General features: G+C 39.5%; 1 protein-coding gene, 1 long non-coding RNA gene and 1 pseudogene across 2 annotated transcripts; 2 read left to right on the forward strand and 1 right to left on the reverse strand.

The window, feature by feature from the left end:
* Positions 1-19,216: 19,216 nt before the first annotated feature.
* On the forward strand, positions 19,217-40,707 carry SMIM3 (small integral membrane protein 3). Its single transcript, XM_007188630.2, has 2 exons — positions 19,217-19,540; positions 39,395-40,707. Exon 2 carries the CDS (start codon positions 39,406-39,408, stop codon positions 39,586-39,588), a length of 183 nt encoding a protein of 60 aa, XP_007188692.2. The 5' UTR covers positions 19,217-19,540; positions 39,395-39,405; the 3' UTR covers positions 39,589-40,707.
* Positions 40,708-50,401: 9,694 nt separating this feature from the next.
* LOC103013762 (uncharacterized) lies at positions 50,402-112,334 on the reverse strand. The gene is made up of 6 exons (XR_451577.3): positions 112,014-112,334; positions 108,470-108,624; positions 81,461-81,737; positions 79,791-79,892; positions 69,114-69,378; positions 50,402-51,245 (listed from the first exon to the last, which is right to left on the reverse strand). It is a non-coding gene; the product is annotated as an uncharacterized LOC103013762 (long non-coding RNA).
* LOC103013491 (52 kDa repressor of the inhibitor of the protein kinase-like) lies at positions 112,315-114,820 on the forward strand (annotated as a pseudogene).
* Positions 114,821-132,779: the final 17,959 nt, after the last annotated feature.

Here is a 132,779-nt window from a genome sequence, read left to right on the forward strand (position 1 = left end):
TGAAAAGGTTATGTTGGGGGAATTCCCTGGTGGTCCAGTGGTTAGGACTCCACACTCTCACTGCTGAGGGCCCGGGTTCAATTGCTGGTAGGGGAACTAAAATCCCACAAGCTGCACAGCGTGGCCAAATAAATAAATAAATAAATAAGGTTAGGCTGGGACCTAATCAAACTTAAAAGCTTTTGCACAGCAAAGGAAACCATTAACAAAACAAAAAGACCAGCTACAGAATGGGAGAAAATATTTGCAAATGATATGACCAACAAGGGCTTAATTTCCAAAATATACAAATAATTCATAGAAGTCGATATCAAAAAAACAAACAACTCAATCAAAAATTGAGCAGAAGACCTAAACAGACATTTCTCCAAAGAAGACATATAGATGGCCAATAGGCACATGAAAAGATGCTCAACATTGCTAATTATTAGAGAAATGCAAATCAGAACCACAATGAGGTATCACCTCATACTGGTCAGAATGGCCATCATCAAAAGGTCTACAAATAATAAATGTTGGAGAGGGTGTGGAGAAAAGGGAACACACCTACATTGTTGGTGGGAATGTAAATTGGTGCAGCCATTATGGAGGTTCCTTCAAAAACTAAAAATAGAGCGACCATATGATCCAGCAATCCCACTCCTAGGCATATATCTGGAAAAGAGGAAAACTCTAGTTTGAAAAGATACATGTATCCCAATGTTCATTGCAGAACTATTTACAGTAGACAAGATGTGGAAACAACACAAATGTCCATCAACAGATGATTGGTTTAAGATGATGTGGTATGTATACATATTTTATAAAATATACAATAGAATGTTAGCCATAAAAAATGAAATATTGCCATTTGCAGCGACATGGATGGACCTAGAGGATATCATACTAAGTGAAGTAAGTCAGACAGAGAAGGACAAATATCAGCTGATATCACTTACATGTGGAATCTAAAAAAATACAAATGAATCTATATACAAAACAGACATAGAAAACACACTTATGATTAGAAATGAAAAAGAAGTAACAACTGACACTGCAGAAATAAAAAGGATCATGCGAGATTACTACAAGCAACTATATGCCAATAAAATGGACAACCTGAAGAAATGGACAAATTCTTAGAAATGCACAACCTTCCGAGACTGAACCAGGAAGAAATAGAAAATATGAACAGACCAATCACAAGCACTGAAATTGAAACTGTGATTAAAAATCTTCCAACAAACAAAAGCCCAGGACAAGATGGCTTCACAGGCGAATTCTATCAAACATTTAGAGAAGAGCTAATACCTATCCTTCTCAAACTCTTCCAAAATATAGCAGAGGGAGAAACACTCCCAAACTCATTCTACGAGGCTACCATCACCCTGATACCAAAGCCAGACAAAGATGTCACAAAGAAAGAAAACTACAGGCCAATATCACTGATGAACATAGATGCAAAAATCCTCAACAAAATACTAGCAAACAGAATCCAACAGCACATTAAAAGGATCATACACCATGATCAAGTGGGGTTTATCCCAGGAATGCAAGGATTCTTCTATATATGCAAATCAATCAATGTGATACACCATATTAACAAACTGAAGGAGAAAAACCATATGATCATCTCAATAGATGCAGAGAAAGTTTTTGACAAAATTCAACACCCATTTATGATAAAAACCCTGCAGAAAGTAGGCAGAGAGGGAACTTTCCTCAACATAATAAAGGCCATATATGACAAACCCACAGCCAACATCGTCCTCAATGGTGAAAAACTGAAACGATTTCCACTAAGATCAGGAACAAGACAAGGTTGCCCACTCTCACCACTATTATTCAACATAGTTTTGGAAGTTTTAGCCACAGCAATCAGAGAAGAAAAAGAAATAAAAGGAATCCAAATCAGAAAAGAAGAAGTAAATCTGTCACTGTTTGCAGATGACATGATACTATACATAGAGAATCCTAAAGAAGCTACCAGAAAACTACTAGAGCTAATCAATGAATTTGGTAAAGTAGCAGGATACAAAATTAATGCACAGAAATCTCTTGCATTCCTATACACTAATGATGAAAAATCTGAAAGTGAAATTAAGAAAAAACTCCCATTTACCACTGCAACCAAAAGAATAAAATACCTAGGAATAAACCTACCTATGGAGACAAAAGACCTGTATGCAGAAAATTATAAGACACTGATGAAAGAAATTAAAGATGATACAAATAGATGGAGAGATATACCATGTTCTTGGATTGGAAGATTCAACATTGTGAAAATGACTCTACTACCCAAAGCAATCTACAGATTCAATGAAATCCCTATCAAACTACCACTGGCATTTTTCACAGAACTAGAACAAATAATTTCACAATTTGTATAGAAACACAAAAGACCCCGAACAGCCAAAGCAATCTTGAGAAAGAAAAACGGAGCTGGAGGAATCAGGCTCCCTGACTTCAGACTATACTACAAACCTACAGTAATCAAGACAGTATGGTACTGGCACAAAAATAGAAATATAGATCAATGGAACAGGATAGAAAGCCCAGAGACAAACCCACGTACATATGGTCACCTTATCTTTGATAAAGGAGGCAAGAATATACAGTGGAGAAAAGACAGCCTCTTCAATAAGTGGTGCTGGGAAAACTGGACAGTTACCTGTAAAAGAATGAAATTAGAACACTCCCTGACACCATACACAAAAATAAACTCAAAATGGATTAAAGACCTAAATGTAAGGCCAGACACCATCAAACTCTTAGAGGAAAACACAGGCAGAACACTCTATGACATAAATCACAGCAAGATCCTTTTTGACCCACCTCCTAGAGAAATGGAAATAAAAACAAAAATAAACAAATGGGACCTAATGAAACTTAAAAGCTTGTGCACAGCAAAGGAAGCCATAAGCAAGACGAAAAGACAACCCTCAGAATGGGAGAAAATATTTGCAAATGAAGCAACTGACAAAGGATTAATCTCCAAAACATACAAGCAACTCACACAGCTCAATATCAAAAAAACAAACAACCCAATCCAAAAATGGGCAGAAGACCTAATTAGACATTTCTCCATAGAAGATATACAGATTGCCAACAAACACATGAAAGAGTGTTCAACATCATTAATCATTAGAGAAATGCAAATCAAAACTACAATGAGATATCATCTCACACCGGTCGGAGTGGCCATCATCAAAAAATCTACAAACAATACATGCTGGAGTGGGTGTGGAGAAAAGGGAACCCTCTTGCACTGTTGGTGGGAATGTAAATTGATATAGCCACTATGGAGAACAGTGTGGAGGTTCCTTAAAAAACTAAAAATAGAACTACCATACGACCCAGCAATCCCACTACTGGGCATATACCCTGAGAAAACCATAATTCAAAAAGAGTCATGTACCAACATATTCATTGCAGCTCTAATTACAATAGCCAGGACATGGAGCAACCTAAGTGTCCATCAACAGATGAATGGATAAAGAAAATGTGGCACATATATACAATGGAATATTACTCAGTCATAAAAAGGAACGAAACTGAGTTATTTATAGTGAGGTGGATGGACCTAGAGTCTGTCATACAGGGTGAAGTAAGTCAGAAAGAGAAAAGCAAATACCGTATGCTAACACATATATATGGAATCTAAAAAAGAAAGAAAAAAAAATGATCAGAAGAACCTAGGGGCAAGACAGGAATAAAGATGCAGACCTACTAGAGAATGGACTTGAGGATATGGGGAGCGGGAAGGGTAAGCTGGGACAAAGTAAGACAGTGGCATGGACATATATACACTACCAAACGTAAAATAGATAGCTAGTGGGAAGCAGCTGCATAGCACAGGGAGATCAGCTCAGTGCTTTGTGACCACCTAGAGGGGTGGGATAGGGAGGGTGGGAGGGAGGGAGATGCAAGAGGGAAGAGATATGGGGACATATGTATATGTATAACTGATTCACTTTGTTATAAAGCAGAAACTAACACACCATTGTAAAGCAATTATACTGCAATAAAGATGTTAAAAAAAAAGAAAAGAAAAGAAAACACTTATGATTACCAAAGGGGAAAGGGAGGGAGGGAGGGATAAATAAGGAGTATGGTATTAGCAGGTACAAACTACTATATATAAAATAGATAAGCAACAAGGATTAACTGTATAATATAGGGAACAATATTCAATATCTTGTAATAACCTATAATGGAAAATAATCTGAAAAATATAACTGAATCACTTTGCTATAAACCTGAAACTAACACAATATTATAAATAAACTATACTTCAGTTTTTAAAAAAATGTTATATAACTTGGCCAAGATTACATGAAATCCATTCTATATATTATATATATATACACACACACACACACACACACACACACACACACACACACATACATATCTTTCACATTTTCTTCATCCATTCACCCATGGAAACAACTTTTTCCATGTCTTGGCTATTGTAAGTAATGTTTCAATGAACACAGAGGTGCAGATATCTTTTCAAGTTAGTGTTTTCTTTTTCTTCTGATAAGCTGCTAAATTTTGAGATACTCTGTTACACAGCAATAAGATAACTAATATAACCAGCTTCCCTTCCCACCACAACAGTTAAACTTTGTTGCACTGTACACTTGTCCTTTCATCTCTGCCCCCTCTACCATCCTTGCATCACCTTGTGTACTTCACATCACCTAACTATCTGTAGCCAAACCCAGAAGTCATCAAACCTGCTGAACCGCTTGTGGTACAAACAGGAACAGATCATGGACTAAACTTGGAATTTGAGGAACATTTAATGAAGGGACTATTTGCAAAAAGTGTGAGTGGGGTGGAGGGTAATCACAAGGAATACTGCCATACCCCAGGGCTAGTGGAGGTGGGCTTCTGTTTGTAGCCTGAGGCCTGACAGGGTAAGGGGAGGGAGCACCTGCTGGGATCTGGAGACAGAGAGAACTGTGTGAAGAAGGCCCCTGACAGGAGTTGGACCTTTGGGTACAGGACAGAGCCAGGCATTGACATCCCGGGGGTAGAGCATAGAATGCAAAACGCCTCAGTTCCTGCTGGTGCTTCCCTCTTAGCTAAACCCAGCAGAAAGTCAGACATCAAGGAAACCTATGTTAGTTTGGGTTCCCTTAGAAGCAGACTATGCAATAAGGGTTTAAGTAAAAGTCACTTATTTGAGAGGTTCAGGGTAAACTATTAGAGGAGTGAGGAAGTGACACAGGGAAGAGAAGGTAGCCAATAAGATTGTGTTATTAAACCAGTTATCAGAGTGGGTGACTGGAGCTGAGACCCATAGAGAAACTCAGGAAAACAATGTAAACACATGCCTCAAAATGGTTCCAACAATTTTGCTGTTAAAAAAATAATTCCATCAAAGGGTGAGGGAGTTGGGGTATTTATACCTCTACAGTCTTTGGCCGAGAGCTGCTCCTGGAGATGGGTGTCAATTCCTGGGTATGTATGGAATGCCAGGCTGGCAGACTGGCCTTGTGTGGTTCTGGGAAAAGCCCTCAGACACAAAGGTGCAGATAGTAGCAGTTGGAAGTCTGTGGAGAACAGAAGTGGGTGAGGTCCAAAGGATTTGAGTAAGGTATTGACAGTGTCTCCTACAGGGCCTATTGATGTGGGATAGATGTGGTACAGATGCACCTCCCCGTGTACAATGCAGAATGGAGAAGTATGTGGAGGGTGAATCTGGAGGGACAAGTAAAACTTACATGCATATCTAAAGTAGCTAAGTAATATTTACCAATACTCTGTAAAATTTAGAAGCACCATTTGGATTTCAAAACAATTTTTCATTTTGATTCTCACAATTACTGTCCTCTACCCTCTATCACTGTCATGCCTCTAATGGTCTGACTGTGCACTAACTACAACAGGAATTACTCGAGTTCATGGATTAGAAAACAGAGGCATAGAGAGGACTTAACTCAGTAAGAGTCAGTTAGGTGCAGGACATTTAGTCAGTTCTGCCACTTAATGGCTGGGTTATCTTAGACAAGTTAACTTATCCTCTTTGGGAGGTTAAGTTAATAACATTTTCACCATAGAATTGTTACAAGGAATAAGTGGTATGATGCATGTAAAATCCTAGCTACACGGTACGTGCTCTTAAAGCAATGTCTTTTAAGTAAGTAATCTTTTTTGGGAAAAAAAAAGGCAAAGGCTTTTATTACATATATTTTTCTTGAGCTCACAGTTTACATCAAAAATTAGTCCAACTGGACTGAGATATCTTCCAGTAATAGGCATTCTCTTTTCTCTCAGCTACATGACTGTGTGATAATTGAACACTTTTGAATTAAGCCATGAGAATTGATTCAAATAATTATAGCCACATTAACGAGACCATGTGACCATCACTCTGCTTGAAAGCTATAAAACAGAAACTTTCATTTCCTTTTCTTTCTTCCTGTCTGCTCAGAAACTTGTTTAATCTCAAATTCCACGTGTTTGGAGAGTTCCATCATTTTACCTTCTTGCCTAATCATTAGTTCAATTAGTTCTTTCAGCTACAGTAAAAAAAAAAAAAAAAAAAAAAGTTGTAATTTAAAAAATTCCTGCATCTAGTTTTCAGGCTAAAAGCATATTTCTTTAGAGAATTAGCAAGCAAGTGGGGCTTCCCCAAAAAGTAAGAAGGCATTTTGCCCAAGGATGTGTAGAGCAAAAAGACCTTGGGAATTTTTTCAGGGGAGAAGGGGAAGGGAGGGAGCACAGTGATCTCAGGAGTCCTGGTGCCCAGTTCCGGACTTCCTGGAAAGAACTGAGCTGTTCAGGGGCCTGTGAAGAGGGAGCTTATGTCTGAGCCAGGACATAACCATATGTGGAACAAGATGGATCACCTCACATTCACATGCTTTTAACTCAAAATGGTAGTCATTTTATGATCTGTGAGTCTTAGCTTTAAAGGGATTTTGGAAGTGTAAGTGACTTCAAAGAATATCTAATTTAACTCCTTTTTTTTCACTTTTGGGATCAAAAGACCTAGAGAGGGGTAGGGACTCATTGAAGATCACATAGCAAACTAGTGATAGAGCCAGCAGAAGAAGCCATGATGTAGTATGATTTAGTGCCAGTTTCGTGCCCATTACCTTGTGCCCATGCTGCACTCACTTCCCTCTGTCTCCCCGGCCCTCCACCATTCCAGTGGAATCCTCTGCTTGTGTGCCTCCAGTGTAGGGAGCTCATGAACACCCCAAGAAAGTTATTCTGTTCCATTTTCAGACAGCTCTAAAAAAATTGTTTCTTAGAGTGAACTCAGAGTTGCCTCTCCTTGGCTGACACTCTTTGGTTCTAGGTTGGCCCTCAAGATGGCTTGCTCTGTCCCAGTGTATCGTGGAGCTTTGCTCAGAGTCCGCATGGCCTCCATGAACCCCCCATCTCTAGATCCTGGTTTCTTGCAATTCTGTATTTTTCTGGTCTGCTTTAGAAGCTGAGAGGAATCTTATATTCTACACACACGCGATTACCTGGTTAAGGTTTCCTTCGGACTGTGGGAACACATATGTGATGACTAATTTTATGCATCAGCCTAACTGGGAAATGGTACCTTCATACTTGGTCAAACACTTCTTGGTATTGCTATGAAGGTTTTTTTTTTTTTCATCTCAAGCCAGCAAACATTTATTAAGCATCTACTTTGTGGCAAGAACCATGCCAGGCACAGGAGAGGCAGAGACAAATGAAATCAGGTTCTCAAGGTACTTACAGCCTCCAGGGAGGAAGCTTTATTTATTTATTTAGGCTGCGCTGGATCTTAGTTGCGGCACGTGAGATCTTCGTTGCGGCATGTGGGATCTTTTAGTTGTGGCATGCATGCAGGGTCTAGTTCCCCAACCAGGGATCGAACCCGGGCCCCCTGCATTGGGAGTGCAGAGTCTTACCCACTGGACCACCAGGCATGTCCTGCTATGAAGGTATCTTTTTAGATGAGATTGACATTTTAATAAGTAGACTTTGAGTAAAGCAGATTACTCTCCATAATGTGGGTGGGCCCCATCCAATCAGTTGAAGGCCTTAAGAAAAAGACTGTCCACCTCTGAGGAAGAGGGAATTCTGCCAGCAGATGGCCTTTGGACTTGAGCTGAAGCATCAACACTTTCCTGGGCCTCCAGCCTGCTGTCCTACCCTACAGATTTTGAAGTTGTCAGCCTTCACATTCATGTGAGCCAATTCCTTAAAATAAATCAATCTCTTTCCCCCCATATCTCTTTACAATACACACACGCACACACAATTGGTTCTGTTTCTTTGGAGAATCCTGACTAATACAATGTTTTCAAGCATTGAACTTTGCCTTTAGGCAGAACATCACACCTGGAAAGAGAAGCCTTGGTTGATCTCTCAGCATCCATCATTCATTCATTCAACAGAGGGAACATTATTCTGTACCAAGTGCTGGTGATAGAAAAGAAAATATTACAATAAGAGTTATGAACTTAGGGCCTTGATAAAATCAGACCCTGGCCAAAATCATAGCACAGAGTGACAGAGAATTTAGGCTCTGTAGTCAGACAGTCCTGGGTTCATGTTTGGCTTTGACAATTGCCAGTGACCTTGGGAAGTCACTCACCCTCCCTGAGCCTCAGTTTATTCTCCCCATCTATATGAGGGGATTAGATTAGACGATCTTTAGTTTTCCCTTTAATTTTGTACAAGCAGTGTCCTAATTTATCAAAAATTCAGGAATTGAAGAACTGTAAATAGTATCAGTCAACCAATAGGATGACAAAGGATGCTGAAATAAGATTGATAAATTAGATGCAAAATGGGTTGATGCTCTATAAGGCAAGAAAAACATCTACTTTAGGGCCCAGGAGAAAAACCTATAGATGAATATAAAATTCATATTTACTATGTATACAAATAAGCAGTGTTATCAGTCATAAGCTCTTTCACGTTCATGAGTTGATCCTATTTCATGTTCACTAAAACCCCTGGAGGTAGGCACTGCATTCACAGTTTGTAGAAGAGAAAACTGAGACTCATAGACATTAAATACTTTGCCCAAGTCACACAGTTGGTAAGTGCCAGAACCAGGATCTGTTTCTAATGCTGTGTTCTCTCCAAATAGTTTGTCCAAGTATAATTTTGAAAATGTTAAAAATATTCATACATATAGTGAGTGTGTATCAAAGTTTTATTTAGATGTTTAACAGAGGAAATTGTAGGATGACAAAGAATGCTGACAAAATATTGATGTTAGGTACAAAATTGGTTAATACCATATAGGGCAATAAAAACACAACTTTTGGGGTTATCTTTTCTATCAGATAGAAATAATTTGCATCTCTACTAGACAAACCAACCAACCAAACGACCAAACAACCAATCAACCAAACAAACGAACTGTACCTTATCAAATTTTCTACAAGTTAGCATCTAACTTTACAGAGCTGTAAAATGTCTGGACCCTAATTAACAGTAAGGGACCAGTGGGGACTCTGGGGGTCCAGTGTTTAAGACCTCGCCTTCCAATGCAGGGGGTACGGTTTCGATCCCTGGTGAGGGAGCTAAGATCCCACATGCCTTGCGACCAAAAAACCCAAAACATAAAACAGAAGCAATACTGTAACAAATTCAATAAAGACTTTAAAAATGGTCCACATTGGGCTTCCCTGGTGGCGCAGTGGTTGAGAATCTGCCTGCTAATGCAGGGGACACGGGTTCGAGCCCTGGTCTGGGAAGATCCCACATGCCACGGAGCAGCTGGGCCCGTGAGCCACAATTGCTGAGCCTGCGCGTCTGGAGCCTGTGCCCCGCGACGGGAGGGGCCGCGATAGAGAAAGGCCCGCGCACCGCGATGAAGAGCGGTCCCCGCACCGCGATGAAGAGTGGCCCCCGCTTGCCGCAACTGGAGAAAGCCCTCGCACGAACCGAAGACCCAACACAGCCAAAAATAAATAAATAAATAAATAAATAAATAAGAAAATCCTTTAAAAAAAAAAAAAAAAATGGTCCACATCAAAAACATCTTCAAAAAAACAAACAAAAAAAGCCCACAAAGAACAGTAAATAGTAAATCAAACAAACGTACATATTTCTAGAGAGTCAGATGATCTTTAAGCAGGCTTGTTAGGCCATGCTCTTGTATGATGTTGACAAGACATCTGGTTATCCTTTTGGTTTATATCTGAGTTCTGGATAAGTTTTCTTATCAGTCCACCTCTATGACTACAAACTTCAAAAATTATTTATGATCACAAAAATGGCTGATTTCATTATATGTTGGGGATATTTGACCTGACTCATTTGCATAGACGCCTCATTGTTGTATGGTCAGCAAATCTAGAGCATGGGTACTGAACAACTACTACAGCCAGAGGATTGACTTCTGTTTGGAGATTTCGTAAAGAACTAGGATTGAATGTTCATTACCCACTATCATTCCACACATATTTTTAACTTGATTGAGATATAATTCACATATCATACAATTCATTCATTTAAAGTATACAATCCATCAGCTTTTAGTATGTTCACAGAGCTGTGCAATTATCATAACAATCAATTCAGAAGATTTTCATTATCCCAGAAAGAAATCCCACATTCTTTATATGCTGCTCCCCACCCCCTCACTACCCCCAGCCCTAGGAAACCATTAATCTTTCCATCTCTATTGACTTACCTGTTTTTGGTATTTTATGTAAATAGAATCATATAATATGTGGTCCTTGTGGCTGGCATCTTCCATTTAGCATAACATTTTCAAGGTTCATGTTGAAGTCTGCACCAGTACTTCTTTTTTTTTATTGCTGAGTAATATTCCATTGTATCGTCATGAAGATTTATTCTATGTTTTCTTCTTAGAGTTTTACAGTTTTAACTCTTTCATTTATGCCTTTGATCCGTAGGAATCCAATTTTATTCTTTGGCACTTGGATATCCAGTTGTCCCAGCACTTTTGTTGAAGAGACTCTTCTTTTCCCACTTAATTGTTTTGGCACCCTTGTAATCAATTGACTGTAAATGTGAGGGTTTATTTCTGGACTCTCACTTTTATTCCATGGATCTATATGCTTATCATTATTCCAGTACTACACTGTTTTAATTACTGTAGCCTTGTAAGTTTTGAAACTGGAAAGTGGGAATCCTCCAACTTTATTCTTTTTTTAACACTGTTTTGGCTACTTGGAGTCCCTTGCATTTTCATATGAATTTAATTTATAAGCTTGTCCATTTCTACAAAAAATACAGTTGGGGTTTTCATAAAATTGCATCAGATCTGTGTCTATTGAGATGATCATGTTATTTTTGTCCTTTAGTCTCTTGATGTGGCATATTACATTGATATTTGGATGTTAAACAACCTTGCATTCCTGGAATAAGTCCCGCTTGGTCATGGTGTTTTTGTGTGTGTGTGGCCTTGTTGCTAGGCGCATATATGTTTAAAATTTCCTGACGGATTGACCCATTATAAAATGTGGCTCTTTTAATATAATTGGATTTACAACTACCATTTCATTTTTTAAATATCTCATATGTATTTTTGTTCTTTTATTCCTCCTTTACTGTTTTCTTTTGTATGAAGTAATATTTTCTAGTGTTAATATTTCAATCATTTAATGATTGATGTTTAAAAATTGCTCTTCTTTGCTCATCTATTCCAGTATGAGAAAACCAAAGCTAAGAAATTAACCTCTATCAGGCTTTACTTGAAGTCCCTAAAAATAAGTGAATTCATCTTTTCTCGAGGTCCTCAACATTTGCTAAAGTTCCTGACCTGCCACCAAGTGAAATTCTTACTATCTCACTAGCATAATGCTGGGCTCTGTAAGCCATAAAATAGGTTTATCAGACCAGTCTCCTGGGAGGACTTCATAGTCTTGCTTCCACAAGGAGGTACAACTCTTGTTCCTTAATGGTTACACAATCATATTTTCTCAAATATAAAACTCTTTGGATGGCTTTGTTTTTATAATAAATTTGTCCAATTGCAGCCTGATAAAGATTAAGGGCAGCTTCTTTGAATCTTGGTGGTTATCCTTTGCAAATCATTACATTACTAGGGGCTCAGAGAAAGTATTCTCTTTTGAACTCTGAGGGATCAGTGGGAACAAAATGTCATTTAAAAATATTTCCTTTTAGTTTGTATAAGCCTACCTTGCTAAACTGAGGGTTAGAGATAGATCAGGAAGAAAGCAAAGAAGCAACAGAGAAAAAAAGGACATCCTCATAGGCATATCAAATACAAAACATTAAAAATAGTCCAGCAACAATATTCTACAATGCATAACCACAATCTACAATTATGTTCCCCTCATCAACTTATTAGGCTTATGTGATTTATTCTTGATTCACAAATCTTGGACCAGAAGTGTACTTCCATGAAGTTTTCACTTCTGGACTAACAAGAGTCCTAGAAATCCTGATATAGATATAGATATCTACTTGTGGTTGCAATGTCAGCTTATGTGGAGAAGCCTAGCCCTATAAGTCTATTCCAGTTAAGAGTACCTGGTGCAAACTTTCCCACCAAGTCATTTGGACTGTCCTATGTTGAAGACTTTAGCATGCAGCAGAAGACTTGAGGTAAGCATGCAAGGAAAGCAAAAGTCACTTGATCTTGATTAGACTGAAGGCTTTGTTAATTTATGAGAGAAAACAACTATATCAGAATAGAGGAGAGTAAAATCCTATTAGGTTGTGGACTTTGTCAGTGTTTCCTCAAAGGTAAGAATATACTGTGGACATGGGGATACTGACAAATCTACTTTAAAAGATGAACATAGGGAAGATAGAAATTATTTTTTTGATGGGACAGCTTGTCCCAGTTTGTGGGCTAAATATTTAATGCATATCCTACAACAGGATTATGCCAATTAAGAAATATGGAGCATACCGAGACTTCCCTGGTGGTCCAGTTGTTAAGACTACACGTTCCCAATGCAGGGGGCCTGGGTTTGATCCCTGGCCAAGGGACTAGATCCTATGTACTGCAACAAAGATCCCACGTGCTGCAACTAAGACCTGGTGCAGCCAAATAAATAAATATTAAAAAAAAGAGAAATATAGAGCATATTAAACACAGCTAATTAACTTTACTATCCCTCCTGATTGTGAATGACACATCATGGGTTATATGGTAAGAGGCCAAGCCTTTGGTATTTTAGTCATCTAGGAAGCAACAAATATGGTTTGACATATAAAAACACATTAATAATTACATTTTTATAAACTACAGAACAGATCTTGGGAAGGTAATATTGAAAAGAGTTTTCAAAAAGCCATCAACAGCTTAAGATGGAAGCCTAGATGCCTAGGAACAATGAATGGTTGTAGCTTGGCTACCTATTAACCAGTGTGACAATACACTGGTGCTAAATAAACATAACTGTAGGTATAATTACAAGGAACTTCAACTATCTAAGAAATGAGGAATTTCTGCTACTGTTTTTTTTTGTTTTGAAATAATCAAGGCCATGACAAAGTCAGCAGAAAATACAGACAGTTCTTCTGGTCAGATATATAATATCTGATATTTGGGCAGATTACACAGAAGTTAAAAATAACTTTTACTATCTCTTGTTGATAACAAACTGAATAGTCCAAGACTAGTTTGTCATTTTAACATAAAGGAAAAAAATCAAGTTCTACTCTTGTATTAATATAACAATTTGCAGCAAAGAAAGACCTTTTTAACAAGTCCTATGAGTAAACGCATTAAAGCTGAGCCAATTTTGTCAAAAGTTTTAACATATTTCATTCTTTCTTTTGAGACTTACAATTTGTAGGTATTATAAACCATAGAAAACAAGGTTTTCTTTCCCTCAAACTTCTACAACTTACCCATTCAAATTTTGTCTCTTACTAATCTTCACATTCTGGCACAGTCAGCCATTTATTTTACTTCAAGACAAAATTGCTTTTTTTACGTTGATAAACACAATCACACTCATAATCTTACACACACATTCATATTTCTTTGCTACTTCAATTCTTAATATAGTCTCAATGGCCCATATAAATTAAAACTTAAAAAAAATAAATTTATTTTATTTTTGGCTGCATTGGGTCTTTGCTGCTGCACGCGGGCTTTCTCTAGTTGTGGCAAGCGGGAGCTACTCTTTGTTGCAGTGCTCAGGCTTCTCATTGCGGTGGCTTCTCTTGTTGAGGAGCACGTGCTCTAGGCATGCAGGATTCAGTAGTTGTGGCTCGCGGGCTCAGTAGTTGTGGCTCATGGGCTTAGTTGCTCCACAGCATATGGGATCTTCCTGGACCAGGGCTTGAACCCGTGTCCTCTGCGTTGACAGACGGATTCTTAACCACTGTGCCACCAGGGAAGCCCAAAGCTTTTTAAGCTTATACATTTATTTGAAGAGAATTGACATTGTCACAACTAGATTTTTCTTCTAGAAAAGTGATAGGTTCATACATTTGTTCGTATCTTATTTTGTGTATCTCAAAAAGATTTTTCTAGTTCCCATCATATTGAATAAAATGGGATCCTAACATAATAGAGAGCCCAGAAATAAACCCACACACCTACAGGCAATTAATCTTCAACAAAGGAGGCATTAATATACAATGGAGAAAAGATAGTCTCTTCAGCAAGTGGTCTTGGGAAAGCTGGACAGCTGCATGTAAAGCAATGAAGTTAGAGCACACCCTCACACCATACACAAAAATAAACTCAAAATGGTTTAAAGGTTTAAATATAAGACATCATACCATAAAACTCCTACAAGGAAACATAGGCAAAACATTCTCTGACATAAATCGTACCAATGTTTTCTTAGGTCATCCTCTCAAGGCAAAAGAAATAAAAGCAAAAATAAACAAATAGGACCTAATCCAACTTATAAGCTTTTGCACAGCAAAGAAAACCATAAACAAAATGAAAAGACAACCTACAGAATGGGAGAAAATATTTGCAAATGATGTGACTGACAAGGGCTTAATTTCTAAAATATACAAACAGCTCACAGAACTCAATAACAAAAAAAACAAGCAACCCAATCAAACAATTGTCAGAAGAACTAAATAGACATTTCTCCAAAAAAGACATGGAGACGGTCAAAAGGCACATGAGAAGATGCTCAAAATCGCTAATTATTAGAGAAATACAAATCAAAACTACAACGAGCTATCACCTCACACTGGTCAGAATGGCCATCAACAAAAAGTCTACAAATAATAAATGCTGGAGAAGGCATGGAGAAAAGGGAACACTCCTACACTGTTGGTGGGAATGTAAATTGGTGCAGCCGCTATGGAGGTTCCTTTAAAAACTAAAAATAGAGCTACCATATGATCCAGCAACCCCACTCCTGGGTATATATCTGGAAAAGATGAAAACTCTAATTTGAAAAGATACATGCACCCCAATGTTCATAGCCACACTATTTACAATAGCCAAGACACAGAAGCAGCCTAAATGTCCATTGACAGATGAATGGATATATATATATATATATATATATATATATATATATATATATATATATATATATATATATAATGGAATATTACTCAGCCATAAAAAAGAACTAAATAATGCCATTTGCAGCAACATGGATGGACCACCTAGAGATTATGATACTAAGTGAAATAAATCAGACAGAGAAAGACAAATATCATCTGATATCTCTTATATGTGGAATCTAAAAATAATGATACAATTGAACTTATTTACAAAACAGAAATAGACTCACAGACACAGAAAACAAACTCACAGTTACCTAAGGGGAAAGCAGGGAAGGGGTAAATAGGAGTTTGGGATTAACAGATACAAGCTGCTATATACAAAATAGATAACCAACAAGGTCCTGCTGTATAGCACAGGGAACTATATTCAATATCTTGTAATAACCTATAATGGAAAAGAATCTGAAAAAGATATATATATATATATATATATATATATATATATATATATATATCACTTTGCTGTACACCTGAAATTAACACAGCATTGTAAATCAACCAAACTTCAATTTAAAAAATGGGATCCTATCCATTTCTCTTTTTTTCCAGCTTTACTAAGATATAATTGGCACTTAACATTGTATAAGTTTAAGATGTATAAAATGTTGATTTGATACATTTACAAACTGTAAAATTATTACCACCACAGTATTAGCTACCATCTCCATCCCATCATATAGCTACCATTCCTTTTTTTTGGGCTGAGAACATTAAGTTCTACTCTCTTAGCATATAAATTACAACTTTTAACCAATGTAACTACCTTCTATTTCCTCATGGAGGTAACTGTAGGCAAGTAACTGAGTATGGTTTGTAATACACAAACATTTAGGTACGAGCAAAGCAAACATAAAACTTCCTATGGCCACACACATCCCTTTTAAATTTCTTAAAGGGGCAAAACTGAACATATACATTAATATACCCCAAAGGCTTATCTACTCTCAAACATAAAAATAAGAGGCATGTGTGGTGTGTATGTGTGTGTGTACATACCATGCTTGGTGACCAATGTTTTTGTATTCTATCTTCCTTAAAAATTATTCAGCCATCTAAAGATTATTCACCAACTTACTTGATTTAATATCAGTCAAAATTCTTAAAGACCTTAGAAATTATGTTTCAGCTGATATATTACAGAGTAACATAATCACAAATGACATAAACAATTTAGGAAATTCAGGTTAACTACAATCTCCATGATAAAACACTCTCCATCACGGTATCACAATATCTTGTTGTGTAGTCTTCATGGTTTCACAAATTGATATCATCTCGCTTATTTATTTGTTTACTTACTTATTGTGAACATTTTACCACTAGATGTAAACACAATAAAGAAAGAGAATTTGGGGCTTCCCTGGTGGCGCAGTGGTTAAGAATCCGCCTGCCAATGCAGGGGACATGGGTTCGAGCCCTGATCCACGAAGATCCCACATGCCGCGGAGCAACTAAGCCCGGGCGCCACAACTACTGAGCCTGCGCTCTAGAGCCTGCGAGCCACAACTACTAAAGCCCCAGCGCCTAGAGCCCGTGCTCCGCAACAGGAGAAGCCACCGCAGTGAGAAGCCCGCGCACTGCAACGAGGAGTACCGCCGCTCGCCGCAACTAAAGAAAGCCCGCGCGCAGCAACAAGGACCCAACACAGCCAAAAATAGATAAATAAATAAATAAATTTAAGGAAGAAAAAAAAAAAAGAGAGAGAATTCACCTTCCTTGGTGACCAGAACATGTAGAAGACTTTCAATGAATAGTTTTGAATAAAGAAATATATGAATACTCAATAATTGTATCAGACAGGAGGAACAGGTCTCATTTTACTACTTTACAAGTGAGGCAACTGAGGCATTAATGATCATTTAGCTACTGAGTGACAGACTCAGAATTTTGGTTTCCTGATTTCTAACGCAACATACCACATTATTTCTCACAACTAAATAAATGCTCATGTGCAAGTGAAAAATATACAAAAGAAAATACACTGAAGAAGAATATTCTTGCACAGATGTGATTCACAGAGAGGGTATCAGAAATGGATTGCATCTTAGTGGGGGGACCTTTAGGCAGTGTTTTGATAGAAGCCAATGTCATTAGACTACAGCTTCTTTTATTCAAATTCCTCCCACTATGGGGGGGGGGGGTGGGGAGGAGGGTGGAATCTCCCAGTAAGTATTACTTATTTCTTTGAGCTCCTGTTGTTTTTCCCTTTGGTGTACTTGTAATGGAGGATTAAGAAAGAGAAATGTCAGTTGTTCCCTGATATTTGTTGTAACAAAAGCTTGTTGCTGAAATTAGCTATTCTCCCCCTCCTACTACCCCAACACAGCATCCATTATTCTTCCCTTCCAAAGCTGTCTTGGTAAAATCAGCCCAGCTGAGACACCAGACCTAATATGGGATATCTCCCATAGGATATTCAAATTTCTTCTTTTGGCTTGCCTTTTGGGTGCCAGGGCAAATTATTACTAAAGAGAGACTGAGACACTGCCAAATGGGAAAGGCAGACCAAGCCTGGCTGCAACTGGCTCTGTCCGGGGCCTCTTCATTCTCTAAGAAGGAAGCCAGTGTTCATACAGGGCACATGGAGTTACCAGCTGTCCACGCAAAGGAACCCCTGTCCCCTGCCACTAACCAGGGAATATTTTGTATTAAGTTGAGATTATCCTCCTTTAACTTTTTATTTTTCCCTGTCAATAGTTTTGTATTAAACTATTCAGAATAGTGTGGTACTTGTTTTTAGGATCCCATACTTCTCTTTTCATTAAAATATGCTGTTGAGTGACAATTCCTAGAATTTTCGTCAAATAACTTCTCATGTCAGTCCCCTTCATCCGCATTGCTTTCCCTCTAAAAAACTGGCATCTGGTAGTGATGATTTAGAAGTCATTTCTGCTCACCTCATCCCTGATTCAGAGAAAAGAGTAGGGGTTACGTCCGGCGCTTACGCCATATGAAATTTAGTCCTGAGCAAGTATGGTTCCTACTGTACAGATCTACTGGGCAAAGGAAGAAACTGAAACACAGCTGGGCTCCAAGACTCCTCAAGTTTGCACTGATGGTCAAGGCCTGAGCTCCTGTTTTTTAGAACAGTAAGACTGAAGAACGCTGGGCTACTGAATTAAATATTGTAGGTGCCAAGATGGGACTGTGAGTCCCCCTCACTGGGTAGATCACAGAGGTGTGTAGGAGATTGCAGAGTTGGCACTGTCCTTGTGGAAGCTGTGTGGGGAACGAGTAGGGCCTGGGAGGCCTCTCAGACACTGAGCTCTAATGGGCCTTAGATTGGGCCATTTCACTGTTATCACAAAATAAACAGGACGTGCAGAGGCACGTTATAGCGGGCAACCAACCAGCTTCATTCATGCTGGCCCTCCAACCCTGTCCTTACAACACGACTGGGAGACAGGTGTTCCTGTCCTCATTTTACAGAGAATGCAACAGTCAGCGAGGTGAAGCCTCTTGTTAAGGATCCTACGCTCAGTACATTGCAAAAGAGGAGCTTTGAGTTGTGCTCCTCCATTCAAACCTCCTTCCAAACCAAACTCCAACCAAACTAAAGGGCTAGACTTTCCCATGTGTAAGACTACAGCTGGAAAGGATCACGGAGGACACATTTTAGGTCAAGTCTCTCTGTTTACAATACAAGAGAGTGGAGACCCTCGACAGGAGAAGTGATTGCTAAGGTCACACGGCGAGTGCGTGACAAGTGGCACTCTCGGAACCCCGAGACTCGGTTTCTTCTTTCCTGTGCAGCCCGCTGGGGAGGCAGGGGGAGGAGCTGAGCCGGGCTGCAGCTGCCGAGGCCCCCGCGTTCCGGGGGCGGTCTCTGGCGGCCGCGCATTCCAGAGCCACCCGAGCAGAGCGTGCCCCGTGCCCAGCCGCGAGTCCCGGCCACTGCTGCGCGCTTCCGCCTGCCCGCGGCTTGGAGCTACGGGGCGCATTCGGGGCCGAGATCCCAGGGCTAGGGGTCGCATCCCGCTGCTGGGGCCCGTACCGTCCGAGGAGACCTGGAGAAGCGTTCCAGCTGCCTCTACCCCAGGAACTTTTCGCAGACCTGGCACGATCCAGCAGCGGCGGGAGCCGTGGGTTTTCAAAGGAGCTGTGCGGATCCAGGGTGAGTGGGGTTATTAAGTGTCGTGCCTGGGACTCTGGCTCTCGTGCTGCCTCTACCCCAATGCTCTCCCAACTGCCCTCTTTTTATCTCCTTTTCTTCCACATTTCTCCCCCTTCATCACTTTTGCTTTTCTCTTTTCTCCTTCTGTCAGCCCCTAAGTTCCAAAGACCTTCGGTGCTCGATCTTGGGCCTCCCCGGAGGCCGGAGCTTGGATGGGTGGGCTCCCAGCCCCACCGGAAACGGGCCTCTCTCGCGTTTCCCTGCTCCTGCCCGGGGTTGGGGAGCGCGCCCCCTCCTCGAGCAGGCTCTGCTGCCTCTTTGCTCTGCAGGCGCGGCGTCAGGGCTCAGCTCCCCAGCCTGAGCACCGCTGTGGGCGCTGCGCCGGCAGTTTGGGTCTTTGCACCACCCAGAGCAGCAGGCTATCTGTCTTACTTTTCTCAAAGTCCCACGTGGAGGGCGCCAGGGGTTTGGAGTCAGGGGTGGTGGGTTCCAGCCCTGGTCTGTCACGAGCAGTTTCTCTATCTGTGAAATGGAGAAAATACCCTTTGCATACAGATCAAATGAGAAAGGGAACATGCAAAGTATCTTGGAGAGAAGCCTTCCTCCCAAGCTCCCTCCTGCCTCTTTACTTAGGACTTGGTTGTTGCAATTGCCAGTTCTCTTGCACCCCTGAGCCCCCTTGAGTGGAGGGACTGTCTCTCATCCTCAGCGCTTGGCACAGGGCCTGGTGAACAGGCGCCCAATACTGCCTACTGAGTGAGAGAGAGATGTAAACCATTAAAAACCCAAACAACTGTCAAGGTTGTTTTTTGGATTCAGTGGCCAGGCTGGGCTCTTATGCATGCAGCTCCACTTGTTTCTTCTTGACTCGTTCTAGTCTTGCTGGCACCTGGGGGCTCTTGAGTCTCCCATTTGCCTATAGATTCCCTCAAAGCTCTAGGCTGTAGTGTTGAGAGCTGCTCAGTTATTCAAGGATGTAAGATTCCCTGATCATCTGCTATGATCTGTGGTCCCAGTGTGGTGGGTAAATAGTCCATAGTCCGGAAGGGTTGTGAATGCTTGAATAGGGTGGGGCTGGGGGTTGGGTGAACATTTCCCTGGGAGTCAGGAGACACTCTGGGTTACCTTGAGGGGTTTCCCTATCTGGACCTTGCTTCCCCCACCTAGAAAATGAGGAAGTGGAGGTGGAACAGTTGGGTGTCTGTGGTTAAGGGGGATGTGCTTTGGGGGTTATTCAGGCCACTCAGCAATCCTCTGAGCATATACGAGACAGCCCAGCTGAGCCTCAGGACATCACGTACTTCTGTCATAACAACAACCAAAAACAGGCAAGGAGAAGCGTTTCTCTGCTCCAACCGAGACCTCCTGTTTCCAGCTGTCTTGGGGTTATGAATCATGCCACGGGGGTTATAACTAGTGCCCCATCAGATCTTCCAGACACTGACCTCTCAGAGCGTCAGTGCTGTGGGCTCCATCCCGTAAAACGTCTGGGGATTCCCTGTCTCTGGCCCAGCCTGAGAATCACTGAGCCGTGGTGAGGTGTTTGAGACATAAAACAAATCAGAGACTCTGGGGACCAAGTGTGGTTGGGTCACATATTGGGCCCAGGGGTGTCAGACCAAGGGGTAAAGAGGTAGTTACAGCCTCAGATGCTTTCCCAGCCATATTCTGATCCTTTTTTTTTTTTTTTTTTTTAAGAAAAGTGCTTCTTCTCAGAATAAAATGACTCACAAGCAATTTTTGTTAGCAGTAGCTAGAGAATGGGTAACTGACCATTCTGGTGAATGTAGTGGTGGTCCTGCACCTGGTCCTTCTTGTGGCATTTCTAAAAGAGGCCCCCACAAAGATCCACCTTGTCGACTATCAGGTAAAATAAAAGAACATATTCTAGAGGAAATAATACCCACAGAACTTAAAAAAAAAAAAATGCTGCCAGAAAGTGTAGAGTCTGCTCTTCCAGGGGAAGGCTCAGTGAAACACGGTATATTTGTAATAGATGTTTGTTCGCCTACACAGAGATGCTTACTATACTGCCTATCACACTCTAACGAAATATTAGAATGCTTTAGTGGGACATGTACAAAGTTTCAAATAAATACATTAAGTACAAAAAAAAAAAAAAAAGAAAAGAAAAAGTGCTTCTGTTTCTTCTCCATGGATTAAAGCATAAAAACACAGGAAATATTTCCAAGGAAAGAGTAGCTTTATCTTGATTGTCTTACACTGCCACTATTGGCAGTGGTATCAAAGACACACGTGTACTCGCACTCACAGTTTATAAGAGTAAATGTTGGTATTACCACACATTGCTGACCCCCTCCCTGATTGGCCAGGTAAGCTGAATAAAATGTAATAATAACCATACTTGACATTTATTGAGTGCTTGCTATTAGCCAGGCATTATTTTAAGCATTTTACATAATGCTATGATCTTTACCATAATCCTATGAAGTAGGGACCATCACTGCATCCATTTTATAGATGAGGAAACTGAGGTCCAGAGAGTAACTCACGCATGATCACACAGGAAGTAAGTGGCAGAGCTGCAATTTGAACGCAGGCAGTTTGGCTCCAGGGTCTATGCTCTGAACCTCACTGCAGTTGCGGGGATCTGGATTCAGATCTTGTCTCTGTCACTTACTTACAGGGTGACCTGGGGGAGTTAAGTGAGAATTTGGCAGCCACTGGTCTAGTGAATCACTAGGGACTCTAGTACCCTTCCAACTCACTAGGGAAACAGACAGTGAAACTCACATGAGAGTGGTGTACATCTGGGAGTAAAGGCTAAGAGTTAGGTAGCCAGGAAGGGCAACAGGTCAGAATTATAAGTGCCTAGCACATTGAACAACAGCAAAACAGATTCAGTGACTAAATTGTGTGACTTTAAACTACTTAGTTGTGTGTAGATACAGCTTCCTTATTTTGTTGATTTGGACCATGGTTGGCTGATTGGGCATGTGAATTGCTGGTGACCCACTACATAAGACCAGGGGAAAAGAAATGGAGGAGGGAGAAGGAAAGACAGAGAAAACAACTGGGTTCCCCAAATCAGTTTAAATTAATGATGACACATATCTGTCACACACATCACTCCTCCTAATTCCCTACCCCAGGCTGACACTGATACTCAGGACTTTTCAACAAACCTCCACAGGGCAGGAGAATCCGTCTTAACACGGTGCTCTGGACAGCCTCTACGGATTGATTGTGAAGCGTCTGTCTAGCCCTCTCAGGCTTCCCACTTCGTTCCTCAGGGATATGTATGGTCAAGGAAGTAACGAGGGGCAAAACAGGAGACCTTTCTTTCTGAGTGCCCTGGGTGGCATCTTAGGAAACACCTTGGGGCTTTTTAAAGATTAATCTTCTTTTTCCCTCACTCTTCTCTATGTTTTCTTTAATGGTTTTCAACCCAACACACCATCTTGTGTTGACCTGGGGCGGAGCTCTCCGGGGAGCAGAGTCAGTCTTTGAGAGCTGGCCCCTTAGGGGGTCACCTTGTCCATCCTCTCCTATTGACCTACAGGAAACTGAAGCTCACTTTGAAAGAGGGACTTACGCAGGATCACACCCTGCATTTGTTTTCTAATGCTGTAACAAATTACGGCAAATTTAATGGCTTCAGATATATTGTGTTACAGTTCTAGCAATCATAAATCTAGTATGGATCTCCCTAGAGTAAATCGAGGCATCATCAGCCTGCGTTTCTTTCTGGAGTCTTTAGGGGAGACTTGGTTCCCTGCTTATTTGAGTTGCTGGCAGAACTCAGTTCCTGTGGATGTAGGACCAAGGTCACTGTTTTCTTGCTGGCTGCAAGCTGAGGGCCATTCCCTGCTTCTCAGGCCACTGCACTCCTCGGCGCACAGCCCCCTTCCTCCACCTTCAGGGTAAGTAACAGCCAGTCAGGTCCTCTCTCCGACTCTGCTGCCTTCCTCCTCACTTTTAAGGACGCATGTGATTAGATTGGGTTCACCTGGATAATCCAGGATCATCTCCCCATCTCAAACTCCTTAACTTTAATCACAGTTGCAGAGTCCCTTTGCCTCTTCCCTTGGCTCCTGCCTCTGAGCCGTGCTTCCTTGTTCATATTTAAGGTTTGAGGACCAAGATGTGGACATCTTTGAGGGGTCATTATTCTGCCTACCATACACAGCAAGGCCCGCTTTAGCAGAAGGACTTGTTCTGGATCACACATCTTGGCAGGGGATTCACACCACTGCGGTGCCCTTGCAGCTCTATCACTGACACCCCTCTGCCCCCCCAGCCCCCCGAGAGCCGATCTCATGGAGCGTCTCCTTTGTCAGCCCAGCAGCAGCAGGCACTTAGTCACTGGCAAATAACAATGATGGATGGTAGAGGCTTAAACAGGACGCTGTGGATTTGGCCCGGGTTTCTCCTCTGCTGGCTCCCTGTTGGTTTCTAAGACTCTGTGATTGGCTGGGTCAGATGGTACGTGCAGTCTTGAACAGCTCTGGCTGCTTTCTGATCTCTTTGAAATATCCTGGTGTTTTTCCATTTTTCCAGCCACAGAGGAGCAGATAGAAACTCATGCAGGGAACAAGTCTTTAGACTGTTAAGAATTTTGGAGGAGATAGAAGCCAACTGGGGTAAAATGAGAACAGAATGCTCCTCAGGGACTTTGGGTCATTGGAGAAAGTCCTCTCATTTGCTTTATTTCACATGTTTGATAGTTGTGTGTCCTGCCCACTCCTTCCACTGGCCCCTTTCTTTGGAACAAAGGTCCCTGGTGAAATGGACTCCTTGCTGAATTGGTAAATACTTGAGGCTAGCTATTACATAACACTGTTTCCAAGAGTAAATGTGAGACTGGGATGGCCTTCTCATACTGGACTTCTCGTGAGAAATCCCCTTCCCTTTTATCAGCCTCTCTGTTCTCTTTGGAGAACAGAGAGAGAAAAGTCCATACTTCGGGCCGTAACCCCCCAACCCCTACACATCCACCTCAAAGCCCAGCCCCTGAACACAGGGAATCAAAACCTGAATTTGACTCACCAGCCCAAGCAAGTCAGTAGGTGGGACGCCTAGAGGACATTATTCTGAAAGTCCAGTGCTCCTTTGCCTGGCAGGTACAAGGTGGACTGGGAAAGAAAGAGGCCCCGTAATCCTTCCTCAGTGTACAGAGATCATGTCAGAAGGTGTTATTTTATTCAAGAGATAAGGTTCTGACTTTAAGGTCGTTGAACTTCTACAGGGATGAGGATCCTTCCTGGACTTCCCCCACTAACTAAGTTCTAGGAGTTAAGCTCAAATCTAAAGTTCCCCAGTCTGTCCATATTCATTTCTTTGTCAATCTCACATTCATTGGGCACTTACTGTGTGCCAGAGCAGAGCCTGTGATGGGTGCTAAGTGAACAGCAGAGAACAAGAGATGATGCATCTACTCTCCTAGTACTTGCACTGTACTTTGAGTGGGCAAAGATGGCCAATAAAAACAAACAAACAAGCAAACAAACAAGCTAGTTTCAGGCTGTGAAAAGTCTATGAAGAAAATAAAACAAGGTATGAGATGGAGAATGGCTGGTGGATAAGATGGTAATTTAATAGTGTGGGTCTGGAAAGGCTTTTCCAAAGAGGTGGCGTTTAAGTTGAGATCATGGCCACTGAGACACTGGATATTGAAGAGATCTAGCGGCAAGAGCATTTTAAGAAGCGGGAACAGCAAGCGCAAAGGTCTTGAAATGGAACAGCACTTGGGACACAGGTCACTAGGTACCCCAGGCTACTAGGTGGCCAGTGGGGTCCCTTCTTGGTACTTGAGTTGCCCTCTCTGTCTGGCCTAAATGCTCCATTCTTTTCTGACAATCTCACCAGCTCTTTCAGAGGGTAGAGCTTTAGGAAGAGGTGCTACAAACTGGGCCTTGCTGGTAAACCCCCTAGTCTACTCCCCTGTGCTGCTTCAAGAGACGCCTCCAGCCTAAGTGACTCAGAGCTGGTTCTAGCTGCCTCCTCCCTGGCCTCCGTGTCTAGTAGAAAGGAGTCATCAGCCCTGTCTGCTCAGAGCTCTGGCAGTGCCGGACTAAGGCCACACCTGCAGGAAGCCACCTGCCTCTATCTGCCTTTTCTCCCACTCTGGCATAATTAAGTTTGCCTGCCATCAGGAAGTCATTTCTTTTATTGCATTCTTCCTTGGAGAACTCCTTGGTGGTAAAACTGGTTGGATAACCACTGGCAGTCTCTCAAAAGTTAACTGTTAGCTGCAGTTCAGATGTGGAGAGTGTGCATTTCTGGTGGAAGGTCAAAGCTGGGACAGACATCAACAGCTGTTTGTTTATGAAACTATCACTGCAGTTTCCTAGATCAGTCGCAGAGCAGTCATGGTGCCCAAACTAATGGTAGAGCCTCTGAACTTTGTGTGAGTTTGGGAGCTGTGTTCACTAGCTCAGTTTAACATTTATGAAGCCCTTACTGTGTACCAGGCATTGTCCAAGTAAGTGCTTTATGTGCATTAGCTCATTCAACTTCCATGGCATCCCTATGAAGAAGTTACTATTAATAGTTATTATTATTCCCATTTTTAAATGAAACTGGAGCTTTAAAAGGTTAAGTTTCTTGCCAAAGCCACCAGGACTACATGTGCACCCAACACACCAAGTATCTCATCAGCTCTGGGCTTTGTTGATGATGTTTATTCTACTGATCTTGCCTTTCCCTGTATTTCTTTCTTTTGAACTCCTACTTACCTTCAAAGTCCATATCAAAAGCCCCCTTTTTTATCTTCAATTTTACTTAGACAAAAACGAAGGCATGAGGATTAATATTTTTTTGAGCGTCTGTTATTTTCCAGGACTCCATACATATTATCTCACTTTATCCTCGCAATAGGATGTTGCAGTGCAGTGCTTTTAGTGTCCCTATTTTAAAGATGAGAAGACAGGTTTAGCATTTTTAAATAACTTGTCCAAAGTCATACTTCTACGGGTGGAAAGCAGGATTCAAATCAAGTACTCTCCTTCTTTCCTCCTTGGAGATAGCATGTGCTTTGTACCTTTAGTCCACTTTTCTGCCTTGTATTGTAATTCATGTCTTTTCCTCCAGAAGAGCCTGAGCCTCATAAGGGAAAACACTGTATTTCTCTCTATCTCCACACCCACTCCCCAGTGCCCCAGTGTTAATCACACTGCCATAAATGTTTATTGAATTAGAATGAATTGCTACTCTACTAGCTTCATACTTGGACTCGAGGAATAGGTCAGGTTAACCAGTGCTGCTGCTGGTTGATTAAAAAAAAATTGTTAATATGGATTAAGCATCTATCATCTTTGTTGATAAAGCGAAGACACAGTCCAAGTTAGGGATGCTAACAAACTCTAGCCAAAGTGGGTGGATATTTGCAGAGAGTCCCTGTGGTCAGGAATTATTCATCATAGGACGAACATTTGTAGAGTGCTTACTGTTTGTCAGAACACTGCTAAGTACTATATGTGGTTATCTCATGGAGTTCTCCTAACCCTACAAGGCAGATACTATTTTTTTCCCATTTTTGTTTTTGTTTTCAGCTGAGTAAATGGAAGCATTAGGAAGTTAAAGTAACTTATACAAGGTAGCTCAGCTAGAAAGTGGTAGAGCCACATTTAAATCCAAGCCGACTGGCCTCTAAGACTGGGCTTTTAACACTACTCTGCAATCTGAGTGTTTAGGAGCTAATTCCCTGCTGTTTCCAAGTATTGTCTCCACTCTAAGAGCTTCTATCACCTTACCAGATTACAGGAGCTTGGGGCTTTGCTGACTTAAGAAATGTTTATTCAGTACCTATACCACTGAGTAGAGAGGGAAGGCATTCTGTGAGGAGAACGGAGCTGTGTTGGGTAAAATCAGTGCTGGGGCAGAGCTGGAACCCAGGCAAAGTCCATTCCTCTCCTAGTCTTTCGTTCTCTATGCATGTTGGCTTTTTTTTTCCAATTTGGTGGAGTCTCCCACTACAAGTAGGATTCCAGTGTCTCTCCCTCTCTTCTCTGATGTTCTTACCCAAGGTGAGGAATAAATCAGTTACAAGGCTTAGTCATTACGTTCTTCACTGGGTTGATTTGCATTTGGACCTTAAGTCAAAGGGATGAAATACAAAGGTTAGAACTATATCCATGAGTGCTTCTGACAGGACACTGCTTTGCTTTGCTTTTGGTGTGTGGGTGTGTGTGTGGTCCTGGAAAACTATCTCACTGCCTCACCTTTGGGGGAGTTGTTTAGGGCTCTGGGCCTAAAGGTCCCCTTAGGTTTTTATGTAGTAAAAAAGGTACAGTCAAGAAGCCTGTACCAGCCACTATGGAAAGCAGTATGGAGGTTCCTCAGAAAACTAAAAATAGAGTTACCATATGATCCAGCAATCCCACTCCTGGGCATATATCCGCACAAAACTTTAATCCCAAAAGATACATGCACCCCTCTGTTCATAGCAGCACTATTCACAATAGCGAAGACAGGGAAACAACCTAAATGTCCACTGATGGATGAATGAATAAAGAAAATGTGGTACATATATACAATGGAATACTACTCAGCCATAAAAAAGAATGAAATAATGCCATTTGCAGCAACATGGATGCAACTAGAGATTATCATACTAGGTGAAGTATTTCAGAAAGAGAAAGACAAATACTATGTGATATCACTTATATGTGGAATCTAAAATATGACACAAATGAAACAGACCACAGACATAGAAATCAGACTTGTGGTTGCCAAGGGGGAGGGGATTGGGGGAGGCAGGTTAGGGTTAGCAGATGTAAGCTATTATACATGGAATGAATAAACAACAAGGCCCTACTGTATAGCACAGAGAACTATATTCAGTATCCTATGATAAACCATAATGGAAAAGAATATTTTAAGAAAGAATATATATATGTATAACAATCACTTTGCTGTATAGCAGAAATTAACACAACATTGTTAACATTGTTAATGTTAATGTTAATCAACTATACTTCAGTACAAAAAAAAAGAAGCCTGGCGGGCTCTCATTCGTTATATTAGTTTATTCTCTATCACTGCTTTCTCCGACCTGATGCCCCACAGTCTTCTCCCAGCTCCCATCTGAAACAGGATAGTGATGGAATTGAAAAGAGCACTGCAAATCAGGAGGCCTGAGTTCTCCCCTGGGTCCTGCCATTAACTTGCTATGTGACCCTGGGCAAGTCATGTCCTTCATCTATAAAACGGAAGGTAGATTATGTGGTTTAAACTAGATAGTGTCTAAATTCTGTGTAGATTTCTAGAATACCATTACTTTGTAGAAGTTTCACCTCCATGGAACAAACCCAGTAGGATACAGTATTGCTGTATTAGTTTTCTATTGCTACCATAACAAATTACCACAATTTTGTGGCTTAAAACATACATTCAGAATCTCACAGTTCCCTTGGGTCAGGATTGTAAGCACAATTTAGCTGGGTCCTTACAGAGCTTCAGTCAAGGTGTCAGCCAGACCTCATTGGCATCTGGGGGATCCATTAGGGCAGAATCTGCCTGCAAGCTCTTTCAGGTTGTGGGTAGATTTGTTTCTTGCAACTCAAGGCCAGCAGAAGAGTATCTTTGACCTAGGGAAAGCTTCAGCCCTCTTTTAAAGGACTTCTACCCGATTAAGTCAGACCCACCCAGGGTAATCTTTTCCATTACTTTAAGTATTTATTTATTTATTTATTTATGGCTGTGTTGGGTCTTCTTTTCTGTGCGAGGGCTTTCTCTAGTTGTGGCAAGCGGGGGCCACTCTTCATCGCGGTGCGCGGGCCTCTCACTATCGCGGCCTCTCTTGTTGCGGAGCACAGGCTCCAGACGCGCAGGCTCAGTAATTGTGGCTCACGGGCCCAGCTGCTCCACGGCACGTGGGATCTTCCCAGACCAGGGCTCAAGCCCGTGTCCCCTGCATTGGCAGGCAGACTCTCAACCACTGCGCCACCAGGGAAGCCCTCCATTACTTTAAAGTAAGCAATTCTAGAACCTTAATTACATCTGCAAAATCCCTTCTCCCTTGTTACGTGACCTAACCTAATCACAGGGTAACACCAGGGAACGGAGATTATGGGAGCCACCTTAGAATTCTGCTTACTGTCATTGCTTTACAGAAATAGCCTATTTACAGTTGTAACTGGAGCATACTAGAACCAGCTCTCTATTTTCTGAGTCAGGTCAAATGACTTAATGTATGAAATAAGTTCTAAAACTTATTTGTTCCTACACTAAAACTACTCTGCTTTGAACTTGCTTTTTGAATGCAATACATTATGCTTCCCTTTATTCTAATGTAATTACTCTCCAAGTTATTCTCTTCCAATACCATTAATGAATATATAGTTATTCATAGAGGAAATAATCTAAATGTTAACTTTTTATTTTAAATTAGTTTTTCTACTTGAAATTATATATTGTAGAAAACTACTAATTTAAGAAGTCTTCTGTGTCCTTAGGTGCTTTCTAAAATCTTTTTGTTCCGTCAGTATTTGAGAGAGATGTGTTGAACTCTCCCACTATAATTGTAAATTTGTCCATTTCTCCTTATAATTCTGAGATTAGGTATATAAAAATTAAAAATCATTTTATCTTTTGGTATCTCTAGTTATACTTTTTGCCTAAAAGTCTACTTTATCTGATGATAAGATAGCTCTACTAGCTTCCAAAATTTGTGATAGATGGTATTCCTTTTGTTTCCATTTACTTTCAACATTTCTGAATCCCCATGTGTTTCTTGTAAAAAAAAAATTATATTTTTATATGCTCTGATAGTTTTTGTTAGTTTCAGTTTAAATTTACTATCTTTTTATGTGCTTTCTATTTGTCCCACCTGTTCTGTTTTCCCCCCCTTTTTCTTGTTTCCTCTGAAAATCGTGTACCCTTTTGCTGCTTTTAAATGGCTACACTAGAGATTACAATATACATCCTTGATTTAACAAAGTCCAATGTTATTTGGTTATCTTGCCCTTTCCCAGACAATGCCAGAAAATCAGAACACTTTAATTCTGTTTCTTCTGCTATTTATTTACTGTCATTGAATATTTAAATCCTGTATTTTTATCTGAAAATTTATTTCATCTTAATACTTTTTAGTTATTTTTGTTCACTTTAAAAAAATCATTCTGCTTTCTAGATTCCATTGTTTCTGTTGAGAAGTTAGCTCTCAGTCTAACTGGTTTTCATTTGAAGATAATCTTTTTTTCTCTTTGTCTCTGGCTTTCAGCAGATTTACTATAATGCACCTAACTATGGATTTCATTTTATTTATCTTGCTAGGACTTCATAGGGCTTCTTTAGTTTGTGAATTGATGTCTTTCATCAGCTTAGTTCTTTCTTTCTCTAATGTTGTTTCTGCCCCATTCTCTCTTCTCTCTTTCTAGGACTCCAGTTACATGTATGTTGTATTGTGTCACTGTTTCCTCTGTACCCCTTACCCAGTTTTCTGTATTTTTCACCCTTTTATTTGTCTGCTTCATTATGATTTTTCTCTCTGATCCTCCACTTCACTAATTCTTTTTTCAGCTATGCTTCATCTGCTGTTAAGTCCATTCATTGAGGTTTTTTTTTTCTTCAATTAACTGTATTCTTCAGTTCTAGAATTTCTATTTGGTTCTTTTAAAAAATCTGTTGTGTTCTTTCTTATAGTTTCCAGTTCTCTGTGAAAATTCTCAATCTTGTTTTATTTTCTCCTCAAACATAGTAATCAAGGTTACTTAAAGTGTGTGTCTGTCTGACAACTCCAATATCTGGAGCCCCTGTAAATCTTTTCTTTTTTTTTGGCTGCATTGGGTCTTTGTTGCTGCGCGTGGGCTTTCTCTAGTTGCGGTGAGCGGGGGCTACTCTTCGTTGCAGTTCGCGGGCTTCTCATTGCGGTGGCTTCTCTTGTTGCAGAGCATGGGCTCTAGGCGTGTGGGCTTCAGTAGTTGTGGCACGAGGGCTCAGTAGTTGTGGTGCACAGGCTTAGTTGCTCCGCGGCATGTGGCAGTCTCCAGGATTCGTATACTTCTTGTTCACTCTTAGAACTAAGAGTGCTCTTTGAAGTCCAAACTCAAAATGCAGGGGTTTTGCTTTCTCTGTCTTGGCAGTCTTGTACTTTTGAGTCTGTCAGAAACACTGCTTAGCCTCCATCCTCCACTAATGGAAATGCTGCTTCAAATGCCAGGCTCACCTCCCTGAATTTCTGTCTTCTTCCAGATCTTAGCCTGGTAATTCTGCATTATTTTGCTACTTCTTAGTGCCTTTGAGCAGATTTTTGGGGGGCCTAATTTTTCCAGTCCTCAGTAAGAAGATTGGTCAAAATTATCTAGTTTGTCGTTAACAGAAGTGAAAGTCCTGATCTTTGTAGATTGCACCTCTCTTTTTTTAAACTGAGGTGTAATTAGCATATGACATTATATTAATTTCAGGTGTACATGATTCAAAATTTGTATATGCTGTGCAATAATCATCACAATAATTCTAGTTACCATCTAGTCACCAAAGTTACAAATTTTTTTTTCTTGTGATGAGGAGTTTTTTAAGATTTATTCTCTTATCACTTTTCAAATATGCAATACAGTACTCTTGACTATAGTTACCATGCGGTATATTACATCCCGACAGCTTATTTATTTTGTAACTGGAAGTTTGTACCTCTTGACCCCCTGCACCCATTTTACCCACTCTCTGACGCCTCTTCCCTCTGGCAACCACCAGTCTCTTCTCTGTATCTATTGGTTTGGTTTAGTTTAGTTTTGTTTGTTCATTTGTTTTTTCATATTTCACATACAAATGAAATCAAATGGTATTTGTCTTTCTCTGACTGGCTTATTTCACTTAGCATTAATACCCTCAAGGTCCATCCACGTTGTCACAAACGGCAAGATTTCATTCTTTTTATGGCTGAGTAGTATTCCATTGTGTATATACACCTCACCTTCTTTATCCATTCATCCATTGATAGACACTTAGTTTGTTTCCATATCTTGGCTATTAAAAATAATGCTGCAATGAACATAGGGCTGCATATATCTTTTCAAATTGGTGTTTTTGTTTTCTTTGGCTAAATACCCAGAAGTGGAATTGCTGGATCATATGGTAGTTCTATTTTTAATTTTTTGAGGAAGCTCCATACTGTTTTCCATAGTGGTCACACCAATTTACATTCCCACCAACAGTGTACAAAAGTGCCCTTTTCTCTACATCCTTGCCCACACTTATTTCTTGCCTTTTTTGTAATAGCCATTCTAACAGGTTGAGGTGATATCTCATTGTGGTTTTGATTTGCATTTCCCTGATGATTTGTGATGTTGAGCATATTTTCATGTGTCTGTTAGCCATCTGTTTGTCTTCTTTGGAAAAATGTCTATTCAGATCCTCTGCCCATTTTTTAAATCAGATTTTTGTTGTTGTTGTTGTGTTGTATGAGTTCTTTATATATTTTGAATATTAACCCCTTATTGGATATATGCTTTGCAAATATTTTCTCCCATTCAGTAGGTTGCCTTTTTATTTTGTTGATAGTTTCCTTTGCTGTGCAGAAGCTTTTTAGTTTAATGTAGTTTTTTTTTATTGTTTATTTTTGCTTCTGTTGCCCTTGCCTTTGGAGTCAGATCTGAAGGATCCTTCCCAAGACAAATGTCCAGGAGTTTACTGTCTATGTTTTCTTCTAGGAGTTTTACGGTTTCAGGTCTTTAATCCAGTTTGAGTTAATTTTTATGCATGTTGTAAGATAGTAATCTAATTTCATTCTTTTGCATGTGGCTGCCTAGTTTTCTCAATGCCATTTGTTAAAGAGACTGTCCTTTCTCCATTGTGTATTCTTGCCCCCTTTGTAGTAAATTAATTGACCGTATATGTGTGGTCTTATTTCTGGGCTCTATTCTGTTCCAATGATCTGTTTGTTTTTATGCCAATACCATGTTTTTGTGATTACTGTGGCTTTGTAATATAGTTTGAAATCAGGGAGCATGATGCTTCCAGCTTTGTTCTCTCTCCAGATTGCTTTGCAACTCAGGATCTTTTGTTGGTTCCATACACATTTTAGGATTGTTTGCTCTATTTCTGTGCATACCTTTTCTTAATTCTCTAAATCTAGAATGCCCTTTGACCAAAAACAGTAATAGTCTGACCTGGACTTAAAAGAGAGCTATGGATCTGGCATCTCCCTGTTCATACTCCTGGGTCTGTGTGGGTGCTTTGGAGGTAGCTGTACGTAGTGGTGAATACAGGGTCAGGAGACCTGAGTTTGAATCCCGTTTACTAATTTTATGATCACAAGCCAGTTAACCTCTCTCAGATTTACTTTCCACATCTGTAAAATAATATATCCTGCACAGGATTACTGTGAAGTTTAAATAAATTAATGTATGGGACGAGGCCTAGCACAGTCCTTAGCAGTTGGTATTTGTTAAACAAATGCTGGCTTGTGTAATTCTGTGTTTAAGGGGAGGGATACTTCTTTGTGCTCCTTGGAATTAAAAGAGTCATGTCTTTTGAGTAAATAATAGTAACTCCTAAGAGAGTATCATGTATATAGCAAGTACTTAACAAGTGAATGAATGAATGAACACCCTAGACAGAGTTACTGGTCCTGAGAGTGCTCAGCCAAAAACTATACAGTGCTCTGTCAGAGCGGTGAAAGTTACTTGTTGCGGAGTGAGTCTCATAATTGAAAAGAAGGTAGATAGCACAGATTAGTCACTTTGAATTTGGTTATTCTATAACTCCTGACTTGTAGGAAATTTTAGTTTATGAAATGTATATTTTTTTGTTGGCACTAGAAAATTTGCCATATGATAGAACTGACTGGAAGGATTCTTTTTTTTTTTTGTAAAAGAACTTTCAGTTACTTTAGAAAAATGGTCCCAAAAGTAAAATTTGATGTTTCTGAAGCAGGCAGTAGGGAACCTCTGCTTTCCTTCCTAGACTGGACCAAACACACTACTTGATAGATGGGATGAATTGCCCACTTTTGGAGAAGGTACAGTGTTTTCCTCCTTTGGAGGAACTACTATTTTTTTCTTTTCTTTTCTTTTTTTTCCCCCTTACACTTAGTCTTATTAATGGATACAAAATAGTCATTTTGGGATTCTTAACTTTTCCATTGCTTAAACTTGTGGTCTAAAGTGGAACCATGATGTCTCCAGGTCACAGGCAGGTGGTGTAAGGCCTAGATGGTGTCAGTGGCTGATGGAGCTAGTGGCTCCTTTGTTTGTCAGCTCAGGGTGACTTTAACATAGTTTCTTAGACAAACATATCGAACATATGTTAAAGTTTATTATTTATTAACGAGGTAAATAGATAAAGTATACCAGTTTGAAGTAACAAGAATTTAGGCCTGACTGCTGTTTTACCTTCCACGGTCATAAAAACATATTTTTATCAATGATAAGGTTAAATTTGTGACATGAATGGCTTGTGCCATATTCCAACTTGACGTATTCATCAGAAATCACAAGTAATATATCTGTAAAGCAAACAATAAGCTTATTGATCTATAGTTATTCATTAGATGTACCAAGAAACAGAGTTTTATGCCCTCACAAGGAACCAGTCACCCAGATGCCAGATAGAGCCCTCACAAGGAGCCAGTCACCCAGATGCCAGATAGAGGTCAAACAGAAGTCAGCGAGTCCTGCTTTTTCTCAAGCCAATTTTTCCAGCATGCCATTAATGGTGCTGAACATATGGTTTGTGTAGTTCTCATTTGGGGGAAAATTTCTTTTCTTTCACCGTGGGGAAGGGTGGAAGTTCCTGGAACCTCTGTTACATGGGAGGGAATAGCTCATCAGAGAACACGCTGGAGGACTGAGAGGGCTGAAACAGGGAGAGGGAGCTCCCTGTGCCCTCTGACTCCTGGCCACGTGTATGGCCAGCCTTAGAGCCCTGAAGGGCCCTTGGAGAACATCACAGCTTGTGGCTTTCAATCTGACTTCTGAGGAGCCCAAGGGGTCAAGGAGCAGCTGAATAGCTGTGCTGTACCAAGTAAGCAGGCTGTGCTAAGTGGGGACACCAAAAATATAACTGGGAAAAGCTATGTTCTCAGATCTTTTCAGTTAGAAGAAAAAAATTACTTTTTTTAAAAAAAAATTATTAGCACCTTTAATTATTATTTATTTATTTATTTATTTATTTGGCTGTGTTGGGTCTTGGTTTCTGTGCGAGGGCTTCCTCTAGCTGCGGCAAGCGGGGGCCACTCTTCATCGCGGTGCGCGGGCCTCTCACTATCGCGGCCTGTCTTGTTGCAGAGCACAGGCTCCAGGCACGCAGGCTCAGTAGTTGTGGCTCACGGGCCTAGTTGCTCCGCGGCATGTAGGATCTTCCCAGACCAGGGCTCGAACCCGTGTCCCCTGCATTGGCAGGCAGATTCTCAACCACTGCGCCACCAGGGAAGCCCGAAAAAAATTACTTTAATTTCATTGTAACGTGCACATTTTGGTGTTATGGTTTAGTATTGCTTTGAGTTTGAATTATATATGTGAAGGGGGTGGGCACCCTAATCTCTAGTGCTTAGGGCCTCTAAGGACATTTATTCAGCTCTGCTTACTGGATAGGACCCCAAACCCCTCTCGCTGAGCACTCCCCAGCAGTCTAGAGGAGCTCCAATTTTATCTGTTTTTTGTGACTGGGTTTTAAACAATTTCATGTGTGAAAAAGTAATAGTGGTACAGTCTGGAATACAGGTTACAGACAAAGTTTCATTTATTCATCGATTTGTTCTGTTTTGTTTTAATTAGAGCCAGTGATCTGATCAGATTTATGTCTTTGAGTGATCATTCTGGAAGGGGGTGGGCTTGAAGGTGGGGGAAGACCTTTGGGCTTCAGTTTTGCCACCTGTGAAACAAGGCTAGTTCTAGCTTCAGTGGTTTTTGGTTGTGGATGAGCCCTGAAGCCTGAGTTCCCGTAAATGACAGGTTTTCCTTATGAAAATCAGCCAGGGAGATTATGTGTTCCTGGCATTTGGAGTTACAGAGACTGTTTGATGTTAATGGGTTTACCGGAAAGGGCTTTTGTGGGGTTCTTTTGGCCCAAGGCAAGCTAGCTATTGATGTAATCAGGAGACCACAATGAATGATTTCCCCCACCCCTGTCTCTCTTTAACAGTGTGCGTCTCCTGTGACTCATGCTTCTGTGCCTTAGACCTTGGAGAAAGTGACCATGTTTCTGAGGCTGAGGCAGGGCCAGCCTGTGCCTCTTCCTGCAGGGCAGGCCCCCTGCCTTATAATCCTGTGGCCCTGAGAGCCTCGCTGGAGGCTTCTCCTCCATCCTAGAACGTGCCCGCATCTGACTTAGACTGGCTACAGAGCACGGAGGAATCAGTTCCCAAATCGTGGAGCTAGGAAGAGTGGTAGAGGCCTTAGAGATCAGGGGTTCCCAAAGCTGGCTGCACATTCAAATCACCTGGGAAATGGGGGTGGGGGAGGCCCCTCTGGAGTCTAATTCAGTAAGTCTGTAATGGGACCTCGAAGCAACGTTTTTTAAACTGTCCTTAGGTGGTTCTCACTTAGCACGGTATATGGCATTTGGTGACCACTAATCTAGTCTCATACTTTAATTTTATTTGGCTTGAAAATTGTATGTGTATATATTTAGTCTTTTTTAATAAAGAAAAAACAACAACAAAAAAGCCCATTTCTCCATCAACCGGTTGACTTGAAAATAATTAAAAGTAAGACATGCTCATGTTTATAAAACTCAACAGTATAAAAAAAAATGAAGAATGAAAAGCAGGAACTTTTCCCACTCCTAGTCCAACTCCCAAAGGTAATCACTATTAACGTTTTCTTCGGATTCTGCTTATAAATGATTTTACTTTTATATATCCTCACCTATCTATCTACTTAATTCTACAAAATCTGAACCAAAGAAATTATCCTATACACATTATCCTGCACTTTATTTTTTTCCCCACTTAGGACTATTTTGGAGCTCACTGCAGATCATCATTCTTTTTAATAATAACTATTAAATAAGTTAATATTTGTAACACACTTGGAGCAGTGCATGGTGTGTAGCAAGCACTGTATATTTGTTAAATAAATGAATGAAAATTGCTGCCTGGTATTCCATTATATGGATATACTCTACTATTTATGGATACTTCTGTTGTGTTGGTTGCTATAGCAGACAGTGCAGAAACAAACACCCTAGTATGCATATCTTGGAGACTGTAGCTTGGGTATGGTAATCAGTAAACTTACTTAATGCGGCCACAGTGGGCATGGAGCCAAAGGCATTAAAAAGGAAAAGCTATTGATTTAGGTAAAAGCAGGAAATAGGACTGGAATTGGGGATTTTGCCTGGGACCTTGAATCACAGAATTATAAATCTTTGATCTGGAAGGAACTGTAGGAGATTGTTTATTCCGGCCTTGTGACTTCTGGGCAGGGAACATATTGCACCTGTGGTTCCCAGGTTGTGCGCTGAGCCCTGGGGAGCCGCAGTGAACTCATTGGAAGAGTGTGCGTCTGGGAGCTGTGGGATCTTTAAAATTTTTGACAGGAATATTGATATTTGACAACTCTCAGACATTGTGCAAACTACTAGTTCAAGATAGTTTACAGTCTAACATTAATCATACTACATTCCTTTTGGTGATGCTATATTTTGTGATGCTGAGTTTTTGGCAGTTGCCATGATACTGCAAGCACTGCACACAAATGAGTGTGGAATAGGAAGTGAGCACGGCATCGTCCCATCTGACTCCAAAGTTTGAAAAGTTGTGCAATGCCTCACAGTTGCACACATGCCATAAGTAACTGGCTAAGAGTGAAATACAAATTTTTTTCTTTCAATTTCTGTGTATTATTTTTTCAAACAGCTACTCATTTGCTAGGACATAAATGTTTATTAAATTGAACCTAACTACGTAATAAATGGAACTGCTAGGTATTTCTTTTGGCCTGGAGTGCTGTGAGAAAATTACTGAAGGCGCTGTGAATCGAAAAAGTTTGGGAACAACTGATTGACATCTTTATCCATCAGAACTCTTTTAACTGCAAGTGAGAGAAACCAAACTGACACTGGCTTTAGCAAAACCAGAGGATTATTCGCTCATATATCTGGGCCGTTCGAGGTTGCAGATGGTGTCAGACTGGCTGGGTTCAGGTACTCAAATGAGGTCATCAGGACTCCACTTCTCTTTCCATCTCTAGGACATGCTGTCACATGTGGGCAAGATAGCCCCATGCCCATCCTTTCCAGACTCACATCCTTTCAGTTTAGCAATCCCAGCAGAAAGAATCATCCTTCCCAATAGTTTGTGAATAAAAGCCCTGGGAGGACTTTGGTTGACCTAGCCTGGGTCACTTGCCTATTCCTGAATTGAGGCTATGGAGATTTGTAATGGCCAAGCCTAGGTCACATGTGCTTCCCTGTGCTCAGGTGTGTGCCCTAACTAAACCACACAGAAAAGGTAGGTTCTCCAGAAAAGAGGAGGATCTGTTACCAGGAGAAGGGGAGAAGGGGTGCAGGACCAAAAACAATGAATTTCCCATTTTACAGATGAGGGAACAGACTGGTGGTATGATAGTTTAATAGTTAAACATGAAGACTCTGGAGTCCCACCCACCTGGCTTTGCTTCCTTGGGCAAATTAACTACATCTACATCTTTTAAGGCTTTAGAGTCTTCATCTCCAAAATGGAAATAACTGAAGATAAAGGCCAAGAAATAAAAAAGCATGACAATAATAGTCCCTACCGCAAAGGGTTGGTGGTTGAAGTGAGGACTAAGTGAGTTAATACACGTAAAGTGCTTAGCATAGGGCCTGGCACATAGGAAGCCCACAGTAAATGAGGCCGTTACTATTATTGATCAGGCAACATTAACGAGTACACAGCAGCTGGTAAGTGACCTACCTTCTGACTCCTGGGGTACAAAACGGTGAATTCCTCTTTCCCGTCTGTTGCAGAGTGAAGCAGCATGGATGCCATCAGCCAGGTCCCCATGGAAGTCGTGCTCCCCAAGCACATCCTGGACATCTGGGTCATTGTCCTCATCATCCTGGCCACCATTGTCATCATGACCTCCTTGTTGCTGTGCCCAGCCACTGCGGTCATCATCTATCGCATGCGGACTCATCCTGTCCTCAATGGGGCCGTCTGAGAACCTCCCAAGAGGAGCGGGTGAGGGATGAGGACAGCGTCCCTGCCCCCAGCTTCTCCCCCTTTCTCAGAAGAGCCACAGGAGGGACTTTGGAGCGTGGACTCTGGAGCTCGCTATGTGAGGAGATCCGAGTTCTGGTTTTGATTCTGCCACTGGCCAGTGGTGTGAGTTCGGTCAAGGGACCTAATTCTATGAGTTTCAGGTTCCTTATTTTCCAAATGGGGATCGTGATTCCTGCCCGTCCTACCTCATGGGGTTGTGAGAACCAATGACCTAGTGGAGGTTAAAGCTGTTGGTGAGTAGATATACAGGTGTTACTGCTGAATGCTGAGAAGCTTTGAAGAACCAAAGACCCTAGCTGCTGATGAGGGCCTTCAAGGTGGTGAGGGAGATACTGGGGCAGAGCAGTCTTTCCCAGTGCCCCTAAGGTGAAGGCAAGAAAAGGCACCCTGTCATCATTCCAAGGGACCAACAGCATGTGGCTCAACGTTATTTTCTTTGAGGTGCCACTCCCTTGAGTTGTCTAGTTTGGGAGGGAATTGAGCATGGCACGGGGAGGGAGATGGGTGGATCTTCCCGGGACACCAGAATCTGCAGTTTGGAGGGGCTCTGACATTTCTTGGTAATGCCAAGGGAGCTGGGGCGATGGGCTTCTTTCTGCATTAGCGTCCCATAGCTTTGACGCTCAAGCAGTGTTGGCAGATGCAGGGTGGCTGAGTTCCCTGGCCAGCTTTCAGGATACCCAGCGCCCACCCCGTCCCCTGTGTGCCCCTCCGCCCCAGCCCCTGCTGTTATTAGGTCCACCGCATAACGTGTACTCCCTTCATCCCCTCCCACCAGCACTGCAACCATTCCAAGGTACGAGATGTTCCCAGCACCTTTGGAACTAACTCAAACAATGATGTTTATTTTAAACGCTACAATTTATATTTATATGTATAGAGAGATTTCTGGACCGCTCAAGCTCTTTGACCAAAATCAGGAGCATCTGGGGATTTGTTAAATTATGTAAGAAGACAGCACAGATTATCGGGATATTATTGTGTGAAAATGATGCTTTTATGTTGATCTGATTTCATTGATGTACATAACTAATTTCCAATAAAGTGCTAGAATGAGCATGTCTGAAGTCTTTCTTTAAAGAGCACCTATTAAACTCAGTAAGAGGATTCCACTGAATTTATGGTCTTAGGGACAGATTGAATATAGGAATAGAAAGGGAAAGAGGACAATCAAATCAACTTCAGTAAGTGGGTCTAGCTTCAGTAAGTGGGTGAATAGTTATGCAGTTTACACAGACATAGAATGCAGGAGGGAGAACAGATTTTGGAAGTAAGATGACTTTAGTATTTAGTATCGGGTTTAACATGTTGAGTTTGAGGTGCTTGTGATATTCAGGTGGGTACTTTCAGGATGCAGTTGGAAACCTGGGAAAGATTTTATAGCTGGGATTATGTTTGGGGGCATTATCTGCATAATTAGACAGGGAGGAGTGAGGTGCTAATGCAGAACTGGGAGAATGCTAAAGAGGAGTGGAAGGGGAAGAGGGGGGAAAAGACAAAGCAAGGAGACGGAAAAGGTCATGTGATGTGAACTGATTATGAGAGGGATGCAGTCGTACTCTGTGAGCGAAGGAAGGATGGGGGGTTAGGAATTGGAGACAGTGGGAACAGACAACTCTTTCCAGGAATAGAACGTAGTATAGAGGTAAGAGAGGAAGGTTTCGGAGAAAATGGTCAAGGGGGGATAGATATATGTGACGAGATTCTGATTGGTTTGCTCAGCATCTATTCCAATTTTTTTTTTTTTCTAATATGCCTTCCTGGGTGGCAGAGGCTAGAAAGTGAAAAACTATACTGAACGTGAAAAACTCCCATTTTCCTAACTAAACTTTAGCCAGAGATTCATGTGTGATTTAGAGTTAGCTAATTGGATGCGTGCATTGGAAGCTGAGTTTGGAATCTAGTTGGGTTGGGAGAGATACTGCCAGGTGTGAGGCATTCATGGTGCTGATGTGAATCCAATAAGAATCAGTAGAGTGGGAACTGCTGGGTGTGCGGCCAAGGCCGTGTGTGCTGCCCAGTCTTTCCGAGTCATTCCTGGTCTGTAAGGCAGAGTGTATCAGAATTAAATGAGAAAATCCTTCCAAGGCTCTAGGGTGACTGAATGTGAGACTTTCAGGCAGTCCACCAGATGGTGATACGGCTCTTTTTTCACATGGAACAGTCAGCTCTCAGAAGTTTCCAGAGTCAATCCCCTCACATTCCTAGCAGCTCAAGAGGTTATTTTACAGTTCTGGTTTCAGAGACTCTGGAGGTACCAGAGGGACCATCCAGTCCAACCTCCCCCGTAATGAAGGAATCCCCTTATTAACCCTGGGGTTGCCAGTTGTTGCCTATTTGGTATTTCCCTGTGTGGCCCTAGACCACCTGCCTCAGGTTCACCCAGGAGCATTTGCTTATACATGCAGCTTCCAGGGCTCTGCTTCACACTTACTGAGAGTCCCTGGCAGAGGGTTCTTGAGTGTCTGCTTTGTAAAAATAAGCTCTATGGGTGATCAGTGAACCGGTCAAAATTGGAGAACCAAGTGCCAGGGAAAAGGAGTCCTCTTCTTGCTGAAACGACCCCTTGATAGCTGTTCTGCTAGAATTCTTCCTTCAGTGAGAGAGAGGTGGGGACCCAGGGGCACCAGCTCGGCCCTCTTGGGGCCACCCTGAAGAGATCAACTTCCTTTCCTGTGACAATGTCTGAACAATTTGAAGATAGCGATCATGACTTACCTCATCTTCTCTAAGTGAAAGATTCACACTTTGCGTTAGGCATTGGCTGTCATCCTCCCTCCCTCCCTTTCTGGGAGACAGTATAACCAGAGATTAAGAGCAAGGGCCTGAAGAATCTTGGCTTTGCTGTTCACTAGCTTTATGATTGTGGGCAAGTAACATAGACTCTTTGAGCCTCAATTTCCTCACCTGTAAGACAGATGTAAAATTATACTTACATCACAGAATTGTTACGAGTATTAAATGAGGTCTCACAAATGCAAGATGAAAAGGTAAAATACAGCAAATAATCAATGTGATCTATATGAATGAGTCTCAGTTTCTCGAGCCTGTCTGATGGTCATGACAGTTACTTCTGAGTGTGGGGAGGGTTAAATGTCATAATGTAAGTAAAGGATTTGGCCAGTGTCTGACTCATAGGAGTCTCTCAATAATGGTAACTATAAGGTAGCCAATAATGTAAAAACACTAAAGGCCTATGATCCTAATGGGGTGGGATTTTAAAAATCACTAGTTAAAGCAGTGAGTTGAGCAGAAAACTTCCCCACTGGCACCCTGTAGGATTGGCACTAAATTCACAAACGTCCTTAGAACTAATATAAAAATTGTACTTCTTCTCCCTTCAGAAATTATTTTATAACTAACTCACAATAAAATACAAAGTTTTCAAGTTTTAATTCTTCACAGAAATTGCCTTCTAAACTTTAAAGAGTGCAAAGAAACATTTAAAATCTTTAAGGTAAAACTTTAATCAGGTCTCTACATAATTCTTGCTAAAGAGAAAGAATGGAAAAAGGATTGTGAGATGAAATGATGATAAGAATAAAATTGCCTTTGAAACCCTTAATCCCAAAAGTTGAAGTAGCAACTTTTAAATTGTCCAAATCACACAAATAATTTAATTGAGGTGTATGGAAGGCTCTTCAATTCCCATAAAGGTTTACATGCTAGAAAAAAAGTTTCTGTGTTAGCAGGTCTCTAACATTTTTTATCAAAATCGTAAAAATTATTGTATGTATTTAAATTTGGACAGCTACCATTATACAGTGAATTGTTTACATGCACAAACTTCTGAGTCAAGCAGACTGAATTCCCATCTGGCTCCACCAGTGTGTTCTTGAAAGTAGCTGTCTCGGAGTCTCACTGCCCTCATTAGTAAAAGGGAAGGTTGTGTTGATCTCTGCAGGGCCACTGGAAGAATTAAGTCAGGCTCTGTACCTAAAATATTTACAGAGAGCCGGGACTGTATAAATACTCAATGCTTATGTTACCTAAAAACAAAGGAGGATTGTTAGCTCTATTGTAGAGAATATAGATACAAGTGGGGCAGTTCTGCTGGATTGGTCTCCCTAGATTGGTTTCACCCAAATACCTCAGGGAACACTCATTCCCAGGGCATGAGCAGGAGAGTGGAAAGGGTGAGCAGGTTGGGGTGGAACTGGGGTGGGAGAGGGTAAGAGACAGCTTTTCTGTGTTCCTGGACCCAGTTCCAAAGTGCATGTGAGTTGTGGAGGTGCGGGCGTTCCCTGCACCAACAAGCAATTCTCAGACACCAGTAGGTGTTCAAGAGTTCAACTCAATTCTGGAACCTGGGAATAGCATTAGATTCTACAGGTAAAGAACTCAGTCCCATAAGACCACCCTCTATTTTAGATGCCAATGGCAAGCCTAGGTTGTTATGTGTCCTTCTGGCCCACTGGCTATAAATCAGAGGTTTCCATGACCTCCTCCTTGGGTTTGATTAATTTGCTAGAACAGCTCATAGACCTCAGGAAATTTACTCCCTAATTACCCATTTATTACAATGGATATCAAAGGATTTGAATCAACAGCCAAATGAGGAGACGTATAAGGCAAGGTCCCAAACAAAGGGGCTTCTGTCCTCATGGAGTTTGGGGCTGGGTAAGGTAGAACATGAAAAACGTTCTGGTTCCCAAACCTGGAAGCTCTCCAAACTTCCTCCTTTTGGGTTTTTATGGAGGTTTCATTAATAGGCGTGATTGATTAACTCATTGACCATTGGTGATTCATACAATCTCTAGCGTCTCTCCCGTACCCAGAAATCAGGAGGTGGGACTGAAAGTTCCACCCCTCTATTCCTGGCAGCCAGCCCCCATTCTTAAGTGCTTTCCAAAAATCACCTCACGAACATAACCCGGATGTGGTGAAAAGGGGCTTGTTATGAATAATAACAAGATACCTATTTCACCTTTATGGCTCTGAAGGGTTTTCAGGGACTGAGAACGAGACCAAATATTATAACAAAAGAGCATTGCTCTTATTGCTAAGGAAATTCCAAAGGTTTGGGGAGCTGAGAGCCAGAACTGTGGATGAAGACCAAGTATAATGAGAAACATATTTTGGTCATCTGAATGACCAAGTATATATATTTCCTATAAATTACAATATCACAACAGCTAAACAGTCTGAGGAGAAATTAGGGTAAGGTAAGCTAGCTAAAGCTGAGTTGGACGGTTGTGATTGGTGAATGTCAGTGTTCCTTGTGGGTGTTTCCAGTAAACGACTGAGGTTTTGATCTGTGATGTGGGCTGGGCTGTGGGCTCACCCTCCATTTTGTGACCCAATATATGAACTCACTTTATCACAACAGTATAAGAAATATATTTTAATGAATCTTTAAATTGTTATTAGTGGCTTTAGAATTTCCACCACTGGGGTTTTTTTTTATTTATTTATTTTTTATTTTTTAAACATCTTTACTGAAGTATAATTACCTTACAATGGTGTGTTAGCTTCTGCTTTATAACAAAGTGAATCAGTTATACATATACAATATGTTCCCATTTCTCCTCCCTCTTGCATCTCCCTCCCTCCCACCCTCCCCATCCCACCCCTCTAGGTGGTCACAAAGCACCGAGCTGATCTCCCTGTGCTATGCGGCTGCTTCCCACTAGTTATCTGTTTTACATTTGGTAGTGTATATATGTCCATGACACTCTCTTACCCTGTCACATCTCACCCCACCCCCTCCCCATATCCTCAAGTCCATTCTCTAGTAGGTCTGTGTCTTTATTCCCATCTTGCCACTAGGTTCTTCGTGGCCTTTTTTTTTTTTTTTCCCTTAGATTCCGTATATATGTGTTAGCATACTGTATTTGTTTTTCTCTTTCTGACTTACTTCACTCTGTATGACAGACTCTAACTCCATCCACCTCATTACAAATACCTCCATTTCATTTCTTTTTATGGCTGAGTAATATTCCATTGTATATATGTGCCACATCTTCTTCATCCATTCATTTGTCGATGGACATTTAGGTTGCTTCCATGTCCTGGCTATTGTAAATAGAGCTGCAATGAACATTTTGGTACATGACTCTTTTTGACCTATGGTTTTCTCAGGGTATATGCCCAGTATTGGGATTGCTGGGTCGTATGGTAGTTCTATTTGTAGTTTTTTAAGGAACCTCCATACTGTTCTCCATAGTGGCTGTATCAATTTACATTCCCACCAACAGTGCAAGAGTGTTCCCTTTCCTCCACACCCTCTCCAGCATTTATTGTTTCTAGATTTTTTGATGATGGCCATTCTGACCGGTGTGAGATGATATCTCATTGTAGTTTTGATTTGCATTTCTCTAATGATTAATGATGTTGAGCATTCTTTCATGTGTCTGTAGGCCATCTGTATATCTTCTTTGGAGAAATGTCTATTTAGGTCTTCTGCCCATTTTTGGATTGGGTTGTTCGTTTTTTTGTTATTGAGCTGCATGAGCTGCTTGTAAATCTTGGAGATTAATCCTTTGTCAGTTACTTCATTTGCAAATATTTTCTCCCATTCTGATGGTTGTCTTTTGGTCTTGTTTATGGTTTCCTTTGCTGTGCAAAAGCTTTTAAGTTTCATTAGGTCCCATTTGTTTATTTGTGTTCTTATTTCCATTTCTCTGGGAGCTGGGTCAAAAAGAATCTTGCTGTGATGTATGTCATAGAGTGTTCTGCCTATGTTTTCCTCTAAGAGTTTGATACCACTGGGGTTTTTTATACTTCATTACTTTTCATCAAGATTTGTACCTCAGAAAACATACTTAAAATTTTGTTGTTACTGTTGTTGTTGTTGTTGTTGTTGTTGTTGTTAGAAAAAATCCAGTATGACTGCTGCTGTGTCACTTGTTCACGGCAATTATCTGGGACATGTATAACAAAGAATGCATAACTAAAAATGAAGATATTTTGTGCTCTAGGAATCAAACCGCAGTTGGCCAAAGAATGATTTATGGAATCCCTGAACATCAGGGCAGTAGATTGCTCTTATTTTCAATTTTTCCATACTTAGTACTAAACTATTTTGAACTTATGGGAAGGTAAGCTAAATAAACCACAACTTTTCATTTTGTTGCAAGAAGCCTGACACTTTCGAAAGGGACTAATACTCTTTCTTGGTGTAATGGATTGAATGGTGGCCCCCAAAAGCTTTATCCACTTCCTAATTCTCTGAGCCTATGAATGTGAACTCATTTGGGAAAAAGGTCTTTGTTGATGTCATTAAGTTAAGGATTTTGAGATAAAGAGATCACCCTGGATTATTTGAGTGGGCTCTAAATCCAAAGACAAGCATCCTTATGAAAGTCACATAGAGGAAAGACACACAGAGAGAAGAGGAAGAGGCAATCTGACCATGGAGGCAGAGACGGGAGTGATGTGGCCACAAACCAAGGAATGCTCGGAGCCAGCAAAGGACAGAAGAGCCAAGCAATGCATTGTGCCCCAGAGCCTCTGGAGGGAGTGTGGCCCTGCTGACACCTTAATTTCAGACCTCTGGCATCCAAAACTGTGAGAGAATAATTTTCTCTTGTTTTAAGCCACTAAGTTTGTGGAAATTTGTTAAGGCAGCCCTAGGAAACTAATACACTTGGTAAACTGATGTAGGATGACAAAGTTTATCAACAACTGTATGAATGGACTAAAAATTCTAAAAAGTAAACAGTAATGGATAAGGAGAGATAACATGATACACACTGGAAAGGGAAAGGAGAAGGAGAAGGAAGGGGTTCAGGGAAGAGAGAAAAAGAAAGGTGGTAATCATAACGTGAGCTAAGATTTGTCAGGCTTCCAGCAAAAGTATAAATTGTTGGGATCCAGGGCAGGCTGCCCCCAAATATTCCACAGTGGCATATTATTTTGAATTACAGTCATTTAAGAAACGGCTAACACAAGAGGGACACTTCAACCCTCCTGTCTCCCATGTGAAAGGTGCCCTCCCCACGTCTGGAGGTAAAAGGACACACTTATCACCAGAGATAGGGAATTCAGCCTGAGAATCCTGTATAAACAAACCTTGCTACTTCTTTAATTCACTACCCAAGCCCCAAATCTGTTTAGATTCTTCACTAATTAAGCACCCAAAGCCTAAGTTTGTCCTGTTGATTCCTCACAAATTTATTGTTTGTCTAAAAAGTATAAAAGCTGTTTCTTTTGTAGGAATATGCTATAATTTGTTTAGTCGTTTTACTGTTTATGGACATTTAGGTTGGTTCCTATTTGGGGCTATTATGAACCGGGCTGCTAACACTCTTCTTTGAATCTTTTTGTGAACATGCTTTAATTTCTCTTGGATAAGTGCCTGAGTGGAATTGTTTCGTCATAGGGTAAGATGCAAATTTAATTATTTAACCAACTGCTGGACAGATCTTCAAAGGGGCTGTACATTTTATACTCCCACCAGCAATGCATGAGTGTTCCAGTTGAGTTACATCCTTGTCAACATTTGGTATAGTCTTTTTAATTTTACTCATTAGTTTTGACATTTCTGTGAAATGATATCTCATTGGTGGTTTTAATTTGCATTTCTCCATTGACTGAAGATATTGAGCACTTTTCCAGGAGTTTATTAGCAAACTACTGTTCTTTTCTGAAGTATCTGTTCAAGTCTTTTGCCTATTTTTAAAAATTGGGCTTTTTGGGAGACCTTCAAGATGGCAGAGGAGTAAGACGTGGTGATCACTTTCCTCCCCACAAATACATCAAAAATACATCTACATGTGGAACAACTCCTACAGAACACCTACTGAATGCTGGCAGAAGACCTCAGACTTCCCAAAAGGCAAGAAACTCCCCATGTACCTGGCCGTGTGACTGACAGGGTATTGGTGCTCCAGCTGGGTGTCAGGCCTGTGCCTCTGAGGTGGCAGAGCCGAGTTCAAGATAATGGTCCACCAGACACCTCCCAGCTCCACGTAATATCAAACGGTGAAAGCTCTCCCAGAGATCTCCATCTCAAAGCTAAGACCAAGCTCCACTCAACGACCAGCAAGCTACAGTGCTGGACACCCTATGCCAAACAACTAGCAAGACAGGAACACAACACCACCCATTAGCAGAGAGGCTGCCTAAAATCATAATAAGGTCACAGACACCCCAAAACACACCACCGGATGTGGTCCTGCCCACCAGAAAGACAAGCTCCAGACTCATCCACCAGAACACAGGCATGAGTAATCTTATCTTGAGCTAATATAGATATATAGACATCTGTATCTAGCAGTTAAAGAACACACATTCTTCTCAAGGCTATAAAACACATTTACAAAAATTGATTCTGTACTAACTAGGTCATAAGCTCATCTTCACAAATTTCAAAGAAAAGGCATCATTACAGATCAAGTTTATTGACCAAAACACAATTAGAAGTTAGTAACAAGAAACGTGACTTTAATCCCTAATATGTTTGCAAATTAAAGGCACGTTTATAAATAACCCATGGGTCAAAGAAGAAATCATGCCAATTGATATATAAATGAATTAATGATTGTAAATAAATCATGTATCAAAAACTTTTTGGTTTTGTATATTTTAATTTATACTTATGGCTTATTATATTAGGAATGGAGACTGCAGAATAATAGTGAGTCCAAATAAAGAAGGTAAGAAACATACAACAAAATTATTCCCGATAAAGCGGTGGGAAGGCTCTAAGAGTAGATTATGAAAACAAAGGAAACTAATAAAAATGATTGATTTAGAAAACAAAGGTAAAATGGAGAGAATCAAGAAAGCCAAAAGAGAATTTTAAAAATACATAACTACCAATCCAGTATAGATTAAAATATAGTAAGAGAGTACCATCAAATAATTTATATTGATAATTCAACAGCTTAGATGAAATGACTGTTCCTGAGAAAATATAACTTACTAAAATATATCAAGAATAAAAAACCTAAATAGTCCTATAACAATAAATGAAACTGCAAAAATAGTTATTATCTTCTCTTATAGGAAACACAAGTACAGCAGTTATATAGGCAATTCTCTAACAGTTTCAAAAAGAGTTAATTCCAATCCTTTACAAAATCTCTGAATATGAAAAAGGAGGGAACTACATCTTAATTTATTCTGTGAAGTTAGTTTAACTTGATAACAAAACCAGATGAAGACAGGATAAGAAAGGCACACTAGAGTGTCTTTTTACCCATGAATGTATATATAAGAATTAAAACAAATTATTGGCACAATAAATCCAGCAGTCATTAGATGATTTTTCATTTTGACAAACAGACAAACATAAATGTAACTGGAGTCCTACAGGCAGAAGAAAGTAGAGAACAAGGTAGAAGTAATATTTGAAGAGATAATGACTAAGAATTTTCCAAAAACAATGAAAAATATCAAGCCAAAGGTCCATGTCTGGAAAACCTCAGGTAGAATAAATAATGAGCAATATAGACAATAAAAACCCCAAATAACCAACCAAATAAACAACTCCACCCACAAATCTAAACTCATCATTTTTGAACTGCTGACAATCAATGATAAAGAGAAAATCTTGAAGACATCGAGAAAATAAAGACATTAAATCAGAGGAATAAAGATAAGAAATATGTGTCATAACTGGAAGACAATGGTATGACATCTTTAAAGTTCTGAATCTCAAAACTGTCAACCCAGAATTCTAGTCACGATAAAAATATCTTCAAAGTCAAGGTGTCAGGAGCTCAGATGAGCTAGAGACAGCTGAGCTGCCAGGTGTTGGAGTATCCAATTAAGACAACAAGGCAAAATGAAAATAACAGGCAAGTTTTTAATCACTTACTGTCATAGTACAAGCAAGAGGCTAAACAGGAGAAAGCACTGACTCCTCCATTCCATTTTCCTTCAAGGAATGGTGCGTCAGTTAAGGGTTAAGTGGATTAGCACAGATGTGGGGCTTGTCTCACTGCTGAGGGAGCCCTGATCAGAAAGCTCCCGCAATTTCATGGACCTGGAAGCCAGGGGCAGGGAGAGTAGGCTAGACTTGGAAAAGTACTGAGTGCTGAGTCAGTGCGGAGAACATGGCTTCAAGGTTCCCTCCCCTCTTCCCAACAAAGCGGTTTCGGCAGAAGTGTCTGACGAAGGCTTCTGCCAAGAGCCCCAGTGAAGAGGCCTCCAGAGGCACTTGAACTAGGGATGCAGATATACATACGAGCATAGGTGGCCGGGGGTGGGCCTGCGTCATTGACTGCAATTCCTTTCAGAGACTGCAATGCACAGGCTGTGCTCCAAGTCGGGTGTGGGGAGGGCAGCCAGATAAAGCTATAAAAAATTAATAAACAGAAACCTCCATTAAATAGAGTTGGGAGACCAGAAAGGGGAGCTCTCACACCCAGCACCACTGCAGAGCCCAAGAGCAAGAAGTCTCCTCTCCTTTCCAGGCAAGGACTCAGCCAAAGAAAAGCCACAGACTCTTTGTTAACTGCAGCCCTCCCAACTTCCTTTTCCCCTTTTCTTCTTTTGCTGTGTGGGGACTTGCATGTGGCTCGCCATGGTTGCAGATCCCGAACTGCAATTCTTTGCTGATCCTGAATAAACCCATCTTTGCTGGAGAAATATCTGGCAGTCTATGTTTCAGGTCCAGAAAGACTTTGTAATTGCCTATGGCCAGATCTGAAAAAAAATCACACATAGGTTTTTAGTCAGAAACAGGACTACTTGAAAGGTAAAACAAAGACTCTATGAGACAAATAAAAGTTGAGAGAATTCACTACCAGCAGAATGTGCTAGAAAAATGTTAAGGACATTCTTTTTTTTTTTTTTTTTCCACACACACACACTGTATTTTATTTTTACAAGAGATAGATAGACTGACACCAAGCATTGTACATGGATGACCACAACAAAAGCAACAATGATTGCAATTACCAAACATGAAACACACTTATACTATGAAGGACATTCTTTAGGGAGGAGGAATATTATAGTAGACAGAAACTGCAACACCAAGAGTGAACCGTAATGTAAACTATGGATTTGGAGTGATTATGATGTTCAATGTCGGTTCATCAATTGCAACAAGTGTGCCCCTCTGATGGGAAATGTTGATAATGGGGGAGGCTGTGCATGTGTGCGGACAGGGGAGTCTATGAGAAATTTCTCTGCCTTCCTTTTCATTTCGCTTCAAATATAAAACTACCTTAAAAAAATAAAGTCTCACAAAACAAAGAAACAAAAAACCAAACCACCACTCTTGCCATCATTTATGTTTTCATTAGTCTTGAGTCAGGGAGGCCTTAGGCACCCCTGTACACCGGCTCTCCTGTGTCATGCTTACTGAGCACCAGATGCTGTGTTAGGCAGTTAACTGACATTCTCATTAGATTCCCATGATAACTTATGAGCTGAGTATTATTTTACAGAAAACAGAAGTTTAGTTCTAGCTAACACAAATTGAGCACTTCTTGTGTGCCAGGCATCATGCTGTTTACTTTTCACAAATTGTCCTATTTATCCTCACCACCAACCTATGAGGTCATAGGTTCTATTATTTTCCTAATTCACAGTTGAAAAATCTGAAAGACAGAGTGTTTAAGCAATGTGCCCAAGCACATACAAGTAGGAAGCATTGGTGTCAGGATTCCAAAGACCCATGCTCTAAGCACTAGCTACATGGTTGCCTGGAAAATGTGGGAATGACAGCAGAATACAAAGAGAAAACTAAAGCAACACAGAAACATGAGAAAAGCAGAAAACTGGGAACTCTTCCACCTGGAAAAAATAATAAGATTAAATGTGGGAAAACAGTGCTAGCTATCTTCAAATATTTCCCGATTCTGAAGGGGAGAGTTCTCTGTGGTGCCAGAAACCGGAGCTGACTTGGCTCACTGGGGGTATATTTTCATTTAAAGAAGAACTTTAAAGTACAAAGTTCCCTAACATCTCAGTGGGCAGCTTCAGTAGGAAGTGTTCTAATGTGCTTGAGTTAACCATAGTGAGTGATACTATAAAGGGGATTCCTGCAAGTCAGGCATGGAAAGGATATGAGGAGTCAGAACTAGGTAAGTTCTTGTTCCCTTATAACTCTCAGTTTTGATTTCAATACTAACACTACAAATCTTGGTTGGCTAAGAAAGTTGTGAACTTCTGGAGTGACAACTTGGAACCAATGGCAAAGTGCTCCATTTGAAAAAAGAGCCACGCTGCCATCTGGTGATCATAATAATTGTTATTTTTATTCTTTTGTTTTTGAGTGTTTGGAAGAAAATCCATTAATACCCATCAGTAATTAAGATATAAAAGTTTCCTTAATTGTTGACATTTTTCCTTCAGTGCATTGTCTCTGTAACATTCCCTGCTAAAAAGGTCTATTTTGTTTTTACTTTTTATTTCCATAAGTAATAAAATTTTGCATCTATATCCCTATACAGTTGTCTGATAATTTCTTTGCAATAATTTCCTAAGAAAGGAGATGCTGCGTCAAAGAATATTGTTTAATTTTTAAACTTTTGACATGCATTTTCCAATTGTTCTTCTCAGAAATATTGTGCCAACATGCCATCATTTTATAAGGGAATGTTCTTCCCTGCACCCTCACCAGTTCTACATAAGATCTTCAAGCTGTTTCTTTGCCTATTTGAGTTTATTTAATTGTATATAGATAGAATTTCCTCTTCTGTAAGTCTGTAGTTTCTGAATACTACTTATGTTGAATATTCAGATACACATTTTGTAAATTTTCTTGGTTTTCTTTTCTGCTGGTCGTTTCACCTGTTCTTCTTTACTTACTGATTTGAAAGACCTCTTTATAAAATAAAAGAGTAATACTGTATTTGAAAACACTGAATATCCTTATAGGCCAGGCATAGTGCTGCTAAAGCACATATTTGAAAATAGCTCAAATTCTGTAGTGGAGTTTTTTTTTCTTCTCTACCCCATCAACATGCAATCAAATTAAAAACAAATTAACTATCTTGGGGCTTTCCTGGTGGCGCAGTGGTTGAGAATCTGCCTGCCAATGCAGGGGACACGGGTTCGAGCCCTGGTCTGGGAAGATCCCACATGCTGCGGAGCAACTAGGCCCGTGAGCCACAACTACTGAGCTTGCGCATCTGGAGCCTGTGCTCCGCAACAAGAGAGGCCGCGATAGTGAGAGGCCCCCGCACTGCGATGAAGAGTGGCCCCCGCTCGCCGCAACTAGAGAAAGCCCTCACACAGAAAACGAAGACCCAACACAGCCGAAAATAAATAAATAAATAATTTAAAAAAAATTAACTATCTAATATGCACTAGGCATATCACAGTGTTGGTGATATGTCCATGCCTTATCACTCAACCATGCCCTCTTATATAATACAGGAAATAATCATAGTACCTTTATTAAATTGTGAAACTTTGTAGTGGTTCCAAGAGTCTAAGGGACAAAATTTTTATTGGAAGATCAGGACTTCAATTCAGACTCTCAAACAAAAAATATATGTCTATTTTGTGCCAGTTACTGACCACAAAGGACAGATTTACATAGGTAAATAAAACACTGCCCATCTCATTATGGGCTTACAGTCTAGTGTGTTGAAGGGGGGGAATCAAGCACGGAAAGCAATAATAATAACTACTATTTATGGTACAACTAAGAATCAAGTACTATGCTTGTTACTTTTGATACATTATCTCTATCCGTACCGCAATTCTGAGACGTGATTTTTGTCCCCATTTAAATAATAAAAGGCTGGAGTAAGACTGGTCAAGTTGGACAGTTCAGGTGAAATAGGGTGGTTTTTCCTGGAAGTAGGGAGTTCAACCTGGATACCAGTGGAGGAGGTTTAATGAGGAAAACAGAAAGATATTTAAGCTATGATTTAAATTCTGGCTCCAATAAAGAGCCTGTGTGTGACTATCTCTCTAGGGCAAAATGCTGGGGGGAAGTGGGGGAAAGCACAGAGTGGGAGCTTCAGAAATTTTCACTTCAGAAGCCATTAGAGTTGATTTACATCCTTTGTGAAAGGTAATCTCTTTGAGAAAATTTTCCATTTTTTTCTGCCCTGACTTGAGTAAATGAGTCATTAAAAATAATTGGAATTATGGTTAAATAGGGAACAGTAAGCTAAGTTTGCCTCCTCTCATGTGCAAAACACCATTGTTATGACAAAAAATTTTTTTAAATTAATAAATCCTTAGAAGGGCTAGAAAAGAGAGAAAATATGCCACAGGGATTACAAAATTCATATGAAGATATTGTGAACTAGTTTGACAATAAATTTGACACCTTAGATGAAATGTATTAATTCCTAGAAAACGTGACTTGCTAAAACCAGTTCATGAAAAAATAGAAAATCTGAACAAGTCTATCTATTAAAGCAACTAAATGAAACATTAAAAATCATCCCAGGGAATTCCCTGGCTGCCCAGTGGTTAGGACTCTGTGCTCTCACTGCACAGCATGGGTTTTCCATCCCTGGTTGAGAAACTAAGAACCTGCAAGCTGTGGGGGCGTGGCCATCAATCAATCAATCAATCAATTTCTCATTGAAAAAAAATAAAAATCATCCCATAAAGAAAGCTACAGGTCCAGATGACTTTCATGAGGAATTCTTCTAAGCATTTAAAATGGAAGAAACAAAAATCTCCCACAAACTCTTTTAGAGAATATAAAAATATGGATACTCTTCACCACATTTTGTAAGGGCAATGTAACTTTGATGCCCAAACTTGATAAGACATTACAAGAAATGAAAATTATAGGGTACTATGTTAACAGAATAAATCAACTTATCTATTGATCTCTCTGTGTGTCACAACCATATTAAGTTTATTTTCAGAATGCAATGTTTATTAATATTTGAAAATAAAATTGTTGAAAACTACCCCAATGTAAGAGACAAAGGAGAAAAAACATGATAATCTCAATCTGAGAAGGACTTGGATGTAAGTATTTATTTGGAAGATGATCCTAGGAAACACAAATGAGGAAACTGGGAAAGCGAGACAAGGGTGGGAAAAAAGCTAAGGAAACTACATTAATGAGCAGGTTAATATTGTGGAAAATTGGAACTCTCTGAACACGTGTGAGAAAAATGGCTCAGAATCACACTAACAGAGGACAGGGACGCTGCGACATTTATCCACTGATTGTCATTCCCTGCACTTCTGGCTGCTCCTTCTAGCAGCTGAGAAAGCGCCCCTGGTGCTTGAGAAAGCTCTCAGGCAGAGAAGAGAGATCAAGGCTCCTGATGTGGAAAGCTGCCAGGGCAAATATCTCTTGCAGTTACTGCTGAACCCAGGTGGGCCAAGGGAATATGGGCCAGGGCACCGACAGCATATGCTACAGAATCCAAGAGGATAATGTAAGAGACAAGAAGTCATGCACAAAAATCTGATAAAAATTTTAAGAGCTAATTTTTCTTTGTGGAAAAGAAATACAAATGTCAATCTAAATTATCAGAAAACACTGATATGGAATGTGACAGAGGGTAGCAGATGCAGCTCCTACGTTCTATGTCAGGGGAGCTATGGAAATGTATTGGCTTTAGAAATTATGTTTACTGTTTAATAACATAATAGGTAAGATTAGTAGAAAGTATATTATATAAACATTATGATAAAACATATCAAATGTTTTTTACCTGAGATTTTTAAAAACTAACTCTCTCCTGTCAGATAGTTACGGTAATTGCTATTATCATCCCATTTTCCTGTTAAGCAAATAAAGCTTAGAGAGGTTCAGAAACATGGTTAGGGTCACACCTAGCAAGTAGTGGAACTAGGAAATGTGCCCAAGCTGCCTGACTCCAGAGCCAATGCTTTTACCCACAGTGCTGTATTATGGTTTGATGTTAAAAAGTTAAGCCTAACTAAACAATAGATAAGTGAAATAGGAAACAAATACTGAGATGATGAAGCTAAACCAAAATAAACATTGATTCTATTGAGTGTAAACAGACTACACCAAGTAGATGTAAAGATTGTCAGACTGAGTAAGATACTGAACTACATGTTCCTTATGTGAGACATAGATAACTTAAATATAAAGCAAACTAAAAATTTAGGCTAAAAGGTTTGCGGGGAAAAGCCCCATATAAAGTCTAACAAAAGGAGAGCTTGGGTGGCTTGCTAAAATTAGTCAAAGTAGACTTTATAGCATTAAGTATAACTAGACTTATGAAGAGACACTTTACAATTGTAAAAAGTTCAATTCACTAGGAACATATAATAATTATTTCAGCCTAAATATCAGCAGTCATTGAATAATGGCATGTTTCTCTGTTGAGTGACAATATACTCATTTTCACTAAATCAAAACTGTAAAGGAGATAAAATATACCCCCGATCAGGAAAAGATGTCTTTATGTCTTGAAGTAAAGGCAATGCATTCTATTGGGTGAACTCTGTTCCGTAGCTTAAGTTCGGTGGCTCTGTGATTCTGAGTTCCCATGGTGTTTGAGTCTCTGATTCTAATCCTCACCAAGTCAGTTGCTGAGGCAGCTAATGGCATTCTCCCTGTCCTGTCTGGAAATTCCTGTAGCGGGAATGGACTTATATGGGTCCCAGTGTGGGAGAATTCATCACCCTAACAGCTGGAGACAATGCACTTGCAAAGTGTCAGGATGACCAACTTGGGAAAAGAAGAGGACTTAGCAGCATATGTGTTTTCTCCAGAGCACTGGCTTATCCTGATTTAAGACACAAAATTAAAACAGGCTTTGAGGGACTTCCCTGGTGGCACAGTGGTTAAGACTCCGTGCTTCCAATGCAGGGGGCCCATGTTCAATCCCTAGTCAGGGAACTAGATCCCACATGCATGCCACAACGAAGAGTTTGCATGCCACAACTAAGGAGCCCATGTGCCACAACTAAGGAGCTGGCAAGCCACAACTAAGGAGCCCACCTGCCACAACTAAGACCCAGTGCAACCAAATAAATAAATAAATAAATAAATATTTTAAAAAAAAACAGGCTTTGAGAAGTCTTGGAAAGACAGGGCACAATGACTGTCTTTTGTTAACAAAATGTGATTTAAAAAAAAAAACTTGACAAAGATACTGCTGATAAACTAATGGAAACTTTACACAGCTCTCTACAACCCATCTGGCTAGACAGACTGAAGTCAGGGTTGCTCAGATTGAAGTCAGCTTTAGAGAAGGAGGGCTCAGTATGCCCACTGGGTGTCACAAGGAACACATGCCCTTGCTCAGGTAGTTGGGACAAAAGAGCAGAGACCAACAATAAACAAATAGGCTCTCAGTAATAACATAAAAAACATGAGACCTGGGGGCTCCTTTAGTGAACTGAGATCCAGACACGCAAAGGTTTAGGACAGGGTAGGCAAACTTTTTCTGTAAAAAGCAAGATAACATTTTAGTCTTTGTGAAGCCATGTGGTCTCTGTCACAGCCACTCAGCTCTGCCATGGTGGCACAAAAACAGCCATTGACAATGTGTGAAAGAATGAATGTGCCTGTTCTCCAGTAAAATTTTATTTGCAAAACAGGCAGTGGGCTGGATGTAGCCCATGGTTGGCTGACCTCTGGTCTACAGGGAAAGCGAAGCTGCTCAGGGGGTTGAGCAAGTGAACTGCAATAGGCCTGGGGCGGAAAAGGGGGGGCGGAATTCAAGTCTGAGGCCTGTGAGTCACTCTAGGGCCGGTAAGACCGTCCCATAATGTTGTGTAGGTTGCTCACTGCACAAGGGCACCTGGTTCAGAGGTGAGGGTAAGAGTACACAATCCAGGCTGCATTACTTTCATCAAGCTGTGTAGTCATCCTGGTGCTGGCTTGCCATAGCCTGGAGGAAAGGGCACCTGTCTACTAGCCAAACTATGTGTCTGAGGGGCTGTGTCTGCCCAGAGGGCCCCTTTGTCTAAAAGGGCACTATGTATGGGTTAACTGCATTTAGTAGGTGCTGTGCTTGTAGGTGCTAGGAAAACAGACCCTTATGAGGCTGTTAAGGAAACTGGGACAAGAGATAATGTGTCTTTTCAGCTGTCTTGACAAAATATAGCCTTAAGCAATAAATCTGTGTTACTGCATTACATGGTTCAAATGGCTCAAGCCTACAAAGACCTTAAAGCTGACCAGGTGAGTCTAGGCATTTCAGTCCCTCCCTTTAAGAATGATACAGCAGAACAAAGACAGTATTGCAAATAATACACTCTGACATGGAACCCAAGCTGTTAGGGGCCTCCCCATGGGAGGACTCCCAAATATGGCATGGATTCAAAGGAAAGAGAGATCTGACACAGCCCCAGAGGTTCACCAAGCCTTTGTGCAGGAAGAGAGCTTTGGCTGAGTATGTAAGGGGGACTGTGGAAAGTAACACCAAACAAGGAGGTTGGGGACGTATAGTGGGCCTTGCATGCCAGAGTGAGGGAGGGAGGGATTTGCACATACCTTTTTTTAGTAGGTGGCAGGGAGCCATTAAAGATTTTTGAGCTGAGGCATGATGAGATCAGTGATGTACTTTATTAATCTGAATTAGGGCTCAATCTCTCAAGAAAAAGAGATGGATGTGAGAGGTGAAGTAGAATGTACAGGACTTGGTAACTCTTTTAACAGAAGGAGTGGAATGTGGCTGGGCCTATTTGTTTTCCTTCCTATTTGTTTCCACCTAATCTCCCACTCTTTGGCTCCCTGTAGGCTGTAGCCCTTCAACTTAATAAAGATATCAATCCATAGTCATGGAAAAACAACATCTCCATCTGAAGGTTGCCACTAGCTGCTCTTTTTACCTCCTGGTGTGTTGCCCTGAGATCTTTTTGTTTATTGGGAAAACCTCCTGAGACCACCAGGGGAGAGTTCTAGCAGTGCTCAGGTCATCCCAGCTGGGACACAATGGATTTAGCTCCCTTTGAGGCAGAGGACAAGAAGAGTCTAGAAGTTAAGACTTAGCAGATACTCTAGAAAATGGGGCCAGGGTGTTTTGGTTCCTGCGAAGCAGGTGGTGCTCTGGGGCTCACTTGAAAAATGAATTGCATTTGGAAGGGTTCAAGGCCAAATGAGCCACCATTCAGAGGCCTTGCCACAAGGTTCCTAGTGCTTCCAAAGTGAGATTTGTTAGATACCAGCTCCTCCATTCGAATACCCACTGTCGTAATGCCTTCTAAATCACACTCACCATCCAATCTATTCTTGAACACTTACAATTCCAATACAGGCAGTCTGATCTGTTGCGGGACATTTTTAACTAATAGAAAGTCCTCCCTTTATTTGAGTCCTAATCCATCTCCCTGTGACTGTCACGCACTGATTTTTGTCTACATCAGAGGTGGTACAAGCTGTGTGCATGTGTACAATTTGTTAGTCGCTATCAAACTGGCCAGCAGTCTCACTTCTAGGAATATCTTCTGCAGATATATGAACAAAAGTATATAAAATAAAGGTATATTGTGGCAGTTCTCTTTCTAACACTGGAACTATTCAAGCAAAACTTGAATCACCATCGTATGGATACTAGAGAGGGGATTAAACAGGAGGTTGGACTTGACTTCAAGTCAAACTCTTGACTTATTCATCTACGGGAAGAGAGAGAGCAGGACTTTCTGGTCTCACTCATTTTCTCTATTTGTTTTTTCCCCCTTGGCACAGGTCATGAGTATCTATGGAGAAGGGCATCAAGGTCAGGTCAGAATCAGGTGACTTCACATGATCCCTGAGATATTTAAGGTCATCTCTTCTTGTTATGCTTAGGTGGGAGCAAGGAGGAATCCAGTAGTCCTCCCAGACATACTGTGTTTATGGAAGCACACACTCTTTTGCAATCATGAAACCTACGCTGCCTGACTAAGGGGCAGCAGCAGGGGCCGGGGAGGCAGCACTAACAATAGGAGCCACAGCAGGTGCTATGGACATGGCATCCACCCAGTCTTCACACTCAGGACAGAGCAACTCAGTGCTGGCCGGAGCAGCCTTCATGGATCCAGGAGGAAGCAGAGCCAGCATGGCCAGGGCAGGGGCTTCTGACATGTCCCCACCTATGAGGTGAGGTCTTAACATGTTTGTGGCAATGGCTGTAAGCATCTCGTTGTCCTCAGAGGGCAATTCAGCATGTCAGCAGGAGGTACCAGTCTCTCCCCAGAGGGCAGCATGCATGTGGTGCTTGCAGGAACAGACACCACCAGCAAGCCTCTATCGGAACAGCTAAAGTTCCAGTGGTGGGACCCCTCATCTCAAGCTTGCAGACTGAAAGCTGCATGATTAACAGGATGGAAGCCAGAAGGTCTCCCAAACCATGCTGAAGCCTAGAGGGAAAGAAAGGAAAATGACAGAACTCCCAATAGAAGGCATTCCCGTCACCATATGACTGGAAGAGGATAAATCAACCTTAATATCATCCTCCTGCTGGCCCTTTTCCTGGCATGGAACCACTAGGGGTGGAAAAGAAAGAAAAAGCCTGGAGCAGCCCAGGATGCAGAGGACATAGATCCTCCTCCCATGCAAAACAAAACAAAAACAAAAAGCCATCGGCCTCAGCCTTACCGAAAAGGAGTCTGGGTGGGTGGTCAGATTACTCTTCCTTTCCTACTTTCTATTGACTTCAATACAATTGTGAAAGGCCCTGTACTCAGGTCTGGGTGGTGAACCAAGGGAAGTGAGAAACACTAGTCCTCTTCTCAAGGAGCTCACAGTATAGTAGAGTGTATTGCCATCTTTTCTCTTATTCTCTTTGCCTGCTCATGAGAATCACTAATGCTGAATCACAAATAGTACGAGGCAGTTTGATGAGTGCCATAGGAAAGGAAATCATGTAAAGCTGAAATGATTGGAATGTTTTTCTCTCTGGACTATGGGCTCCAAAAGGATAGGGACATAGCACATAGGTCAATTCAATCATGCAGTGGGAAGAAAAACAGTCTTGCTGCTGCCTACTCTGTGCCAGGCATTGTCCTTGGCACTTAACCTACATACCTAATTCTCACAACAATTTTATAATGAAGGTATCATCATCTCAGTTTTAGAGATTAAGAAAATGGAGGCCCAGAGGACTTGAGTAACTTACCCAGAGACACACAGGTAGTAAGTGATAAAGCTAGGATTGCAACCTATGTCTTTCTGACTACATAAACTATGTTCTTGGCAGCAGTCCAGAAAAGCTAATTTAATAGGCAAAAATTGACTTACATTTAAAAAAGCCTTATTTTGACCTACAGTAAAGTTGCAAAAATAGTAGAGAGTTTCCATATATTCCTCACCTGGCCTCCCCTAATGTTAATATCTTAATACCATAGTACAATGATCAGAACCAGGAAATTAACATTGGTAACAATATTACTAACTAAACTAAAGCTTTCATTTGCATTTCATCAGTTTTTCCACCAATGCCCTTTTCTACTCTAGGATTCCATCCAGGATCCCACACTCATGATTTCTTTTCCACAGTAGTTTCATGCTAATGAGGCTACAAATAAGGTACATACCCTGCATTTTGCTGAAATCTTTCTTAATTTTATGACACAGAATGTAAATGACACTTTGTAAATGGTCTGTAGGCACTTGAGAAAAAGTTGTATTTGTACTCTGCTGTTGTGTTGTGTTGTGTTGTGGGATGTCCTATAACCGTCAATTAAGTGAAGTTGGTTGAGACTCATGTTTAAGTCTACCATGTCCTCACTGATTTTCTTTCTACTTGTTCTATCAATTACTGAGATATTGTTATTGACATTTCCGAGTATATTGTAGATATGTCAGTTTCTTCTTGCAGGCCTATCAGTTTTTTGCTTCATGTATTTTGAAACTCTGTTAATTGGCACACAAACAATTAGGATTGTCTTATCTTCTTGATAAATTGGCCCTTTATCATTTCTACATGGTCCTCTATCCCTGGTAATATTCTATATTCTGAAATCTAACTTGATTGATATTCATATGGCTATTAATATAGCCACTTCCAATTTCTCTGGATTAGTGTTAGCATGCTATATTCTTTACTATCTTTTTACTTTTCAGCAATGTTTATTTATATTTTTATTGGGTTTCTTATAGACAACATATTGTGTGTCTTGTTTTTTTATCCAATTTGACAATCTGACATTTAGTTGGGTCTTTTGGAATATTTATGTTTAATGTTACTATTGATATGTTTGTGTGTAACACTTTTCTTTTTGTTTTCTACTCGCCCATCTGCTGTTTGCATTCTCTTTCCTCTTATTATACTTCATTTTTAATTATGTTTTATAATTTTGTTTTACATAATGATAGATTCTTAGATAAATATTTATAGTATACATCTTTAACCACAGACAACCTTCAAGTAATATTAAACTTCACGGCACTTTAAGAACCATACAATAGTAGAACTTCCCTGGAGGTCCAGAGGTTAAGACTCCACGCTTCCAATGCAGTGGGTGCAGGTTTTATTCCTGGTCAGAGAACTAAGATCCCACATGCCCTGCAGCGAGGCCAAAAAAAAAAAAAAAAAAATCCAGAACCATACAATAATACACTTCCATTTACCCTTTCCTTGCCTAAGTACTATTCTTGTCACACATTTTACTTCTGTATATGTCATAAAGCCCACAAATATGTCATTATTTTTGCTTTAAGCAGTCAATTATCTTCTGAAGAGATTTAAATCTTAAAGGGAAAAAAGTCTTCTATTTGTCTCTGTATTTATTTTCCATAAATTTCATTCCTTGTACAAATCCGGATTTCCACGTGCTCTAGTCTCCTTGGGATTACAGGCCTTCCTTTAACATTTGTAGTGAAGTTCTGTTGGTAATTAATTCTTTAACCTTTTTTAGGGATGAATAAGTATTTTACCTTTGCTTTTGAAATTTATTTCTGGTGGGTAAATTGTAGATTGACAGTTAAAAAATTTTTTTTAATACTTTAAAGAAGTTACCCTTACTCTCTTCTGACTTGCATTTTTTCCACTAACAAGTCTGCTGTAATTCTTATTCTTATTACAGAATAAGAATAATGTATCTTTTTTCTCTTTCTGGTTTTTAGATTTTTCCTTTATCACTAGATTTCAGTAATTTGATTATTGTGTGACGTTGTGCAGTTTTCTTCGTGATTCTTATGCTTTGGGTTCACTGAGCTTCTTAGATCTGTGAGTGTTCACTATTTATCAAATTTGGGAAATTTTCAGCCAGTATTCTTTCAAAAAAATTTTAGCACTATCTCAATACAATGCACCACAGTTAATCTACAAGCAAAGTCAAAGATGGATGGGTAATGCTCATGATTACAATGCATTTACTTTGCACACAACTCAGACTGATGCAACAACAGGTGATTCATTACTGTGAACTGCAAATCATGATTGCCAACATCAGTTATCAGGGGAAAAAACAGTGACAGTGACTAAAGAAGGCAGATAATCTATGCTGTATTCATTTGATATTAAAAAGAGTGTTGCTTTCAGAGACTTCCCTGGTGGCACAGTGGTTAAGAATCTGCCTGCCAATGCAGGGGACACGGGTTTGAGCCCTGGTCTGGGAAGATCCCACATGCTGCGGAGCAACTAAGCCTGTGTGCCACAGCTACTGAAGCCTGTGCGCCTAGAGCCCGTGCTCCGCAACGAGAAGCCACCGCAATGAGAAGCCCGCGCACCGCAAAGAAGAGTAGCCCCCGCTCGCCGCAACTAGGGAAAGACCCCGCGCAGCAACGAAGACCCAACGCAGCCAAAAATAAATAAATAAATAAAAGCTAATAAGAAGCAAGTAACAAACAAAATTAAAAAAAAAAAAACAGAGTGTTGCTTTCAGACCTATTTTTTGGGCTGCTGCACTGGTGTTACAGTTATCCTCCAACCTTCTGTACCCATTATAGGAAACTGGAGATTTTTGCATCATGAAAAGGGGTTTCCTGGGACACATGAATTTCATTACTAAAACCAGGCTAGTCCCAGACAAACTGGGATGATTTATTACCCTAGGGCCAACCTTCTTGAAGCCTGACTGGAGAGCACCAAATCTACCAAAGCATGTTTTCACCCACCCCCCCAAAAGAGAGCTGATTCAGCTAAGGAGAGCACTTGGATATGGATGGCAGGAATCGGAGCCTCACAGGCAAAGGAGGAGCTCAGTAAAAGAACCCAGTAGGGGAAAGAGAAAGAGATGCACCTGTATTAAAAACGGGGATCAATGTAGGGGTTTCCAATGTGATTCTGAAAATCAACTACATGATGGCCCTTTCAGTGGAATTTATTACTGCAATGATGGAAACCTGACAATATCAATTCTATTCCCCAGTAGACTTGTAGCCTTCACATACTTCTAGCAAAAAAAAAAAAAAAAGGTAAAAATAAATAATTTTTAAAGAAAGGAAAAGAATCCATATTTTTCAACAAGTGAGAGACAGGATTCGAACGGACAGATCAGAAAGTATCTAGAAGTTTGAGCCATATTTCCACCGATGCCAGACATATATACTGTTATGGGTAATCAGACTATGCAATGTGAAAAAAGAGAGGGCAAAGACTATAACAAAAATAGTCTGCCAAAATTTACTGTTTCAGATAGCCAAAACCTGGTAGAAACTCAATGTACTGAAATGTCTGTAGTTTTACTTTAGTTAAAAATAAGCATATTACAAATAGATGGCTAGTGGGAAGCTGCTGCATAGTACAGGGAGATCAGCTCAGTGCCATGTGACGGCATAGAGGGGTGGGATAGGGAGGGTGGGCGGGAGGCTCAAGAGGGAGGGGATATGGGGATATATATATACATACAGCTGATTCACTTTGTTGTACAGCAGAAACTAACAGAACATTGTAAAGCAATTATACTCCAATGAAGATGTATAAAAAAATAAGTATATTACAGAGACTGATGAAGAGTAAAAAGATGGAGTTATTGATTTTTAGACCAAAGTCAACTGTGATGAAGACATTTCTAGTAGACCATGGAAGTTCAGAAGACATAGAGAATGGAGAGACAGAAAAAAAAACTTGGCACACAAGTATGAGTAATTACTAGCTCTCTGCTACTACAATTAGCAAAGTGAAGCATACTGTGAATTCCTAGAAGTGGTCTCAGTAAGCTCCATAGAGAAATTTATTTTGACTATGTCTTGAAAGTTATGAGATTGTGAATCTAGGCATCAAAATGGTAACATTGTTCATGGCAAACAGAAGATTAGATCATAAATTACATGTGATGTGTATTCAACTGAATATGAAGTTAAAGGGAAAACTGGCTCTTTCATACTGACCCGGCTGTGGATGAGAGGAAGGAAGGAAGTGAGGGAGGGGGAAAATGTTTTAAAAACTGTTCAATATGGTTTTTATGAGATAGACTATGAAAACAAAGCTTTTGAATAATCTAAAATACGAAGGCCATATAGAAAAATGTAGAGAAAAAACTGGGAGTGAAGAAACTTTCCAAGTGTCAATTCTGAAGTAGCAAAAAAGGTTGGACAATTTTGGAGATGTGTTGGATAAAAGGAGAGGCTTGGGGAGGGGGTAATAAGTGCTCTAATCCAACTGGAGCTCTCTAAGCCCATCCAGCCTTGGGGCCAGGCAAGCCACTCCATGGAAGATGTTCAGGTCCTCCAAAATTGAAGAAAAAGAACCAGGGCAAAGCCAGAGAGAGGTTTGCCCCAAACTACCCAGAAATCAAACTTCGGAAAGATGCAACAGAAACTATGCTTTGGATAAAAGGATCAGTCCCAGAACAACTATTACAACTTTTAAAGCATTTTGAGTCTTTCATTATATTGCAGAACTTTTTCTCTCCCTATAGAAATAAGTGTGATAGGGAAACCACATGGCTATTTACCCCATCACTATTCTAAAATATGTGTTTTGCTTAATATGAATTATTTGGCCAAACTGGACAAATTAAATATACGAAGTCTTCCTCAATGGATGATAAGTGCCAATGCTAAGCCATGTTCTCCTGGATGACTGTTGAGGATGACTTCACCTATTTTCTAGCTGTCACTCTGGATAACCAAGTCAGCACTGTGAAGTGTAAGGGTCCATAGCAGGTATATTAGATTGAGGAGAATGTGGGATTAGGACAATGCAGCAGCATTTTGAGCATAGATTTACTTAGATCATAGAAAGAAGAAAGTCCCAACTGGCAGCTGTTGAACACAAATATTACCAACATTGTATTTCAACTCAAAATTGCCCTTGCCTGAGACAGACACCATGGCAGAGAAGGGACTGCAAGACTGGAAGCTGGGTGTTCAGAATCCCCATCTCAGTTCTGTTACTAGGACTAAATTGGTCCCTGAATGCCTTTAGACCTCAGTTTTCTCACGTGGAAAATGAGGGATTGGGTTCAATATGTAATGCAACACAACATTAATCAAGTGCTTCCTATGTTTCAGGAATTTTACTGGAAGAATAAATTGTTAGGATTCTTACCATTTGGGGGCTCCTGTTACAATTTTATGGCTCTGTAACAAGAAAACGGACTGTTGTTTACACCTTTATTTAGTGTCTGGGTGGAGAAACTGCAAATCCAGTTCCGCATCCATGCTAACATTCTTTGGTTTCCATGCTAGGGATGCCAAATGTAGAGGAAGTGGTCCAGGATGGGAAAAGGCGATGTCATGTGAAACAACTGGACCAAATCATGACAGAGGAAGCAGGCCCCTCTTGAGATAAGGGGTTTTTTGCCCTTCCTCATCCACCCGTTACCCTCTTAGTGTTCTCAGGTGATCCTTCCTGGTGGGTCTGCTCAAGCAAAGAAGAAGGCAGGGACCCAGCAAGGAGGTCAGAGTCTATGGAGAACTGTGGCTCAGCAGAACATCTATTAAATGATGTTTGGTTTGCAGTTGATCCACCATTCTCCTTAAAGAGGGATCCTCACCTTATGTCTGATTAACTGATATGCATGGAAAGTATAACTAGAAAAAAATTATCGACTCTATTTTTTCTAAAATTTTTTTTCAGAGTATTATACATTCTTATTATGGATAATAGGGAGGATCAGAAATATATGGAGAATAAAATAAATATCACCCATGGATATAAAAAGAAAACTCTAATTCATCCCATCTTATGTATTTTTTCAAATTATATATTAACTTTATAAAATATGGACATTTATACATTTTTAACTTAATATTTTCTGAAGTATTCTTTCATGAAATTAAATGTGTTTAGAGATTCATAATTCATATTATCATTTAATATCTCTGATCATTTTTAAAGTAAGAAATTTCAACTTTATTTAATCAGATATTTCCCCAAATCTCCCCTAATTAACATCTGGGGAAAGTGTTCTCCAGGAGAAGGTTTGAGAAAGTTTAAATTATCTCTAAGTTATCCTCTTATTCAAAAATGGGTTATATCTATACTTTTGGCTTATTTTTAATTAACTTATTCTGATAGTTTGTTTTTCTTTTGCTGCTGTGTACACAGTGGTGTCCCACACTTCACTGCTGGACATCTCATCTGTTCCATTATGGGAACCAGGTTACTCAGGGCCTCTATATAAATCCTAACTGAAGCCAAACTAAGGGAGGCTGAAGACTAGGGTCCATGTGGTAATATATTCTGTTGGGCAAATAGCATTTTTTCCACAAGAGCAAGACTGAGAATTACACGCCATTCAGTACCAAGATAAAACCAAGATTCTCAACTGAAGAGTGCTACCAAAAAATGACTCTTCATATTCCTGCTTTCCAAGCCTTCAGTCTCTTTCACATACATATCATTTAACTCTTTTAGATAACTGTTTTACTCTTCCAAGTCACCATCTTACTCTACCCGGTCCCAACAATGGACAAACTCAAATGACAGTCATCACATTGCCCCAGCCCACTTACTTTTAGATCTTCTTTGCACTACAATGAAAAAAACAACCACGGAAATGCAGACCACAGCTAAAATAATACTCAAAATTATCCATATATTATTTCTCTCCTGAAGGAAAATACAGACATCAATTACGACAAGTGGCAATGTGTGTCAGTACATACTTAATTTCTCAAAAGAGCCAGATATCTAGTTCATGCTGACCTTAAAGCATCTTACATTTTCTGTCTTTTTTTTTTTTTTTTGATAACATTTAAATTCTTCTCTACTGTAGCCCCTGTCTACACTAGAGGGGATGGGTCAGTCCTAATCTGATCACTCCACACACACATGCCTCCATCACTTTTAAATCGACCAGTAAAATAATACAAATAACTTCCCTGGCGTCTTACAGACAAAGCAATCATTTCAATGATTTTAATATAATCCAACTATTTACTGTGCCATTGCATAAATATTATGAATAAAAGAAGTGCCTATGTAAGGATAAAGGAAAGCTTCAACTTCACTGTGCTTCCTGTCAATTTACTGTTAACAATTATTATATTCATTATTTAAAAATCAGACTCTGGTAAGAAACCCAAGCTCAAGAAAGAATATTGTGAATTTTGAATTTCATATCACATCTCACTTAGCGAAGATATGCTAGCAACTCTGGACCAAGTAGGAGACTTTGAATAGAATAATTCAATTTGGTATTGGAAGGTTGCTTAAAAAAGTACAGTTCAGGGACTCAAAATCATCTTCCTTGCTATTAGAAATTCAACAATACACAAGAAACACAGCTTTTAAAACACTACTCAAGGCAATGAGATGTAATAATATAGAAACTAACCTGACAACAGAAATAGTTATTTCCTTCTTCTCGTTGATCCTGGGGTTGAGGACCAAAGAGGTCACGGTTACCAGGAATGAAGGCTCAGTGGAGAACAGGCTTTTTCCACCTGCTCTGTTGTTTTCAGAGTGTGGCTTTAAATTCTGTCCTTAGGGATCTCCCCAGCTTGCCTCAGGCTCTGGGTACCAGCCTGCAGCCTGACACACCAGATGGACCACTCTGGCATCACTGTTCTTGATGAGAAGGTGTGGGGAACTTCCTAAACCTGTGAAACGTAAAGGGGACAAGGAGCTCAATTAAGAGAACAACAACCAAAAATTGTTTTGATCCTAGGTTTTAGTACATTTAACCAAACAGAATGATTGCTCATCTCTTGTGTAACTTAGGTAGTAAGAATATTCTGTGAACAATTTCCTCAGAACGAATGATTATCCTAAGAGAACAAAGGTAGAAGAAAAAGGGAAGAACAAGAAATCTTGAAGGAATGAGATATTAACAAATAGTCAAGAAAAGAAGGTAGTAATGAGAAGTCAAGTGTTAGGATTTATAGTAATCTCAGAGGCTTGTTGAAGGACACAGTTCTGATTAAGTCATTACACTACCACAAATGTTCAATTGTCAAAACAGATTCACAGCAATCACATGCTGTACCTAGCACCAAATTTTACTATGATTAGTGATAGACACAAAAAGCAAGGACAGAGACAGCAACATCCACCTCCGAAATGGTCTAAAACCATCTGATGTACTTCTCAAAGAAGTCATTTTTTCACCCTGGGATGTATTTTGGTTTTACATTAAGAGATGAGTGCTAACAATATGTGTAACACATGTGATTTAAAAGTTAGAGCCTGAGGAAGCCACTTTAGATTCTTAGCTTCTACACTCCATCAATCACAGGTAGGGAACCTACATGACTGACTTTCGATCTCCAGTTGTGCCCTATAAACCATAAATTCCAGTTTTATGTACAATAAGCAATGTAGAAAGACCAAGTATCCAGAGATGCTGTTAACTCCTCCTTTCCCAGTTATGAGTGGGTGAATCAATGCTGTAGCCTTCCTTTTTGGGGATGTGCATGAGTTGCAGTCCTGGGAGTGGCAGGAGATTGAATCTGCATATGGAGGATGATTATCTACTCCCTAGACACCCTATTGTACATTGTGGACCCTGGCCTCTCTCAGGACTCCTGATGGAAGACATTGACAGATTTCTGAGCATCCATGAGATGGGCCTTGAGCTCCAATGAAAGTGTCTCTGGACCTCTACTCTCTTCCTGGGCTCAGAATTATTCAAGTTAGCACTTCTTTTTATACATCTTCCAGGTCTCCATCTCTGACTCACACTGAGGTCTATAATGCTAAACGTATAATGCTAAGAAAACAGCAAGGCTATAGGCAACAGGAGAGAGTGTGAAAAAAGGAATGAATACACTGGAGACACTAAACTGGTCCTTGGGATGCTCTTGGAAATGTAGTAGGGCTGCCCACTAGTCAGTGCCCAGTGGTTTGGGAGACTACAAGGTAATAGACATTTCTGGATCTCAACACAATTTTTAAAGCACACAACACACAGAAGCACCATTCATGGTTGATATATTTGGTGAAATCAGGGAACAATGCTGTATTCTGTGTCTGGAGTGATATTTTAGAAACTAATAAAGGCAACTGAGGGAAAACAAATTGACCACTATACTTAGCTACTATTAGAATCCAGATGCTAGTACCAAATTTGAGCTTTAGACTGTAACATGGAAATATTTGGAGAAGGCTGCTAGACTTTGATATGATTTCTTGGACTAGAGGTTCAGGGCATTGTTTATTGTAAATGTCAAGATGATTGCTGCTGATATACCAAGGGTAGATCAGCAGCAGCAGCATTTATTGTGCACTTACTATGTACTATGCAATGTACTAATTTCTTTGCATGCATTCTTATTTAAATTACATAATATCTCAATGAAGTAGGTAGTAGAGTTGACCCTTGAACAACACAGGTTTGAACTGTATGGGTCCACCTACATGCAGATTTTTTCCAATGATTTTTGTATTTTCATTTTACAGATCTTCATACTAAGAGTGGGGAAAAGTGTATTCGATTAGAGATCATAATATGTGAAATCAAGAGAACTAGGGTTTGAGTTCTGATTCTGTTCAAACTGGTTCAGCTTCCTGCCCTTGGATGAGTCATTTATCAATTCCTTTGAGAGACAGCAGTACCTAGTTTTCAAGGGCAGTGTTGGGGAGTGAGGGGTTGGTGTCTCAACCTTCACGTTATTCAAGAGTCAGCTGTATTTTCCTCACATTTGTTTAAATAATGGAAAAATGTTAAAGGTCAAGTAACTTGCATAAAAGGGTATTTCTAAAATATAGTAGAGCATGAACTTCTTCCCAATTTTTTTTTTTATTCTTTGTTACAAAATAAGGAATGAATATTATCTTCTCAGAGGTGACTTCGTGTGAGTTTATTTGTGCTCCATCAGTAAGGTATAAAATCTCACCTTGAAATGATAAATAACATAATCTTAGAGGATTTAATCCCTGGAATTATACATTTTAGGCCAGTGTCCAGTTGTTCAACCCTACTAAAATCCTCTGTGCTGACAGGAAAGAGATGATGTGTTACTTCCTCCTACATTGTCTCAGGCCTTCTGCAGTGTTGTTGGGATAGCATTTATTGATTGCAATTGTCAGTTAATAAAATTTAAGAAATGTACCAGTAAGTTACTTTGATATAAATATTTGATACTGAATTTATGAAAATATTTGTGGAGAGATTAAATTATAGACATCTGAGAATAGTAAACTTGAGACAGAGAGATGAATATAACATTTTACTGGTCTGATACAATGAGTTTATGGGGTTCTTACCATGATTCAAGGGGAGGAGGGATGTGCTACAAGAAAATTGCATAGACTGGAGATATACTGCACAAAATCACCAGGAGGAGATGGAATTCTATTTTCTCTTGCCAGTTCTCCTTGTATATGAGCAGAGTGGTCATGTGAGAAATGACAGGTCTTATCCTAGAACTCAGCCACACAGACTCCTATCCCAGAGACTCCCCTGCCACATACACTTAAAGTAGCATTACTGTGACAGGACAAATGCTCAAAGCTGCATCTGTACTGTCCTTCATCAGAAGGGTGTATCTTGCAGCCTCAGAGCAACACTCCCCATGGTGTTCCTTGATGATCAGACATTTTAAAAAACTGTCTTAGCTAAGGGGTGATCTTGAGTCCACTCACTCCATGTATTGGGCATCCACTTGGGGGGAGGGTCTGAGGTGACAGGGGAGCACAGCCTTCTGCCCCATCAGGGCAATGATTGGCTTGTTAGCTCCAGAACTGAGAACTTCCCTGGGAAAAAGGAGCTTTGCAAAAAACCACAAACAAACAAACAAAAACTGTCTAAGTGAATCCTAACTGAGCCAAAGAAAGGAGGAGTCAGAACTCTTGGAACTTTCTGGACTCATTATAATTGGCAAGGGTATCACTTGCTATTTCCAGAAAACTGCCCCATGTTACCATTTTTCAAGCTCCTTTTGTATTAGCTAGAGCTTAGAAAACCTTTGTGGATTTTGAATCCACACCTACATAACTCCAAACATTCAGTAAGACTGGAGTGAACCCTAGCTATAACTACAATAAACACTAAAGTTTCAGAACCATATTTCTAGATGATAATCAAAATTTGACAATAATTTAAAAACAGAAATTACTCTGTATTATGATTCATTTAGCTCTTTTCTATGAAAAAGTTATTTTATTGATGGAGTCATGATACTTAGCTTAAGAAAAACCCACATATTCTGGAATTCTACTTTCAGAATCCCAAAGAACTTATCTTACTCTTGAGACACTTGCAGCTTAAGAATTTATCTGGACTTTCTCTACAGACTTTGCAATTTGAATCAGATGCCAAACTAATTCTCTTATAATCCCCTTCTCTGATAGTATGGGCATCAGTGTCACAAGAGCCACCTTCTCAGGCCAACAATAGCAGGTCTGATTCATGGAGTTTTCTAGTCAACAAAGAGGGCAGGTACCATGAACACAAATAAGTAATTATACAGGTGAATTAACCTGCCATAATTAGTGGGTGATTCAGTCCTTTCACAGCTGCTGCTGTTTTATTATAGAATCCACCTCTGTCCTCCCAATATCAACAGATGCTCACAGACTCTTAGATTACTGTCTCTGAGCTCTCAGACCACCCTTTCTCCCAAGTGCTGCCTCCTTAGCTATATGGAATCCCAGGTCAAGTTCTCTGCTCTGACAAAATATATGTTAAATCACACTTAATAACCTGAAGGGCCTCAGCTACCAAAATCTCCATGTTCTCATGCTCAGATGCAAGAGACTTTATTTATTCAAATTATTTGGCAAATTATTATTTATTGGACACACAGCTATAGACTAAAGTTTGTGTCCCCTCAAAATTCTTATGTTGAAAACTAGCCCCTAATATGATGGTATTTAGAGGTGGGGCTGTTGGGAGGTGACTAGTTATAAGGGTGGTGTCCTCACGAATGGAATTAGTGCCCTTATAAAAGATACCCCAGAGAGCTCCTTCACCGTTTCTGCCTTGTGAGGACACAGTGAGAAGACCACCATCTATGAAACAAGAAGAGGGCTCTCACCAGAGATTGAATCTGCCAGTGTGTTGATCCTGGACTTCCCAACCTCTAGAACTGTGAGGATAAATTTGTTAAGTCAGTCAGTCTATGGTATTTTTGTTATAGCAGCCCAAACGGACTAAGACCTCTACTATGTGGCAATCATGTTCCAAGCCTTAGGGACAGAGCGTGCATTGCCATGAACAGTAAGGAGGCCAGTGTGGCTGGAGCAATGGGAGCAAATGTGGTTACTCATGGCTGTATTCCTGTTTCTTTCCCTTCAAATAATGCAAGTCACTGTTACTATTCCTTCAAGTACAGCTGAAGTGTGACTGCAGCACACTCTCTGTCCTCTTGCCTGGACTCCTGTACAATTTAAGTGTTTTCACTAGAAGTCTGTGGACTCACTATAACAGATTTTCCCTTTCGAAAGTGAGACTTGATGCCAACTCAAGGACTTTTAAAATTAAGTTCCTTCTGTCTGTACCACTTTTCTCCATGCAGGGCTCACTCCTTCACAATCTTCAATATCTGAAAGTCATTATAGCAAATATTTTTATAATGAAAGTCCAGATAACAAGAGATCCCTATATTTGTGGTGTGCACTCCCACTGGAATACACATGCACTTATAGCCCCAGGATAGCGAACATACTGCCAGTTTGAAACTTTTATCTTAGTCCCTTTTATTTGCCAGACATTTTTTCTGTCTTTCACAGATTTTTCTGCTAATGCTCTGAGAAAGGTGAGTACTATCATCCTCATTTATAGTTGACAAAACTGAGACAGAGGGAGGCTAACAGATTTGCTTAGTGTCTTCTTGGCAAAGAGTGGAAGAACAAGAATTCTGACCCTAGCTCTTAGCCTACAGATTTAACTAAGTCGATAACTTGTATAGGAAAAACAACCAAACCAAACCAACCAACCAAGCCAAACCAACAAACAAAAGCACATAGAATTCTAATATTTCATCACCATTAAATGAAAATAACTGATTCTGGGGTTACTGAGTAGAGACAATGTGGCTTCCATCATGAGTTGGGTGGAGCCAAACATGTCACTCACTATCACTCACTTACCCTGCCTACTCCTGGATGCCACTTCAGAATATTGTGTCATTTTCATCCTAAGTGGTAGAACTTCCATCTAACACACACACATGTGGAAAACACTTATTTTGCATAGATAGAAGAAAGAAGTTGAACAAATTCAATATCTTTCTCTTCTGCTGAGCTTGGATTTTCTTGGATATAGATAAATAGTGCTTAAATAATATTCCAAAAATGTCCAGAGTTTTGGAGATGGAATGGAGCAACTCTGTTGCTGTTTGCTTTTTGTCTCTAGGCTGAGAGACACGAGCAAAGGGTGTAAGTGTAAACAATATGGAGAGAGACTGTTTGGTTCCTCTCAGCCCATCAGATGCTTTTCCACACTCTAAAGGCACATATTAGCCAACATTTCACCTTCTACCCAGTACTAAAACCAGGCCTTCAAATCGATATGGAGGTCCAACCAATGATTCATATGTAATGTGAAACATGTATTTAAATACAAAAAATAAACATTCATTGTAGAAAAAAGGGAAATAAAAACAAGAATAAAGAAAGCAAAATAATAAATAAAGGGAATTTAGAAACAAAGTGAGAGAGATGAAGTATTGCAGCCAGAGGAATATGATACGAGCAAGTGCCCAGAAGTGGTTATGTGTAGATGTTTTGAGGTCAGGGCACAAAACAACTGGGGAGTGTTGTAGGACACTTGCATCACAAAGGTAATTAGATATGTGAGTTGGCAGAGAGCACTGAGTGTCAATAACAAAAGTTTTCAATTTACCATGAAGTCCTTAGGGAAATACTTTTTGAAGAAGAATTATTTGCACAAACTTGTCAGTGACTTCATTTTGTAGGTTTAATGAAACCATATGTTCACATTTCCACTTTGGTTATCTAATTAATTCACCAAGTCAGTAATGCAATAATGTAACAGAAAATCCATTACAAGTAGACTGTAAGGAATTGAGAAATTATAAAAACAAACAAAAACAAAAAAAATGTGTCCAAGAGCAGCTGTCTCTCCCTGTTAACTCGAGTTTCAGTATTGCTTAAATAATGCCTTATTTGAAGCAAGTGAGGCAATAAAGTAATAATAATACTTTACAGAGTTTGTAATGAAAGGACAAGACACTTCATTAGCTGGAACCTGGTCTAAATTTTTGTCTTATAGAGTGAAACCTCATTAAAATATTTTATAATTGACTGTGCTTCAATGGAGAAAGTACTTGGATTTCTATAGGAAATGATTACATTTTAGTAGCTTGAAACATCAAGCACTGGAACTGAAAATTAAAGTTTCCTAATTTACAAACTCTTTACAAATTATTCATAGAGGTTATCTACCTAAATACACATTGCTCATTTGGTACTAACTTCCCTGCCCACAACCAGATTCTCCGAGAAGATAAAGAACAAAAGCTAGACAGGGAATACTCTTGGGAAGACCCCCCAGAGCCAAACCGAACCACCAGGCAGCTGCAAAGGTGTTGTTGGGTGTGACATGCTGGGAATGATCCATGCAGGCAGCCTGAGGGTTAGACAAATGAGAGATAGATAGTGAGATGGAGTTGGCAGGACGGCATGGATAAGAGAAAATAATTGTTTCAACATTGAAAAATTGGTGTCTCCAAGAAGTGTTGTGATACAGATAACAGAAGAGGGATGCTGATTTTAATAAAGCTGTGGTGGTATCCATACTTAAACTATTTTAAATATTTTCAAAATAGATGATTAAAGTCATGACTATGTGAGATATGGCTTACCAGCAACAATAGGGATTTGTATCTGTGTCTATAAAAAGTGTTCCAAAACACAATTTTACTTTCTGAATATCTTTTCTACACCAAATACCACAGGCTTTTCAAATAACTATGAAAAATTTGCACTGTTGTCATTCCCCTCTCAGTGTGAATGGTAGGAAATGTAGTTTTGTTTTGCTTGAGTGAATTTTTATCAAACTATAAGCAACACTAAGAGACCGCAAGATCCAGTAGTCAGCCAAGGAAGCTCCAGTTAGCCTGGGTTACGATATACATCAGTGTGACTTTCTGGTTGTCCAAGGCTGAAATCAGTTGCAGTTGCAGGGTGGTCAGTGAAAGAAGATCCATTCCATTGTCTAGGATCTTAAGGGAGAAATATGAGATTGGAGGAAGGTGTAATTAAAACTATAAATGTGGGTCCACTCTGTCACATTATAGACTAGATCCTCTCCATAGTGACAGGACTGTCTGAAGGAAAGGAGGGAATGCTGAGAAAGAACTTCAAACGGATTGTTCTTCAGGCTCAGTGAATAGGAAACCACGGTCAACTAAGTATCTACATCCCTTCCTTCCCAGTGACTTGAGTCCAAACAAAAATTCAACAGACTTTCTTGGGACCCTCACCTCCCAGTAGTGACCATCATCAGAAAACATCTCTTCACCCAATGTACATATCAGAGTTTCAAAGTGTTTCCTGTTCTCTGAAGGATGATGCTTTTTGAAACTGGAGAAAACCAGTTTCCTATAATTAAGTGTAACAAAGCAGGGATCCAAAGTCACCACATTTTGAAAAGGAAGGTCATTTAATGTACTTGTACTTCCATTCATGAAAAGGTAACAGCTACACAAAAAGTTCTCTCATCATAAATGAGTAAACTGAATAAAATTTATGAGACAGCTATTTTCAGACAATGGACAACAGGTAATACAGGACTGGGATCTTTGAGGAAGGGAAACATAAACTAAGCCCTAAAATCACCCCAGCTTTCTATCTCCTCACCATCCATTATTTTTATGCAAATGAAAACACCATAATCTTACACTCAGGGATCACCACCAAGGTTAACACCTTAGTATATGTCTTGGTGGATCTTTTTCTACACATGTATGTATACCTGTATGTGTTGGTTTTTAACCAAAGTGAGAACATAGTGTCTCTACTGTTTTGTAACTTGTATCCTGGTCGATAATATCGCCTCTGTGTTTCAGTAATTTAAAAAATTTCTCTCGTGATCTTGAAATGTCTTTACACTTATGTCCCTTCCTATTCCAGGATCATACTTTAATCATACTCTTAATCTAGCATAGTCCCTTTCTTCTGTTTCTGACTTATTGAACAGATTGGGCCAATTTTCTTATATTGATGCCTTGTGATTTCCAGGCACCTGCACAAAAAGTGGGAATCAATAGATACCCTGCCATTCTTACTGAATTGAGTCCAAAACTCTTTAAAGGAATAAAACAAAATCTGTCACTCAATAATGTAAAAATCATACATCCAGCATCCAATTAAATTAAGTAGACATGGGAAGGAGTAGGAAAATGTGACTGGTAACCAGGAGAGCCAATAAAGAAGAAAAAGCAATGACAGAATGAGTAGAAAAGGACTTTACACATATGTTCAAGCATTTAAAAAATAAACATAATGAGATAAATGGACAGTATAAAGAAGAATGAAATGGAACTTCTAGAAGTGAAAAATACAATATCTGAAATTATGTCACTGAATGGAACTAAAAGCAGATTTAACTCTAAGGAGGAAAAAAAATCAGTGAAATTGTAGGTGTAATAACAGACATTAGGCAAAATAAAAGACAGATTTTAAAACAAATTTACAGAATGATCAGAGTCTCAGGACCTGTGGGATATATCAAGCAGTCTAACATACATGTAACTGGAGTCTCAGGAGAGGACAAAAAAGAAAAAATAATTGTTGAAAATATTTAAAACAAGTTGAAAACCGTAATAAAATTCTATACAAGAGATAAAAAGAAATTTTAAAGCATCCAAAGGAAAAAGAGAAATTACATATAGAAGAAGTAAGATAAGAATCACTGCAAACTTATGGTCACAAACAATGAAGGTCAATAGAGAGACAGCTTTAAAGGGTTAAAATGGAAAAATTTCTATCTAAGATTTTATACCCAGCAAAAAACATTGCAAAACATTTAGATTCACTTCCAAATTAGTTCTTTCAAGTTCAAACATTTTTAGGATCCAACTGAAAATGTGTACAACCATGCTGAAGTAATTATTTTTTTATATTCAACATTGGCTATAGTACACACAAACATTTTCGCTCCTCTAATTCTATGAATATAAAAACATTAAAAAAAGGGTTTTTTTGACTGTTGAATCTCCTTTTTGGTAGAATATTGTAGCTTGTTAGTATGAAAATATGAATTTTGTATGTACTACAACTGAAATTTTCTCCACGTGTTTCTTAATTTAGTAAGAATATAGTTTTCACTATGACACCAATATTTTTATTTATATCACCATCATAAAGCATACAGTTGACCCTTGAACAACACGGGTTTGAACTGTGCTGGTCCACTTATACAACAATGTTTTTTCAATAAAAATATTGGAAAATTTTTTGGAGATTTGTGACAATTGGAAAAAACTTGCAGATGAACTGCATAGCCTAGAAATATTGAAAAAAAAATAAGAAAAAGGTATGTCATGAATGCACAAAATATATGTAAATATACATATAACAGTAAACTATTTCTAATTAAGTTTTGGGGGAGTCAAAAGTTATACATGGATTTTCCACTGTGAGGGGGGTCAGCGCCCCTAAACACTGCATTGCTCAAGAGTCAATTGTAATTTTATAGTCAATGTTAAAGTTTTGAGCTGAATTTATACTTTCAATTATGTAACTTGTCTCATAAATGTTACAATTATGTAACATTTCTCAACAAAATGAAATTCCAAAATAATTCTTTTTACTGTGTCAATCGAATAAAAGAAACAAATTGTTATTAGAATTAACTAATTTTCTGGTTGATACAGCTAATGACACTGGCTTCATTCAAACTCTTGGCAAGGTTTTTCCAGTGAAACAACACAGTAGCACTAGAATGGTGCTCAAGGAAACTTGATGGAAAAAATGAGCCAAACTATTTTAGAAAAACAGTGACTAGACTAAAAAGACATGTGTCACAAAGTGACATGTAAACCCCCTTCTGCTGCCTAATGTGTGAATTTATCATCTTTGGTTAGAGTCTTCTTAGAATACTTACTTTTTAAAAAAATGCTGATGCTTCTTCAGCTAATTTGTGTCTTCTCATTTTCATGGGGTCAGTGATATTGCTACTCTTCTTAAGGCAGGTGGAAAACATTTCCTGTAAGGAGCACATACACCATCAACTCTCCTTAAAAGGAACACAATTTAATTATACAATATTTTATTAAATGTAAGCTTTTCAGGTTCTTTGGCTCATTGTTGCCAAAAAGGTTCATTGACAAATGGGAACATGTTTAAACCATTAAATAGCTGAAGATTTATAACATACATTTCGTGACAAAATGATCCTAGCTAGTGTTCTGGCTACTCTTTATAACATTGCACACAGTAGGACCACTCATCCTCTATTTCCCACACACATCTCATTGCAATTTACATGTAATTGCCCGCTGGTAGTCAAAAGCTGAGGGAATACAGCTCATACAAAGGCCCAGTCACTTGCTTCAATCTGAAACCACTTTGCAAGGCCATTCTAGCTCCAGAGCTCCTTGTGGGATCAGACAAAGTCTCTGTCAACACTGCCTCTTAGTTCAACTTGAGCTTTCCCTACTACCTCCCTAATAAAACTCCTGCACTCAAATGTTCATCTCTGAATCTGCTTCCCAGAGATCTTGAACTAAGACCCAAGAGTCTTTCTGTGATCCAGCATGATGCATTTCTTAAAGGCTCAAGAAGAAACTGCAGGTGAAGGCTTGCCTGAGAGCTGAGAAGATAATCTGTGTGAGGGTGTCCCTGCGGAAGCAGTCATGCAGGATGATCCTGAGGGCCAAAGAGAAGCTTGGGCCAGTCAGTGCTGCCATGAGCACAAGAAGGCATAGGTGGGGGGAGCTCTGAGACCTGTGTAACAAAGAGCAGGAGAGATCTGCTGGGAGTTGGAAGGAGTAACATGCTTTCCACTCAGACTTATAAATTCAGTTTGCTGACTGCTATACAAAGGATCTAGCAATCTCTTATGTGGAGAGGGAGAAGAATGCAGATAGGTAATAATATAAGCTTACAGAAAGTAAGAGCAATATTATCCAAAGGATGTCATTTTTGGTTGTAAAGCTTTAAAGCAAGGCTGATTTTCTTTTCTTTTCTTTTTTTTATTAATTAATTTTTATTGGGGTATAGTTGCTTTACAATGTTGTGTTAGCTTCTACTGCACAGCAAAATGAATCAGCCATACATATACATATATCCCCTCCCTTTTGGATTTCCCTCCCATCTAGGTCACCACAGTGCATTAAGTAGAGTTCCCTGGCTATACACTATGTTTCCATTACTTGTCTATTAAGGGTGATTTTCTTTAAGCCATGTGATGCTACAGTTAGAGATGCTACAGTTAGCGTGGAAATGAGTCCTGTGTTCTAAGAAGATATACTTGTCAGAGAAGAGGTATTTAGCTTGTGATCTTTATCATTCAGAAAAGGTCTTCTCCCTCAGCAGCTATCACAGAGATTGTATTAAGGCACATCAGGCTTAATCAAGATACATCTCCACCCACAGATAAGGAACTTTCACAGGATCTACAAAGAGAAAGTTCTGAATTGCTCTGAACAGTGATCTCTGTGCGCTTCTGTTTCAATTATCTGTTACTATGTAACAAATCACCCTCAAATTAGTGGCTTCAATCAGCAACAACTAGCATCATGGCTCACGAGTCTGTGGATTTGCTGAGCTCACCTGGGTAGTTCTTCCTTATGTGGGTTGAGCTGTGGCCGCAGTCATCTGGAGGCTCAACTGGTCTGGAATGTCCAGGATGGCTCGGCGGAGGTGCAACTGATTTGGAATGTCCAAGACAGTGGCAGTTGGTGCTGCCTGGAGGCTGGGATTTCATGTGGGGCTGTCAATCAAAGCACTTTGATCCTCCTTCATGTGACATCTTCAAGTGGCTCACTTAGGCTTCCTTAAGAGTCTGGTAGTCTCAGGATAATCAGACTTCTTCTATGGTGGCTGAACCCTAAGAGTACAAAATTGGAAGTAGTCACGTCCTTTTAAGTCTTAGGCCAGGGGTAACATAATAGCACTTGTGTCACATTCTATTCTATTAAAGCAAGCCACGGGGCCAGATCAGATTCAAGAGGAGCAGACCAAACGAGGAGACCACTGGAAGGAGTCATTCATTACTGGTCACTGATGTAGAGATTACCACAGCTTCCCAATCTTTCTATTTTCAAACAGGAGTGTTCACAGTGGTTATCCTGTCCCTCTTCCTTCATTGAAGGATAGGTGTGTGTGAGTTTAGTCTCTGGATTAAGAGAGGCACATCTGAAACTTATACAGAAACTATCATGAGACGCTGACTCTGAGACTAAGCCAAATGATAGGCATTTTGGCTGCCGCCCTGAGGGAGAGTGGGAGGATAGTTTGCACATTAAAGGAAGGTGAATATTTATCAAAGTAATATTATATTTAATAGTAATATTAGATAATCTAATGTCTATTATAATATTAATATAGTATAACATAAAATTATCTATCATATAATACAAAATATATTAATATAAGATGTATAATATAAATAGATACTACACATTATCATATAAATATATCTAATATTACAGAATATTTTAGAGATAATATTCTTAAAATTGTTGTTTGAATTCTGAAGACAATTTTTAAGATATACTCTGTGAAGGAGCCTGAGCCTGCGCCTGACAAGCAGTCAGTACTCAATATTAATGTCTATTCCTGACCTTGGTCACCTCTTATCTCTTTTACATTATTAGTCCCTGTGAAACACAGTAAAGAACAAAGACAGCTCTGCTAAGCAACTCTCCATTTTGAATTTATCCCCAGGAAAAGGAGCTTTTTAAGGAGAGTCATAATTTGAGCTCACATATTTGATAAAAATAGAAGTAGATAAAACTCATCAATTAGCTTCTGACATTTTTCTGTTAAGTAAGCAAAACACACAGATATTATAGGAAATCCAAATAAAATTATTCTCAATGATTTTCCTTTAATATCCAAGACAGAATTAGCTAATAAGGTTTTGAAAAGGTCTAAATGAATAAAGACAAAACTCTTATATAAATATTTACATAAAACCCTATCTGTAGTCGGGGAGGCAGTGAGTGAATTCTGCCACAGAGTTGCCAAGTTTGAATATAATGAATTAGTTACTGCTTCCAAACACAATCCAAATGCCTGGGCATTAACAAACATATTGTTTGTGGGAGAAGGTTTAATCAAAGTTGGTAAATAGGAGTGAGGGTGCAATGGACAACACATTCTTAATTGAGAAAGTTAACAAATACTTTTCCATGAGGTAATTGCTGCTGGCAGATACGTAAAAATTCAGAAGCAACAATAAGGAGATGTCTCAAATAACTCTCCAATTAATAAGCTTTGCTCAAAACTATAAACTGGGGCAATTTCCCAAAATGACCACATGGGATGGGGAAGTGAATGTCTTTACAGGTAAAAGACAGTAACTCAGGAATGATAGCTTTATAAAGGATCCTGGCATGTGAATTCCTCTTGGGTACCCTAATAAAACCTGTGGGGAAACATTAGATAAATAACACTTTTTTATGTTTTCAAAGTGGACAACATATGCAGAAAACGAAGCAAAGCAAGACGAAAATCTCTCAGTCCATTCTTTCATCTTTTTTCCCCACATATGAATTCCTTGGATTAAATCTAACTACAAACTTCCACAGTAAAACCTTAGAAATTGTGACACAGACTAATATTAACTGTTACTTCCTAGCTCGAAAACTTTCAATGGCTTGACATTGCTTTCACGATAAACTCCAAGTCTCCATCTCCTTTCCAACACCATTCCAGCCTTTCATAAATTCCACTCAGTACATACCATCTTACAATGACATCTTTGCTCCTCCTTGAATTGTCTTCTAATTTTTGCTTTCCCAGATCCTAGCTTATCCTTAATAATTTATTTCCTAAACAGCAATTAAATGCAGATTCTTTCTTGAATACTTTGGTGAGTTCAACATGCCACACATGTAAACATACACACGTGTGCACATGTACACACAAAAGAGAGAGAATATTTTAATAATTTTTTTATTGAGGTAATAGTGACTTATAACATTATATAAGTTTCATGTGCACAACATCATATTTCTACTTCTGTATACACCACAGCATGCTCACCACCAAAAATTTAGTTTTCATCCATCACCATACAGTTGATCCCCTTTACCCACTTAGCCCTCTGGCACACCCCCCCAGCCCCTTCTCCATTCTCTGTATCTATATGTTTGTTTTTGTTTGGTTTGGTTTGTTCATTTATTTTATTGTTCGTTTTTTATACTTCAATATGAGTGATATCATGGTATCTGTCTTTCTCCGTCTGACTTATTTCACTTAGCATAATACCCTCAAGGTCCATCCATGCTGTTGCTAATGACAAGATTTTCTATTTTTTTTATAGCTGAGTAGTATTACATTGTATATATATATACCACATCTTTATCCATTCATCTGTTGATGGGCACTTAGGTTGTTTCCATATCTTAGCTATTGTAAATAATGCTGCCATGAACAAACGGGTGCATATATCTTTTCAAATCAGTGTTTTCATATTCTTTGTATAAATACCCAGAAGTAGGATAGCCAGATCATATGGTAATTCTATTCTTACTTTTTTGTGGAATCTCCACACTGTTTTCCATAGTGGCTGCACCAGTTTATATTCCAAGCAACAGTATAAGAGGGTGCCCTTGTCTCCACATCCTCACCAACACTTCTTATTTCTTGCCTTTTTGATAACAGCTATTATAACAGGCTTGTGGTGATATCTCATTGTGGTTTGATTTGTATTTCTCTAATAACTAGTGATGTTAAACATCTTTTCATGTGCCTGTTGGCCATATGCATGTCTTTGGAAAAATGTCTATTCAGCTCTTCTGCCCATTTTTTAATAGGGTTGTTTGTTTTTTTATTTTTTTATTTTTTAACATCTTTATTGGAATATAATTGCTTTACAATGGTGTGTTAGTTTCTGCTGTATAACAAAGTGAATCAGCTATACATATACATATATCTCCATATCCCCTCCCTCTTGTGTCTCCCTCCCACCCTCCCTACCCCACCCCTCTAGGTGGTCACAAAGCACTGAGCTGATCTCCCTGTGCTATGCGGCTGCTTCCCACTAGCTATCTATTTTACATTTGGTAGTGTATATATGTCCATGACACTCTTTCTCACTTTGTCCCAGCTTACCCTTCCCCCTCCCTGTGTCATACAGAGTGAAGTAAGTCAGAAAGAGAAAAACAAATACCGTATGCTAACACATATATATGGAATCTAAAAAAAAAAAAAAAGGTTCTGAAGAACCTAGGGGCCGGACAGGAATAAAGACGCAGAGATAGAGAATGGAATTTATTGTTGAGTTTTAAGACTTCTTTATATATTTTGAATATTAACCTCTTACTGGATGTGTATGATTGGCAAATATCTTCTCCCATTTGAAAGGTTGTCTTTTTGTTTTGTTGATGGTTTCCTTTGTTAGTTTGATGTGTTCTCACTTGTTTATTTTTGCTTTTGTTTCCCCTGCCTGAGAAAACATATTTAGAAAGATGTTGCTAAGACCAATGTCAAAGAGCATACTGCCTATGTTTTCTTCTAGGAGTTTTATGGTTTCAGATCTTACCTCTAAGTCTTTAATCCATTTTGAGTTGATTTTTTTGTATGCTGTGAGATAGTGGCCTAGTTTCATTCTTTTTCATGTGGCTGTCTAGTTTTCCCAACACCATTAATTGAAGAGACTATCCTATCTCCATTGAATGTTCTTTGCTCCTTTGTCATAAATTAATTGTCCATATGTACACGGGTTTATTTATGGGCCCTCAACTCTGTTCTACTGATCTATGTATCTGTTTTTCTGCCAATACCATATGTTTTGATTACTATAGCTTTGTAATACAGTTTGAAATCAGAGAGTGTGCTATCTCCAACTTTTTCTTTCTCAGGATTGCTCTGGCTATTTGGAGTCTTTTGCAGTTCTATATACTTTTTAGAATTTTTTGTTCTATTTCTGTGAAAAAAGGTCCTTGGGATTTTGAAATGGGTTGTATTGAATCTGTAGATTGCTTTAGGTAATATGGACATTTTAAGAGTGTCAATTCTTCCAATCCATTAGCACAGAATATCTTTCTATTTATTTGTGTCTTCTTCAATTTATTTCAACAATGTCATAGTTTTCAGTGTACACATCTTTTGCCTCCTTTGTTAGATTTATTCCTAGGTATTTTATAATTTTTGATGCTATTCTAAATGGTATTATTTTCTTAATTTCTCTTTGTGATGGTTTGTTGTTAGTGTAAGGAAATGCAACAGGTATCTGTATACTAGTTTTGTATCCTACAACTTTAATGAATTCATTTAGTAGTTCTAAAAGTTTTTTGGTGGCTTCTTTAGAAATTTTTATGTATATATATGCTATCATGTCATCTGCAAACAGTGACAGTTTTACTTTTTTGTTTCCAATTTGGATTCCTTTTATTTCTTTTTCTTGGCTGAATGCTATGGGTAGGCTTCCAATACTATGTTGAATAAAAGTGGGGAGAGCGGGCATCCTTGTCTTGTTCCTGATCTTAGAGGAAATGCTTTCAGCTTTTTACCACTGAATATAATGTTAGCTGTGTGCTTGTAATATATGGCCTTTATTATGCTGAGGTGTGTTCCCTCTATACCCAATTTCTGGAGAGTTTTTTTTTTTTTTTTTTTTTTCCACACACACACTGTATTTTATTTTTACAAGAGATAAATAGACTGACACCAAGCATTGTACATGGATGACCACAACAAAAGCAACAATGATTGCAATTACCAAACATGAAACACAGCTATACTATGTCATAATATTGACATTCAGTCCAGTAATCCTCCACTGTAACAGCTCCTTTACTTTGCAGTGAAAATTGATTTGTATATTCTTTTCCTCTGAGTCCTTGTGGGATTTTTTTTTTTTTAATTCAGACAGAAAGTCACAAAAATTATACTCATCCTCATCAGTTCACTCAGTCCCATGTAATTAATTTCTTTTTTTTTCATCTTGATCTTTTGTTAGCACTTTTATGAGTTCATCAGTTTTTCATTAGAGTTCTGAAAATGCTTATTCATTCAGTTCAGCAGTACAGTCAGTTACCAGAAACCTGTACTTGTCAGAGTCTTTTCCATGAATTTCTTGAAGATGAAACCCTTTTATAGGAACATATTTGCAAAATCATCAGAGTACACCCAGAACTGTCTGTAAATGACAAAAGACTTAAAAATGACCATGGTTAAAGATTTGATGAAAGTTCATAATAATGCAGTTGACAAGAAAATTAGTTATTTCTGAGATATACATTTTAAAGTAATAACTAGGATTATTACTTATAACATTATACCAGAACATATAAGATTTTTAGACGTTTCCTGTAATGTCTGAAACATTTATATTAACATATTTCCATACATATTTCCATACAAATACAAATATAAGATTTTTAGAAATTTCCTGTAATGTCTGAAACATTTATATTAACATATTTCCATACATATTTCCATACAAATACAAATATAAGATTTTTAGAAATTTCATGTAATGTCTGAAACATTTATATTAACATATTTCCATACAAATAACCCAATGATAGTTTAGTATTAGTTGTTTTGTTTGTTTTTTTATACTGCAGGTTCTTATTAGGCATCAGTTTTATACACATCAGTGTATACATGTCAATCCCAATCGTCCAATTCAGCACACCACCATCCCCACCTCATCGCAGTTTTCCCCCCTTGGTGTCCATATGTCCATTCTCTACATCTGTGTCTCAACTTCTGCCCTGCAATCTGGCTCATCTGTACCATTTTTCTAGGTTCCACATACATGCATTAATATACGATATTTGTTTTTCTCTTTCTGACTTACTTCACTCTGTATGACAGTCTCTAGATCCATCCACTTCTCAACAAATAGCTCAATTTCGTTCCTTTTTATGGCTGAGTAATATTCCATTGTATATATGTACCACATCTTCTTTAGCCATTCGTCTGTTGATGGGCATTTAGGTTGCTTCCATGACCTGGCTATTGTAAATAGTGCTGCAATGAACATTCGGGTGCACGTGTCTTTTTGAATTACGGTTTTCTCTGGGTATATGCCCAGTAGTGGGATTGCTGGGTCATATGGTAATTCTATTTTTAGTTATTTAAGGAACCTCCATATTGTTCTCCATAGTGGCTGTATCAATTTACATTCCCACCAACAGTGCAAGAGGGTTCCCTTTTCTCCACACCCTCTCCAGCATTTGTTGTTTGTAGATTTTCTGATGATGCCCATTCTAACAGGAGTGAGGTGATACCTCATTGTAGTTTTGATTTGCATTTCTCTAATAATTAGTGATGTTGAGCATCTTTTCATGTGCTTCGTGGCCGTCTGTATGTCTTCTTTGGAGAAATGTCTATTTAGGTCTTCTGCCCATTTTTGGATTGGGGTGTTTGTTTCTTTGATATTGAGCTGAATGAGCTGTTTATATATTTTGGAGATTAATCCTTTGTCCGTTGATTCATTTGCAAATATTTTCTCCCATTCTGAGGGTTGTCTTTTCGTCTTGTTTATGGTTTCCTTTGCTGTGCAAAAGCTTTGAAGTTTCATTAGGTCCCACTTGTTTATTTCTGTTTTTATTTCCATTACTCTAGGAGGTGGATCGAAAAAGATCTTGCTGTGATTTATGTCAAAGAGTGTTCTTCCTATGTTTTCCTCTAAGAGTTTTATAGTGTCCAGTCTTACATTTAGGTCTCTAATCCATTTTGAGTTTATTTTTGTGTATGGTGTTAGGGAGTATTCTAATTTCATTCTTTTACATGTGGCTGTCCAGTTTTCCCAGCACCACTTATTGAAGAGACTGTCTTTTCTCAATTGTATATCTTTGCCTCCTTTGTCATAGATTAGTTGACCATAGGTGCGTGGGTTAATCTCTGGGCTTTCTATCTTGTTCCATTGATCTATGTTTCTGTTTTTGTGCCAGTACCATATTGTCTTGATTACTGTAGCTTTGTAGTATAGTCTGAAGTCAGGGAGTCTGATTCCTCCAGCTCCATTTTTTTGCCTCAAGACTGCTTTGGCTATTCGGGGTCTTTTGTGTCTCCATACAAATTTTAAGATGATTTGTTCTAGTTCCGTAAAAAATGCCATTGGTAATTTGATAGGGATTGCATTGAATCTGTAGATTGCTTTGGGTAGTATACTCATTTTCACAATGTTGATTCTTCCAATCCAAGAACATGGTATATCTCTCCATCTGTTGGTATCATCTTTAATTTCTTTCATCAGTGTCTTATAGTTTTCTGCATACAGGTCTTTTGTCTCCCTAGGTAGGTTTATTCCTAGATATTTTATTCTTTTTGTTGCAATGGTAAATGGGAGTGTTTCCATAATTTCTCTTTCAGATTTTTCATCATTAGTGTATAGGAATGCAAGAGATTTCTGTGCATTAATTTTGTAACCTGCAACTTTACCATATTCATTAATTAGCTCTAGCAGTTTTCTGGTGGCAGTTTTAGGATTCTCTATGTATAGTATCATGTCATCCGCAAACAGTGACAGTTTTACTTCTTCTTTTCCAATTTGTATTCCTTTTATTTCTTTTTCTTCTCTGATTGCCGTGGCTAGGACTTCCAGAACTATGTTGAATAATAGTGGTGAGAGTGGACATCCTTGTCTCGTTCCTGATCTTAGAGGAAATGCTTTCAGTTTTTCACCATTGAGAATGATGTTTGCTGTGGGTTTGTCATATATGGCCTTTATTATGTTGAGGTAGGTTCCCTCTATGCCCACTTTCTGGAGAGTTTTTATCAGAAATGGGTGTTGAATTTTGTCAAAAGCTTTTTCTGCATCTATTGAGATGATCATATGGTTTTTCTTCTTCAATTTGTTAATATGGTGTATCACATTGATTGATTTGCGTATATTGAAGAATCCTTGCATCCCTGGGATAAATCCCACTTGATCGTGGTGTATGATCCTTTTAATGTGTTGTTGGATTCTGTTTGCTAGTATTTTGTTGAGGATTTTTGCATCTATATTCATCAGTGATATTGGTCTGTAATTTTCTTTTTTTGTAGTGTCTTTGTCTGGTTTTGGTATCAGGGTGATGGTGGCCTCATAGAATGAGTTTGGGAGAGTTCCTTCCTCTGCAATTTTTTGGAAGAGTTTGAGAAGGATGGGTGTTAGCTCTTCTCTAAATGTTTGATAGAATTCACCTGTGAAGCCATCTGGTCCTGGACTTTTGTTTGTTGGAAGATTTTTAATCACAGTTTCAATTTCATTACTTGTGATTGGTCTGTTGATATTTTCTGTTTCTTCCTGATTCAGTCTTGGAAGGTTATACCTTTCTAAGAATTTGTCCATTTCTTCCAGGTTGTCCATTTTATTGGCATAAAGTTGCTTGTAGTAGTCTCTTAGGATGTTTTGTATTTCTGCGGTGTCTGTTGTAACTTCTCCTTTTTCATTTCTGATTTTATTGATTTGAGTCCTCTCCCTCTTTTTCTTGATGAGTCTGGCTAATGGCTTATCAATTTTGTTTATCTTCTCAAAGAACCAACTTTTAGTTTTATTGATCTTTGCTATTGTTTTCTTTGTTTCTATTTCATTTATTTCTGCTCTGATCTTTATGATTTCTTTCCTTCTGCTAACTTTGGGTTTTGTTTGTTCTTCTTTCTCTAGTTTCTTTAGGTGTAACGTTAGATTGTTTACTTGAGATTTTTCTTGTTTCTTTAGGTAGGCTTGTATAGCTATAAACTTCCCTCTTAGAACCGCTTTTGCTGCATCCCATAGGTTTTGGGTCGTCGTGTTTTCATTGTCATTTGTCTCTAGGTATTTTTTTATTTCCTGTTTGATTTCTTCAGTGATCTCTTGGTTATTTAGTAACGTATTGTTTAGCCTCCATGTGTTTGTCTTTTTTACGTTTTTTTCCCTGTAATTCATTTCTAATCTCATAGCGTTGTGGTCAGAAAAGATGCTTGATATAATTTCAATTTTCTTAAATTTACTGAGGCTTGATTTGTGACCCAAGATGTGATCTATCCTGGAGAATGTTCCGTGTGCACTTGAGAAGAACGTGTAATCTGCCGTTTTTGGATGGAATGTCCTATATATATCAATTAAATCTATCTGGTCTATTGTGTCATTTAAAGCTTCTGTTTCCTTATTTATTTTCATTTTGGATGATCTGTCCATTGGCGTAAGTGAGGTGTTAAAGTCCCCCACTATTATTGTGTTACTGTCGATTTCCTCTTTTATAGCTGTTAGCAGTTGCCTTATGTATTGAGGTGCTCCTATGTTGGGTGCATATATATTTATAATTGTTATATCTTCTTCTTGGATTGATCCCTGGATCATTATGTAGTGTCCTTCCTTGTCTCTTGTAACATTCTTTATTTTAAAGTCTATTTTATCTGATATGAGTATAGCTACTCCAGCTTTCTTTTGATTTCCATTTGCATGGAATATCTTTTTCCATCCCCTCACTTTCAGTCTGTATGTGTCCCTAGGTCTAAAGTGGGTCTCTTGTAGACAGCATATATATGGGTCTTGTTTTTGTATCCATTCAGCCAGTCTATGTCTTTTGGTTGGGGCATTTAATCCATTCACGTTTAAGGTAATTATCGATATGTATGTTCCTATGACCATTTTCTTAATTGTTTTGGGTTTGTTTTTGTAGGTCCTTTTCTTCTCTTGTGTTTCCCACTTAGAGAAGTTCCTTTAGCATTTGTTGTAGAGCTGGTTTGGTGGTGCTGAATTCTCTTAGCTTTTGCTTGTCTGTAAAGCTTTTGATTTCTCCATCAAATCTAAATGAGATCCTTGCTGGGTAGAGTAATCTTGGTTGTAGGTTCTTCCCTTTCATCACTTTAAGTATATCATGCCACTCCCTTCTGGCTTGCAGAGTTTCTGCTGAGAAATCAGCTGTTAACCTTATGGGGGTTCCCTTGTATGTTATTTGTCGTTTTTCCCTTGCTGCTTTCAGTAATTTTTCTTTGTCTTTAATTTTTGCCACTTTGATTACTATGTGTCTCGGCGTGTTTCTCCTTGGGTTTATTCTGTATGGGACTCTCTGTGCTTCCTGGACTTGGGTGGCTATTTCCTTTCCCATGTTAGGGAAGTTTTCGACTATAATCTCTTCAAATATTTTCTCTGGTCCTTTCTCTCTCTCTTCTCCTTCTGGGACCCCTATAATGCGAATGTTGTTGTGTTTAATGTTGTCCCAGAGGTCTCTTAGGCTGTCTTCATTTCTTTTCATTCTTTTTTCTTTAGTCTGTTCCGCAGCAGTGAATTCCACCATTCTGTCTTCCAGGTCACTTATCCGTTCTTCTGCCTCAGTTATTCTGCTATTGATTCCTTCTAGTGTAGTTTTCATTTCAGTTATTGTATTGGTCATCTCTGTTTGTTTGTTCTTTAATTCTTCTAGGTCTTTGTTAATCATTTCTTGCATCTTCTCAATCTTTGCCTCCATTCTTATTCCGAGGTCCTGGATCATCTTCACTATCATTATTCTGAATTCTTTTTCTGGAAGGTTGCCTATCTCCACTTCATTTAGTTGTTTTTCTGGGGTTTTTTCTTGTTCCTTCATCTGGTACATAGCCCTCTGCCTTTTCATCTTCTCTGTCTTTCTGTAACTGTGGTTTTTGGTCCACAGGCTGCAGGATTGTAGTTTTTCTTACTTCTGTTGTCTGCCCTCTGGTGGTTGAGGGTAAGAGGGTTGATGGGAGGCTCTGGTGGTGGGTAGAGCTGACTGTTGCTGTGGCGGTCAGAGCTCAGTAAAACCTTAATCCACTTGAATGTTGATGGGTGGGGCTGGGTTCCCTCCCTGTTGGTTGTTTTGCCTGAGGCAACCCAACACTGGAGCCTACCCGTGCTCTTTGGTGGGATTAATGGCAGACTCTGGGAGGGCTCACACCAAGGAGAACTTCCCAGGACCTCTGCTGCCAGTGTCCTTATCCCCACGGTGAAACAGAGCCACCACTTGTCTCTGCAGGAGACCCCCCAACACCAGCAGGTACGTCTGGTTCAGTCTCCCCCAGGGTCACTGCTCCTTCCCCTGGGTCCCGATGCACACATTACTTTGTGTGTGCCCTCCAAGAGTGGGGTCTCTGTTTCCCCCAGTCCTGTCACAGTCCTGCAATCAATTCCCACTAGACTTCAAAGTCTGATTCTCTAGGAATTCCTCCTCCCGTTGCCGGACCCCCAGGTTGGGAATCCTGACATGGGGCTCAGAACCTTCACTCCAGTGGGTGGACTTCTGTGGTATAAGTGTTCGCCAGTCTATGAGTCACCCACCCAGCAGTTATGGGATTTGATTTTACTCTGATTGCGCCCCTCCTACCGTCTCACTGTGGCTTCTCCTCTGTCCTTGGACGTGGGGTATCCTCCTTGGTGAAGTCCAGGGTCTTCCTGTCAATGATTGTCCAGCAGCCAGTTGTGATTCTGGTGCTCTCGCAAGAGGGAGTGAGAGCACGTCCTTCTACTCCGCCATCTTGGTTAATCTCGAGTTTTTTTTTTTTTTTTTCTTTTTTTTTTTAAAGAATTTCACTTTATTTTTTGGCTGTGTTGGGTTTTCGTTTCTGTGCGAGGGCTTTCTCTAGTTGTGGCAAGCTGGGGCTACTCTTCATCGCGGTGCACGGGCCTCTCACTATCGCAGCCTCTCGTTGCGGAGCACAGGCTCCAGACGCGCAAGCTCAGTAGTTGTGGCACACGGGCTTAGTTGCTCCGCGGCATGTGGGATCCTCCCAGACCAGGGCTCGAACCCGTGTTCCCTGCATTGGCAGGCAGATTCTCAACCACTGCGCCACCAGGGAAGCCCTGGAGAGTTTTTATCATAAGTGGATGTTGAATGTTGTCAGAAGTTTTTCTGCATCTATTGAGATGATCATATGATTTTTATTCTTTAATTTGTTAATTTGGTGTATCACATTGGTTGATTTGTGGATAGTGAATCATCATTGTGTTGGGAACCAGCTGCAAGCTGACACAGTCCTTGCAGCTTAAAGCATGGCAAAGTCCTGCTTAATTCTTGACAGGACCCGAAAGAGTTATTAGAGAAGATATGAGTCTTGGCCCGTGAGGTTGCTTGCGGTTTCTCTAACTATAGTTTGTCCTTGGCATGTTTCGGCAACCACAGTCTGTTCTTATGCATGTTTATATTCTGGTTCGCAGAATGTTTTGTACTATAACTTCAACATTAAGGAAATACTGTCTGATGATTCTGTCTTGTGATTTTAACAAAAACATGTATTGCCTACTGCAATCTATAAAGAGTTTTGATGGGGGAAATAAAGTGTGTGTGCGCTTGTACACCACCCTCCTGACCCCGTCTCTTCTTAATCCCCTCACCTGCTCTCAGGACTTGTTCCTCAGTCTAACAGCGACTGACAAGTGGCGCCCGAACAGGGACCTAAGTACGTGGGCTGTTGAGAGGGACCCCAGAGATACTTCACGTGCACGCATAAGGTAAATGAGATTGTGCCGGGGGATGTTTTACATGTAGTTTTTCTCTCTGTTTTATTCTCATCAGGAGTAAAAATGGGGCAAACTGGATCTAAGGAATGACAACTTTTCGTTCAGCTACTGTACTCTAGGTTATCCACTCGGGGCCTTAAGGTTACGCATAAACAGCTTGATCGTTTTCTTCATTTTGTATAGGAAATTTGTCCATGGTTCCTGGAAGGAGGAACTGTTAATATTCAAACGTGGGAAAAAATAGGTCAACAATTGAAAACTTTCTATTCACTTCATGGACCTTCTAAGGTTCCTGTAGATACTTTTTCACTTTGGAATTTGATAAGGGATTGTCTTGACCCGACTCATGAGATTCAGAAGTTAGTCAAAGCAGTGTCTTTATGCCGCTCTCCTTCTGCTCCTCAGTTACAAAATTTGTCTGAGGAACCTGAGCCTGTCTCTTCTACTGCGCCTCCCTTGTTGGCGAACATGCCGTCTTCAGAGTCCCTGGAGGATGATGATAAATTATCCTCAGAGGATGAGGCTAAATTGGAGGAAGAGGCTGCACGATGTCACAATCCTGATTTTGATGATGGCATTTTTGCAGCTCTCAAAAATGCACCTGCGGGATCTGAAAACTTTCCTATATTAGATAAAACTTCATTTACTGCTCTAGCCCAAGCTTTAACTTGGGTGAAACATTTACATGATGTTACTCAAGATGCTTCCCTTGCCCCTGTTGCGCATTCTTCTGGTTCTTCCTTGCCAGGGAAAGTTCCTGATGAGCCTCCCTCACTGGCTCAGGGGTCTGTTTCTGTTTCTTCTACTTCCTCTCTGCCTGTGAGTATTTCTTCTCCACTCCAAACTGCTTTATTTCAAGCTTCTAAGCAGGGGGAAGATATATCTTCTTTGGGGTTTAAAATAAAGAAGGGGGAATATACTGCAACCCCGCACAATTTATTGCGACATTCTTTATATACTTTAAATTTTTTGAATGTAGATAAGCAAGGACAGACAGCTGCAGAAAAATTTTGGCATCCTCATGCCTTGCCTTTTGCTGAAGTCCATTGGCGGGATCCTCTTACTAATCAATGGAATGGTCCAGACCCTGTACTAATATGGGGACGAGGGCATGCTTGTGTGTTTCCTAGGGACGCTGAGGATCCTCGCTGGGTGCCTGAGCGCCTGGTGAGATTCTATGGATCCGGACCAAATAGAGAACTCCCTTCCCTGCATATGGATCCGGACCGAATGGTGAACTCTCTCCCCCGCCCTATGAAGAGAATGCGACTCGACAACATCCTGTTAGGAATTTAACCGCTTTTGTTATGGCTTGCGTTCCATCACCCTATGCTATTCTTACTGGTTCTGTGTACGTTTTCCAAAAAAAGGGTTTTATGACATACGTTGTGATAATTGTAATTTGACAAATTGTATAACCACGGGGGAATCCAATCTGGGATTTCTTCCTGTTCATCAGCCTCCCTTTGTTATGCTCCCTGTAAATGTTACAGGTTCTTGGTATTCTAATTCAGGTTTGCAGGTCATACATGAACTTTCCCTTCTTTTACAACGGCCCAAGCGATTTTTGGGGCTACTTATAGCTGGAATTACAGTGCTCATTACAGTTATCTCTTCTGTAGCTGCTTCTGCTACTGCACTGACTCAAAGTATCCATACTGCCGCATTTGTGAATAACTTAGCCACTAATGTCTCTAATGCTTTGGGAACTCAAGAATCTATTGATAGAAAATTAGAAAGTTGTGTTAATGTGCTGGAAGAAGTTGTTCTTATTCTTGGAGACCAGTGAGCTGCTTTAAAAACTGCCTTTTCTATGCGTTGTCATGCAGAATTTTCTGCAATCTATGTAACCTCTAAGCCATATAATCATTCGCAATGGCCTTGGCCTCAGATTAAGAATCATTTATAGGGAATTTGGTCTCATTCCAATCTATCCCTTGATATTGTTCGCTTACATGAGGATAACACAAATATCCAGCATGCAGCTCCCCTAGATGTAAATCCAGTGGAAATTGCTCGAGACATATTTACCCAGATTACACGTACTTTTGCCCCGAGTTCTCTTATTAACCTCCTTTATCCTATAATTGTTATTGGTATTTTAATATTATTGTGTATTTGTTGTTTTCCAGTCCTCCTGCAAACTGGCTTACGAGCAACTGCAGAACTCCGAGTCGGACTCTACCACCTCACATTAAAAAATAAGGAAGGGGGACATGTCGGGAACCAGCTGCAAGCTGACACAGTCCTTGCAGCTTAAAGCATGGCAAAGTCCTGCTTAATTCTTGACAGGACCCGAAAGAGTTATTAGAGAAGATATGAGTCTTGGCCCGTGAGGTTGCTTGCGGTTTCTCTAACTATAGTTTGTTCTTGGCATGTTTCGGCAATCACAGTCTGTTCTCACGCATGTTTATATTCTGGTTCGCAGAATGTTTTGTACTATAACTTCAACATTAAGGAAATACTGTCTGATGATTCTGTCTTGTGATTTTAACAAAAACATGTATTGCCTACTGCAATCTATAAAAAGAGTTTTGATCGGGGAAATAAAGTGTGTGTGTGCTTGTACACCACCCTCCTGACCCCGTCTCTTCTTAATCCCCTCACCTGCTCTCAGGACTTGTTCCTCAGTCTAACAGCGACTGACAAGTGGCGCCCGAACAGGGACCTAAGTACGTGGGCTGTTGAGAGGGACCCCAGAGATACTTCACGTGCACGCATAAGGTAAATGAGATTGTGCCGGGGGATGTTTTACATGTAGTTTTTCTCTCTGTTTTATTCTCATCAGGAGTAAAAATGGGGCAAACTGGATCTAAGGAATGACAACTTTTCGTTCAGCTACTGTACTCTAGGTTATCCACTCGGGGCCTTAAGGTTACGCATAAACAGCTTGATCGTTTTCTTCATTTTGTATAGGAAATTTGTCCATGGTTCCTGGAAGGAGGAACTGTTAATATTCAAACGTGGGAAAAAATAGGTCAACAATTGAAAACTTTCTATTCACTTCATGGACCTTCTAAGGTTCCTGTAGATACTTTTTCACTTTGGAATTTGATAAGGGATTGTCTTGACCCGACTCATGAGATTCAGAAGTTAGTCAAAGCAGTGTCTTTATGCCGCTCTCCTTCTGCTCCTCAGTTACAAAATTTGTCTGAGGAACCTGAGCCTGTCTCTTCTACTGCGCCTCCCTTGTTGGCGAACATGCCGTCTTCAGAGTCCCTGGAGGATGATGATAAATTATCCTCAGAGGATGAGGCTAAATTGGAGGAAGAGGCTGCACGATGTCACAATCCTGATTTTGATGATGGCATTTTTGCAGCTCTCAAAAATGCACCTGCGGGATCTGAAAACTTTCCTATATTAGATAAAACTTCATTTACTGCTCTAGCCCAAGCTTTAACTTGGGTGAAACATTTACATGATGTTACTCAAGATGCTTCCCTTGCCCCTGTTGCGCATTCTTCTGGTTCTTCCTTGCCAGGGAAAGTTCCTGATGAGCCTCCCTCACTGGCTCAGGGGTCTGTTTCTGTTTCTTCTACTTCCTCTCTGCCTGTGAGTATTTCTTCTCCACTCCAAACTGCTTTATTTCAAGCTTCTAAGCAGGGGGAAGATATATCTTCTTTGGGGTTTAAAATAAAGAAGGGGGAATATACTGCAACCCCGCACAATTTATTGCGACATTCTTTATATACTTTAAATTTTTTGAATGTAGATAAGCAAGGACAGACAGCTGCAGAAAAATTTTGGCATCCTCATGCCTTGCCTTTTGCTGAAGTCCATTGGCGGGATCCTCTTACTAATCAATGGAATGGTCCAGACCCTGTACTAATATGGGGACGAGGGCATGCTTGTGTGTTTCCTAGGGACGCTGAGGATCCTCGCTGGGTGCCTGAGCGCCTGGTGAGATTCTATGGATCCGGACCAAATAGAGAACTCCCTTCCCTGCATATGGATCCGGACCGAATGGTGAACTCTCTCCCCCGCCCTATGAAGAGAATGCGACTCGACAACATCCTGTTAGGAATTTAACCGCTTTTGTTATGGCTTGCGTTCCATCACCCTATGCTATTCTTACTGGTTCTGTGTACGTTTTCCAAAAAAAGGGTTTTATGACATACGTTGTGATAATTGTAATTTGACAAATTGTATAACCACGGGGGAATCCAATCTGGGATTTCTTCCTGTTCATCAGCCTCCCTTTGTTATGCTCCCTGTAAATGTTACAGGTTCTTGGTATTCTAATTCAGGTTTGCAGGTCATACATGAACTTTCCCTTCTTTTACAACGGCCCAAGCGATTTTTGGGGCTACTTATAGCTGGAATTACAGTGCTCATTACAGTTATCTCTTCTGTAGCTGCTTCTGCTACTGCACTGACTCAAAGTATCCATACTGCCGCATTTGTGAATAACTTAGCCACTAATGTCTCTAATGCTTTGGGAACTCAAGAATCTATTGATAGAAAATTAGAAAGTTGTGTTAATGTGCTGGAAGAAGTTGTTCTTATTCTTGGAGACCAGTGAGCTGCTTTAAAAACTGCCTTTTCTATGCGTTGTCATGCAGAATTTTCTGCAATCTATGTAACCTCTAAGCCATATAATCATTCGCAATGGCCTTGGCCTCAGATTAAGAATCATTTATAGGGAATTTGGTCTCATTCCAATCTATCCCTTGATATTGTTCGCTTACATGAGGATAACACAAATATCCAGCATGCAGCTCCCCTAGATGTAAATCCAGTGGAAATTGCTCGAGACATATTTACCCAGATTACACGTACTTTTGCCCCGAGTTCTCTTATTAACCTCCTTTATCCTATAATTGTTATTGGTATTTTAATATTATTGTGTATTTGTTGTTTTCCAGTCCTCCTGCAAACTGGCTTACGAGCAACTGCAGAACTCCGAGTCGGACTCTACCACCTCACATTAAAAAATAAGGAAGGGGGACATGTCGGGAACCAGCTGCAAGCTGACACAGTCCTTGCAGCTTAAAGCATGGCAAAGTCCTGCTTAATTCTTGACAGGACCCGAAAGAGTTATTAGAGAAGATATGAGTCTTGGCCCGTGAGGTTGCTTGCGGTTTCTCTAACTATAGTTTGTTCTTGGCATGTTTCGGCAATCACAGTCTGTTCTCACGCATGTTTATATTCTGGTTCGCAGAATGTTTTGTACTATAACTTCAACATTAAGGAAATACTGTCTGATGATTCTGTCTTGTGATTTTAACAAAAACATGTATTGCCTACTGCAATCTATAAAAAGAGTTTTGATCGGGGAAATAAAGTGTGTGTGTGCTTGTACACCACCCTCCTGACCCCGTCTCTTCTTAATCCCCTCACCTGCTCTCAGGACTTGTTCCTCAGTCTAACAGCGACTGACATCATTGCATCCCTGGGATAAATCCCATCTAATCATGGTGTATGATCCTTTTAATGCATTGTTGAATTCAGTTTGCTAATATTTTGTTGAGGATTTTTGCATCTATGTTCATCAGAAACAGTAGCCTGTAATTTTCTTTTTTTGCAGTGTCTTTGTCTGCTTTTGGTATCAGAGTGATGCTGGCCTCATAAAATATGTTTGAAAAGCATTCCTTTTTCTTCAGATTTTTGGAATAGTTTGAGAAGGATAGACATTCACTCTTCTTTAAATGTTTGGTAGAATTCACCTGTGAAGCCATCTTGTCCTGGACTTTTGTTTGTTGGGAATTTTTTTCATTACTGATTCAATTTCATTACTGGCAATCAGGCTGTTCATATTTTCTGTTTCTTCCTGATTCAGTCTTAGGAGATAGTACGTTTCTATCTAGGAATTTATTCATTTAAATTTCTAGGAATTTATCCATTTAAATTTCTATAAATTTCTAGGAATTTATCCATTTCTTCTAGGTGTCCATTTTATTGGCATGTAATTGGTTACAGTGATCTCTTATGATCCTTTGTATTTCTGTGGTGTTGGTTGTAACTTCTCATCTTTTATTTCAGATTTTATTTGTTTGGGCCCTCTCTATTTTTTTCTTAATGAATCTGGCTAAAGGTTCATCAATTTTGTTTATCTTTTCAAACAGTGATCTCTAATTTTATTGATCTTTTCTATTTTTTTTTTTTAAGTCTCCATTTCATTTATTTGTGCTCTGATCTTTAAGATTTCTTTCCTTCTACTAACTTCGGGGGTTTTTTGTTCTTCTTTTTATAGTTACTTTAGCTGCAAGGTTAAGTTTTCTATTTGAGATTTTTCTTGTTTCCTGAAGTAGGCTTGAATCACTATAAATTTAGAGCTGCTTTTGCTGCATCCATAGTTTTTGGATCATTGTCTTTCCATTTTCTTTTGTCTCCAGGTATTTTTTTATTTCCTCTAGGCATGCAGGCTTCGGTAGCTGCAGCATGAGGGCTCAGTAGTTGTGGCACGTGGGCCCTAGAGTGTGTGGGCTTCAGTAGTTGTGGTGCACAGGCTCTAGAGCACAGGCTCAGTAGTTGTGGTGCACGGGCTTAGTTGCTCCATGGCATGTGGGATCTTCCCAGACCAGGGATCAAACCCGTGTTCCTTGCATTGGCAGGCAGATTCTTAACCACTGCACCACCAGGGAAGTCCCACTGTCTTTGTTTTAAAGTCTATTTTGCCTGATATAAGTATTGCTACCCCAGTTTTCATTTCCATTTGCATGGAATACCGTTTTCCATTCTCTCACTTTTACTCTGTGCGTATCTTTAGATCTAAAGTGAGTTTCTTGTAGGCAGCATATATATGGGTTTTGTTTTCTATCCAATCAGTCACCCTGTCTTTTGAGTGGAGCATTTAGACCATTTACATTTAAAATGATTATTGATAGGTATGAACTTATTGCCATTTTGTTAATTGTTTTGGGGTTGTTTTTGTAGTTCTTTTGTTCCTTTCTTCTTTTGCTCTCTTCCCTTGTGACTTGATGACTATCTTTATCATTATATTTGGATTCCTTTCTCTTTTTTGTGTGTGTATCTATTACAGATTTTTAGTTTATGATTACCATGGGGTTTATATATAAATATAACTGTAAATATATATGTAAATACATTTCTTTTAAGTTAATGATCTCTTAAGTTCAAGTGCATTTTTGCAACCTTGTATTTTTACTCCCTTACCCAAACATTTAATGTTTTTGACATCATATTTTACATCTTTTTGTTTTATCTTTTAACTACTTAGTGTGGATATAGATGATTTTGTTACATTCGTCTTTTAACCTTCCTACTAACTTTATAAGTGGTTAATCTACTATCGTTACTGTATGTTTGCTTTTGCCAATGAGATTTTTCCTTTCATAATTTCCATATTTCTAGTTGTAGTCTCTTCTTTTCCACTTAGAGAAGTCCCTTTAACATTTCTTGTAAAGCTGGTTTAGTGGTGCTGAACTCTTTTAGCTTTTGCTTGTTTGTAAAACTCTATCTCTTCAAATCTGAATGAAAGTCTTGCCAGGTAGAGTATTCTTGGTTTCAGGTTTTTACTTTCATCACTTTAAATATATCATACCACTCCCTTCTGGCCTGCAAAGTTTCTGCTGAAAGGTCAGCTTATGGTCTTATGAGAGTTCCCTGGTACATACTAGCTGCTTTTCTATTGCTGCTTTTAACTCCTATCTTTCTTTATCTTTTAATTTTTACTATTTAAATTACAATGTGTCTTGGTGTGGATCTCTTGGGTTCATCTTGTTTGGAACTCTCTGAGCTTTCTGGACCTAGATGTCTGTTTCCTTTTCCAGGTTAGGGAAGTTTTCAGCTATTATCTATCTCTTCAGATAAGTTCTCTGCCCCTTTCTCTCTCTCCTCCTTCTGGGACCCTATAATGCAAATGTTAGTACACTTGAGGTTATCCCAGAGATTTCTTAAACTATCCTTATTTTTTAAAATTCTTTTTTCTTTTTTCTCTTCAGCGTGGGTGGAAACTACTCTGCCTTCCAGTTCATTGATCCATTCCTCTGTATCATCTATTCTACCATTGATTCGTTCTAGTGTATTTTTTCAGTTATTGTATTCTTCAGCTCTGTTTGATTCTTCTTTTTATTTTCTAACTCTTTGTTAAACTTCTCACAGTGTTTAACCATTCTTCTCCTGAGTTTACTGAACATCTTTATGATCATTACCTTAAACTCTTTATTGGGTAGAGTGGTTATCTCCACTTCACTTAGTTCCTCTTCTGGGTTTTTTTCTTGTTCCTTCATTTGGAACATATTCCTCTGTCACCTTATTTTGCCTAATTTGCTGTTTTTATTTCTACGTATTAGGTAGGACGTTTACATTTTCCAAACTTGGAGAAGTGGCCTTATGTCAGAGACTCCTAATGGGCCCAGCAGCATACTCCCCTCTGGTTACCAGAGCTACATGCTCTAGGGGTGCCCCCTAGGTGGGCTGTGTGGGCCCTTCTGTTGTGGTGGGGTGGACTCCTCTGGGTAAGCAGGTAAGTGGGGCTGGCCCCGAGCCTGGTTGGCTGTCAGGTCCTGCCTCATGCAGAGGCCGCCAACCCACTGGTGAGTGGGGCCGGGTCCTGGCATGTTTGGCCATGTGGACCAGGGAGTACTGTGGCTGGTGCCAGCACACTGGTGGGTGGGGTTGGGCCCCAGGATGGCTGACTGCTCGATTGGGGGATCACGGGACTGCTGTCAACAGGCTGGTGGGCAGGTAAGCCCCCAGCACTAACAGGCTAGAGGAAGGACTCCAAAATGGCACTTGCCAGCACCAGTGGTAGAATGAGCTCCCCAAAATGCCCTCCACCAGTGTCTATGTCCCCAGAGGGAGTTCCAGTTGCCTCCTACCTCTCTGGGAGGCTCTCCAAGATCAGCAAGTGGGTCTGACCTGAGGTCCTTTCAAATTACTGCCCCTGCATTGAGTCTTGGAGCATGTAGGATTTTGTGTGAGCTCTATAAGATTGGAGTCTCTGTTTCCTACAGTCCTCTGGCTCTCCCATATACAAGCCCCACTGGCTTTCAAAGCCAGATACTCTGGGGCCCCTCCTTCCCAGTGCAAGACCCCTGGACCGAGGAACATGATGTGGGGCTCAGACCCTTTGCTCCTTGAGGAGAACCTCAGCAATTGTGATTCTCCCCCTGTTTGTGGGTCCCCCAACCTGGGGGTGTGGGTTTTGACTATACCGTATCTTTGCCCCTCCTACCCATTTCACTGTGATTCCTTCTTTATATCTTTAGCTGCAGAAAATCTTTTCTGCTAGTCTTCAGGTCATTTTCATCGACAGCTGTTCTGTAAGTAGTTGTAATTTTGGTATGCACATAGTGGGTGAGCTCAGGGTCTTCCTATTCCCCTATATTGGCCACCTCAGCTATTATTTCTTTAAATAAACTCTGTGCTCCCTTCTCCTCTCTTTTCCTTCTGGGATACCTATTACCCTAACATTGCTATTCCTAAAAAAGGTGGATAGCTCTTGTAGACTTTCCTCACTTTACAAAATATCTTGATTCTCTTTTCTCTTCCATTTATATCATTTCTATATTTCTATCTTCAAGCTCTCTAATTCTCTCTTCCATATGGTCTGCTCTATTTCCAATGCTTTCTAATGCACTCTTTGCCTCATTTATTGAGTTCTTCAGCTCCAGAATTTCTATTTGGTTCTTTTTAGAATTTCAATCTCTTTGGTAAAGTATTTCTTATGCTCATTAACTTTATTCCTGAGTTTACTGAACTGCCTTTCTGAGTTTTCTTGTAGCTTGTTGAGTTTCTTTATGACACCTATTTTGAATCCTCTGTTAGATCATAATATTTCATGACTTTAAGTTTGGTTTCTGTAGACGTGTCATTACCTTTTTGTGGTATAGTGTTATTGTTACTGTTGTTACTATACTGCTTGATGAGTTGTTCCTCTGTCAGTGCGTTGAAGTAGCCAACTTGCTACTTGATTTTAATGATTCAGTTGTTTAGAAATTAGAGGCCTTTCTTTTCATTTCCAGTAAGTGGCGCTGTAGCACACCTTTTTGGTTTCTCTTACCTGAGCTGCCTCTGATTCTATTTGAGAGTCCACACTTTCACCCTCCACTGCCTCGGACAGAGGTGTCACCCCATGCCAGCCTTATCACTGATTGTGCCTCTGGGGTTGTTCGGTTTGCTGGTGCCACCACTGTAAGTGAGGGAACGTAGGGTCAGAGTCATGGGTGTCTCTGCAGCTGGAGGGATAGGGTCCCAGGTCCTGCTGCTGCTGCTGCTGCTGCTGCTGCCTGCTTACCTATGGCCTAGGGCACTGTTGCAATCAGGAGTCTGGAGTCGTCTTACATTTAAGTCTTTAAGTCATTTTGAGTATATTTTTGTATATGGTGTGAAGGAGTGTTCTAACTTCATTGATTTACATGCAGCTGTCCAGCTTTCCAAGCACCACTTGTAAATTCTTGCCTCCTTTGTCAAAGATTAATTGACTGTAGGTATATGGGTTTATTTCTAGGCTCTCTATTCTGTTCCATTGATCTATGTGTATGTTTCTGTGCCAGTACCATACTGTTTTGATTACTGTAGCTTTGTAGTATTGTCTGAAGTCTGGGAGGCTTATGCCTCCAGCTTTGTTCTTTTTTTTTCATTGTTGCTGTTCTTGTGTTTTATTTTAAGGATTGCTTTGGCAAGTCTGGGTCTTTTATGATTCCATATAAATTTTAGGATTACTTGCTTTAGTTCTGTGAAAAATGTCATGGGTAACTTGATAGGGATTGCAATTAAATCTGTAGGTTGCTTTGGGTAGTATGGCCCTTTTAACAATATTAATTCTTCCAATCCAAGAGCATGGGATGTCTTTCTGTTTCCTTGAATCATCTTCAGTTTCCTTTATCAATGTTTTATAGTTCTCAGTGTATAAGTCTTTAACGTCCTTGGTTAGGTTTATTCCTAGGCATTTTATTTTATATTTTTGATGTGGTTTTAAATGGGATTGTTTTTAACTTTCTCTTTCTGATATTTCATTGTTAGTGTAAAGAAATGCCAGAAGATTTCTGTGTAATAATCTTGTATCCTGCTACATTTCTGAATTCATTTATCAGTTCTAACAGTTTTTGTGTGGAGTCTTTAGGGTTTTCTATATAGAGTATCATGTCATCTGCACATAATAATTTTACCTCTTCCCTTCCCATTTGATACCTTTTATTTCTTTTTCTTGTCTGATTGCTGTCGCTAGGACTTCCAATACTATGTCAAACAGAACTGGTGAGAGTTGGCATCTTTGGCTTGTTCCAGATTTTAGCAGGAAGGCTTTCAGCTTTTCACCATTGAATGTTACGTTGGCTGTGGTTTTGTCATAAATGGTTTTTATTATGTTGAGATATGTTCCCTCTATATCCACTTTGGCAAGAATTTTTATCATGAATGAATGTTGAATTTCATCCAATGCTTTTTCTGCATCTACTGAGATGATCGTGTGGTTTTTGTCTTTTCTTTTGATGTGGTGTATCACATTGATTGATTTGCATATGCTGAACCATCCTTGTGACTCTGGGATGAATCCAACTTGATCACGATATATGATCCTTTTTATGTGTTGTTGGATGCAGTCTGCTATTATTTTGTTGAGGAATTTTACACCTATATTTATCAAAGGTTATTGGCCTGTACTTTTCTTTTTTGGTAGGGTCTTTGTCTGGTTTTGGTATCATGGTGATGGTGGCTTCACAGAATGACTTTGGGAGTGTTCCCTCCTCTTCAGTCTTTTGGAAGAGTCTTTTTGGTATAAGTTATTCTTTGTGTGTTTGGTAGAATTCCCCAGTGAAGTCATCCTATCCTGGACTTTTTTTTCAGGGAGTTTTTTAAATTACAGATTCTATTTCACTTCTAGTATCAGTCTGTTCAAATTATCTGTTTCTTTTTGATTCAGTTTTGGCAGGCTGTATGTCTCTAGAAACTTGTCCATTTCTTCTAGGTCATCCATTTTGGCATATAACTGTTCTTAATATTTTCTTATGATTTTTTGTATTTCTGTGGTATCAGTTGCTATTTCTCCTCTTTTATGTCTTTTTTTTAATAAGTAAAAATTCTTTTTTTTAAATTTATTTATTTGTTTATTTTTGGCTATGTTGAGTCTTCATTGCTGTGCACGGGCTTTCTCTAGTTGTGGTGAGTGGGGCCTACTCTTCATTGTGGTGCTCTGGCTTCTCATTGCAGTGGCTTCTCTTGTTGCAGAGCACGGACTCTAGGCACGTGGGCTTCAGCAGTTGTGGCACGCAGGCTCAGTATTTGTGGCACATGGGCTTAGTTGCTCCGTGGCATGTGGGATCTTCCCAGACTAGGGCTCAAACCCATGTCCTCAGTATTGGCTGGCGGATTCTTAACCACTGTGCCACTAGGGAAGTCCCTCTTTTTTAAAAAAATATTTATTTATTTTAGCTGTGCCAGGTCTTTGTTGAGGCACGTGGGATCTTTTAGTTGTGGCATGTGGACTTCTTAGTTGTGGCATGCATGCAGGAACTAGTTCCCTGACCAGGGATCAAACCCAGGCCCCCTGCATTGGGAGCATGGAGTCTTATTCACTGGACCACCAGGGAACTCCCTCTCCTCTTTCTTTTTTTCTTTTTTTTTAAAGATTGATTGATTGATTGATTGATTGATTGCTATGTTGGGTCTTCGTTTCTGTGCTAGGGCTTTCTCCAGTTGCAGCAAGCGGGGGCCACTCTTCATCACGGTGCGCAGGCCTCTCACTATCGCGGCCTCTCTTGTTGTGGAGCACAGGCTCCAGATGCACAGGCTCAGTAGTTGTGGCTCACGGGCCTAGTTGCTCCGCGGCATGTGGGTTCCTCCCAGACCAGGGCTCGAACCCGTGTCCCCTGCATTAGCAGGCAGATTCTCAACCACTGCGCCACCAGGGAAGCCCTACCTCTCCTCTTTCATACCTTATTTTGTTTATTTGGGTCCTCTTTTTTCTTCTTGGTGAGCCTGGCCAAAGGTTTGTCGATTTTGTTTCTCTTTTCAAAATACCACTCGATTTTATTGATTTTTTCCATTTTTTGATTCTATTTATTTCCTCTCTGATCTTTATTATTTCCTTCCTTCTGCTGGCTTTAGGTTTTATTTGTTCTTCTTTTTCTAATAATTCTGGGTGGTAGGAGAGGTTGTTTATTTGGGATTTTTTTTTTGTTTAAGAAGAAAGCTTTTTTTTTTAATATAAATTTATTTTATTTATTTATTTATTGGCTGTGTTGGGTCTTCATTGCTGTGCACGGCCTTTCTCTAGTTGTGGCAAGCGGGGGTTATTCTTCATTGCAGTGTGTGTGTTTCTCATTGCAATGGCTTCTCTTGTTGCGGAACATGGGCTCTAGGCGCGTGGGCTTCAGTAGTTGTGGCATGCAGGCTCAGTAGTTGTGGCACACGGGCTTAGTTGCTCCGTGGCATGTGGGATCTTCCCAGACCAGGGATCGAACCCGTGTCCCCTGCATTGGCAGGCAGATTCTTAACCACTGTGCCACCAGGGAAGTCCCTATTTAGGATTATTCTTGTTTTTTGAGGAAGACCTGTATCACTACAAACTTCCCTCTTAGGAGTATTTTTGCTGCATGCATAGATATTGTATGGTTGTGTTTTGTTTTCATTGTTGTTTGTCTCGAGGTATTTTTTTTTTATTTCCTCTTTGATTTCATCATTAACCCATTGGTTTTTTTAGTAGCATGTTTCTTAGTCTCCATGTAATTGCCTTTTTCTTTGTTTCTCTTCCTGTGGTTGACTTCTAGTTTCATGCCATTGTGGTCAGAAAAGATGCTTGAAATAATTCCTACTCTTTAAATCTGTTGAGGATTGTGTATGTGAGCTATCCTAGAGAATGTTCTATTTCACTTTTGCAATCTAAAATCTTAAGATATTTACATTTAGAAGTAAAAGTATTTGTACTAAGTAAAATAATTCCATATAGAATAAAGAAATAAAATTCAAGGAAAAAATAGCCACATGGATTATTGGGAACTCTACATAATAAGTCTTAAAATTTTCAAAGAAGAATGAATTCTCCTATAATAATATAAATACAAATTATTGGATGAAAGTCACTGCAGAAGATAGTGGAGGTTAGGAGGTTAGATGTATTCACCTCTATCTTCCTTACTGACTCATTATTAATTAAATTCTAATTGACATTAGATCCTGGAACTTAACCTGAGCCGTTTTCCTCAGTTGTGTAGTTGAGTCTGAGTACAGGAAGCAACAAGTCACCTGCCAGGCTTGTTAGGAACATTGATGATTCATCAGTGGGAGAGGACCACACTGCACAATATTGCACTTACCTGAGCCAGGGCAGCACCAGAGGAAGGCAAGGAGTGCAGACGAGCCAGAACCCAGCACAACGGGGGAATTCCCTCAGCTCCCAGAGGCCTCATGCTGTGGTCAGCACCATCAGAACCAGCCAATGTATGGAGAGAAGTTTGCAAGACATAAGGGCCTTGAGGAAGAGAGAAAATTATAAGAAATATGATATTTTTGATTATGTTGACAAACCCTGTGTTTATACACATTGACAAATTAGAATTCTGTGGTCACAGAGGTGAGTATATATGACACAAATTTGAGCAAATTTCTACTGGAGTAAATTAACTTCTAACTGTGCCTAAATTTTAACTACTGTTTGAAAGATTCTTACATCAAACAGGTCTATTAAGAGAGCAGAAGGAACGTGTAATTTTCACACAATATTTGTATCATTTGAGTACAACATAATTATACTACTGCAAATATTTTTTTTCTTGAAAATTCTCCAGTTTAAAATAGAATTACCTTCATTATCTAAAACTAATGATCAAAACCATCTCATGAAAGCCTCAGACTCCTTCTCTATATCTAAACTATCCCATTCCCTGAGCTCAGTTTATTAATTAGTCATGATGAATTAAGGAGAAAGCTCTACAAGTCATAGAAATTAGGTTCCCTGATCTCTAGATAGTAGGATTACTTAAAATACTCCTGAAATTCTTCATGCTACCTTGGTTCTTCCTGTTCAATCTATTTTGTTCTGTAGGCTAGGAAGCTCCCTGGCATGAATAGCATTTACCAAAATCTATCAGAGTGGCAGAGTTATATATTTTACATCTGATTCCCTAAATTAGCTAGTCCCTATGCTTCTGGGCACTTATTTCTTTTTTTGAATCATTCTGCCTTCTGGTGTTTCTCTGAAAATACTTTGAAGCAGTTACTGTACTCTCTGCTGTGTTTTCTGTGTATGAACTTACTGGACTTTTATCCACTGACTCAGTAACTGAGATCATGAGGTAAACGCTGTTCTCTTACTCCCTCTCCTTGAAAAACAAAACCAGTTTCCAAAGACAGTTGCATTGTCTGGCCAGTTTCAGCTTCCTTTTATAAAATTCCCTATGACTCATTGGCTTGCTTAGGAAAAACGTATTGTTTATTTCTCTGATCCTTTCCTGCAACAACTAGAATTTCATCATATAAGATAACATAATCAGAACGTGTAGGTACAAGCCTCACTTCAGCTGTTTTAGTTTTGCTCTAAGATTGTACAGAGACAAAACATCCCCACGCCTCTCCCTCTGCAGATGGCAGAATGTCATCTGCTTTTATCATCTCTATGGCTTGCAATACTCAGAGCAGTATCTTTGGTCACGTCTGTTTTCCACAGTCTAATTGGCACTCACTGTTAAAAACAACAGGTAATAATCACGTGCCAAATTTTAACTTATTAACAAAGAAACCAATTAGAAGACAATGGGGTTGGTGGCAAGAGCATTTGAAGAACATAGTTCTGTACTATTCAAAGGGAAAAGAATCAAAAATTGCTCAGTCAGATGAAAATCTATAAATATTCTTCAAGAGAACAAGCTTATAAACTTTAGGGTTATCTTCTCCACAATACAGCAAAATATCAAACCCTATAATTTTCAATAAAGTAACCGCTAACTTTACAGAGCTGTCTGTACCCTTGCCAACTGTTAACTGTTAGTTATATTCCAGAGTCAGATGAAAGCTTAGCTGATTTCTTTGATGAAGCTTTAGCATAATATGAAGGAATCAAGCAATGAGCATTTTGCCTTTTTCCAGGTTTGGAATAAATTTTTCCTCAGCATCAGCTCAGTCCTTTCAACCCTCAGAGGATACTTCCTAGTTCCTTGGTCCATTGTCTCAAATCACCTGCTTGCTACTCATCCATGGACTGAGGTCTACAGTCCAACAGCTCTTGAGTAACTGAACGAAATAATCACTTAAGTGAACTTGGGAGCAGATCCTTTCCTAATCAAATCTTCACAAGAGTCCTCAACCTGAAACCTTGACTGAAGTCCTGTGAGAAACTGTGAGCCAGAGGACTCAGCAAAGCCATGCCCAAATTCCTGTCCCACGGAAACTGTGAGATAATAAATGTTTGTTATTTAAAGATACTAAACTTTCACCCAAGGCAATCTACAGATTCAAAACAATCCCTATCAAAATACCAATGGCATTTTTCACAGAACTAGAGTAAATAATTTTAAAATTTGTATGGGAGCACAAAAGACCCTGAGTAACCAAAACAATCTTGAGAAAGAAGAATAGAGCTGGGGGAATCATGCTTCCTGACTTCAGACTATACTACAAAGCTACAGTAATCAAAAGAATATGGTACCGGCACAAAAACAGACAGAAAGATCAATGAAACAGAATAGAAAGCCAGAAATAAACCCACACACTTATGGTCAATTAATCTATGACAAAGGAGGCAAGAATAGACAATGCGGGAAAAGACAGACCATTCAATAAGTGGTGGTTGGAAAGTTGGACAGTTACATGTAAAAGAATGAAATTAGAACATTTTCTGAGACCATATACAAAAACAAACTCAAAATGGATTAAAGACCTAAATGTAAGACTGGAAACCTTAAAACTCCAGGAAGAAGCATAGGCAGAACACACTTTGACATAAATTGTACCAATATTTTTAAAAATCTGTCTCCTAAGGCAAAGGAAACGAAAGCAAAAATAAACAAATGGGATCTAATTAAACTTAAGAGCTTTTGCACAGCAAAGAAAGCCATCGACAAAATGAAAAGACAACATACCAAATGGGAGAAAATATCTGCAAATCATATATCTAATAAAAGGTTAATATCCAAAATATATAGAGAACTCATACAACTCAACAACAGAGAACAAACAATCCTATTAAAAAATGGGCAGAGGAGCTGATAGACATTTTTCCAAACAAGACTTTCAGATGGCCAACAGGCACATGAAAAGATGCTCAACATCACTTATCATCAGAGAAAAGCAGATCAAAACCACAATAAAACATCACCTCACACCTATCAGAATGGCTATTGTTAAAAAGACCACAAATAATAAATGTTGGCGACTATGTGGAGAAAAGGAAACTGTTGTGCACTGTTGGTAGGAATGTACATTGGTGCAGCCATTGTGGAAAACAGTATGCAGGTTCCTCAAAAAACTAAAAATAGAGGTACCATATGATGCAGCAATTCCATTCCATGGTATATATCTGAAGAAAACAACACTAATTTGAAAAGATACGTGCACACCAGTGTCCATAGCAGCATTATTTACATAGTCAACAACAGATGACCTGTCCCTCAACAGATAAATGGATAAAGATGTGGTACGTACACACACACACACTGGAATATTGCTCAGTCGTAAAAAGAATGAAATTTTGCCATTTCCCACAACATGGGCGGACCTGGTGGGTATTACACTTAGTGAAGTAAGTCAGAGAAAGACAAATACTGTATGTTACCATTTATATATGGAATCAAAAAACACAACAAATGAATAAATATAACAAAACAGAAACAGACTCACAGATATAGAAAACAAAGTAATAGTTACCAATGCGGGTGGGAAGGAGGCGGCAGCGTCCCGGAGGGGCGGGAGGTGCACCAGCGACGGCGGCGGCGTCGGTAAATCCTCCCGGCCGCTCACAGCACTGTGCGGCCGCATCCGCAGCCCGGCCTCGGACCGCGGCGCCCCTCCTGCCCCTCGCGGCTTCTCGCCCGTCCGCCCCTCCCCGCGGTGCGCCGGCCCTAACAATCTGGCGGGTCGGCCTGGCTGCCCTCCCCGGCCCCGACGGGCGGGCGGGCTGCCCTGAGGAGGCGGGGAGGGGGAGGGCTGGGAGGGCTGGGCCGGCCGGCCAGCCGGCAGACGACGATGCCGAACTTCTGCGCGGCCCCCAACTGCACGCGGAAGAGCATGCAGTCCGACCTGGCCTTCTTCAGGTTCCCGCGGGATCCAGCCAGATGCCAGAAGTGGGTGGAGAATTGTAGGAGAGCACTTAGAAGATAAAACACCTGATCAACTAAATAAACATTACTGATTGTGTGCCAAACACTTTGAGACTTCTATGATCTGTAGAACTATACATTTTGCAGAGGCATCAGAAAACTAAAGAATGATTGGGTTATTTTATTTCTCAAAATTAATTGAAGCAGATACATGTGAAGTCATTGGGAGAGTCCTTATAGGACAGTTCTTCGAGATAATGCAATGCCAACAATATTTGATCTTACCAGCCATAATCCACACAGTAGACACAGAAAACGAATAAAAGAATTGAGTGAAGATGAAATCAGGACACTGAAACAAAAAAATGGATGAAACTTCTGAACAGGAACCAAAACATAAGGAAATAAACAACAGCAATGCTCAGAACCGCAGTGCGGAAGAAGGGGGTGAAGAGCAGGGTGAAGACATTTTACCTTTAACCCTTGAAGAGAAGGAAAACAAAGAATACTTAAAATCTTTATTTGAAATTTTGATTCTTATGGGAAAACAGAACATACCTCTGGATGGACATGAAACTGATGAAATCCCAGAAGGTCTCTTTACTCCTGATAACCTTCAAGCACTGCTGGAGTGCCGGATCCATTCCGGTGAAGAGGCTCTGAGAAGGCGCTTTGAGACAACGGCAGTGAACACATTGTTTTGTTCGAAAACACAGCAGAAACAGATGCTAGAGATCTGTGAGAGCTGCATTCGGGAAGAAACCCTCAGGGAAGTGAGAGACTCTCACTTCTTTTCCATCGTCACTGACGATGTGGTGGACATAGCAGGGGAAGAGCATCTGCCTGTGTTGGTGAGGTTTGTTGACGAAGCTCACAACCTGACAGAGGAATTTGTGGGCTTATGAAGCTGATGCAGAAATTTTGGCTGTGAAATTTCACACAATGATAACTGAGAAGTGGGGATTAAACATGGAGTACTGTCGTGGCCAGGCTTACATTGTGTCCAGTGCATTTTCTTCCAAAGTGAAAGTCGTTGCTTCTAGACTTTTAGAGAAATATCCCCAAGCTATCTACACACTCTGCTCTTCCTGTGCCTTAAATATGTGGTTGGCAAAATCAGTGCCTGTTATGGGAGTATCTGTCGCATTAGGAACAATTGAGAAAGTTTGTTCTTTTTTCCATTGATCACCACAACTGCTTTTAGAGCTTGCCAATGTAATTTCTGTCCTATTTCAGAACAATGAAGAAAGGGGCAAAGAACTGAAGGAAATTTGCCATTCTCAGTGGACAGGCAGGCATGATGCTTTTGAAATCTTAGTGGACCTCCTACAAGCACATGTTTTATGTTTAGATGGTATAAATAGTGACACAAATGTTAGATGGAATAACTGTACAGCTGGCCGAGCATTTGTACTCTGTAGTGCAGTAACAGATTTTGATTTCATCATTACCAATGTTGCTCTTAAAAATGTTCTATCTTTTACAAGAGCCTTTGGGAAAAATCTTCAGGGTCAAACTTCTGATGTCTTCTTTGCAGCCAGTAGTTTGACTGCAGTGCTGCGTTCACTAAATGAAGTGATGGAAAATATCGAAGTTTATCATGAATTTTGGTTTGAGGAAGCCACAAATTTGGCAACCAAACGTGATAGTCAGATGAAACTCCCAGGGAAATTTCGCAGAGCTCAGCACAGTAACCTGGAATCTCAGCTAACCTCTGAGAGTTATTATAAAGAAACACTAAGTGTTCCAACAGTGGAACACATTATTCAGGAACTGAAAGATATACTCTCAGAACAACACCTCAAAGCTCTTAAATGCTTATCTCTGGTACCCTCTGTCATGGGACAGCTTAAATTCAATACATTCAAGGAGCATCATGCTGACACGTACGGAAGTGATTTACCTAATCCTGACACACTCTCTGCTGAGCTGCATTGTTGGAGAATCAAGTGGAAACACAGAGGGAAAGATATAGAACTTCCATCCACTATTTATGAAGCCCTTCATCTACCAGACATCAAGTTTTTTCCTAATGTTTACGCATTGCTGAAGGTCCTATGTATTCTTCCTGTGATGAAGTTTGAAAGTGAACGCCGTGAAAATGGGAGAAAGTGTCTCAAAGCATACCTGAGGAACACTTTGACAGACCAAAGTTCAAGTACCTTGGCTTTGCTTAACATAAATTTTGATATAAAACACGATTTGGATTTAATGGTGGCTACATATATCAAACTCTATACAAGTTAAGTCAGAGCTTCCTACAGATAATTCAGAAACCATTGAAAATACCTAAGAGACTTTTAAAATAGACTTTCTCTTATATTTGATATTTGAAAAAATCTGTAAGAAATTTGAAAATATCTTTCAGAAAAGTTGTAAGGTGTACATAGGCTACTTAATCACTGAATATCTTGACCTGTAGGCCTCTCATTGAGTACGTTAGTCATTGATAATCTTCCTGCTTAAATGGCCCGTTTGAAGTCCCATGCTTTGGAGACCTAACTGTTCTTCCAGAAGATAGCATGTTACCATACTGTATTTGTTTTTCTCTTTCTGACTTACTTCACTCTGTATGACAGACTCTAACTCCATCCACATCACTACAAATAACTCAATTTCGTTTCTTTTTATGGCTGAGTAATATTCCATTGTATATATGTGCCACATCTTCTTTATCCATTCATCCGATGATGGACACATAGGTTGCTTCCATGTCCTGGCTATTGTAAATAGAGCTGCAATGAACATTGCGGTACATGACTCTTTTTAAATTATGGTTTTCTCAGGGTATATGCCCAGTAGTGGGATTGCTGGGTCATATGGTAGTTCTACTTTTAGTTTTTTAAGGAACCTCCATACTGTTCTCCATAGTGGCTGTATCAATTTACATTCCCACCAACAGTGCAAGAGTGTTCCCTTTTCTCCACACCCTCTCCAGCATTTATTGTTTCTAGATTTTTTGATGATGGCCATTCTGACCGGTGTGAGATGATATCTCATTGTAGTTTTTTTTTTTTTTTTTGAATTTTATTTATTTATTTATTTTTGGCTGTGTTGGGTCTTCGTTTCTGTGCGAGGGCTTTCTCTAGTTGTGGCGAGCGGGGGCCACTCTTCATCGCGGTGCGCGGGCCTCTCACCGTCGCGGCCTCTCCCGCTGCTGAGCACAGGCTCCAAGACGCGCAGGCTCAGTAGGTGTGGCCCACGGGCCTAGCCGCTCCGCGGCATGTGGGATCTTCCCGGACCGGGGCACGAACCCGTGTCCCCTGCATTGGCAGGCGGATTCTCAACCACTGCGCCACCAGGGAAGCCCCTCATTGTAGTTTTGATTTGCATTTCTCTAATGATTAATGATGTTGAGCATTCTTTCATGTGTTTGTTGGCAATCTGTATATCTTCTTTGGAGAAATGTCTATTTAGGTCTTCTGCCCATTTTTGGATTGGGTTGTTTGTTTTTTTGTTTTTGAGCTACACGAGCTGCTTGTAAATTTTGGAGATTAATATATGGAATCTAAGAAAAAAAAAAAGGTCATGAAGAACCTAGTGGCAAGATGGGAATAAAGACACAGACCTACTAGAGAATGGACTTGAGGATATGGGGAAGGGGAAGGGTAAGATGTGACAAAGTGAGAGAGTGGCATGGACATATATACACTACCAAAAGTAAAATAGACAGCTAGTGGGAAGCAACCACATAGCACAGGGAGATCAGCTCTGTGCTTTGTGACCTCCTAGAGGGGTGGGATAGGGAGGGTGGGAGGAAGGGAGATGCAAGAGGGAAGAGATATGGGAACATATGTATATGTATAACTAATTCACTTTGTTATAAAGCAGAAACTAACACACCATTGTAAAGCAATTATACTCCAATAAAGATGTTAAAAAAAAAAATAGAAAGTACCATGTTACACTCTGTGTGATCTCTGCTAATGGCACTTTGAAATTGTATTAGTTAAGTCATTTTAGATATAACATTTGTCACTGTGGATCCAATTGTCAGGTACTGAGTTATCAGTTCTTTGAAGAAATAAATTTTGAGGAGGTATGGGAGGAAGGAATACATTTTATAAAACATTACGATGAAGCTCATGACTGACCTTTGAATAGTAGGAGTTTTAAGTATGCTGTTAAAAATCTGTAAGGGACCATTAAAATTATCAGAAACGTGTGAGCTTGCCAAACAAGGATTTCATTGTAGATTTTGTCTTTATCAAATGAAGTTGAAGGAACAACTTATAGTTAAAGTTTGAATGGAAGAGACTGCCATTGTTGTTCCACATCTGATTGTTGCTGTTTACATTCCTTTATTGAGCCTATATCTTCATAAACTTTTTGACAGGTATATGTTGAACACTTCTGTTTCATGGTCAAGACAGGATCAGAGGCCATGGATACTGACAACTGATTTGTCTGTTTTCTTCTGTCTTTTTCCATGACTGTATCTACTGCCTCATCTTGATTTACAAGCAAAACCTAGAAAACCTACAAAAATAAGTGTTTTGTGGTTTATCTAGGAATAATACAGAAAATATTGCTGTTATTTTTGGTGAGGAAAATCAATTTTGTGTAGTTTATTTCAACCTAAATAAAATGTGGATTTTGTTTAAAAAAAAAAGTTACCAATGCGGGGAGGTAGGAGATTAAGAGGTACAAACTGTGTACAAAATAAATAAGCTACAAGGATATATTGTACAGCACAGGGAATATATCCAACGTTTTATAATAACTTTAAATGGAATATAATCTAAAAAAACTTTGAATCACTATGTTGTACACCTGAAACTAATATAATACTGTAAATCAACTATACCTCAGTTTAAAAAAAAAGAAAAAAGAAAAAAAGATACAGATTAAAATTAGCCAGGAAAAAGGTACACAATGAAGAATCTAGAAGAGCCATCAGATGCAAGCTTCCATTTGTCCTCTCCCAGTGGATTGATACAGACAACATTTAAGTCTTCTATCAACAATGAGAGACAACATGCACAAAGTCCTGCCAACCCATGAGGTTCACTTGAGCCTTGGTGTCCAGAGTTTTTATTCGGGGTCAGTCATGTAGACAAGGTGTGCATATATGGCTGACCTTCGTTACTTAGTCTCTAGCCTCTCAGAGGTCAAACTGATGCTAAGTGTCCCAAAGCCCCATGTAAAAAAGATGCTTTTATCAGGCAGGATATTCCAAAAACTTAGAGGTTACCTCCTGGGAGCCTGGCAGGTGGTCAAACCTTTCTTTGAAATGTGCAGGTTTTAGACAACCTGGGTCTACTGAGTGTATCTTTTACTGCAGAGAAGCACACTCTTTCTTGCAATCCAGAGACTTTTGGTGCCTGACAACAACAGGAGTGGCATTAGCAATGACAACAGGCACCACGCACCACTACAGGTGCTATAGACATGAGAGCAACTGAGTCTGCAGGCTCAGGACAGTTAATCTCAGCTCTGGCCAGAGCAGCCTTCATGGACCCAGGAGGAAGTGGAGCCAGCATGTCCATGGCAGGCACTGTGAAATATACTCAAGAATGTTTAAAATGGCTGCAGCAAGGGCCACAAGCCTGGCCTTCTAGTACATCAGCAGGAACTGCTGATCTCTCCCCAGAGGGCAGCCTGAGTGTGGTGATTACAGAAGCCTGTTGCAGAAACAGCTAAAGATTCAGTAGTGGGACACCTCATCCCAAACTTGCAGGGTTAAGGCAACACAAGTGAACGGGACAGAAGCCAGAGAGTTTCCTAACCCAAGATTGAAACCCAAATGGAAAGAAAGGGAAAGGATAACTTCCAATTAAAGCCATTCCAACACCATAAGGTGGGGTAGCACAGAAAAACCCTCATATTATCCATATGCTGGTTAGCCTACCAGGGAACCACCAAGAGTTAAAAAGAAAAAAAGGAGGGAAAGGCCAGAGCATCCCAGGGGAGAGAGGATGCAGCTTCTCCACCATCATAAATACTGGATTCAACCTACCACATAGGAGTCTAAGTGGGTGGCCAGAAAGCCCTTCCTTCTGTGAAAGGGCCTATACTAAGGTCTCTGTGGAGAGTAAGTGAAACAGTAACCCTCTTCTCAAGGAGCTTACAGTGTAGTAGAGTGGATTGCAAACTTTTCTTTCTTTTTTTTTTTTTCCTTCAGCTGCTCATGAGGATCACAAATACCAAATCATGGATCGTGCAAGGTAGATTGATAAGCACAAGAAAGAAATTGAGTGAAATTGAAGTGATCTGACTGCATTCCTCTCTGGACTATGATCTCCATAGCACATGATCTCCTACAGGGCACTGGGTCAATTCAATTGTGTAGTGAATTGAATGTCTCTTATGGGAAGAAAAACTTAGACTTGCTGCTACCTGTTCTGTGCCAGGTGCTGCACCTGGCACTTTACATGCATAACTCATGCTTGCAACAATTTTATGATTAAGGCATTGTCATCTCAGTTTGAAGAAAGTCATATGAAGAAAATGGAGGCTCAGAGCACTGAAGTGACCTGCATAGGTCACACAAGCTAATATGTAGTAGAGCTAGAATATCAAGATGTGTCTTTCTGACTATATAACCTGTGCTCTTTGCCATATACTGGGAATTATTTCTTTTAATTACTAATGTAATAAGTGAAAATGGGTATTCTTTTTAAAGAGCAAGCATATAAAAGTTATATAAAAGTTGCAGGACTTCCCTGGTGGTCCAGTGGTTAAGAATCCATCTTGCAACGCAGGGGGATGCCAGTTTGATCCTCGGTCAGGGAACTAAGATCCCACATGCCTTGTGGCAACTAAGCCCGCACACCGCAACTACTGAGTCCATGCGCCACAACTAGAGAGATTGCGTGCCACAACTACAGAGCCCTGGTCCTCTGGAGCCCGTGCGCCACTAGAGAGAAGCCCGCACGCCACAACTAGGGAGAAGCCCACACACCACAATGAAGCGCCTGCACGCCACAATGAAAGATCCAGTGTGCCACAACTAAGACCCGACACAGCCAAAAAAATAAATAAATAAATAAATATTAAAAAATAGAAATAAATGTTGCAAATATAATAGTGCCCTGATATCTTTCAACCAGCTTCCCCTCGTGTTAACATCTTACATAACCACAGTACAAGCATGAGAATCAGGAAATTAACATTAGTACAATGTTATTAACTACTGTAAAAACCGTATTTGAATTTCTTAAGTTTTTCCACAGAAACTATTTTTGAAAAGGTCCAATCCAGGATCTCACACTGCACTAGTTATTTCTCCTTAGTCTCCTCTAATCTGCAGCAGTTCCTCAGTCTTTCCTTGTCTTTCATGACCTTGACACGTTCTAAGGGTATTGATCTCCTATTTTAATGTTCCTCAATTTGGGTTTGTCTGATATTTCTTCATGATTAGTCTGAGGTTGTGCATTTTAGACAAGAACATTGCAGAAATGATTTTGTGTCCTCCTGAGGGCATCACATCACAGGATTTAGGTTGTTGATATGTCTTATTACTGGTGACTTTGACTTTGATCACTTGGTTAAGAGGGTTTCCATCAGTTCTCTCCACTCTCAAGGTAATATATTTTCCTTTGCAGTTAATAAATATTTTGGAAGAGATGGTACGAAGCTCTACAAGTATATTTCTTCCCAAATTTTCACCTCCTAATTTTAGCATCCATCAGTGGATTTTATCTGCAGTTATTCCTGTGGTATTGACCTAATGGTGATTTTCTGTTTTCCTCATTCCGTTCACACTCATTAGTTGGAATTCTACAGCAAGGAAGAGCTATCTCTTCTCCCTCATTTATTTATTCAATTATTTATATCAGTATGGACTCATGTATAAGACTCTGAAATTTGGTTGTATCCAGATTGCCAAAGGTCTCAAATACTATGTTAAGAGTCTGCACTTGATTCATTGGGCAATGGAGAGCCACTGTGGCTTTTTTTTTTAAGCAGAGAATTAATATAGACATTATTAATGGCTTTTGAATCAGAATCCATCAGTGAATTAGTTGAGGATCAAAGTAAGAATCCCTTCCTTCCCTCGTTGTCCCTGTAGGTCCTTTGTTGCTTATGGCTCTGGCTCTTTTATCTAGGGCTTCAAGTAAGAGCCCCAGTACAATTGGCTTTTTTAAAAAATAAATTTCAAAGCCTACCCTATTACACAAACAGTAGCCCCATGTTCTGAGTAAGAAGATACAGCAGTTTTGGCTCATTGTTAAAGAACCTCAAATCTCACACTACTCCATAGTGGCCCCAGGTTCTGAAAATAAGAGACCCAGAAGGACTGGCTCATGGCTGACAAAGCTCAAAGCCTACCTTATTGCACAGACAGTGGTCTGGGGTTCTGCAAGAACCTCAACGCCTACTGTACTGTGCATGATACAGAGGTGGACATCATCGGGTCTCAAGCTGTGGAGGAGAGCAGCACGTAATCCATCACACAGACAGAAGAGCATGGGGAAGGGCTGGAGGTCACTGGTGCCATCATATCTAAGACAAGGAGACAGTAACCCGTTAAGCCCATCAGAAGAAGAGCCAGAATGTGAAACCAAGCTGTTTTCAGTTTAGCGTCCCTTAGTTTTAAATTCATGTTTAGAATGAATTACTATCTTCTTTTTGAACTTATGTATTCCATAGCATAGAAGTGACCTCACAGTGGATTCTGTGACATCAACCAAGCTGCAGCCTGAGACGACCCTAGTCTCCAGTCAAATGGAGCCCCACCTCATACCCATGCTCAATGGAGCTGGTAGAAACACTCTACCTCACATTAACCCGTCTATCTTTGGTTCCTCAAGGTTATGGCTGAAAGTCACCTTCTGTGGGCTGGAAAGCACCACCACCTCCTTCTCTTGCTTGTCTTCCCTTTGAAGGCCCCTGAACATAGATACTAAGTCTGGTCTGTAGATCAATCAAGAACAAGACTCATGTTTCCTCAGGATACTCACGGGAGGGAGGAGGGGAACAGCAGTATTTGTCAGGCTACCATCTTGACTTGACTTCGCAATTCCACTTCTGGGTATATACCCAAGAGAAACTCTAACACATGTGTACCAGGAGACAACTGTAAAATGCAACAAAATATAAGGGCGAAACATTGGAAATAGCCCCAAATGTCCATCAACTTGGGAACTGATAAATTATGGACTACATATACTGTTGGATACTATACAACAGTGGCAGTTAGACACAGAGGCATGAATGAATCTCACCTATGGTAGAGTAAAAACAGTAAGTCACAGAACACATGTGCTTTAGTTCAATGTATAAAACAGTTAATAATAATACCTAGCAATAAATTATTTAGAGTATATATTTGGCAAAATTAGAAGAAAGCAAGTATCTACAGGGTATAAAGGAGGGAGATGTTATTAGGGAAGTATATACAACAGCTTCAATAGTGTTGGCGATTGTTCTATTTCATAAACAAGGTGGTGGGTACACAGGTATTTATTTTCTAATATTTTCACATTTCTGAAATCTGGATGGTCTTAAGATGTAGCTGTCATTATCATGAATACACCTTAGTCAGTTTTTAAAATACATTTTACTTTTTATGTATTCACAAGGGTGATAAATGTTAAAACCAAAGTCTGAAAAAATTTTTAATAAGTATAAAAAATTCAAAGTGACAAAAAAATAATTGTGTCAGTTTAATTGGTATAATTTTTTCTTTTTTAGTGGTACATAAAATACAATACATATTATACTTGATGACATCTTATATTCAGAGGGATACTAAATTTTTAACCATATTAACTATATATTGTATATACAGTTTTGCAAGTATGGTATATTTTATAATAAAAATCTATTGTCTGTCATCATTTTTCCATTTTGCACAGGGGTAAGAAAAAACACGAATACCTATGGGAAAAGGTATTTCATGTAAACAGTAACTAAAGGAGAGTAGGGGTGGCTATACTAATATTAGACAAAACAGACTTTTAAGTCAAAAACTGTTACATGAGGGAATTACCTGGCAGTCCAGTGGTTAGGACTCCGTGCTTTCTCTGCTGAGGCCACAGATTCAATCCTTGGTTGGGGAACTAAGATCCTGTAAGCTGTGTGGCACAGCCAAAAAGAAAAAAGAAAAAACTGTTACAAGAGACAAAAAAGGACATTACATATTGATAAAAGGATCAATTCACCAAGAAGATGTAACAACTATAAACATATATGCACCAAATAACATACCTCCAAACTGTATGTAGCAAACATTATTAGAATTAGAGAGAGAAGTAGACAGATCTAAAATAATAGTAGGAGACTTCAATAATTCACTTTCAATAATGTATAAGACAACCAGACAGAACATCAGTATGGAAATAGAGTACTTGAACAACACTATAGACAAATGGACACAACAGACACCTATAATCCTCTCAACAACAGAATATACATTTTTTTTCAAGTGCACATGGAACATTCTTCAGGATAGACCCCATATGTTAGACCACAAAGCAATTGTTAATAAATTTTAAAAGATTGGAATTATGCAATGTATCCTTCAAATCACAATGGAATGAAACTAAAAATTAATATCAGATGAAAAACTGAAGATATGTGGAAATTAAACAATATACTTTTAAACAACCAATGAGTCAAAGAAGAAATTGCAAGGGAAATTAGGAAATATATTGAGACAGATGAAAACAAAACACAATGTGCTGAAACTTATGAGAAACAGTAAAAGCATTGCTAAAAGGACAATTTATAACTGTAAATACTTACATTTAACAAGAAGAAAGATTTTAATTCAACAACCTAACTTTTTCTCTTAAAGAACTAGAAAAAGAAGAACAACCTAAACCCAAAGCTAGCAGAAAGAAGGAAGTAATATAGATTAGGGAAAGCTGCCTAAAAAGTACAGTACAGGAACTCAGTATCATTTCCCTTTCAATTAGAAACTCAACAGTGTGCACTCAGTCTTAAAACACTTCTCCAGGCAATGAGATATAATTATAGACAAACTAACCTGAATCAGAAATATTTGTTTCCTTTTTCTGGTTGAGCCTGGAGTTGAGGTTGGAACAGGGCACAATCTTTTTGAGTTCAGTTACCAGGACTGAAAACTCAATGGAGAACAGGCCTTTTCCATTTGCTCTGTTATTTTCAGAGTGTGGTTTTAAACTATGTCTCTGGAGGTCTCTCCAGCTTGCTTCAGGCTCTGGGTACCATCCTGCATCTTTACATACCAGATGGACCACTCTGGCATCACGTTCTTGATGAGAACATGTGAGGAAGTTCCTATTCCTGTGAAATGAGAAGGGAACAAGCAGCTCAATTAAGAAATCAAAAAGTGGTTTGATTCTAGTTTCAGTATTTTGAATATGATGAACCAAATCAAAGGATGGTCCATCTCCTGTATAACTTAGGTAAAAACAATGAAAAATTTCCATCAAAATAAATAATTATCCTAAGGAATCATATATAGCAGAAAAAGGCAAGAACAAGTAATTTTTAAGAACGGAGATAATTGAAAATATGGAAGAAAAGAAGATAATAATGAGAAGCTGAGTCTAACAATTTATAGTAATTTCAGAAGCACCCTAAAAGCTGGTTGAATGGCACAGTTCTAATCAAAAGTTATTATACCACAACAGAAGTCAAATTGTCAAAGCAGATTCAGAGAAATTAGGTACCTTACTTAACAGCAAATTTTACTAATGATTAATTAAGGATACAAGCAAAAAAGCAAGCATAACATCTATCTCTGGAAGGGTCCAAACTATCATATGCACCTCCAAAAAATAGATTTTTGTACTGGGATGTATTCTGGCTTCAGAGTTAGAGATGAGTGTTCACTGTGTGTTTTGGACATGTGCTGTAAAAGTCAGCTCCAGGGAGCTATTTAAGTTTAGAGCTTCTTAGTTTTTATACTCCATCAGTCATGCAGAGAGGGGATCTACAAGACTAACTTCTGTTCTCTAAGCTGTGCTCCATAATCAATAAATTCCAGATTTGTTTACAATAAACAATGTAAAAATTCTGGTAAAAATATTCTCACATGAGACCTTCTTTGGCTATCCTCCTATTTGTAAGTTTACATGGAGGAGAGAGTTACAGAGCTGTTGTTAATTCTTTTCCTTTTGCAGGAATCTGCATGAATTGCAGTACTGAGAGTAGCAGGGGTTTGAATCAGCATGTCAGATCACTCACAGATGCACTCCCCAGACACCTTACTGTGCCTTGTGGAACTTGGCTTCTCTTAGGTCACCTGGTCAAAGACAATGACATGTTTCTGAGAATGCATGAAATGGATGTTTGGCTCCAATGAGAATGTTTCTGGCCCTCATCTTTCTTAACTATCCTCTGGGCTCATAATTCTTCACAGTCTAAAGCTTCTTTTTATACGTTTCCCAGCTCTCCATCTCTGATCCACATTGAGGACCAAAAGGGCATGCAATGCAATCAGGGAACAAGGCAGCAAGCGTGAAAGATGGAATGATCTAATTTACAGTAAATTAGAAATAGAAATGATACTATCGATCAGTTTGCAACTGATGAAATTCAAGCATGCTTCAATATATGCAGTACATCAGACTTCAATGAGGTAGAAAATTATGAACAATGGAGACAAATTAGAGGAAGTATTCAGAGACAGACAGATGTCCCAATGGCCCTTGATATCCAAATTTTCAAACTTGGATTATATACACTATCTTCTCAAAAGAACAAAACAAAAAGCTCAATCATACACAAAAATCTTATATATTATAAAGTTGGTCCTTAGTATCAGTCCTGAAAAGATGGAGTGGCAAAGCCCTAAGGGGAAAAATTTTTTTTCACTCATATTGTACATTTTACTCTAGAATAGTTTCAAATAGATCAAAGATTTAAGTAAGATTAAATTAAAATATACTAAAGGAAATTAAGAGAAAAGGTTTTAAAAATCTGTGTGTAAGAAAGGAATTTAAAAGCATGAAAAATGAATCCACAAAAAGATACAATCAATGATCAAAATTTTTAAATTCAACAATATCTATAATTAGCTATGTTAAAAAATAACCCATAAAACAATAAAAAATTACAACTCCTATCAAGTGAAAGCTATATTTTCCTACCATTAAGAAGCTCTTACATATTGATAAAAAGATGAACATTATATATGAAACTATTATTTTCCCTCCAAAACCTGTTTCACCAATTATCCTAGACTCAATGAATAGCAATTTCATCACTCCAGTTAGATTGGGCCAAAAATCATCGAGCAATTGTGAGCCTTGTTTCTCTCACGCTCATTTCAAGAAATCCTATTTACTCAACACTCAATAAAATCTGCAGAGTATATGTGCATACTATTCTCAGTGTCTGTGTGGTGTTCTAAATGAACCTGGGAATGATAGAGTCCAAACTCTTGGTAGTTGTTGGATCCACTATAACTAGAAAGAGTTATCACTTGATATTTCCAGAAAACATCTCCACATTACCATATTTCAAGCTTGTTTTCCATTAGCTAGAGCTTAGAAAACATTTGTGGATTTTGAATTCATGTTTATACAACTCCAAAAATTCAGTTGGACTAGAGTGAACCTAGTAATTATAATGAACACTAAACTTTGAGAATTATATGTCTAAATGATAATCTCAATTTCACAATTACTAGAAAACAAAACTTACTCCATATTATGATTAATTTGGTTCTTATTTATGAACTAGATATTTTATCATGGAGCCCATGATACTTGGCTTAGTTTTCCATGGAGATCTAACTTATGTGCCAAATGTCATGTGAGACCATTCAGATTTTGAATCTAAAATCTGAGGGGATTCAGCATAAAAAAGAATATTTGGGACAAAGTGAATAATTCAACTGGGATGAATCGTCTATATCTGTATATAGTATACATAATTACAGTGAGTTAATAAGCACTTTAGAGGAATGCATTTAAAATTTTTATCCCATATAAATACTTTTAAAATAAGACGAAGCAAAACATATCCAAAAAATTAACTCAAATGTAGAAGAAAGAGTTGTCAAGCAGGTCACTTATATTGTTATTTAAATTTTTCTTGCCAGTCATTAGCCTCAAGCCACATGGTTACTATAATTTTTGAGAGCTTTGATGTTTGTTTTTGAAAATATTCAGGCCAGTATCTTAATTATGACAATGACATAAGAACTTATCTGGACTTTTCTCTACAGACTTTGTCACTTGAATCAGATGCCAAACAAATCTTCTCATGACCTCACTCCCTGGAATGTGGCTGCCAGTATCACAACAGCCATCATACCCAGGCCAGCAGCAGCAGGTCTGATTCACAGAGCTTTCTGGCGAATAAAGGGGGCAGGTACCAGGAACACAAAGAAGTCATCATACATGTAAATTAACCGATCATAATTACTGTGTGATTTAGTCTTTACATGGTTGCTGCTGTCTTAGCATAGAGTCCACCTCATTTCTGCCAATCTCAGCTGATGCTCACTGACTCTTACAATGTTATCTCTATGCTCCCAAGCCAACCTTTTGTCCAACAACCACCTTTTCAGCTAGAGGCAATCCTAGGTCATGTTCTCTGCCCCTACAGAATATATAAGTAACACTTAATACACTGAAGAGCTGCCACTACCTAAATCTTCTTTTTCCCTTGCACATGATCAAAGAAATTTTTATTCAAGTAATTCAGCAGCTGTCTCTGTGACGGAACTGTTCTAAGTTTTGGGGACAATTCCAGGAACAGCAACGAGAGAGTGGCTTAGAGTACTGGGATCAAAACCGGGGTAGTGGGATTCCTGTTACTTTTCCTTCAAATAATATAAATCACTGTTAGTGTTTCTTCTAGTACAGCTGATACACAACTGCAGTGCACTCTGGGCATAATGTTAAATTTTAGGATTTTCTTAAAGGTATGCAATTTAATAAAATGCATCAACATATAAACTGACTGAAGGAATACTAAAGCAAACTATATATGCCCAACAAATGAAAACTTTTATTACAAAATAAAAACAATTGAGAAAATAGGAGTGTGTGTAATATATTGTATAATCTTAGGTTCCATTGTAAAATGGAAATATGGGAACCCTTGTTCAAAAATCAAAAAGAAAAGACTACTGAAGATACTAAAATATAAAGATTTTACCTTTAAAATATTTTATTACTTACAAAATGTAATAGAGGTAATAGTGATATATAAGAACATAAATTTTTAAATTGGAAAAAATACTATTTAGGTATCATAATTTATATAAAATAATTAATAAAATACTATATTATTGTGACACCTTGATTGATCACCGATTTTTTTTGGCTTGCCTTTCTGCAAATTTATTTATTATGTCATCACAATTTATACCTTTAGAAACTTTATTTTCATACTGATATAACTGGAAGCAATATGAGTTGTTCTGGGCAAATGTAAGGTTATAACTAATTTTTGATAATTTTTAATTTTGAGAGGAATCTTTCTGCAGATGCAACTGTTACTGGAGCTGTGAGGAGTATTTTAAAGGCTGTGACAACCCTGGAACATATTTCTGATAAATTATTTTGCAGTATAAATTATAGTTCATGTCAAGTTGATGAGTTTGACATAACACTTTTTCTGGAAAGATTTAACTCCTTATTCAAGTGAGTTTCCTGTCTGAATTTATTTTTAAAGGTTATGCAATGGTAATTTAATGAATTACAAGGAAAAATTAAATTTCAAGGTATCTTGTGAATAATTGGTTCACGCAATGCTTCATTTAAAACTAGTGTTTTTTCTGTTAAGGTGGGTGATCTTTAAATTTAATTTCTATTTTTAAGCCTATGGGTATTTGCTTTGCAATGACCCAGGAATTTTCAAAACCAGAGATTATGAACTCTTTGAAAAATTCTAATAACTTCCTGATATGCTTTATTGCAATGTCCGTGTGTATGATGTTATTTTGTAATAATTTACTGACAAAGTTTACAGCCTGGGCATCTGCAGTACCTGTCCCAGTGCTCAGCAAAAAGAGTTAATAATTGCAGACATTGTAGGGACAAGGTCTGGAAGCAAGCCAGCCTACCACCCAGGTCCCTGTGCTATCCCATGCGAAACCTGTGCCCACTGTTCTTCTCTCCTGGGCTGTGCTCACTGTTGCCACCACTGTTGCTTCTGCTCATGCCTTGGGGCCTCCCACCTTAGTACCCCTGTGCACATACAGACACAACCACTAGGCCAGTTGCTCAGGGCCTGTGCTACCTGCCTTGCTCACTGGCTTCAATCAGCAACCACCATTTATTGCTGCTCATGAGTCTGTGGGTTAGTTGGGCTCAGCTGAATATTTTTTCTCATATGACGTGAACTGAGGCTGCAGTCATCTGAAGGCTCAGCTGGTTTGAAATATCCAAAATGGCTCACTGGAGGTTCAACTGATTTGGAATGTCCAAGACGGTGGCCGTTGGTCTTTGCTGTAGGCTGGAATCTCACGTGAGGATGTCATTTGGAGCACTTTTGTTCTCCTCCTTGTGCTCTCTCCAGGTGGCTCACTTAGGCTTCCTTAAAAGTCTTGTCGTTTCAAGATAATCAGACATCTTCTCTATAGTGGCTGGATCCTAGCAGTACAAAATTGAAAGCTGTCAGTACTTTTTAAGGCTTAGGACAGGAATTAGTCCAAACTTACTTCTACAGCATTCTGCTATTTAAACAAGTCACAAGGCCAGCTTAAATTCAAGAGGAGGGGACTAAATGAGGGACATACCTAAAGGAGTTGTTCATTAGTGGCCATCAATGTAAGAGACTGCCACAGCTACCCATTCTTTCTCTTTCTAAATGGGGAATGTTCATTGTGGTTATTCTGTCTCTGTTCTTTCATTGAATGCTAGATGTGGGGGGCATATTGCTTGTGATTTTTAGTTCACAGGTCTCTGAACTAAGAGAATGTACATCTGAAACTTACATAGAAACTATGATGAAATCTTGGTTGCCTCCTTTTGGGAGGGGGTGAGGATATTTTGCATGCTAAGTTAAAGGAGGTAAATATTTGTGGCCATAAAAGTGGACTAGGCAAACTGAATTATTTTTCAAAAATATTCTCTATCCTTTCCTATCAGAACCTTTGAACATGGCTATATTATGACTATTGCTGCATAAAAAATTACCACAAACTCATGGTTTTTAAAAAAAAATACAGGTTTGTTATTTCATAGATTTTGTGGATCAGGAGTCCAGGAACAGCTTAACTGGGTCCTTTGCTTCAGTGTCTCTCACAGATTGTAACGAAGTTGTCTGCCAAGGCTGGGGTCTCATTGAACGTTCGACTAGACAAGGATGTACTTCCAAGCTTACCCAGGTTATTGGCAGAATTCATTTTCTCACGGATTTTTTTCCTTGTTGGCTGCTAGCTGGAGCCACCCTCAGTTCCCTGTCATGTGGCACTCTCGCCAGAGTGCAGCTCTCAATACGAGCAGAGTACTTCATCAAAATCAGCAAGGAAGAACATCTACTAGTAAGAGATTTTCACCTTTGTTACATAATAACAGAAGTGACACCCCATAGTTTATATGTTAGAGACAAGTCACAGGTCCTGTGACACTCAAGGGAATTGCACAAGGGACGACTATCAAGATGTTGGTATAAGTGGGGACTATCTTCGAGTCTGTCTGCCACAAGAGGCCCGTCACTGAGGGATAATTAGACTTTTTGCACCATACATTTCAGACCTGAACATATGTCTTATTTCAGCCAATGGATGTGAGCGATGTGCTCCTTTGAAGAAGAGCTTTAAGAATCATCATCTGTTTTGCCACCTTCTCTTTTTTTCCTCCCTCCAAGACTAGCAATATCCCAGATAATTCATCAGCCTGAATCCTGCAGCTGACGCACTCTAGGTATGTAAAAGGAGTAAGAGATAAACTGTTTGTTGAAAGTCACTAAGATTTGGGGGAGGTGTTTACCTGCAGCAAAACTTAGCTGAAGCTGACTGACACAGCTGATCCAAGAGATACATCCTGGGGTGAAGCATCCTGAGGATAGCAACAGTGGAGAGCTACTACTTCCTAACACCAGGAGGGATGTGGGAAGTAGGGGAGGGACTGAAGGAGTGAACACATTGGCTTCACTCTCCACTCTCTGATCTTGGACTGTGGCTGCTCTTGGCAGAGAGAAGAGGACTGAAAGTCAGAGCCTAGAAAATGCTAACCTTTCTGGGACAGATGAAGGAAGGAAGAATAATTTATTAGGGAGCTGAGAGGAACTGGCCAGAGAGGAAAAAGGAAAACAAAACAGTGGTGAGATGGAATAGACTGATAAGGGAATGAACAAGCAGCCACACTAAAAGATTCTTCTCAGGTGGCACTAATTTAAGGTTAGTGTCTATCAGATTTGGAAAACAGAATCTCATATGTGACACAGAAAGAGAGACATGTGAAACTGCCATGAAACGGAGTATGGGAATATGATGTATCAAAATGACTAGTCAACAGAAAGTAAAGTTGTAGAAAGGAGCTCTAGACCACCTTTTAAAGAAGTTTGGCTCTAAGGAGGAGATAAATAATATGAAAATAGTTAAGGGAGAGGGGGGTTCAAAAAGGTGGCTTGTTTTAACAAATAAGAGAGTTGAAATATTTTTTAATAAGATCAATGAAAATGTCCTACTGGGGGCTGATGATGCAGGAGAGAAGTGGATCTGTATATAAAACTAAGTCCACAACATTATGGGAAGAGATATAATGATTACCTTTGGATAATTTTGAGACTGGAGAGCAAAATAAAATGATTGGTTTAAAGACAATTTTGCATGTTAGAAGCTGCAAAGTTGAAGAATTCCATTCCTGAACACTTCTATTTTCTTCTTGAAGAAACAAATTAGGCCATCTGCTGGATAAGGTAGAAATGATGTCTTAGAACTTAAATTGAAGAGGAAGTATCATGAGAGTAGGTTATTGTGACAGGTGGAAAGTTAGGAAGATGTGCTCAAGAAATGTGATGCCAGAATTTAAGATGACAGATATGGAGAAGTAGGGTAAAAGATAATATTTGGAGGGTGGCCACAGAGTGGGTAGCTGAAGGTGAATTGAAACAAAGATCATTGAAATTGAGAGGAAAGATAAGGATTCAGATACACTTTCAACAACACTGATATTAGTAATGCTAGTATTATTAATAATATCAAATACTATTGAATGCTGGATCTGATGCCAGGCACTATGCAAAGTGATTAACATTTATTATTTAATTAAGTCTTCATAATGTCCATAAAATTAATATTATCCCCATTTTACAAATGAAGACACTGAAATTCAGAGACATAACATAATTTACCCAAAGTCATAAAGATAGAAAATAGATGAGCTGGGATTTGATGACAAGTCTGTCTGTCTGATTATAAAGCTTAGGTTTTAAGTGTTAAACTATCCTTCTTTCTAACATTGGCGTTTGGTTTACTTTTGGGTGATATGGGCCTACCAGGCTAGTTGACAAAGTCACCATGTAATGTAGGTGACATAATTGGGAGATTTGCAGGTGGCTGACAAAGTAGAATATAGGATACAGAGCTGGGTTTTCATAAGCTGGTGCAGGAAGAAAGTTTTTGTGTGAAGCTGGAAAACAAATATCCTGGAAAGAGTTGAAGGAAGAAAGAATGCAGACACTTCCTCCACACTTTTTGGTATGTAGAAAATGGCATAATCTTAGTATCCATTTTATTTTATTTTTTTAATTAATTTTTATTGGAGCATAGTTGCTTTACAATGTTGTGTTAGTTTCTACTGCTACAGCAAAATGAATCAGCTATATACATATACATATATCCCTTCTTTTTTGGATTTTCCTTCCCATTTAGGTCACTAACAGTGCATTATAGTATCCACTTTAAATGGAAGCCACAGAAAAGATGTCTCCTGTTGGAAAACCTAGGTTTCAAGTAAAGTAAGAAGATGAAGTTTTTCTGATCTCAGAATTTCTGCCCTAAACCAGGCAGAAACCCAATGTATCAACAAGAGGCTTAAATATATAGGGTTTTTTTTGCTTCTATGTTCCAAGTTGAATGTTAGTGAAAAGTTGTTTTCCTTTCTCTGCAATATCCAGTTCTAGATAATAGCTGTGGGGTGTTCAGAACCTGAATCCTTTTAATCTTGATGGAATCTGAGCTAAATCTCTTTATCTCCCACAATAGAAGACTATCCTCTGTCAGGCTAACCTTTGTTACCATGCAAACAAAAGATGGGTTTTTGGATGGATTCTTAGATGATTGTTCTTTGTAAAACCATGACATTGTGATTTTTGAGGAGTAGATTGTGATCGTGGGCTGCATATGGTGATGCTGTGATCATCTGGGGAGGGGGACAGTAGTAAGGGGAGTAGTCAGTGGTTATCCCAGGAGCACAAAGCAAAGTAAAACATTCTGTAGGTTGGGATGTAAAAGGACAATGGCAGTGATGTCACAGCTGAGTCACGGGTAAGTAGCATGTCATAACTATTGTAATGGATTCATTTTTTGTTGGGT

The sequence above is a fragment of the Balaenoptera acutorostrata genome, chromosome 2 (genome assembly GCF_949987535.1).
Source record: "Balaenoptera acutorostrata chromosome 2, mBalAcu1.1, whole genome shotgun sequence".
Taxonomy (NCBI): domain Eukaryota; kingdom Metazoa; phylum Chordata; class Mammalia; order Artiodactyla; family Balaenopteridae; genus Balaenoptera; species Balaenoptera acutorostrata.

Coding starts and splice junctions, on each gene's coding strand:
- SMIM3 (XM_007188630.2), top strand. CDS start 39,406: ATGGATGCCATCAGCCAGGTCCCCATGGAAGTCGTGCTCCCCAAGCAC.